At 35.6% G+C, this 144,179-nt stretch overlaps 5 protein-coding genes across 10 annotated transcripts; 4 read left to right on the top strand and 1 right to left on the bottom strand.

The window, feature by feature from the left end:
* The first annotated feature begins 43,052 nt into the window (after positions 1-43,052).
* LOC110379311 (transmembrane protein 205) lies at positions 43,053-76,206 on the top strand. The gene is made up of 5 exons (XM_064043724.1): positions 43,053-43,366; positions 66,986-67,155; positions 70,156-70,319; positions 73,202-73,324; positions 74,604-76,206. Exons 1-5 carry the CDS (start codon positions 43,119-43,121, stop codon positions 74,763-74,765), a joined length of 867 nt encoding a protein of 288 aa, XP_063899794.1. The 5' UTR covers positions 43,053-43,118; the 3' UTR covers positions 74,766-76,206.
* An 894-nt stretch (positions 76,207-77,100) lies between these two features.
* Fic (Fic domain-containing protein) lies at positions 77,101-81,744 on the top strand. Its single transcript, XM_021338920.3, has 3 exons — positions 77,101-78,292; positions 78,696-78,893; positions 79,981-81,744. The coding sequence occupies exons 1-3, from the start codon at positions 77,262-77,264 to the stop codon at positions 80,111-80,113; spliced, it is 1,362 nt and encodes a 453-aa protein (XP_021194595.1). The 5' UTR covers positions 77,101-77,261; the 3' UTR covers positions 80,114-81,744.
* A 154-nt stretch (positions 81,745-81,898) lies between these two features.
* LOC110379319 (kinesin-like protein Klp10A) lies at positions 81,899-138,232 on the bottom strand. 6 transcript variants are annotated; one of them, XM_064043718.1, is made up of 16 exons: positions 138,143-138,210; positions 137,787-138,018; positions 117,148-117,341; positions 115,125-115,232; positions 106,829-106,865; positions 93,465-93,631; positions 92,322-92,507; positions 91,710-91,889; positions 91,286-91,431; positions 90,796-90,907; positions 90,344-90,478; positions 89,830-89,985; positions 89,109-89,262; positions 88,444-88,775; positions 87,947-88,136; positions 81,899-86,564 (listed from the first exon to the last, which is right to left on the bottom strand). In XM_064043718.1, the coding sequence occupies exons 2-16, from the start codon at positions 137,845-137,847 to the stop codon at positions 86,422-86,424; spliced, it is 2,301 nt and encodes a 766-aa protein (XP_063899788.1). In that variant the 5' UTR covers positions 137,848-138,018; positions 138,143-138,210; the 3' UTR covers positions 81,899-86,421. The 6 variants fall into 6 exon arrangements, with proteins under 6 accessions (XP_063899788.1, XP_063899789.1, XP_063899790.1 ...); XM_064043719.1 differs by having other exon boundaries at positions 87,947-88,121; positions 137,787-138,232; XM_064043720.1 differs by lacking the exon at positions 115,125-115,232 and having other exon boundaries at positions 137,787-138,232.
* A 245-nt stretch (positions 138,233-138,477) lies between these two features.
* LOC126053616 (bifunctional arginine demethylase and lysyl-hydroxylase PSR) lies at positions 138,478-141,158 on the top strand. Its single transcript, XM_049836173.2, has 3 exons — positions 138,478-138,666; positions 139,768-140,471; positions 140,555-141,158. Exons 1-3 carry the CDS (start codon positions 138,594-138,596, stop codon positions 140,936-140,938), a joined length of 1,161 nt encoding a protein of 386 aa, XP_049692130.1. The 5' UTR covers positions 138,478-138,593; the 3' UTR covers positions 140,939-141,158.
* A 718-nt stretch (positions 141,159-141,876) lies between these two features.
* On the top strand, positions 141,877-143,339 carry LOC126053644 (cytochrome c oxidase subunit 5A, mitochondrial). Its single transcript, XM_049836214.2, has 2 exons — positions 141,877-142,096; positions 142,839-143,339. The coding sequence occupies exons 1-2, from the start codon at positions 141,963-141,965 to the stop codon at positions 143,158-143,160; spliced, it is 456 nt and encodes a 151-aa protein (XP_049692171.1). The 5' UTR covers positions 141,877-141,962; the 3' UTR covers positions 143,161-143,339.
* Positions 143,340-144,179: the final 840 nt, after the last annotated feature.

Raw genomic sequence — 144,179 nt, 5'->3', positions numbered from 1 at the left:
TAACAGCTGCCATTCGTTATCACCATTCACTATTTAATTTCGTCCTGTTACAATTAATTTTGGTAGATAATATTTTATCGTAATAAACTCTCAGAATTTCATGAACCCGTTCCGTCAATCATTCTGACGATAGTCGTCACGAATGACGAAGTTGTAGCAAAATGTTTATAAATAAAACTGACATTTCAGATACTTTGACACCTCTAAATATAAATAACCTGATTTCAATTATTCTAGAATTCTAGATATAATCGCAGACTAATAATTGTAGATATGTAGAAAGACATGAGACATGACTTTGTGTCTAGAATGTTAACATTTACTGGGATGCTTCTGGAGTCACAAATGGTCTAATATCGGTGACCACTTGCGATCAGTGACAACAACTGGACCTTTGGGTACCCTGTGTATTTGGGTCACTTAATAGAGACAGCATTACGTAGCCTGCCCTCTTCACTGTACATGATTTTTTTCTTTGCCTAATCAAAACAAATATATATTTTTATTTATGGAAAAGTACACACATCAAAACTAATAAACAGAACGGTTTTTTCTGAGTTTCTTTATGTATAGTAGATTCGTTTCGTTACATTTATTACTTACAAGTATTTACATAAAAAAGTAAATTCTGCTCATTAGAAGCTTAAACGCCATGCAATATCTTATCGTACAAATAGCAATCAAATCTGTTTATGTATTTTCTTAATTAAATGTTAAAATAGTGTAAACATTAGTACGTAAATGATAAAAAAACTTATCTTAGTTTTATAGGCTGCGGTAATTACGTAGGTATACTTATCTGCATAACCATAAAATACTTGCAGTCATGTTATGAAATTGCTATTAGTTTTCTAATTACTTTATTAATTGCTTTCCTTCATAAAAATGTTTCGTCCAAAATAAAATTACTAGCGGAGATGTCATAACACAAAATCTCCTAAGAAAGTAGTACGCCAATGCTGGTTTTCGGAGGACGAGGAACGTTACTAGTTCCGCCCTTATAGTAAATCAATCACGAGCTATCTTTGACAGATTGGTTTTGATTTGACAAGGACGTCGAAAGCCTTGTTAGTTCTAGTAACAGTTTTGATCATACGTTATTTTGGACATACAAGAAGGTGCCTGACCTGCCTTCTTTGGCATATTCCGCTCATCTTTTCTTCCTCCTGGGTCCAGAACCATATAGCTGAAATACTAAGCTAATTTCAGTTTTGTTTGCCTATTGAATTATTCCTTGCTAATGTTAAGATGGCGAAATTAATCTGTCTGTTCAGATGTTTGTAACAATCTCAGACTCGCATTTGATACTCGCACTAACTAGGATGATCAGATTTGAACTGGTACATCATAGGGTGGCATATAAAATATTTTATAGATTACCAAATATTAATTTTATGTTTATAGTTATTGGCTTCGAGACGTGCAAAATTGACACATTAATAACAGCTAATTAGCATCCATAAAAGTTAATGACCAATCAACCATTATCTATAACCTACAACGTAATTAAGATAGTTGCCATGACAACCAGATATCGACATCAATAAACAAAATTAATCTAGTAGCTACTCCACGATTAATTCTTCTTCTTCTTCACGATCTTGGAACATAACTTGTATAAAGAAATACAGAAGTAAGCTTCATTAGCTTGTATTTATGAGATACTAAAAGAAACAAACATGTAATATGGCGCCTGTTTTCCTTGAAGGATTGTGAAGGAATATAAAGTATCTACGCCCACATTTTACTATATCCTATAAATATTTTACTACATCCTTGTAAATATCGTTATGTTTAAATCCTACAAGGGGCAATTAGGAACTCGAAATTCCGATTTAATCATTTACTTACATATTATGAAAAAATACGTTACCTTCCTTTGCGGTCTGGTAATAAAAGATTACGACGAATTGAGAACCTCCTCTTTTTTTTAATTTGGTTAAAAATGCAACCATTTTCCTGACCTTTAATACAACACTCGTAATATCTTATTAGAATAATGACGTGTAATTTCAATACTAAAATAACGGATCCTTAAAATTAAAATACAAATAACGTGTTTTGGCACCAAATAATTCTTCAAGTTAATCACCTATATTTATTTAAAGATATGTCTATATCATATATGGCACAAGATTATATTCTTCGACTAATATATAATTAAGAATATAATCTTCAACTCATCCTCCATCATCCTCCGAGCCTTTTTTGGGGTCGGCTTCCAGTCAGTGACAGAATATAATCTTCCACTGCACACTGACAACTATCGAGCTATATATAACATAGCACATTTATACATTATACATACAGGTACATACATACATACATACATACAGCATGATGAAACAGTTACCGCGTCCTCCGGGCGTTCACTCGTTGGCAACAGACGAGAGACGATACTTCATCATTACGAGTGCAGATTACCATCAATTGTTTGAACAAGGTCAAGCGGCATTGTTTTGTTCTTCATTAGAGATTAATGACTGATCTAGACTGATAGTCTGATACATATAGGTATATGCGTGGTTTGTAAAAAATGAACTGGGACTGAAATTGATGACGACTTAGCCACTTCACTGTCCCCGACGTAGACACAAATAGTTAAACAATCGGTTTGGAAGTGGTTAATTTTGGAAAACGATAGGACCGGCCTATGGCGAGCAATTTACGTCTCTCTTGCTTAGATGATGATGGTGGTATTTTGTACGAATGTAAGTCTTGACTTGCCCTTGATAGCTTGATTTATTCGTCTTTATATGCACACGAATTATAACTACTACTTATACATACATTTATTCATTGAATCCTGTGATTCAAGACATACATGTTGAGGTTTCCGCCTTAGGCCTCAATGATCACTTACCATCAGGTAATTAGCAAATGATCGTCCCCTAAACGACTTGTGAATGTCATGAGTATAAATTAGTTATAGCTGCCGAACTATGACATAGCAACCAAATCTACTAGGTAACTCATCCGTCTCTATATCTTGATTAAATCACCAACGTTCTCTTTGACACAGCAAAGATTACGACGACAATCAAAGCAAAAAAAAGGCCAATTGGAGTCAACGATCAAAGTCAAAGTTCGCAAAAACAATTGAGGAACTATCATTAAGAAGATTGTTGTACAAGACAAATTAATTGACTAACTATAAGATAATGATATCTCAGGCCATGGTTGTGGTGTCAGATAACATGACTTAACTCCCGGCGAGTGGAATAGGAGCCGGCGCTACGACGTGCGCGCGCGCACGTACGCCACCCTCCGTGTTTGAGTCCGTTGTTGTACGGTACGGGATTTTTGTGAGTGCTGAGACAGGGCTGGTTTTAATTGAGAAAAGTATAGGAATAAAGTGTTTTGAGGGATTGTATAGATAGTATCTATATTGTATTTTTTTAAAGTCTCTTTTTGTAATAATCCTGTAATGCTCCTGTTATTTAATGTATAAATAAGATATTATACGTTGCATCATATTTTGTTTTTGTAACAATTAAATCAGACATGCCATTTATGTCTATGTCTATTCCCAATTTGGATTTCATTAACTGCAATTGTATTTGCTTATAAACCAGTCATGCATATCACGTAAAACTTTCACAAATCAGCCTTGCATTGTATTACCGTGCAAAAACAATGGAGACGTACTTTTATCTCGCATACAACGCGAAATGAGCGCGTTCCCATTCTAGCCGGGCCGGACGACTCGATTAGTTGACGATTCGCAATAAAATTCGCGATTATATCAACGTCTGCGAAACATATATAAGATCGATGGCCTCAGAGTAAAAATATACAATTTACTTGATCACTTATGCGATTGCGTGTCTCTTAGAAAAGACTTCAACGCGTTCGTTTTATTGGAAACAGCGAAATAAGATGTATTTGCAATTTCTCGGTCTCTTTCTGTTGTTTTGAGAGGAAAGGAGATGGATGCGGCTATTTTTAGATTAGCAGGTTCATGACCTTTGTAGGCAAATTGAGATGATTTGATAGTATTTCTGTTTTTAAAGCATTGTTCCTTTAATTATATTTAGTTGCATTGCAATTTGCAATCCCTGAGTTTAGTTTATAAATAGAGAACTGGTATTTCGTGACTAGTTTGTTAGTACCTAAAGGTGAAAGTTCTCAATAGCTGGTATATAGTGAGGTTGTATTACTGAAAATATCACTTCTTAGGAGAAAGGCAATTAATGTTGGTAATGAAAGGTCTAATAATCATATATCGGTCTGAAGGGTGTTTGGATAGAGAAACCTGAAGATAGTACTAATGATTAAGCTTTGTTAGCCAAGGTCAGTGCATGTATAAGTACCATACGACTATATTAGAATACGGAAATTGTTTTGATTAGTCTAGGGTAGATTTACATTAAATATATGAGTTTAAAGTTGTTCTCCTAATTAATATACTCAAGACTACTAATGTTTGCTGAAATGTTAATAAATATAATTTCAAAAGAATCATTTTATTTTATTACAAATATTTTCTAAATATTTTCCTGAACTGAAGGTGCGTAGGTATTGTAACCTTGTAGGTACTTTCCTTGTAATTCATCATCATTTGTTTAGCCTTTTGCCAACTATGTTGGGGTCCGATATCCCTAGGTAAGACTCGGTTTAATAAAACTTTGTGAAATAGGAAAAAATCATACATAACGCCTCATTATCTCATTCACTTACGACAACTCTCTGTTTGTTTTAGCAAACAAATGCTGCGCTAAGCATTTTACTTTCATTTGGCATTGAAAGTGTGACGTTGACTAAATTCGCAAACCCCGTTTATTTATAGATAGCGTGGGAATATATAATATTGTATAATATGATGGACATACTTCGTAATTATGATGTTATAGTCTTCTTATTTTTTTCTGGCCCTGTTCCCAGTTCCAAGTTATTTGGGGTAGGCAGAATATGTTTACCGCTTCCATTCCTCTCTGTCAGACGTCTTACTATACATCCACTCCCTTATTCATGTCATCTTTAAGAGGATTCGTCCATCTTTTCATAAGTCTTCCTCTCTCTCTCCATCCATACATAGTTAACATCCTTTTTTGTAATATCCGTACAGTAAACTCTTTTCATCTACATCTTAGACGTTGGGCAATTCTAATTTTATAAATATTATATTTATTTTTTTCCATTCCATGTTGTATGTACGATTAATTATTCAGGCCAGAACCTAGCCTCCACCTAGTTGGGTAAACTCAGGAATTATATCTATTCAGCTATTTTATGAGCAATAATATAATAAATTAAATTTTAATAGGCAAAGTAGTAATAAAGCACTAAAAGTTAGATTGACTTGGCTTTATTGATGCTTAATTTTGTTTGCAGTATTCCGTCATAGCTATACACATTCCAATATTGTTATTAAAATATACACATTAAATTCTTCTTTCAGAGAAGCTGTCGCAATAATTCAAAAGCCTAATCGCAGAATGTAATATATAAGTGACATCTTCCATCATCATTATCATCATACCCTAATAATATTTAAGTTGTAGTCGGTATACTCTTTTATCCGACATCATCTCTCAGATGATATTCTTTCCATCTTTATCATATTCACATGGTTCTCACTTCGTAATATACAAAGCTTCACTTTGAAAAATAAATAACTTGCTTGACAGCAGTACTCAATATTAATCTGCCCAGCAATTAACACTTCATCAATAACATCAAGTACCATAAACAAGCAAACCAACCATAAATCTTGCAAACCAATGATAAAAACCTGCTACATCTCAATACTTTGCCTATTTCCCACCATAAAAGGTCACCCACGAATCGCAATCACTTCTAATTTGCAAAACAAATTGTGCAGATACCTATCAAATAGAAATTACAATTTAATCATAGTATAGTGACGGAAGGAGGCGGCCACCCATCTATTTCCAAGCCTAGGTAATGGCGCTTCAATCTAAATCATTTTGTTTAATAACAAGGTGACAATTTCACGCCTCTCTAGTCGTTTATAGAGTGCAAGGCGAGTGCACCTGTTGTGAGTACCTCAGTTTTTTTCAAAACTAAGACGAATGTGAGTCTCGGCTGTCATTTAAACATCTTTGGTAGTTGTTACATGTAGTAAGAAGCCAGAAAGTCTGACCACCAATCTTACCAAGGGGTATGTGGTGGCCTGGGTAACTGGTATGGTAATGTAGGTATTATTAGATTATATTGTTTGATATTGTAGTCCGTACGATTACCGATTGCGGATTTAAAATGTTTCATGACTCTGTACTTCAAATCTTTTCCACGTTCTATGCCGTTTGGTTTTTGAATTTTTGAGGATTTTGGTTTTTCAAAATACTAAATAAAGTCAGTAAGCAAGTTTACTCATTGTTGGTATTCCCTGAAAGTAAAAGCTTCTATAGGTTTTAGAATAACATGTAAACAGGATATTATTTATTACTGTTGCACAATGACGGTCATCAATGGACATTCCTCAGTTAGCATAGGAACTTTATTTTGCGATTACTTCCCTGTTTTTATAAACATAAGCAAGTCTATTTTCATGAGCTTGATATAGAATTGTGAAATAAAATAAAAGTTATTTTAAATTATGAGCATACTTACATTTATGGTTTAGTATATAATTCGTGCAGTTGTTATGTTGTCCAAAAACGGAAAACAAAGGTAAAAACCTATATGGCTATCAAGCCCTGAAAACACATATGTACGTGCCCAAAATCACATGCATTCAATCCTTATATTATGGCCTGTCTTTTACGGAGTTCAATACATTTTAGGTACCGTAATATACCGTAATAATAATAGAAGAATACCTATTTTTTATATTTTTAAATGTTTTTATTTTTATATTTAATATTTAAAAATGTAAATAATATGTTTGAAAATAAATAAATGACAATAAATTATAGAAGAACATTAATGAAGACAGTTTTTTGCAAACCCTGCACACACACCTGAAATTCGGCCGTATGTGTATACTTAGGAGCAAAACATTCGATTTTACATACAAGTAGAGATATATATACCTAAAGATAGTTATGTCAGAGGTGTTTCCTCAAAGCTGAGTAATATACCTAGCGGTTTGTATTATGTAATATTTTTCCTGTCGTGAACGGAATGCAGATATAACGAGTTCTATATTTAGATTTCTTTACTTATTAAATATAACTGTACCTATTCTGTATTGTTTTCCTTTTTTTCTTTCGTTACACGAGCGATGAATAAATGCATTGTTTTTTGTGATTTATGTTCGATGCATTCAAGGTGCAGTCCCGCTGTGATGTTGGTCTATTATTAGCATATATCACGTTTTGTGTGATGACACGTGTTGTATATAATAATATTGTCAAACAGCCATCAACAGCCACACTCACCCCACACCTAATCCCGTTATTCCAAGCTAAGCTTATTCCATCTTTAGTTAGAACATATTAAAAACTCTGACAGATATATACACCTCATACATCGAGTAGAAAATATGAAGCAAGACAGGCAGTTAGAAACCAGCTGATCAAATTATGCAAGACTTCATAAAATTCATGAGATAACCAAAGGTCAGATAAGCCTTGAAGAACGGTTAACTTTTTCTGTTTGAATGGATATTGGAAATGCAGATTGTATAGTACATTCGAGACATCCATGTTAAGTGTAGGATATTTAGGCGTTAATTGAGTTTCGTGTACTGCAACAAAGTTTTATGCATAAGTACATTTGGAACACTATAATGATAATTCAGTGTTTGTATTTACATTTTTATATATTGAATATTGACCAATGTGTACAGCTACGCGAGGAAGAAATAAAGCTATGTTTTTTTTATTTCTTGGGCTTCAGTTCTACCTTAATTATAATTTAAATCTTATTCTTGAATATCATCATCATCATCATCATCATCATCATCTCAGCCATAGGACGTCCACTGCTGAACATATATCTGAAATTATATTCTTGAATATAATTTCAAGTATCTTTTCCAATATATAAACGAACACAAGGTATAGCGCAAGATGAGAGGAGAGCATCATACTTTGTTAGCTAATACCACGTGCGTCAGTTCTCTAAAAGTGGGCAATAAACTGGCAAGTTCTACTAAATGTTTATTTATAGAGCTGATAAATGTGAATCTCTGATAGTAATGCATCTCGCGTATCAGCATTACGAACAAACATATTTATTTGTTCCTACGCTTGTCTGTCTATCTTTTCTTATCTTGGGTAAAACTGCAAGTGTGATGGGATTTCCACTATTGTTCACATCGAATCTATTATTGTTGCAACGTTTGTTTTTCCGGGTAATTGACTAATAGAAGTTCAAGAATGTTGTGAGTATTTTAATATTGTTTATCTCTTTTATGGTTATAGGTTCACGGTAGAACGTGACTGTATCTGGTTGTAAAGAGTATGATAAATATACATATCATTAGCCTATGTAATGTTAATGCATTACTTGGAAAAAAGACAAAATATTGCTTCACGGAAAAATATGCTACAATATTGGTTAAGGCTCTAGATTTAGATCTCACATGAAACCCTGCGTTGTGAGATCTAAGCTCTGCGTACCGTTTATTGAAAAGCTTCCTTCACAGTTTAATAAGCATAAACATTATGCTCCATTTTACTCGATTTAAAGTAAATCTTAGTCGGTCCTGAGCTTAACATATCCAACGTCCTCTTGAAGCTTTTCACAAATCCCTGTAACTAAGGCCACTCTTTTCAAGTCTTTCAAAATACATAAAAAGAAATCTCCCAAATCCATTTCCCAATACATTCCATACCTTCATTTAACTCTAACAGCGATGTTTACTGGCTACATGTAAACAAATCGAGCGTGTTTTGTCTTGTGCAGTGAAAGAATTCGTCGCCAACCGTAAATATAAACCGGCGGTGACTGAATGCGCTGGTCTACGTGATGATGTTCAGGACAGCACTTGAGTGTTTGGAGATACGAAATATGGGATACTTTTGAGCTGTTACATAGTTCTTTCGCTGCAAACAAACTGGAAGCCGAACCCAACATGGTTGGGAAAGGCTCGGGAGATGGTATAGTCTTTAAGTCAGTAACTAGTGAAGGACTTGTGTAGCTTAATAGAGCTTGTCACAGCCCAAACACAGTTTAAACGTAAAGCTGATGTGTCAGTGCATAGAGCTCGCAGAACAGATGCTCGATGGGGCAGGAAAGTTCCAGAGTGGCCACAACGATCCGAAAGAAGCAACGTGGGCAGGCTTGCCACTAGATGGACGGACGATCTAGCAAGCTCGCCGGGAGGCAGTGGATGCAGGTTGCTGAAGACTTAGCAAAGTGGTGGACCTCGGGGGAGGAATTTTTGCAACAATGAACGTCTTTCGGGTGTTAGTCGACAAAAGAAAATCGTCAAATTCAATAGATACACAAATTGACATGAGTTATAAAATGTAATAATGTAATACATGCTTACTATGTATACCTCTGTAAAACCCCTTAAAACAGCTGTTATGATACACCTACTCATCTGTTTATAACAATTTTCGTATTTACAGTAAATCGCTGAAATGCAAGCGATGCTAAGCCGCGTTGCGTTCATTAGCAAAACTGGCGTTAACGAGATAGAATTCCTAACTGGCCAGATGTCGCAAATTATGTCAAGAATGCTTTTACTCCATCTTTAAACATTTCCTACAGATATCCCAAGATATATCTACTGAAACCAGATCATCTTGCTAATTAATTTGAATGATTGCTTGACTGTAGTTCAGGTTGAATTCTTGGCACGTTACCGACGAACAAAAGGAAGGATGAGAACCGTGGATGAGAAATATAGGAACATTAATCAGTAGGAAAATGTTTGTGCATAGAGCGACTGAAACCACCTCTGGTTTGAATATGGGGGAAAACTATACCAAAATTATGAAGCTGGACTATTTGTTCGGTTAAACGCGATATTCTCGGTAGCTGGTCCGGTTTGAAAATTATTTCAGAGTTATTATAAAAGGCCTTAATGGCCTTAATCCAGGTGCGCGAAGCAGTACCTACTGTTACTGGACGTGGGTGGATCCACTGGCGAAGGCAAGTTATACAGATATACATTACCGTCTTCCTTTAGACAAAAACATGCAGATGAAGCTTCTAGAACACACTACAAAAACAATTCAATTATTCCAGACCCCATCCAATTGCCTACTCCTCTACGTCACTAGATCTAGAATACTAGATGTGCCATAGCGTGTCACGTATGCCGTGTTGATTGACGCCAGTCGGTGTCGTGTCGGACACACTTCAACAACAATTTCATAAAAACACTTCAATAGGTACATTAGTTTAGATCACATCCAATTGTCTACACCTCTACGTCACTAGATCTAGAATACTAGACGTGCCATAGCGTGTCACGTATGCCGTGTTGATTGACGCCAGTCGGTGTCGTGTCGGACACACTTCAACAACAATTTCATAAAAACACTTCAATAGGTACATTAGTTTAGATCACATCCAATTGTCTACTCCTCTACATCACTAGATCTAGAATACTAGATGTGCCATCTCGCGTGTCACGTATGCCGTGTTGATTGACGCCAGTCGGTGATGACGCCGTGTCGGGTCATACCGCTTCTAGAACGCGAATTTATGTCAAGGTCAATGTTACGGTTGATTTTAAAGATTGAAGTGATGTAAAGGTTATACTAATAGATGTTTGAGTCTGTTTTGTTCCTTTTTGTGGTTATTACTATGTTTAAAGGTGTATTATGTATGATTATTGAGAGTAAACGCTACAGTACATTATTGTGCATACTCGAAGAATAAACACCAGATATGACCAAAAAACAAGCAAGATTTTTTATTGTGTATTACTCTTTTCTTATGGAATAGCTGTCAGCCTACATGTACTTTGTATTCATGTTTCTTGAGTTCTTGGTAAAATACATTGTAAGTACTACGTTTGGTGTAAAAAAAATCTTTATAGTTCACAGAAAAAATATCCTTATTATTTCAGATTTTATTTATTTTCTAGGTAAACATATAAAAATAACATAAGTAGGTACATCCTGTAAAACAAGAAAAGCAATTGATATTACAAGCAAAAGAATCATAGTTATTTACAATCAATCAATTATGTAACATCACTTAACGTCAAAAGCCGATAAAAATGCCCTTACATTAGTACGCATACACTCTTTCACGATTACATATTAACATGACAAATAATAACAAAATAATCAGCGGCTCGTGACGTCACGATGTTATCAAAACATCTACGTCAGTAAATATTGATGAAATTATTATATTACTACGATGTTGATCTGTAGTGAAGCTGTGCAGTCGCGTGATCTGGGGGCATAAATATATATTACAAGAATAGGTTTGTACTTTTTACACGTGATATTGAAAATAGAATATCTATTGTCTTGAGTAGGCATGACAACAATACACGGAAAGTATTAAACTCGCAGCCTAAAAAAGCTAAAAGTAGTCTGTAAGAGATCGCTTTTAGCGAAAAGACGGCCCATTGTGTCACCTAAACTTTATAATATTTTGTAACTTGAAATTGGTGTACATTATAAAGAATATATCTATCCATCTATCTCGCAGCTTGGGCTTCATAAGCGTTTAAAATAGTTAGTAGGTAACTGGTAAACCCTGTTTTGATTGAGGAGCACACCTTAACACCAAATATTATAAGATCTGTACTGAGCAAAGACAAAATGTTTTCCGTGATATCTTCTACGTCTACGGACTCTATCGTGGAATGTTTTTCCGTACCTTGATGCAATACATAACAATGTACGAGGCTTGTAATAATCAGGGATAAAGTAACATTCTAAATGTTTTGAGTGTGTCTTTTTATATTTATATACAAAAATTTTGTGTTAATAATATTAATAGTAGGTACTTGTACTTATGTTGGCTTGGACACCACGTTCGCCTTCGGGACTTTATAGTTCCGTGGTTTGATAGAGATACAAAGACATACAAATATTAATCAAAGTAGATATAGGTAGGTTCTTAGTTTGCGGTGTGTGTATGCGTTAGGCGTTTTCCTCAGCTGAAACAAAAAAAGGTAGGTTCTTAGTTTAAGACGTATGCTGTAACAGCCCAAAGCTGGAATTCACCTTGCGCTACTCCATTCTGTAGCTCTTTACGATTCCACGAACTCCCATATAAAGAAACAAAATATTTATTACCTACCTATATAGCTTCTTAAAGATCATATCGACAAGTAAAATCAACCGACCCTTTAATCACGGCGCCATTTATTTAAAAAAATACATTTAACAAACAATATTTCTTGTTTCGCGCCTTAATTTGACAGTTAGCAGGAACGGCAGCCATTTTTCTTTTGCAATTTAAGTTTGGAACGCGGAAGATGGCCGAGATTCGTTATCGAAGTTTGAAATATTATTTCTCGCACGATAGAATATTACGCGTTTTTATTGTAACTAATTCGGATTGATTTCAGGGTTTTACATACCCACTTAACTGTCAAAACATGTGTATGAAGATTTTTTCATTAGGGTTGGTACGAACCGATGGAACTACTTCCCACATAAAAAAGATGAAGGCTTAAACGTTTTAGGAATAAAAATATTGTTATTCTGATAGCACTATGACTGTATTTCATCAAAATCCAACCAAAATCAAAGATTTCTATTAGCATCAAATTCCCCAATAGGTAGGTAGTATTGGGGAATTTCAAATTCCCCACTATCTTAATAACCTAAGGTGTTAATATATTTCAACATTTGATTTTTTATGCAGCTGTAAAGTTCTAAGAACTAACATAATAATAATGTGCACCCAATTTGCGTCATATGATTATCACGAAATCTTTGGCAATAAGAACCAGGATTCAAATCAATTTTGATGCTATTTTCAGTACCTACTAGGTATGTAATTCTTTATTTTTATTTGATTACGATGATGGAAGTTCTAAATTGATCATAACTTCCTTGTGGGTAAATACTTCATAGGTACCTATAGTTGGACAAATTGTTAAATCATTGTGGTTGTGGTTTCAATTGTTTCGTAATAGCTGTGTGATCGTTTATTTGTTGCTAACCTGATGAAAAATACAACGAATTGAACGAAAAAATACATCGGATTGACTGAAAAACTAAAACTTACTAAGAATTCCTTCTTAGAAAATAATATTAAGGTGAATTTCCGTCATTGATCCCAATGCTCGTTTTTAGAAAATAAATACGATTGACTTAGTAATCTCAGTACTGTTACTGTTACAGCCTTTTTTTATCGTCCCACTGCTGGGCACAGGCCTCCTCTCACACGGAGAAGAATCGAGCATTAATCACCACGCTTGCACAATGCGGGTTGGTGATTTCACACTATATAGTCCAGGTTTCCTCAAGATAATCTCATGCCCAATGAAATCGTTTAAACGCCCTTTCGAACATAAAGATGGTTGAATAAAAAAGCTGGATGTACGGATATAAGGAAGTATCAATGTAAATGTAGACTCTATCGTTCTTATAATTTGGTGGATATACCTGTTATCTATTCATGTTGTCATAATATTTTGTCACACCAAGCAAATAATCTTCACGATAACATCAAAGCCAAGAAAGGCGATGATGCATTTCACCGAACCCTTCCATATCTTTTCTGATTCAATAAACTGTCCAACAACATATCTATGAGTAACTACATTAATCCCTGTCCGTCAGTTAGTCACAACAATCAAAATAGTCGGCCTCACACTTTGACGCACCCCAACAGTCGCCAGTTAAGAAATGTGATCAAATGACATACTACGATCCGGGAAGACTCTCATTACAATGATGCAAAACTATTTGCAGGCCAAAACAGCTTAAAACACAACCTACACAATGAAAAATCAACCTTAGCACTTTATGCTAGAGTTGGGTTTCGCATGACGGGATTAGCGATATAAGATTATACGCCGACGGCATAGATTTGATATTTGCACTGGGTGCACCGACCTCTGTCGATCACGTAGGCATCGCGAGAAACTCAAAAGCAAACAGTCGTATGTTTCGACGTATCAATGGAAGGTCGGGTTGACTCGCTAAATATTAATTTAGAATTGTGTCTGTAGGTCAGGTACCGAGTCATTTTGTTACTTAACTGTCAAAACATGTGTATGAAGACTTTTGTAGCATTAACCATTTTACCAGAAATAGTTAAGAAGTTGTTATTAAACAACTTAGTTGTTATTAATCTGGTAGGAGACAACAATGGAGTAACTAAAATACCTGTCCATCATCAAACCATATGGAAATCCATTCCCCTAGCAACCGAACAAATTCCTATAACCTTCAGTGGGTCATCGGCCCACCATGAGGGACCCACGCTGCCATACAATGATGTTTGTCGGCCATTTATATAGCTCTGGTACTTATGCAGGAGACCTTGACCCTTCAGGCTTGAAATATACTATACAGCTTCTGTATTCATAAAGTTAAAGTTTTCTATTAACCAAATCAAACACCGAGAGCATTATGTAAAAAGAAAAAATGAGCAATTAAACGATGACCTCCTAAAAACACAGAATATTTAAATTAAAAAAAAAAGCTTCTACCAGACAGCCACACAAACCAGCCAGCAATAAATAAAGGTGTCAATTTACATCTTCAAAAGAAACAGCCACGAAAAGAGGTCAACACCCAACCACGTACAAACTTCTGTTATTACCGCGAATTGTTTTGACTAAAACCATTAGCACTTTTTACCTAGAAACAAAGCTTTTAAATCCTAGATTCAAAGTAAATTTTGCAATAAAACTGACGTGTAAAATCTCAATATAGACCCAACTTGACAATTTTATTTGCACGTATGTGAGTCACAAACATTTTTAGAATTGTTTACTTCCGATATGATCATGAATGTTGGTCGTACTATATTTTGTTAATTTTCCCAGAATGGTTACTGGTTAGAAGTAATGTTTACAGGAAAATTAGATTTTTATTAAAGTCAGGTACGCAATGTGACGCGTAACGGTATGCAGTGGAAGTAATCATTTAAAGGAAATATAATTATAGTATTCAAGAATTAATCCTTGGATCGCCTATACTGGAAGATTCATTTTCGGATTTTATTGAGAAGAAAATTCAAAATTTTAATGATGTTTCGGAAAGGCTACTCAAAATTAATATGCATGCAGCCATCACCATCATACGGTACTGCTGTTTTGGACCAAAACTTACATATAACTTGCGTGCTTCCCATTTATGGAAGCACACCAACCTTTTGGACAAAATCGACGAAATTATAAGACATACACTATCATCCATTTTAAATGTGGCCTTGGACGACAGAGCTTGGTCTCAAGCGACTCTTCCCATCCGTATGGGAGGACTTGGCGTCCGTAAAATTTCCAGTGTAAGTTTACCAGCCTTTATTTCCTCGGTCCATGGCACTGAGAAATTGATCAGGAAAATATTACCCACCACACTGGTCAATTTTGAGGTGCCAAGCCTGACTGAGGCTTTAAACGCTTGGAAAGTCGCATGCCCGAACACCGACTTACCCGCCAACCTGTCCTCTCAGAGACAGTGGGATGAGCCGCTCTGCAGAGTAATACGGAAAAGTTTAATCGATACGTCAATGACTTCTGCAGAGCGAGCGCGCCTACTGGCTGTGGGTGAATGGGAGTCGGGTCTATGGCTTGCACTTCCGTCTTCAAACACAGGCACCATGTTTGATGACACCACCTTCAGACTCGCCGTTTGCCTCCGACTAGGTGCTCCATGCTGCTCTCCTCATCGCTGCCACTGCGGGGAAGCTGTCAACAGCCTCGGTCACCACGGCCTGTCGTGCAGCCGGAGTGCCGGCCGCATACCACGACATGCCAACATAAACGACGTGATCCGTCGCGCTCTTGTTGCCGTCGGCGTGCCAGCCGTACTCGAACCAAATGGCTTGGCACGCGACGATGGCAAGAGACCAGACGGCATGTCGCTATTTCCGTGGAAGGTGGGTAGGACTTTAGTGTGGGACGCGACATGCGTCGACACTCTTGCGCCATCTCACCTTTCCGGAACTGCATGTCGTGCTGGCTCCGCCGCTGCACAAGCAGAGAACCTCAAGCGGCGCAAATATAGTAACCTTATAGGCAATTACATGTTTGAGCCGTTTGGGGTTGAAACTCTAGGGCCGTGGGGTCCGAGCGCCCACCTTCTTGCCAGGGATATTTCCCAGCGCCTGGTTGACACTTCCCGGGACCCAAAGGCTGGCTTTTATTTCGCACAGAGGTTGAGCATTGCCATCCAACGTGGCAATGCTGCCAGTCTTTTGGGTACATTACCCAGTGACAGCGATGAGGAGCAATTTTTTGATGCCCTATATTAGTTTTAAGTTGTATATATATATATATATAAGTTTATTTTATTGTCAATTAATATAAATATTTTGTGAATAAATAACTTTTGACGCAGAATTAATTAAGTTATTTTTTCAGGTTAATGTAGGTACCTAAAATTTAATTTAGTAAACAGGTAAATTATTGCACGTACAGTTTAATTGTGGTCTATACTGGTATCATTTTACCTTTCTTACTTAAACAAAAATATTTGAGAAGTCAGTTAAAAATTGCTCCCATAGTCTAAATAAATTATGCAAAAACTCTTCTTCTTTCGGCAGTCATAAAAAAAAACTTTCAGAATTATCTTTTCTTACAAACGAACATTCGTGGAAAAATTGGCTTTTTACTTGAGAACTTGAGGGTCTGCAAATTATCGACTTTACATCCAACTCAGCATGTTATTACTTCCGTACTGCCAAACTTTAAGTACATAATTACCTTAAGAATTTACCTTAATGTAGAAACAACTGCTTTAGCAAATGGTTCCGTAGAATCTCATTCATATAGCTCATTCGGAGTTTTTAAGTTACAAACAAAAAATATTTTATGCATAATAAACATGAAATATTTTATTGGTTTTGGTATTTGAAAATTTACTGTTGGAAAGCTACATTCTTCCCAAGTAACATAGGCTATATTTTATCCGGGTACGAAAGAAGTTCGTTAAACCGTGGGAAAACTGCTATACATTTATTTTATCATCCATACGTTCTCTAAATGTAATTTAATTTTCTTCTATGCAACTGCGTATGGACATTTATTTTCCCGCTTTCAATTACTCATATGGCGTATTTAGGTTAAAGAATGAGTGTTTATCAGATTTCAGGCAGGCCATGACTCGGAGTCTAGATACATTGGTGACTACGCTCTGATGTCATATCAAGTTAAATGCAATTATGTCATGTGGGTGTGATCAACTTTAATATAATTTATCGTTGTCAATCAAGTGGAAAATTAGTTATTTTCTTTAGAATGAAGCTTTTTCTATTTACATCTACACTACACACTATATTGTTACCTCTATGAAGTTGTTCTGTGTGTTTGTGATATTTTTAGGGCGTAAGCTCTGGATATACTGTACCGATTTTGAAAATTCCTTACCAGTAAAAAGCTATGTTATTCTCGAGTATCGTAGGTTATATTTAACCACGGAGAGTAGTTCCCAAGGGACGCTGTCGAAGCTATGAGAAACAGCCAGTTTGTGATAAAAGTCACGTCATTCATGTTTATATACGGAACGCCAAAAATCGTGCTCTCACAAAAAACATATGATTTGAGTAAAAAACTGGTTTTGGCACGCGACACCCATTATATGAGAAATTGCGTTCTTATTTATTTTTGATGACTTCGTACCGTTTATGTCATCGAACTTTGCTGATAACGCTTCACCTTCAAGACAGAGTTATCAAGTATTTTTCTTACTAAGCCAAAGCATGAATGAAGTACAAATACTTACGTAACTTACCATTATCTATTCACACAAAGCCATCAGTCTTCTAACATCATAATACCATTACATTTTTATCTTAAAAACTACGTAATTGATTGATAAATAATCAGATGTGTGAATAATGTACCTAATCAATCACTAACCTATATTCCCTTTGATAGACGTATAAATTGTTACTACGTTGATATGATAAAGTTATTATATAACTATAGTCTGATTTTTAATTCGAGTCAGTAAAATGACATTTCCAGTGTTGCACAGTTTTAAAAAAATAGGGTCCCAAATAAATAGTCATGTGGAAAATCGAGATTTTTAAATCGAGAATTAAAAGTTAGTCTAGATTACATTCATTTATTTATTTGTACATACATTAATTTTTTTTATTAATATCAAATTGGCTTTATATTAACATAAATATGTAATTTACGGAAATTAAACTGAAAACATGTAATTAAATATTACATAAAATACTGTTGTTATATTTTTTTTTTGTTATTGGCAGGACTAAAATCATGACTAAACTTCTAAGTCGATCGATTGTGGAACATCACTATTGTAGTGGGTCACCCTTTTTTGTGAAAGTGACAGTTGCCCCTGTCATTTTACTGACTCGAATTAAAAATCAGACTATAAGACAAGAATACGCAACGTATGTGTGTATATTAGATTCAACTTGACACGTGCTCGCAATGTTTTAGGTACCAATAGCGTAGGTATTGTTACTCGATTGTTTTTCGAAAACAGGAATTAACATTACCATAATCATCAATCATATAAATAAATTAATATTGCCTGAAAAAACACTACTACCTAATGTGGGATCCCATTTTTCATATCATAGCATAGAAAATTCACCAGAGAATTTAATTTTCCTGCGGTCGATTAGACTCTAGTCTACATTAAAAATCTATACTAATGTTATAAATATTTGAAGAGTTTGTTAGAACGCGGTTTTTTAATAACTACAGATTCGATCTGAAAAAATCTTTCAGTGGTAGTAGCCCTTACTTTTTATCCTAATGTGCCAATTATTTCTCACAAGTTGTGGCAGAACCGCTGACGGAAGCTAGTGTACTACAAATAGAAGAATTCTTCAATAATCTCATTTCTCCACTTTCAGTCACATACCTCACCCACACAGACACAGTTTATTATAAACAGTAATGAGAGTGAGGGAGTTTGTTTCTATTGTAGACACCACGTGACGAACTCACATGACAGGCCGACGTGACCGACAGACAGAAATAATTGTTTATATATAGAGAGTATTATTAACGAAGCTTGTGACCTATCCCTTTATGTAACTGTAAAAGGAAAGTGAGATGTTGAACGTTTTCTAGACTGAAACTACCAATGTTTAATGTTTTGATGTTTTGGCTAAATAACAGTGGCATGGGTCAATAAATCATAAAGTTAAACAACGCTTGGTGCGGTCGGTCCGTAGATGGGAGACCATCTTGTCATGTCGAGATCCTTATTTCGGAAGGCACGTTAACTGGTGAGTCTTGGCTGCCATTTGTAGATATTTGATTTCAGAAGCCTGAAAGTTTGACAATCAGATCCTATCGGGCTGGATGAGGATGCTATAGGAGTTGCTGGTGCTAGGTGGACCGCTATAGAGGCCACTATAATAGTACATACATAGTTGTTATAACAAAAAAAAAGCACTGTTTTGGCAAACATATCATTTTTGACACCTTTTTTGTAACGACGTGCAAAAAATCATTAGCTGGTGGTCATTAACAGTTAACAGTAGTTAGTCACCAGTCATATGAAGCATCAGCCTATTGCATAATATGTTTGCACATTAATTTCATATTTCGTTCTAATAAAAGACATTATAGAGCATCTAATGAGTTTTATGAATTCGTTAATTTTTGCGGTTTCTTATGAAAATTTAATATTGTGTAATTTTGTATAGAATTGTGCAATTTATTTATGAATTCAATCAATTTACAGATTCTATTTACCATCGAGTTGAACCAATATCCGATATCTCAATATTTGGGTAAAAAATTGACGAGATTAGTATTAGTATTTTATATTTGTAGTTCTAGTATTCTCTAGGAAAACATCTTGAGGAAACCTGAACTATAGTCTGAAATCACCAACCCGCATTGAGCAAGCGCGTGATTAGTGCTCAATCCTTCTCCGTGTGAGAGGAAGCCCTTGCGGCGCAGTAGGACGATAAAAAGGCTGTAACGAGTATTATCCATAATAGCATTCGAATGGAAACAATCTCTCATGACTGTACAATACTTTCCTAGCTACTTATTGACAAAGAATAGATAAAGATACCTGTCACCTTTGTTCATTTTGTAAGGCCTGTTTACTAAGGTTAAGGGAAATTTATCCATGTGTATAAAATATAAATGCAATTGCGCTTGTCGCGACTACGTGGGAAATTAGCCTGACATCAAATAATATCAAACAAATACAAAGATACGTAGTTATTGCTTATTTGAGTACAACATCAAGTTAAACACGACGGATCGACGAACAGAGATAGGTACACTTTAGCGTTTAACCTCTAGCCTTTTCCTTACTAACTTAGAAGCTTTCAGGGTAACCTGATGCAGCAGGATATCAGAGCTTACATGGAGTCACTGTCTATCCGACGTCCTTAACCCAGTTACTTGGTACCTTTGATACAAAGAGGTTGACAACCAGACTAGTTGTCAGACTCTCTGGCTTGACTATCCGTACTAAATATGATCAAATGACTACCGGGACATACATTTTAATGTGCTTCCGAAACAAAGTAATTTAATCGTTGTTTACAATAAAACATTTAAGTGCCATTATAAATCAAGTATATGAATCAAAAGTTGTTTATTTTCAAATAATTTAGATAAGGTTCAAAAACATTAGTTTTAATGATGTCCAAATTATCATATGTTGTTAATTGTAGTACTTCTTATCAACTTAAGGTATCTTTATCACATGGTTTCCGATGTATAATTAAGCATATGTGGTTGCCTAGCAACAGAACCGTTAAACTGATAACAAACTGATAAGCTAAAGTGGGTCATTAATTAGTACTACTTGAAACCTAGGAAATTCCTACTGATAATGGAATTAGTTACCAAAAACAACCTTCAATACAGGCTATCTAGGTTTTTTATCAACAGGATAAATAGTTTGTAATGTTATTACATTTCGGAAAATACAAAGGTACCTACAATTGAAATATTCACGCTCAACTGTTTCAAAAAAGAGACTCCTACTTATTATCTATCTAAATAAATGATAAATAACTAAAGAATAAATATTTTGCATATAAAACAAATTAATAATAAGTTCAAGGTTAAATCAGCATGTTTTTTAACCATATTTTCCACCATAAAGCTAAAGCCTTATCTGAAACCTATCAATTTAACGACACTTCGGAAAAGCGATGTAAACCTATGAGCCGGTTGTTTGAAGCTTCCTTGTTCCTACTAGATAAAACAAACAAGATGATAAGTAAATAAAAGACACTACATAATCAGTGACTTCCTTGAATAACTTGGTGCGGATTTCAAAAATATGTCCATAAGTATATATGGTTTCCGGAGATAGAAAATTGACTTGTCATATTCCTATCTTTAGTAGATCAACAGTTTTATTAAAACTGAAGGGAACAGTGAAACAGAATATAAATATAGGTGGAATTTTATTATCTGACTTTTCAGAACACCATGTTTCTTACATGCTCAACAAAAGACACATTTCTTCTATAATGGATACCTTCAGGTACCTATACTGTAAGATATTAATTCTGCTATTGTTGAGGGATTTAATAAGTGGTTAAGCGTGCGACTGTCGTGCATAGTGTCCAAGCTGGCTTCAATGGCGTACAAGTATGTACTGTCGCTGTATTTTTTTTTTTAGCATCAATCCTATTGTCAGGATCTGCATGAAAAAAGTGAAAGCTCCTATGGTAAATTATAGACTTATTTCTTGCAGTTATTGCATAAAACAGGGTAAAGAATCTGCGAATGAAATAAAGGTCAAAATCGATGTCTTTCTCTGACCTTCGAAGTGAAAATCCTGATATTATGGTTAACTACTACATGATGTTGTTAGTTATATAGCTATTGTTTCTAAGAGGAAATAGGATAGGTACCTAAAAACCTGTTAGGTTAGGTTTCAACTAACTTCCTCATCGATATTTTTTCAAAATCGGAAGCGGTTAATTATTATTTTAATTAAGGAAGTGTCACACCACACATTGTTTTTTAGATTTTAATTGGTTGATCCTTCATTCATGATTTATGAAGCCAAGCTTTACGGTTATGTCAAGGTTACAGGTACTAAGTGGGCAATCTCTATTCCTCGTACGGAATCTTAAAAGTTAAGGATATGTATCATTTGCAACTATTATTCTGTGACTTTCTGGGAACTAATTGATATAATCTTATGGTTAACAGAAGATCTTACTGGGTATTACCAGTTTCCATAGTGCATAGTGTGAATATATTATTCCGTAATTAATTTTGTAAACCGTGATTAGTCCAGCAAAAGTCAGAGCAAATGTCCAGCTGTGGACGTCTTTCGGCTCTGAAACAACAACAACAACGAGTAATTTTATATATTTATTTTCATTTGTATAATTTGAAATATGTTCATACTCGTATCACGCTTTGCATTTTACATATTTACAAACTGAGTTGTTACCTTCTGTGTCATGAAAACATTGTTGAGATGAAACGTGCACTCAGACATTCATACTTTGCGGTGTATTTTAAAGTTGGTTAATATCGAAAACATATTCTTCGTAATAATACGAAAATCATAAAGAAACAGTCTTCCGACAGTTGGGCTCGATTTTTTTTTAACTCCTGAATTCAATCAAAATTTTCAGTCGTATACTCGTCGTATACAAGTTAATTATCTAGTCTTTGTAATGTGCGAACTTCTATTCATCTTCAACAAGACATTCATAAACAAACTATCAGCCAACCGTTTAGCTATTATATAAAAAAACACAGGGTGCTCTTATATAAATAAATACATGTCTCTTTCTTTTTCCTTCTTTGGTGCAAAATAGTACCTACATATAAGCATGAAATTACGGTACTTGTCGTGTATGTCACACGTTACTACAAAGCAAACAGACATACACGTGTGTTTGTGTATTGTGACGTAAGTAAGTAGTATACGATGTCTTTATGATTAAACTTTCCTTGTTTAATATAGATATGTAGATATTCTTGGTAATTAACAGAGTTATGTAGGTATAGGTACTCTACTAATTAATATAATATGTCTGTGATTTTGGATGTTTAAATGAAAATATGATCCAAAAACATGGAATACTTTTATCCAGGTGAGAGAAATACTTCCTTCAGAAATCGGGTACCTATGTATAACCGCGGGCGGAAACTAGTGACAAAATAAACAAATTGTTCACACGCGTGTAACTCAAATAAAAATGATTGCTTTTGTTAAATAAAATATGCTTTCTTTTATTACATGTTTAAGTATTTAACGAGACATTATTTATAGTACTAAAACAGACGCAATTAAAAACTTTCTCCATTTTCTCAGAGAATAATCACTATAAAAAATACCATACTTACCTGTCACAAGCTTCATACATATTTTAAACCAGACAGAAAAATATAGATAAAATAACTCAATAATAGTCAAAACCTTTCACTTGTTAATTGGTAGTTTATCGCTAAACTAGGTTGACATATGATAAGTGAAGTAAGGAATATACATACATATACATATACATTAGTATTATATTTAGAAGTTTCTTAATGTCTACGTGCGCGAGAGTGCGTTCGGTTTGAGAAAATACGGTCCTGTTTTTAGTGCGGTCAAGCTTATAAAAGCTGGTAATTATAGTTTCAGTAGTTTTCTAAACGAGGGTAAAAAACAACAAGTTGATTATACGTATCTTTGTTATATGATGGATAACTGATAGTAAATAGGTACAGATAGTGAATTTCTAAATGTAATTTAAAACATTTCCAAATTAATTACGTACGTGACAACGAAAAATAGCTTCTATAGTAAGGAAAGAGAAAGTTCGCAATGCATTCAAAATGTCTTTCGGTGTCTATAAATGTCGGTATAAATAAAAATATATATATAGAAAAGCTTTCTTCGGTAAGCTTTTTTCGGTGTGGTAGTACTTTCTGAGGTAAGAGCGTTCAAACCAACTCTTTAGGTACCTTTATAATATAGATTTCCAATATCTCCAACAATTACTCTTCCAAACCAAAACAGATTCACATCAATATTTACAATACATTACACTAAATTACTACCACAATGTAACCATGGTCCAAATAACTTCTCGAAGCAGGTGGAGTGATAAATTGTCTTCGAGCGTTGACCTATATACTGCAATTGGCTCCTTGTTGCGTTGGTACTATTTCTATTGTAGTTTGTATCGATTTGGTTCAATTTGTAGAAACATCAATCATGATAGAACACTTAGCCCACGTACATTCGCTAGGGTTCGCAAATCTTCGATTCGAGAAAAAAGATTTATGTGTTCAACGACAACTAAAGGCTCATTTGGCTGAACCTGAATAAGAATCTTGGGTATTTAGATAGGTATTTTACAAGTTCCATATGTGCCATTTTTTATCATAATTGCGTAACTTGTACCAATAGAACATTTGTATGCCGGAAGTTATAAAACAATAGAATTGTCTTTCATATAATCTGCGTACCGGCCGATTAATCAGAACGACGTCATTTTTATAAAAACGACGTACCCATATTTTTAATTAACACATTTACCACAAAACGTTCTAAAGGTTGAATTAATTTGAACCATAAACAACTTCCTGACAGAATCCGTCTGGACCACAAATATTGTGCAATAAGGCTGCAAAACAAGTATTTAAGTCCCACTTCTTCTCATAATTACAAATGAATCATTTTGAGTCTGCAACTTGGAACTTAAGGGACTGCCCCTATATCGGTCAATGGTATACCATATGTGCAATATTCCCTATAAGCAGTAATTTTATTTCCAAGTCAAAGTTTGTTTTGGTATTTGTTTTCCTTAAATCCTTAAGGATGAATCAGTTCATTCTAAGAGCAATAAGGAATCACCTAGTTTGCCAACATCTTTGGTATAGGTGGATCACACACTACCGACCACGTAGCTCGACTAGTGTTTACACAAACTCGCCTTGACAAGGCGTTGACATTTTAACATGACGTGTGGTTTGTTTGTGACCCGCCATTGCGAGTTTACCGCAAACCAATAATAAATTCCTATTACAAGATCAATTAAGCGTCTATAAATAATGATACCATCAGCTGCATTCCAAGAAGATAATAGTTGCAGTGTATTTTTGGAAGGTCACAGTACTGAGTACTTAATTGTTTACTTGTAGTACTTAGAATTACTCCCGTTGAGGAAATACCATAAAAAATATACACTGTAAAAATAAGCTGGCGTTTAAGATGTTTTTTCAAGTTGAAACGGAATTAATAATTCAGGCCTACTTTTCATATTACATCCTAAGGCAGTTTTTACTGCTTTTACTAGCTTCCGCCTGTGTATCACCAATAGAACTAGCTACGTCCAGTTCTCAGATGGGGATAAAAATCTTATTTCTTGTCCCGGGTCTAATCTACCTCCCCTCTAATTTTCAGCATAAACTGTTCAGCCCTTCTTCATTAATAAATAGTGTATAACACGACTTCCTTTTGCATTTAAACTTTTAGATGAATGACTGTAAAATATTTGTTTTACTTCAGAACACCAGCTGCATATTTTCACTCAGTTATGCAGTTACTGAATACCAATGTTCAGCTTCAATGAATGAATTATGTAATAACACGTGTGTGTCTGATACTGAACATATGTGACTTTGACCCATATAATATCAGTGTTTACACAAGGATATTCGAGGATGTTTAACTAATTCATGGTATTATTTACCTACTTAGTGTAAATATGCGGTAAATGGTTGTCGGGAGCTAGTTATGTTCCGCAGTTTCCTCAGAAATCTTAGTTGCAGCCTCCCTGAAAATATACTATTATAACGTAGTAATTTTTGAAAGGTGTTAGTTAAGTTTTCTTGGAAAGAGGCATTGTTTTATAGTAAAACTGTTTTGCGAGAAAAATAAGTAAGAAACTAGCACATTTTTTTATGTAAACCATCTGTCTATTGCCTACATATAATTTTAATTTCTACTGATAAAAAAGTTCTTAATGCAGGCGAAACCACTGGGAACATTAAGTAGGTATAATATAAAAGGGACGAATGTTATGTATCTATGGTACATAGCATGCTGTTGACAAAGTTGAACTCTTCACACCGTATTGAAAATCGAAAGTTTACGATGCTCGTAAATGTTAATAAAGATTCATTTTAACTGCAAAACGTATTGTATTGAAAACAGTTTTGTACTCGTGTATTCTGTTGCTGTAGGGCTTTTTATGCGAAAATTTTAATTAATCCCAGATTGATGATCCCGGAATGTTGTCAAGAATTTGATAATAAACTTAGGTAAGGTATATTAAAATTATAATGGCTATTACTATAGGTAATAATTAATCTGACCTACAGGTTTGCTGCAGCAATGTTTGTTTATTTGTTTTGACGCGCGCGCTGATCTTAGAAACAACTGGTACCTAGTGCCTAGTATTTTTTCCAAGTGCTCGAAGTAGCATGTGTCGAAATAAAGTTTATGTTCTTTGTTGTCTGCACTGAAAGACAAAGTCAAAATGATTGTTTTATCAGTTAAAAATACAATCTGAAATAAAAGGATGTGATACTAGTAAATAATAGTAAAATCACAGTGATTTGCATTTGTAGACAAAAACACCGTTACTAGTAGGTATTGCCAAAATTTCGTAATCAGATTTTGTAAAGCAAGTGGTGAACAACGTGAGTTGTAATCATATCTTACACTTGTTTTATATCTTGCACCTTTGATCTTGTTAAACATATTTATTTTTAGACACTTTCTTCAAGTAGTGTGGCAATCTGCCTGAGAAGTTAGGTTTATAGTGATAACACTAAAACCAAAATATATTTCAGCCTAAAATTAACAAAATCAAACTCAAAACCATTCAAATTAGACGGATACATTAACACTTTTCTAGACAGCCACTAAAACGCCCACCCACAATTTTCTATGTGTTTTTGCTGGTAAGAAGAAGTGGTGAAATTAACTCCCCAATAATAGAAGTCTATCTAAAGATATAAAGTTGTTTTATTTCTGCTCAAAAATTATTTAAAAATATAAAATTATAATTTTCCCTTCATAGGAATCGAACTGCACTACCAATCACTACACCAAACCTCTTTTATCTATTTAGATAGAAGATACCTTATAACTGCGCAGAAGCATGTCCAAAATATACTTGCGTATGTTTTCAAAACTTCCGTTGACTAAATACGGCCTTCATTAGTTAGCCGTATATAAAAAGTACTCTGGTGACCCCAATTAGTAATCTGAAATCGATTTTGTCAACAGTTCGAGACATGGCTGTGGGCACGTCCCAAGAAATTCCTTGTAAGAAATGTTCGCACAAGTTTACTGTTTGCTAGAGTGAGTAGACCAGAAGAAACATTTACCTACATAGGTACTTCACAGTGCTGAACATCTGTTTATTCTTAATCTCCCTTAGCTTAGTAGGGAAAACCAGCTATTCCTAGTGCTATTACTCGTTTTTTCGGTTCTCGTCAAGTAAAAAAGAAAATAGCTTACCCATATACGCTATATGACTTTTAATGAGTAGGAATAAAATGCACATTTGTTCTTTTTGTTTTGCCCTTACAATTAATTTATACAATTTAACCGACATCTTAAATACCAGGTCCTTAATTCTTTTTAATTTTAACGAGCACCTAAATGTATCTTTCATAATAAAAAATCTGTCAATACAAACAAATTCGACAAACAAAAAAGTTGCGAGCACTTGTGATTTTCAATTGTTTATTAATTGAGGAAAATGTACGTTTTTGTTTATTATTTTTTGTATAATCGCCGTGACTCCGTGAGAATATTTTCTAATGTATCTAAATAAATATAATATGCAGAGGCATCATGATTTGGCAGAAACTGTAAACTTGTGTGTTCCTGACTGAAATCTGTTGCATCATGTTATATGTAATCTAAGTATATCAGTTATATCAATATTAGATTAGAAGTCATCAATTACAAAAATAGTATCAGATTAAAGTTTTTTGTTTAATCCAGTAGCTAAATTATGCGACGTTATATGAACATACTTTGATTTAAAAGTCCACATTTTTTTTAAAGGGAGTTGTTCAACTCTTCAGATGAAAATTGGGTTAACTAGAGTTTCAAACTCACACCCCGAAAACCCATTATGACCTCTGTAGAAAGCATAATCTGCTAAGATTTAGTCTATGGTCCACGTTTATATGATCAGTAAATGAGGATAAATTCATCTCTGATTCAGGAAATCCTTCAAAAAATCAAATTTATCTGGAACTGGTGAAACTAGCCAGGAACCCACTTTATAATTAAGGAAAGTTTTTCTACGAAGTCCTAGCTCCAACACGATTTTTACCCAACCACTAGAATGCAAACATTGCTCAGTATTGTTTGTCTAATCGTACGTCAATGTATGACCCCCAGACGGCAATATTTGGGGTCTATGAAAACCCCAAAAACATTCACAAGTACATGACTAAATCTCAAGATGCTTAACATCTTGGAAAGTACACAATTGGCTGCAAACCGAATAATATGTAATCTTGACGTCAATATAATGACACCATGAACCTTGGTTTTTTATGGACCATTATAACTTTACGTTTATTACTTTCAAGATAATTTTATGAAAACTTTCAATATTACATTGTGTTACTTATTCGTTGTGATCATCAGTGAAAATGAATATAGTGTATGAAGATTTTCTAAGAAAGATTTGTGACACTACAGAGCTATAAAAATTACAATGTAAACTAGTAATTGAAATAGAATTTTCGCGTAATATTTTCGTAGGGAAAATTCAGGCACGTGATTATGAATTCATGGATTTAAATAAAATAGACTGTGCATAATTCTAAGCTATAAGCTTTATCACTGTAATTATAATCATCAGTCTTATTATCAACCCACAGCTGGGCACAACAGGCCTCCTCACACACAGAGAAGAATCTATAAGTTATGTCACTGTAAAGTTTTAACAGTTTTTATGTGCAAGAATAACTAGCAGACATCCATCCATAGGTACATTCTGACAAATTTATGACATCTCTGAACTTAATAAAAACCAAAACCAAACCTTCACCCTAAATCATGGTCACATTTCAATACATTTTGGAATACCACAGGTAAAATAATGTAAAGGTTTTATACGAGCCGAGAGCCTTTGGTACCATTCACGAAGCTTTTCGAAAGGGGAAACCCTGGGGTTGGGGAAACCAACCAGGGAATCTAGTACGGTTAGCTTAACCAACTACTACCGTACGTACGTACCTGGATGTGAAAATACGTCATTAAAGCAAAGATAATAAAGATAAGTTGACGTAGACAAGTAAATTCAATTAGTCAAGAGTTCATTGTCGTTTTACCATCTCAGAATTATGTTGCTACTTACCTTATGTTTAAGTTGCAAAATGTTTGCTTGTGGTTAAATGGAGTAAGATAAACTTAGATAGCATGAATACTGACCCTGCAGTTGTCATGTGATTTTAAATGAACGCGAAAGATTGCGTTACTTCAGTACCTAAATTCTCCCAATTTCCTTATAACAACTATTTACTTTGAAACTTGAATGTGAAAATTCATATGTAAACAGTTTTCTTGAGAAAACTGACTTTACGACTGGACTTCGAGTTTTAAAAATCTATAACCAAAACAACAACAAACATACATATTTGAGTCACAAACTAATTAACATTAAGCAGGACCACTTTTTTGATGTTTTTAACGACAGATAAAAAAACTGGACTTTGAATTGGTTGCCCACGCGCCGTTTGGTGACAGACAGATAACCAAACAACCTCATTAATAAATTAAAAAAATGCTCTACTAATTAATAGATATAAGCATAGAGTAGACATATTAATTAAAATTGTCCGTCTCAAGCTTAGTAGTCATTGAAAAAAACATCAGGCTTTCTGTGAGATGACGTGAGACCACATAAAAGTTGCTACCACACTCCATTCATCATAAAGTAACGTCCATACTTCTGTCATCTATGAATACCTTTGATGCGTCATCTGTGCATTGCATCTTCTAGGAATTTTAAGATAAGTAGTTATTTTTCTAGACGTACAAACTTATTCATATTATTCAGATATTTATTTGTTTTCAGTTTATTTTTTACTTACAAATACCTAGACATAGAAAGATGAAGATCATAGTAGTTTATTCTTATCGTCATTAATGACTTGGGCCTTATAAAAGCGTTTTAATTTTCTTTAGTATTAATCTTTAGATGTGTTAGTCAATCAAAAACTTAGTTCACTAAGGGCTGATTTTTCAATCACCAGATAACTCCTATCTGAGGAATATTTTTAACGTTTTGACAGCTTTTGTATGGAAAATATGTCAAACCGCCATATTTATTCCTCAGATAGAAGTTAACTGATGATTGAAAAATCGGCCCTAAGTTGGGAAAAGCCTAGACATCGAAACAAGAAAAGCCATATTATTATTTGCCATAACTTTTTGTTTATTTATTTCGTAGAAATCCACTCTCTTTATGCATAAAGTATGACGTCGATGATAGGTACACATGCAGCCAGGTGGGCCGAATAGGTACTTCCCAATCTACCATACGCGATATCAATAATCTTCTTAGAACGAATGCCTACATGTGTATTTTACCTATACTAATATTATATAGCTGAAGAATTTAATCCGATTTGATGAAAAATAATAATAAACTACCATATCATCTTACGTTTTCTGGTTTCGGTCAAAATCAATTAATTGAAACTGCAACCATAACTTACCTATACCAAAAACGAAAAGTTATAAATACCTACGTTATAGCAATGCAGGCGCCATAAAAAACTCCCAAACTTCCCATTTTTTATCCCAATTTCAAAAAAGGAGGAAGATAATTGAAAATAACAACTTTTAACTGGTTCAAAGACGCACCAAACTGCGTTCTGTGACGTAGTCATAAGTCCTTACGTCAAGCAGCAAAAGAACGGCATTTTTAAGCTCTGATACTGTAAATAAATGCCTACAAACAGGATACTTACTTACACATACCATACGTATGCGAAACTAATTATTTCTGTAAGCTGTCTATCTGTTGATTTTGCTTAGTATTGTGACGTGAAATTACTTGTATGGGGCTAACATCAGAACTCTTTCTCTTGTAAGCGTACCAATAGACAGATAGGTTATAGAGACTGGGCATAAGAGCATCATAATCAGGAAATGATCACAAACAACGTGACTGCCCATCTGACTGCGCATGCGTAAATAAATTGGCAATGGGTCACGTGTCATGGGTCATTTGTTTACACTGTCCAATTTAGGTTACATCCCATTATCTGTAGTTAATAATTGTTTTCATGTGACGGATATGGAGCCCCATTCCTAGAAACGAATATTTGCCTAGCCTTTCCTTATGATGTTGGGGCCGGCTTCCAGTTTTACTGGATGCAACCAGTATTTTACATGCGATTACTGCTTAGACCAACTCAATCCAGTTACCCGGGCAACCCGGAACTTCACGGAGGAACCTTATAAACGTTATTAGCCACGGATTTTTGTCTCGACCCGTGTAGTTGTTACTTAGCCACGAGTTCTATCACAATGTACTTATTAGAAGCTATATTGACAGGTATCACAGATTACATAATAGTGCCAGTATCGTGGACTCAATCAAGGTGAAATTTTCAAGTCAACGTCTCCTTTCTTTGCCCCCTGAGAGGCCACAGTTAGAAAGATTTCACACATAGACAGTCCACACTGTTTTATCATCAGATCCATTGTCGATATCATGACATTTTTGAAATTTCGTCTGATATAATTGTGACGTCACAAGATGGGTAGATTACTCAAGATATTTTTGGATATTATTACAGGAAAAATGTGTTATGTTTAGATTAGTACATAATAAGTACCACGTAATTTTAGTCTTACCTACTATCACATAAGAAAAATAACTTAAATCGCATAAATGAACAACGTACATTGTCATACAAAAATGTATGTTACCGTATTTTTCTCCTTAATTTTATCTTAGTTACGTTTAAAACCTAAATATTTACAATTCAGAATTACTAGTTATGTTAACATTGTTATTTATGTAAGAGATGCCCTGATTCGCAACCCGAAAGGTTATCATTTATATGTATAACGTTAAGAAGCGTGAATCTGTATCGAAAATCATTCGATGTGTTAAGGTCAATTAAACAACATGGATAGCCAGTTCGTATCAAAATAAAACCATGAAATATAAGCATACATATGTATCACTAAAATAATTGATTTATCTGCTTAGTTATGCGGTAGATAAAAATCAAACATCATTTAATAAGCCAAAAACCTATTTAGGGATGAAAAAAGTATAAAAATTTATTTGTATCAATAGTCCTTTTAATTTATGTAAACCTGTTTGGATTCTTGCCTTTTCTTCTCTATAACATCCACAAGTTAAAAGCGTAGAACTACTTATTGAGAGAGCTTAACTACCATACCTTCGCCGACCTCCTCATCATCTTCATCTAACTTCTAAAGAATTTTCTATGTTCCCAAAGATTCCATTATCCGATAATGTGTCACATCGATAGTACAATATAAGGGCGGTATGCACTCAATACTACAACTAATTATATTATCGTTTTATGAGTCAGTGGGTGATAATAGATTGATTACTGTATTCTGTTTACGTTCCGATATGAGTCACCTGCGTGGCCTAGAATTGCAAATTCTCCGAAAGGATGCTGGATAAACAGCTTCTGGTTATAAGCTTGAAAAACAAGGGGATTTTTTAAGTCCCTCAATCTAAAAACGGTAGTAAAACCTGTAACCAAATGACGTACAAAGATGTAGTCGATTCACATAGGTACCCAATCTCTAAGGATTTGATACAATGGCGCGTACTAAGTATGTCATTGAAATACATTGACTAGCATACGTAATACTGGCAAGACTATTCTTGTACTAGCTTTTGCCCGCAACTTCGTTCGCGTGGAATAGTGACTACCAGCAGATTTTTGATTTGACCAATAGATGGCGCTATATGTCCGGAATAATTTTTTTTATTTTTTTTTTGTATTAAAAACTCCTATGTCCTTTCTCAAGTTTCAAACTATGTCTGTACCAAATTTCACACAAATCGGTTCAGTAGTTTAGGCGTGAAGAAAAGACAGACAGACAGACAGAAAGACAGACAGACAGACAGACAGAGTTACTTTCGCATTTATAATATTAGTTTGGATGTACACAAACATTTACAACATAAGTTCTTAACAATTTGTAACCTTGCCTTGTAGAACTACCGATATCAAAAGAAACTGGCCATCTGCGCAGGAAATAACGTACATACTACAAAGTGCAAAAAAAGTATTGGCTATTATAGGCCGTATCATAAAGTTCTAAGTCCGATGCGAAGGCAATTGAACACGCACGACGAGGGATTTGCATTACCGACCATTGTGGACTTTGATACTTAATGGCTTCTACTTGTGAGAAAATGATTACATATTATAAAGCTTTTTATTAGCTTAACTAATCGTAACTAGTGTGTTGAGTATTTCTGCCGAAAAAATATCTATTAATAATTCCAAAGAAAAGCAACACTTGAAAGCAAAAACAATGCTTGTTCGGACACAATGCTTGTTCAATTAAAATTTCTGCTACGAGATAAAGCATATTTTCAAAATTGGAAATGTATAACTGAACAAGCAATAATTTCACATTTGTTAATAGTCCTATTTCCATATTACCATTCCCTAAGCAGAGAAACTAGTTCCCACCCCGACTGTAGTTCTGAATGTTATAATAAACTTGGTTCAGTTAACTCTGTCATCAGTGGCCACCTAGAGCGACATCATCTTGTGATGTTTATCGCTGTAAGCCTACAGATTATATTAATGGAGGGTTTAACAGTGTCACTCCGATCAGAACTTAATGCTTAAGGTTACAAACCACTTTACAATTTTTACAATGTATTAAGAGACTGGTTACAGGACTTGGGGTCGCTCATAGTTGGGCAAAGGCTGGGTAGATGATAAAAGCGAAGAATAGGTATGTATTAGTCGGTATTTAGTTGTTATAGAAATAGGTAGATTTTAATATATTTTATTAGATTTTCGATAAAATAAAAACATAGAATTATATCTTATTATTCAGTTATATTCGACTTTTCATGATGAGTTTTTGATCAAAAAAGATTGTGTGATTCATGTGACATATTTCGCACTGTAGATGTCGAGTATTGCTTTTTTAATGCTTTCATTAAAACACTATTTAGGTATTTGAAAATAAAACGTTTGCGGTAGAGGTAAAACGACAGGATTAATTCGTTGAAGTAGTAGTATACCTAATACTACCTTTTTCCCTAATTAAGATTTGCAAATTCCATGCACCAAATTAAAACCATAAATTAAATAAGGTATATATAACTTGTTAACATAAATACACTTGCAATGATTAATGACAAATATAATGAAAGTCTGCTGTTTCACAAATTAGGTAAATAGTTTATTTAGATATACACCATATCACAACATATTAATTCACGATCATAATTATATTGATTCCTGCAACAGCTCCAACGAAAAAGATAACAAAATCTTCCCAACTGACTTAGATATACTCATTGATTTATTCTTGGTAAAATCATACAATTATAGACGTAATCAATCAAACTGGATATCTATAGTAATTTAAGTAAACACCTTATTTATAGATTGTTGACACCCAAAAAGTACATGAAAAATATTTTTATCATTTCTGACTCGAATTTCGTACTATTCCATCTGACTAACGCCTTTATCCACAGTTTAAGATAACAGTAAAGAAACTGCGCAGTATTTTGGCTAAAGAGTCATCGTTTCTTTTAAAACTGCGTCCTTGGAAACTGTGAGCCGTGCCCCGATCGTGGGCAGACTTTTCTGCCAGATAGTGTAAGTCTTGTCATTGATAAGATATCGAGAGAGGCCTCTCCGATACATAGGTCAAGTTTTTCCTCACTGTACTGTGATTCTGTGTCTTTCCATTATTATTATTATTTGTTGCACACTTAATATGAAAAACACTCGTAGAGACAGTCTATGCACAACGGCGAGCATAACTCAGAATTGGGTCTTCTTAGCCAACCTTAAAGCAAATTGAGGTAGGGTAAATTAAAAATGCACAAAAAGATCATACTTATTTTCATTTAGGTGCTTATTTTACACGTGTCAGTGAAAATTATTGACGCTTTTCTTTCCTGATAAAAGTTTACTGATATATCACTCACTCACTTTCACTTGTCACTTTTTTGATAAATCTATGCAGCCTGATATCTACAGTTCTAGCTCTTGGGAAAATTTCGAAAATGTTGTTGCTCAGATAATTCAAATAAAATTAGCTTTTGCTCGTTATTTTGAACTCTAAGAAACCTGCAGAAAATTAAGTTCATAACACAGTAATATAATACATATAATGATACAATTTCCTGAAGATTTTGGCCTTTTTCATAATCAATATTGAAATACGCATATCTTCTCAATCAGGGTGGAGTTAAAAAGAAAAAGATAAAAAGATAATTTATTTTGTTAAAACATGGGTGTATATGTTTACAAAACATAGGTATTGTTAAACATGAGGTGTTAAAATTAGGTAGGTTAGAGCCATACATGTTTTGCCTGTAATTGGCGTACAAAAATTTTTTTTTTTACATAACTAGGCAGCTATATTATGTAGGTAGCTAATATCAAAGCGAAATGTCACATAAATAATAAAATGTCGAATAAAACTCCGTGATCCCAAGACAAGACATTTATTTTATCTTCGTTCGGTTCCTATATAATTGATGGTAACGAAACCATAGCGCGATGCAGGATTCTTGCAAAAATGTACAACGCCATCTAGTTGCAAATTACGAACTAAACTATACGGATTAAACATACCGCCCACCATGGACAGAATGTCCATTGCTCCCGCCCACCATGACCCAAACCTATTCGATAAATTAGTGGACTGTATTAACTAATGGTAATGATGTTATGTTAAATCATGGTGAAGGAGAACAATCACATTGGTAATGATAACAATCGACAACAGAATGGTTTCGTATTTAGGTACAGTTAAGTTTAGTTCAATAGGTAAAAAAATTTGATACATAAAACATTTGTTAATTAGTTAAAAAACTTATGACACCTTTGGATAAATAAGATACGTTCAACAAAATAAAATGATCCGATACATCAAACAAAATAGCAATAGTTAACTTGCTTAACTTTAAAAAAACATAAGTAACAAGAACAATGTTATATTATTTCACTTAGCCACAGGGTAACACAGATTTTACTGGTCGTTTAATACATACATTTTACATTTAAGAGTGACTATTCGCGTAATGTTGTCCAAACCCGGATGTTTCGCTATAACGACTGTTTTCAAAATTTTGTTATAAGAATAAAGAATCGCCATATGTAAAAGTGTACAGTTGATATTAATGGTATTGAACTGTATGGGTCTTTGCTTATTTGAATTGGTCAATCATCATCGCTTCGGTAAAATGTTCTAATTAGGTTCACTCTTGCTGGAGGTAGTTATTTCAGGAGTTGATAGCACATCTGAATAGCTCCTAAGGTAATTTAAGCTGTGGTCCACCGTGTAACGTTTTAAGGGTAGTTGCATCAGTTATTAAATCGTTAAATGATCTCTAGTAGGTAAAATTACATTATTTTGTATTGGTAAATTACATGAGGTGTATAATATTATTTTCGAAGTGTCATCTGCTTTATTTCGTTTCTGTTAAGTGTTCTACGTTCGAATATTCTCTATTTCTTGCAGATAGTTCATTTCTTGACACTGGTATAGACATAATATTGATTCATTCAACTCTGCGCTAATAAACCAAACAGGTAAATTATGTTTGTATTTTACTTTACTTATAAATCTTTTACAGTAAGCCATGTTTCTAAACAACTCACGAAGAGAAGAGAACTTGACCCACAAGCCAACATAGCAGTTTCTCGTTAATATGGTAAGTGTTTGTGTCTCTTCTTCTAGTTCTGTCTTCGGCAGTTGCTTCTTATCATAGTTAATACCAGCAGCTTTCAACCAAGACGGCTGTATTTCCCGCAGGTGAACACTTGTTCGTTTTAAAGTACTAATTCCCCATGAAGCACAATTTGCAGGCGTAAACACTTGCTTGATTGATGTTACGTTAGTTTTAAATGTTAACCGATGAACCCAAACGTTTCTCAAATGATGTACAACCCGCAGATAGACAGCGGCAGCGTATGGTGCAGTGGGCGCGTTACTGTGTCCATGGAAATCTACGATAGGGTTCCTCCTGCCATTATTACAGCGTGGAACTTTAAATTTGGTAAGTCCTGCTAATTCTTCAAGGTAAGTACTCCATTTCTTTAATAAAATAGGTGGTAGTTTTTCATTCAGCGTATGCTTTTGCATGATAACTTTTGCTGGTATATAAGTTTTAAACAGGCATCTCATTGGTTTATATGATCTCACTATATCGTAGATGGTATTTCTTTTCATCACAGGTTTGTATTTCGTTGATAATAGCTGCACAGAGTTCTCAACATCATCGGTTCGATTGCAAGTCAGTTCAGGTATTTTGATTATTTCATTTTGTGTCAGTTCTATATTGCTAATTGTTGCTTTATTGTTCTTGCTTGTTTTCTTACGTTGTTGCTTGTTATTGCTTGAACACGACTTCTGTGATTCCAAGCTTCCCTTGCTTAGCAGTGTTGTTACTTCTGTAGATAATTGTTTATCTAGCTGATAGTTTTCCGATTCACGTTCATCAATTGGTTCCAAATCGACTTCGTTAGTGCAAATGTTAGTATGCAGCGTTATGATAGCATTGCTCTTGTGAGCAAAATTGGTTCCACTATCACCCCCCACCTCTCCAGATATAATCCATCCAAGCTTTGTTTCTTGCGCTATTGGCGTCCCCGGGGGACCTTTGATTAAACCCTCACAGATAATCTTACTGTATACAATTGCGCCTAGTAATACGTCAATTGTATTTGGTACGTTGAAGTGTGGGTCTGCTAATTTCATAATTGGTAAATTAGGCCATGCTTTGTTAATTATTTTCCTTTCAGGTAAAACTGAGGTTAATTTGCTCAGTACATATGCTTTGACATTAACGGTAAAACTAGGATCTTGAAGAGATTGTAATTTCACATAAACCAAATGTTTAGATTTAAGTGCTATGTTGTTCTCACCTCCCACTCCTTGTATAACACTGTTGCAATTAAATCGTTTCAGGCCGAGCTGTCGAACTGCTGCCTCCGTGATGAACGATGCCTGCGATCCCTGGTCTACCAGACATCTCAGCGTTATGATACTTTCTGTAGTTGTTACCGCCTTAGCTAAAGCTGTTGGTAAAATGGCCTCGTTGTTAGTGTTAGCAAAGCAACTTGTTACGTTGCTTACCTCGGACTGGTCTTGGGGTGTCGCCGCCGTTACCACTTCATTGCTACTATCAACTGCCTGGTCGGTTTCGTTCTCAGTTGAATGATAATTGGTCCCAGAATGCAGCAACGAATGGTGTTTCTTTGTACAAACTTTGCATCTGGTTGGTAAGCGACACGATGAAACGGAGTGATGTGGGCCTAAACAGTTAAAACATAATCCCGAAGTCTGGACAAAATTACGTCGAGCTGTCAACTCTAAAGAAGCAAACTTATTACAGTTACCGATCTTATGATCATGGTTTGAACAATATGAACATGACGAAGCTTTACTCTCTTTAACATTATTTACAACATGGTGTGACCGTGGTGAAGTTAGTTTGATTGTTTTATTTGTACATAGAAACTCAAGAGACCTAAACCTATGCTCTACAAACTCTAAAAATTGTTTTAATGTGGGTAACTCATTATCCAAACTACAAACTTTAGCTTCCCATTGTTTGCGGGACTCTTGGTCTAGTTTCGAACTCAAAATGTAAATAACAATGAGATCCCAATGCTCGATATTAATGCCTTCATTTGTTAAAGCGTTCATAAATTCGTTAGTTGTATCGTAGAGCTCCTTAAGACAGTTAGATGATTCAGTACTAATTTGTTTCTGGCTGAAAAATCTCTTTAGGATAGAATCTGTAATAAACTTTTTGTTATTAAATCTATGTACTAAAATATTCCAACAAGTCACATAGTTATCGTTGGTAACAGGTAAATGCCGTAACAGTTGTTCTGCTTCGCCGGTAAGATAGCTTTTAAGGTAGTGTAGCTTCTGTACGTTATCTAATGAGTGGTTGTTGTGTATGAGTGACTGAAAGAGATCTCTAAATGTTGTCCACTGAGAATAGTGCCCGGAGAAGGAAGGTATGGCTATTCTAGGTAGTTTTACGCCACTCTGACTCTGTTTTCCATACTCGTCACAATCATCAGTAACTGCATTTTTATTTGGAGTGACCTTTCTTAAACTTTCCTTTAATATTGTTTTATATTCCGTGTATAAATCTTCCGTTTGGTTACATATGTCACTCAAATGATATGCAGATTTCTCATATTCCTCTCTTTTGTACTCTGTAATCAGCTTGCGATCTATTTCTTCAAATGTTAACCACTGTTTCTCTAAGATTTCAATTCGTGTTTCTACGTAACTAACAGTGATCCGCTCTTTAGGAGACTTCTTGAAATTTTGGTAAGCTCTCTCAATCTTTTTATATGTTTCGACTTGTAATCGGGTCCACGAATCCATATTTCTATTAGTTTTTCTATGTCCAAAATTTTGATATTTTTTCTAAGTCCAGTTTTTTGTCAAAATTTTCTAAGTCCAAAATGTTGAGAATTTTTCTAAGTGTTTGGAAAAATAGGACTTAGCCGAATTTGGGCATGGATTCCCCGTCTGATCACAGTTTGAAATTTTACAAGTCTAAATTCGAGCTAATTCTTCTAAGTCAATACTTCACTATAGCCAATCTTGATTCACAACTACTATTACAGTACTCACAGTTTGTCCAGGTTACCGCACTCACACATATACACTCACTGTTCATTTAGTCCGACTTCACCGATAGGGCGCCACTTTCGCGTATTACTTTTTAGGTACATTGGTCACATTATATCCGGCTAGATCGACCATGAATAAAACTCCGTGATCCCAAGACAAGACATTTATTTTATCTTCGTTCGGTTCCTATATAATTGATGGTAACGAAACCATAGCGCGATGCAGGATTCTTGCAAAAATGTACAACGCCATCTAGTTGCAAATTACGAACTAAACTCTACGGATTAAACAATAGTTAGGCATCATTAAGGTATTCATTAACTGTATAAAAACATTTCGTAATCAGGAACTCTTTTAATTTTAATTTAAATTTATTTAATGGTAGCTCCTTTATACATTTAGGTATTTTGTTATATAAAAGTTCTAGGCTAAGTTTTAAAATCTCTAATAGCTATTAACATTTCCACTTAAGACAATAAAATTTAATCGTTTTACTATCTAAACAAATACTTATCGCTTACAACTGCTTAGATTACAACAATGGTAAGTATGTCGACGTTAATCTAAGAAACAATAAACCGATGTCTTATGAAATACGTTGAGAGTTGAGACATTGTGTGAATCCCTTGACAAGTGCTTACGTCAAGATCAATATACTGACCACATACTGATCAATGGCCTAGGCCTCAATGGTGGTAAAAGCAACTGTCATACGCAAGATCTCCCATTCTTGATAACCTGAGTAGGTTGATGGAGTTACGCCTGGTGGCGTACGTAACACCAGGGTTCTGATCTGTTACCCAGAATCCATTAAGTCTTATGAGAGTTCTGACACTAGGGCTTGTCGTTGTGGAAATAATAAGAAGAAGGATGTAAACGTGGGATCAAGGATTACTAGAAGAAGGAAAGCTACTAGATTATTCTTAGTCTATGCTTCATTCCTCCTACGCAATCGAATTTATAACGGCACTAGCTTCTGCCAGCGGTTTCACCCGCATCCCGTGGGAACTTCTGCACGAACCCGGATAAAAAGTAGCCTATAGCCTTCCTCGATAAATGGGCTATCTAACACCGAAAGAATTGTTCAAATGGGACCAGTAGTTCCTGAGATTAGCGCGTTCAAACAAACAAACAAACAAACTCTTCAGCTTTATAATATTTGTATAGATTATGCTGGCTCTACAGTAGCTTTACATTAACATCATCATCATCATTTAATTTGATTGATTCAGGCACACCTCGCAAATAACTACTTTTTATGGTTACATTTTCTTTGAAAACCTGATTTTGTCACTATTGAATAAATGAATATTTTATTAATTGCAATTCTAAAGAAACCTATAAATGTCAAACTTTTATATCTCTGACGATACACTTTATATCTATGATGTGGTTTCTACACCCACGGGTCAGTTGTGACGTCATAAGTCATGTGACGACAGATATGCTAATAAATAGCTTTTATTTAGACTTCCGAACACGAGATTTTCTTGCACATAATGTACATATTTATAGCATACGGGTGATGTATGTCTAGCTGTTTTATGTTAGACTAATTATATTATTTTGGGTAAATGAGTCAAAATTTTAATCTTATCTAATGGCACATCTTTTGGAAGTGAAATTATCTATACTGGTTATGGAATTTCCATATATGTAAGTAATAGACAGGGCGCAGACATCTATTGGCAACATTATGAGTTATGTTATGAGTCATTTCGTCAATTAGTTTTACCGTTCTGAAATTGACTTCTTGTAACTTCACTACAATGTACAAAGATACCACAACAAAGTATCAAATCGAGAAATCAAATGGTTGTTTTTTAGAGGTTGGTTGTTTAGAGTGTCAAAATGTTTAAAACACGACATTATTTAAGTATATGTAGCTCCTTCGTTCTACGTGGAATCAGAATTTAATCATCATCAGTGTACCATATTCCCAAATATTCAAAGACAGTGTCTATGAAAATATGGATCACTTCAATTCTGTAATCTCCTAAATATTTAACGAAAAAATTATCGTTATCAGTGTCTGGACCTTAACCTGTGTTAATTGCGCCTGTCTGCGACTGACAAAATTAAAAATATGTATTGTTACTATCAGTTAGTCTGCAGATAATTACCTAGTTAAACATGTTATGAGAAAGATTACTTTCTGCTTACAATATAATATTCCTATTGATCTTCTTGAAGTGACTTTGTAATAGAAAAGCTTGGTAGTTTCTAGCAAGTTCCAATTTGTCGATTCAGAAAAGGTTGATGACAATAATTCTTTTTGGCGTCTTATATGGTCCTTTTTCTAAACAGACAGAGATATTTATAATTGTTTTCCCATAAACCAAAAATTCTGACGTAACTAATGCATAAAAGTAGTGATTGGTTCCATAGGATATGTACTTAAAAATACCAATATTCTGATTGTTAACTATGAATACGGGTCAACTCATAAATGACAAAAAATGAAAATGCCGTCTTCTTAAATTCGTCATTTGTTTACGAAAATATATATTTTTTATGACTGTTGTTCTGCGGAAACCATCATGTAAACTTACATCATCGAATTTTGGGAATAGCGCAGTTGTTCAACCTTATCACGTATGCATTCAGTTTTTTTTTTATTCTCTCTAGGTACCTAATTAAATTAGATGATATTTGTATATTAAAATGCTAATAGTTTTGTACATATCTATAATATATAAAATATCTATAAATTATCATAATCTGATGAACAAAATATGCATGAAAATTGATGATGATGATAATTTTATTTTGGTCTAAAATACTCTGTATTATTTTGTCACAATGAATTGTATTTCATGTGTGCACTGTCTACGACGTTTGGAAGTAAAAGAGAGAGAAAGTATGCCTATCTGTTTATACATAGGGTGACTGGTAATTAGTGACAGAACTTGAACACGTGATTCTACTCATAATCACAAATACCTTTGTCAAAAATTCTTTTTTTATGCATATTTTTTTCAATCATGATTAGAATCACATGTTCTAGTATCGGTCAATATTCACCAGTCATCCTATATACTCATTACACATAGATAATGCTATTATTTTTTAAAAATATATCATTTATTACTATTCTAAATTTGAAATTATAAAAAAAAAACATTTCAGTGGCCACACGTAGGGGTCACAACTCGGCGCATGATTTCCAATGAAACATTTCCCGCGTTATCAGGGCGCCTGCGCCCGCGCTGCACACCTCCTTGCGTCACACCGCGGTGGTGGGGATAAAAAATCATCGAGTTATATACGCGAAGGCGCGCGCGTCGGCCAATCGGTCAGTGAGCGTTCAACGTGTGTAGACGAAAAATGTGTAATATGTGTACCCGTGACGTGATTGAGGCCCCGGCTGTGGTGGCGCCGGCGCCGAAACCCTCGCGTACTTTAGAACGAATGAAGAAGAAGCACAACATTGTGACGGACCCCAACAACTTTGAGAAGCAGCAAGAGGTGGAGTACCAGCCCGACCTGCTGGCCATCTCCACCAAGTACTCGAAGATCGGCTACGACCTGATGAAGCAGGGCCTCGTTCGCTTGCAGGAGACGAAAGCATACGTGTGAGTGCACTTTCTTTTTTGTTAGGTTATGTTCGTAACATTCTCTTCGTAAAGGCCATTTAGACTTTTAAAAAAATCATGTAAGTACTGTATCTTATTATTGAAGTGGTGATTACAATATTTTGGCGATTAATATCTATCACATTAATGATTACGTGTGTAGTTTTCAATAGACGTGACGGACGGCTGTAGCTGTAGCGTTTAAATAGCTCGTCGATGCAATTTTTCCGAGTGTGAAAATTTTCTTTTAGCACTTCCGATATTGATACAAGCAATATAAGTATTCCCATTATCCATTGTGATTTTAATAGTTACTTCCTCCAGCGATTTAACATGCGTACTAAGGGAACTTCCCAGGCATATATGAAAATTTATGAGCTATATTATTGCATAGTTTCATGAAAATACAATCAGTTGTTCTAGCTTGAAAGAGTAACAAATATACGTATACATCCTTCGCATTTATAATGTTTTTTGCTCTCTTATAGTAACAGTGAATGAATAGAAAACTACCTAATGGAGAACGAATCAATCATTCGATCGGCTTATCTAAATGAGAAATTTCTCTTGCGGCTAATTTCAATAACCTAACTATCCATTAATTTGCTTACTGGAGATCACAATTAGACATAACTTGTGCGGGGCTCACCGAAATTCTCTATGTAACCAAATCCTCAGATAGATTGAATCAATCCGTAGTTACAGATTAATCATTCAGTCGGTGCATGGTCGATAGCGTTGACCCTGCATCGGCTATACGTTATCAGGAACTCGTGATGCGTGTCACAAAGGATTGATGATCATATCCCCTTAATCTGAAATGTCGTGATCGGTGAAAGAAGTTATCTCTAGGACTATACTTTGGACTTTGACGGAGCACGTAGGCCTGTTTTCTTTCAGACGTTAAGTATAAAAAAAACTAAAAGTTTTTGAATTTAGAATCTACTTCAATAAATAATTAAGTTACTTTTTTAAAATTACGAATATTGGCAACCAGTATCATCCCAGAAATTAAAAATAAAAGATTCTTAATTCAAATTCATAAATCGAAAACCGGGATACACCCTTATACATTAAAAAATCTTATTTCAAAGTAAAACGTTTTCTTCAAATGGTGTAAGAAAATTTCAAACAATTGATTTTTCCTTACTAAATAAGTACCTAGTTGCGCAAATTCTGTAATCTGTCAATCAAAGATATGGGTATCTGTTTAAACGATAACAACTAACACGAGCTGTGTTGACAGGTATCATAGATAAATTCTATTCGAACTTCCTAGATCCATTATCTAAAACTACTAAACCCACTTACTCTTTGGAACTCGCCTTAACTACCGTTTAAGATAAGTTGGGAACCATTGTTCCTATTCCTTGTTAAAAGATACCATGGACTAAAATGCAAATGACGTTACATTTTTTTTCTTTGGATAGCACTCAAACTGAGGACTTTAGAAAATAGAGAACATTCAATATATCCAGAGAACATTCAATATATCCAGAGACATTTTTTAACTAAAGACATGTTTAGAAAAAATATGCAACAATATAAAACACAAAATTAGGTAATCAAAACTTATCTTCAATAAAAAAAAATCGTGCCGCGTCAACTTCTGGTTCATAAAAAATAACTCTATCGCTCATAAGACCATTTCTCGGTCACTGTCGCCATTTTAAATACTTCCCACGGAGATAATAGCTTTATTATAAATTACTATTATTCTGTTACTAGGCATTGAATAGAACGGATCTAGATGTCTAGCATCTAGCCTAAACCGAGGTCAGACTGTCTACTGTCTGTCACGAATATTAGTAGGACTTTTATATAAAAAGTTCAGATTGGTTCTTTCTAAGAAAAACATTTTGGGAATGTAAAAAGACAAGGATATGAGAAGTTCCTGCTTAATTACATTTAAGTATAAGTTACTGTTGAAGTCTGACATTTCTAAAGGATTAATTATAAGCATTTTTGTACGATTATGTTAATTTTAATTGACTACCATGTCATACAATAACCATTTAAATACATATTAGCATAATTATTTAAAATCTACAATTTATTAAGAGCTTAAAACTACTCAACCGTTTCAAACGTTGACAATTTGTCACTTGAACTAAAACCTTTTTGTTTCGGACCACTTTTAAAAATTAACCTTGGATTGTCTTTGGTTACGGTTTAGTTCAAATATGGCGGCAAATTATCCATTCTTTAGATAAATAGCGGACTAATAAGGGTAACCATTAATTGTAATACTTCGTGATAATAATTTGCTACGGTTCTTTTTTGTTTAAAAAATGCTGTTTTTTATAAACAATTTCAATTCCAGCTATCACGGTCTATTTGAATTATGGGAATTGAATAGACAAAAATAGAAAATTCCCATAATAATTGTGAATAAATTAGGCAATAGTACTTTACACTGAAAAGAAACTAATCAGCTATTATCGCTACCACACAAAAGGTCAAATCACATTTTGGAGCACTTTCATTTCATTTGAATGTTATTGGAAATGTTCTTTAACTTATATACCTAACAGTCACTATATTTAACATACATACATAAGGCAGTTTATTTCCCTGGAGATCCAACTATCGGTAGCTTGAACCCTGTATATACACTACTGACTGGCTACTTATTATTGTCATATTTTTTTTTGTACTTATCAATATTCCAGTTGTCAGCGATTTCTTGTATATTCACTTAGAAAATTGGGTGTACAATTTCATCACCCACGTGACAGTTACCATACATAAGCATAGCCATACATAAGCAATTACTAAGGAATGCAGCCGTATGATGCAATAGTTCGGCCTATAATTATAACCGGCATAGTGATAGCGTGGACGTTAAATAGTATTAATTGATAACAATGTTTAAATGGGACATATTTATTTATCCATCTCGATTCTTCCAATCGATACTTAAGATTGAGTACCAGTATAATCAAATAGGAACCTTAATAAAATAGCGGAAAGATAAAAATGTTATGCACTTTTTTTTTCAGTATTAGGAAGAAAAACCTTATCATTTTGTTATCACATTAACTACGTTAATCTTCAGTACAAATAAATAACAATTACAATACATACAATAATAATAATATTTTCGATCTATTTATAACTCTAGACGACGTCAACTATTTACACAAGCGTAAATACTTCATAAGTGGTTGCACAAATAAACATAATGTTTTGCTATGATAAACAGGAAAACATAGTGCAATGTTCCGGATATATACGGAAGAGACAGATAGACAGACATTTGGAGTATACACATACATAGTAGCTAGTATAAACGAGGCCACAGAAACTAGTTTATATACTAAGAAAAAAACATACATTACTCATTTCAAACATTATCTATTTCACGTGAGACTGAACTAAAAGTCTGATTTCAGGAAAGTTGATGCGATAAAGAAACATTAAAAGTCATGCCAAAACAAAGTAACGTATCACATTTCAAAGACTGAAGACAAATAGGTCATTTTAGTCAAGTTTCCATTAAAATCTTCCACAAAACAATTAAATTTTACAACACTTGAAATCATCGACACTCATAAAATAACTAAAGACAATATAGTTGTAAATAAACGGTCATAAGTCAAGCTGCAGAGTTCTAACCGCCAATAGAATCTCTGCAAGTCTCCGTAATAATGACTGCTGAAACTGATCTAATATATACATACTCATAACATGATGTACGTGGACTGAAAACGTGTCTTCAGGCACGTAACACCAGCACTGCACTGTTTATAACCCTCGTGATCATGTTATTGTATTCTGCAGAGTTATTGAAGCAAAACTGCAGAGAAAAATCGTCTCTGTACCGATTTAATAAGGATGACACAAAACGCATTGTTCTTTTGGTGACGGCTATTCAATAGGGGCTCGTGCCTTCGGTTCTCACGGTTGTCCGACAATCACATGTTATGAAGTATTTCAGCCATCAAAACGTGAGGTGTTTCGAGTTTCCATTTTCAGACAATGAATACAGGAACTTGATAGCAGGAAATTGAAAAATCTAACTATTATAGTCTAACAAGATGAATGTGTTCTAGTTTTCTGCATTAATATAAATAGAAGCAGCTTTCGTAAAAAACTTGTTTTTGTTTATAAATAAACTCTGCAGTATCATTACAACTCTGCAGTTTCACTTCAGTTAGTAATGAGACTAAATATAACTATAGAATCGGATCAATAAAAAGATAAAGATTGAAATAGATCACCTTCAATTAAATTATACAATTACTTTTAATAGTATCTCCTTTGATAACTTATCTTGTGAACTGATGTATTAAAAATATATTCTTATTGATAGATTTACTGGCAGGATTTAAGATAGTAGCCCTAGCCAGTTGATAGTCGAGTGAAAGATTTCAAAGTCCAAATTCTACTTTTTGCTGAGTGTGTAGTTGAAAAGAATTGCGTGGGCGAAAGTATTTTCAAAACCAGTTTTCACTTACTAATTTTATCAAAGACTTATTAACTTCTACGCAAAGTCAAGGTTAATAGTTAAATGAACAAATCTCCGGTGATATAGGCCTTATGGTAGCAATTAAATTGTCTATTACCTCATTTTCAATCACGTCTTTTGCCAAAAAATGTAGGACTCATAGGTATATAAGAACATTCCTATTTCATTCCACACTCTTAATTGCTTCGAGGCAAAATGAAGTTTACGCTGCTAACTTTATGAGTCAAATCGGCTGTATCAATACTTTATAGGTACCTAAAAGTAATTTGAGTGAAAAATACCTAATTATAACAAGTGCTATATCAATGATATAACATATAACATTAGTAATGTTATCGTTGCATAATTTTTATATGTCTTGTGATTCATAGAGGTCGTCTTTCGTACTCGAGTTTCAAGTTTGTTCACCTTTGGACTTCAGTTTTTATTTCTGTCTAGACTTTTGTGGGAACTTTAGATTTTTCATGGAAAATTACTGTATCTTTAAAGCTGAAGAGATTTTTTGTTTCCTTGTTCGAGCGCGCTAATCTCTACATGCTATAATCGGGTTTGGAAAAATCTTTCAGTGTAAAATAGTTTCCAAGGGTGGTGTAAGCCATCCAGTTTACATATGCCTTGTGTAATAACCCATTTAATCACAATTACATATGCAATTTATTGTATGTAATACATATGCAATTAACCCACTATAAACTATCTTCTAGACATTATATTGCATTGGCATTAGACTGATTAATACCACTTACTGCACTTAACATGAAGTGGTTCAATAAAACCAATGTATACACATTGTACATTGTCACAATGACAATCCATCACTTTCCGGGTCCGTGATACATTTATCTAGAATTCTAGATTGCTAGATATATTGACAGCTACATAATCTAGACTTTCCTTAGAAAATATGTTTGTTATTTCACTTGTTTTTGTTTTTTAGGTCTTATGTAGATAAGATGACGTGTTTTGTTTGTTTTTCAGAATGGTTTAGAATAATACACTCAGCGGCACGGAATTTGGCCCAAGCACATTTGGGCCTTATAACCATTATTTATGTGAAAAATCAGAAATTTTATTTTAAAATTGTTTAATTTACTCATTTTCCAAAAGAAAATGACTAACAAACAACAGAATTGTGAGGAGTTTCAGTAAGTTTCATTGAGTTAGAAAACAGAGTCCTTTACCGCAATAATCACCATAAACTTAAAATTCAACTTTTTTTAACAAAACAGAAAGTTATCGAATTTTAATAACGGGTGTTTCTTCCTCTTGATCTGATGACTGCCTGCATACGATCTGGCATGCTCTGGATGATGTTTTTTACCTCCACCTGAGAGATCTTCTCCCAGGCAGCTACCAGCGCGGTTTTCAGTTCACTGAGAGTCTGTGGTGGGTTACGACTTGCTTGGACCTGTCTTTTAAGCATGTTCCAGACATGTTCTACAGGATTCATGGATGGGTTTCTTGCAGGCCAGTCCAATTTTTTTATACCGACCTCGAACAAGTAATCGGTTACGCAAAGAGCTGTGTGAGGTCGAGCATTGTCCTGCATTATACGAAATTCTTCACTTCCTATCCTTCTCTGACAGGGTAAAACATGATTTTGAAGGATCTCTTCAATATACGGCACTGTTGTCAGACGACTTTCGACAACCAATAATTCAGTGCGGGCTTCTAAACTTATGCCTCGCCAAACCAAGATGGACCCACCATGAAAACCAACTGTTTGCTTGGTAATGGTGGGAAGAAACCATTCTCCGCGCTTTCTCCATTCACGTTCACGGCCGTCTGGAGCTTTTAAGTTGACTCTGCATTCATCGGTCCATAAAATTTTACTCCATTGGTCATGCGTCCAATTTGCATGTTCTCTTGCAAACCTAAGTCTGGCTTTGCGATGGAGCGGGAGAAGTTCCGGGCATCGAGTTGGTCTTCGAGCACGCAGATTCCGTTCCTCCATCCTTCTTCTTATTATGCACTTACGGACGTTGACTTCTCTTGCTGTTTGCAAAGGCTGGCGTATCTCTAACGCAGTGAGAAACCGATTTTTCATTATTGCACGTACGATAAATCGGTCCTCGTGCGCAGACGAACACCTTACATCTCCACTTTCTGGTCTTCTTGTGTAAAGGCCAGTCTGGTCATGCATTTTCTATGCATATCTTTAACTTGTACGCGGTGAACTTAAAGTTTCAACCATCTTAAGCTGTATACGCACTTGACGTCTTAGCAACACTACTTGAGCAACTTGAGCTGCAGTAAGGGTAATTTTCAGATCAAATTGTGAAAAAAAGAGAAACAAAACACGATCATAACCTTTTTTTTTTTTTGGAACGTGCTTAATACTTCGGCAATTTCTATCTGAATTTAAACTTAACTTTCTGCTTTGCGTTCCAACAACGTAATCTGTTTCTAGTGTTATAAAAGTTAAACAGACACACATTTTTCTGTATTTTAATTAACAATTACGAAAGGACTGACAATATGTCATATGAAATTAGAATTTACAACAGCTATCTGGGCCGATATCTACTTGTGTTTGTTTGGGCCAAATTCCGTGCCGCTGAGTGTATTTTCCACATTTCCATAAATGTTTTGCTATACGGTACTACTAGTGTCCAACTTTTCATAAGAGCCTGCAATGGCCTCATTGTAATAAAGTTTTATGACTTTAACTTCTAGATATATCGGACTTATTCAAGTATCTAATGAGAGAAAGCTACAAACTACATTATTTCCAAGTACTATGAGGTTTTATAGCAATGCTCAGCAAAATAAGCATTTAAATATTTATCACTCCTTACTGGAATACTAAACTTAGTTATTTCATTTTACTCAGAATCCATTCCTGCACCATACCTACAGAATTGCGTAATATACCTATGCAGTTCTAGGTACCTAATTATAATAAGCACGTTGCTAAGCTGTCATCGTAAACTATGTGAGGCACCTGACGTTGCTTACGTAACAATGAGCTCAATATGTAGAATGCTTTGAGTGCCGACATTTTGAATGCGCGGGCGCGGGCGTGAGCAACTCGGGGGCGAACTGGGAAATAGTCCAATAGTATTGTGAGATTTGGACTAAATTGTAGCTGGGTTATAGAGACTTTTTAGGCGTTTTGTTCTAGAACAATGCCTGGAATTGGATTTTGTCAGGAATTAAATATTATGGCGTCAAAAATTGTTTTACAGTTTGCCCTAGTTGTAAAACATATTTTTGTAGAATTTAGGAACTGTTGTTCCGAACTTATGAAATTCTTAGGAAATTATTCCCGAACACATTTTCATAGGTAGGTACGCCTGTTCAGACTTGATTGACTTATATATACCTACGTTTCTAGATTTTCAGGAAAACATCAAATCGTCACAAGATAAGAATGATTGATTATTTCTAAGCATTGTGTCGCATTGCGAAACACTTATTTTTGGCGTCGGTAAAACCAACGAGAAATGGTCTTACTATGACTTCAGAAATAAGTGAGGTATAGTTAAAGATTTTTTGACAGTAACAAAAATTTGGGAAATGGAAAACCATTAAAATACCTTATATTTTTCCCAGTTACACAATAATGAGTACACTTTTTTCTTCTGTAAAGAACAAAAGGGATTCTATCATTCTATCGGATTGAATGTCAGTGACATCCATAGATAAGATTGTGACAGATTTTAGGCGCCAAATATGTCATAGATTATCTTAAATTCTAGAAGTTCATTTGAAATGAAACATGGATATGAAAAACCCAACTGTAATAAATTTAAAGATATTTGATAATGTCATAGTGGAACATAGACAGACTTGTATGAATTGAATAAGATTTTACATACTGATCAGAACTTACTTTAATTTTTAGTTGTTATTTCAAAATGTCCGATGAAGCTCGTCTAAATAGGTTATTTAAATATACATTATTATCTATCATCATCACAGCGCTTTTTGCACTTTTTGCAACAAAATAATTTGGCTAACGGATTATCGACTGGCCATCGACTATTGTGCAGAATGACCTCAAAATCAAAGTCATAGCGGTGAAGGTTGGCAAATAACGCTTCTTATTATTTGCAAATGAAATTATACTGAGATTGCAAAGTAATTTTTAATAGAATATTACGTCCTTAATTTGAAATAAAACATCTTCTAACACACTAACCTGAATTGTAGATTCAAAAATTAAAAAGCTACTATCAAAAGTCTACGGTTGAGTGTGACCTCTTGGTTGTTGCTATGACTACCGAAAAATATTGGAATCTACGTCAAAATAATCTTTAAAAATATCCAGTCCTTTGTTCTGTCCTTTCATATAAGAAAGAATCTTATAGATTCCAGTTATCACTGACTTGTGACAGATCTGTACATCTGCAAATCCTAACTGACGTAAGATTTACTAAAACAATGGAAGATTTTACGATTTTAGTGGAAAACTAACTGAGCAATATGAATGATGGCGTTTATGCAAGGCGTATGAGTAGGTCTGAACCTTGTATGAACTTAGAATTATGACGCTTCATTATATTTTCCAGGAATTCCAAGTATCAAATAACTGTTCAGTAGCCATAAATTTTGAGTATTCTTCTTACTGCAAAAGACAACAAATGGAGGACGAAATCATGAAAATACTTACTTTCTGAAAAAAACCTAGTTTTGTGTTCCAAGCATGACAACATGATTTTTTTTCTGAGATAAATCAATTATGTGATGACAAGATAAATACTCTTCTTCATCTTTATATCCGTGACAAAGGTTACAAACCTTTCTTTTAAAAGAGAAAGATAAGCTTAAGATTGAGGACAGGAGCCAGAAATGACAGGTATATCTTATCGAATTTCTTTTGAGAAAAGAAATCTATCATTGACAAAAGAAAACAGCTACCTACTTAAGTATTCATTTGTAGCTATCTATCTGGCCAGCTCCCAATTATTCGTTCAAAAATGCATCTTCTAATAATTTGTGTTAAGTATAGGTCAACTTCATTAGGCCGTTTCCAATATTCTATCTATCCATTGTTTTGCTTAGTACAGATAACATTTTGACAAGTCATGTCAAATTCCATTCATTTATGTATGTATTTCCTTACTATAATAGTGAACTATATATTAATTATTATCAGCAGTACTACTAAAAAAAGTAAATCCTTGATAATCAAAAGTGAATCAAAGTGCATTCTGGTCATAAAACTAATCTCTTAGTGATAAGGATTGCAATCGAACTACGTCACTGCTCTTATCATACTTGAAGTTCAATGAACAGAGAAAGTTATGCTTGCCAAATATACATATAAATAACTTTAAAATGACATTTCAGAAAATAAATATGGACTTGAAAATTGAGCCTTTATCTAGAGTCTGGCCTCACCTGGTTTATTATACAGATACACTTATTGAAGAATTGAATGGAACCTACATATTACTCAGTTCACTCTTGATGTCTATGACCGTTTGACAATTCAGGCAGAATGAGGGATATTCCCTTTACTGAAGGCCGTTTTACTGATAACCTGATATAATAGATTCTAATCAGCGATTGCCTTAGTAAACCCACGTGATATATTGAAAGCGATATTTTCTGTACTGCATGATAAATCAGATTTAAATGTGTTTGACGTTTTTTGGCAAGCACACTTAAAAAGTTCAGTCACACTAAATGACAGTACAAAAATAGAAATGACGAGTCAATTGCATAAGATGACACTTGTTAACACTTTCACTCAAATATAGATAAGTAGGTATGTCCATTGTGTACTTTAGCCATTGTCTGTGAAAATACTGCAATTTATATTCCACATATTATGACTACAATTAGACATCTTTATCTTATGATACTTACCGTGTTGTATAAATATAGGTCAATTAAATCAATATGTACTCACGAAAATGTTTATGTATTGGTATCTTAATTATTTTACAACAATAGATAAATCCTGTAATCCCAATTCAAAGTTCAAATTGTTATGTAACTACGACGATTCTTCGGTTTCTTACACATATTGAAACTCTTTGGTATATACTGGCTGCTTTGCATATCTTCGTTCGATTTAGCAACCATAAACAAAACAGTAGAAGCTCACACAATTAGAAAAGGTTTTAAAAAAGAAGGATTAACTCTTTCTCAATATGAATGCGGATTTGATCCATTAATTTTAGTCTGTATCTTCACAGATGACCATGAATTAGGTACATAGTAAACAAATTCTTGATACCTTTTACAGTTTACCTTCAGGCAGCTAATTATATACTAATCAGACCAGATCATTGCAATCATCAATTATTTACGCTTGTTCGAACAACAAAAACTCGAACCATTCTCTTACAGACAACCTTCATTGCTTTCCAATAAACAAATAGTATAAAATTACAAGCTTTGTAACAAAATTCTTCATTAGGATTCCTAATTTTTCATACTTCTTTCCTCAAATAAGAAAGTCTACGCGATTAGATAATATACTGAAATCGTAGTATCAAAGTTTACAAAAGTAATATCCTTCTAGGTAATGATAGTAATTAATATGAGATAATAAAAGTATAAATATACCTAATACGACAGATATCGGTGGGAAAACAATGTCCGGATTTAAAGCGTGATTAGGTAATTCATTTAGACAAACGAAAAAACCCTTTGAAGATAAGCAAATTACTCTTATCAAAATGCATTTAAAAGAAAATAAACAAAATATTATACATTTTGATATAATATTACTTCTAAATAACAACGTGCTAACATGCTTCAAATGATCTAACATTTTCTAAACGCACTAAGTCTATTGCAATATCGATTGTTTTCCGATAGCCTAAATACAATCGATTCAAAGCCTCATAAATATAAATCGATAATTGAGTACTCGATTTCCAGGCTAATTGTTTTAAATGTTAATACGGGCCTACGAGGTTTGTTCGAATCGATTCCGGCCCACACTTTGTAGTTGGCACAGGAATATTGTTTGTAGTTACGTGTGGTAGATAAAGCATGTTTTGTGTTCTGATTGTATCCAATTGTATTGTAGGGCTGTGTCCAGCTTTCTGTAAAAGTCTAAATTTTCAGTGAATTGCTTGAAGCTGATTTGAAATAGACTGACACTGCGGAATTCAATAAATCAATTAGATTCTTATAAATCTACGAGGGCTTAATGTTGTCATATCTGGACTCATTTGACCAGTGTCACAAAGACTGTTGTAAATCACAACGTGGTAACCGATATCTCAATTTCGTCACAGATTATTTAAAAAATACACGTTTTTACTACGAGATAATAAAAAAACCGCATGCAAAAACATGTGAGTTACGAATCTGTAATCGAATCGACTTAACGTTTCGTTAATCAAACTGACGTCGCCCACGTACACATAACGACTGATAGACAGTGTATAAATAAACTAATCGGTTTATTTACCTTATATTTAGGTAAATCATCATTATGACTCAAGGTACATTTGAGGGAAACATTGAAAAGCTTTGTTAAAAACCTTTGATTTTAGCAATGAAGTCTGAATCTATAATAATAAATCTTGATCCTTAATAATAAATTATAAGCTAAACCATTTACCTGAAAATGGAAAAACATTGAAATACAAACAAATCACTGGAAGCTTTATTTATAGAAAGGCAAACAACATAAAATATGACGAATGAAAGTTTATACAAATACGCCAAAAGATAGTCGGTTACCACGTTGTTACAGTGACGCATGAATTTCTTTCTGATGCATTGACCACGTGAACCAAGCAGGTCACGTTGTCGCCAGTGTGCGAACATGCCAATATTTTGCTAATAACTGCACGATAAATTCGATAAGATTGTAAAACTATGCTTCCCGGTTCGTTAGACTGACGTGCTGGAATTGGCAAATAAATGTATTGTATCAATAGCGGTTTGAGAATCGAAATTGGTCTTCAACTGATAGTTCTCCATATTGAAAAATTGCATCAAGCAGAATAGCAATAGTCTTTTGTTTTATTTGGAAATGCTTAGTTATTAATGTTCTGAAATACACATGTAATTCTTGATTTAAGAATCTTTAAAAACTCTTAACCATTGTTTATGATAAATTTTCCAAGTGACCTTTATTAATAGACATGGAATGTTGTCCTTCAATCCACTTTTTTTATTTTTCTAGTAATCTGTCGTAGTTTCCTTTGCAATCTCATGAAAACATTCATCCATTTCCGACGTCGATTAAAATTGCAAATAAATTTATCTAACTGCAACAGTCGTCCCTGGCAGCTTGTTAGCAGTAAAATATAAAATGAGGTCGCATGTAGCGCGGCTCCGATGAATTGTACAAGATACAAGATTTCTCGGCATCAGACACAATTATTTTAAGAATAAAATCGCTTAAAACACTGGAATACTTTCAGTATTTTTAAACTACATGTATACTTCTTGTATTTTGAGCAATTCTAAAATCATAACACTGGCACAAAACATTTGGAAAAGTTCAAAAGTGTCGTCTAGAAAATTGTCTGACACATTTGAGTGTCTGTGCTAAAAACCGCTTCCCGCCAAATTGCAATTCATAAAAAGAATCCAATTTGGCGCGAATGTGATCATGAAAAAAAAACACTTTGTTTTATCTACGGGCCATTAATATTTGTGGTCTGTGAAAATTGTAAATATCATTTTTTAAATTGTCTAAGAACGTCAAAAACTTTGTGATTTCCATGAATTATGTAGGAAAAAATATATCAAAACTTCATTCAAACAGAATCATTACAATTTGTTTCTGAACGCAGTAAGAAACTCGTATTCTCATGCATTATCTTGAAAAAAGTAATAATTTGCTGCTTGCGCAACTCGCGATTACTGACCGGTCGGTACAGATTCAATACGAGCAGTTATTTTTATCAGGAACGCATTTTCTCTGTTCGCCATATAAGACAAGTTATTTTCCGATATTTAAAGTGCGGCTGCCAGTGTCAAAGCGGCGCCATCACCGCATTTAGAACCTCTTTAGACCAACTTACATACTTTACATTTATTTCTGCGAAAGAAACCACTTTAACACGTTTTAATTAGAATTAAATAGACTTGAGCTACATCAGATATCTCGTGCTACAAGACATAAAATGAAACTTAAGCATGTACATAAAAATTGTTAATGTTACATAAACGATAAATTCATATCGCTTAGGCATGGTAATGTTGTAATGGTTTCTGACATTCCACGTGCAAATTAAAAAAATCCAGTTGCTTGGGTACTAATTTATGGTTTTTTAACGCGATCGGAAACGCATCAAGAGGTTTTTTTACGAGACGTTTTGTAATGCACTCAATTAAAAACACCGCTCTGGTGTCGTAGTAAGTGAGTTATTAGCTGTAATTACTAATTGTAAGCGCTAATGTGCAGTCAATTAACTGAAACGCTACTGTTCGGAATGTAAGTAGGTTCCGATAACTGGCCAGCTTAGTAAAAAAATACCCATAATGTTACAGATTTTAATGATTCAGTTACTTACTATAAGCGAGTAAAACACGCGATCAGACGGCCTAGATCTTTTTATATTGCTGATGTGAATCCGAACGCAAGGTTTTAAATGGCATTCGAAATATGAAATGTCGATTCTTCAAGCCATATTGGTAAAATGGCCACCCGTTAAGGCGGGAAATGATTTCCAATAAAAGGCATTACGGCATCGCATATAAAGGCTATAATTGTGTGAATAATTGTATGCAATGTGTAATTAAAAATTGTCAAAGGCGCCTTGCGAATAAAGTGTACAAGTTTCCATAAAGGGCGTGTTCTTTGAAAGATCCGCTTGACTTATTCTTTTAACATATTATTGAAATACGAGTCACAGCTGAAATGACAGGCTATCAATTCACCTTGTAAATTAATATTATTTTAAATACGAAAGTCGTTAAGTAACTTCTGTGTTTTCAAAAAGTTTTAGGTACTGAGAAAGTAGGTATTAATTAACCTATGACAGGGCAAGTCTCAAGGACTTTTCAAACATGAATCACACATAACTCTTAATAAAACGCTCCGCATAGTGACAAGTGACGTCACAAAATTAGTTTGCTCTTCGCTCTACGTTGAGAATGATGATAAAAGCAAACATACGTATGAAAAGCAAATATGTTTACAGTAAAGGAGTGTGAGGGGATCGTCTACTTATTGATTTTTTTTACAAATACACTGTTACAGTAATTTAATTTGAACATTAATTTTAGAGTAAGTAAATGTCTTTGAACCGAATTATGTTAAGTAGACATATATGTTTAGCAAATATGCAAAACTTTTGAGCTTGTTTATCTCTTTCTAAAGACAAAACTTTACAATGATATCTGTTTCTTTTAAACCACATAAAAAAAATGTTCGCGGAATCAAATACAAAATTTTTCACGCGACATGACCTTTGAAAGTCGCTCACGAGCGCGACGTCTCAGGCCGGTTACGTACGGCTGCGGCAAATGACGTAGAGACAACGTCACGTCGCGTGGCGTGTAGCTGTCACAAGGTCATATAACAGCCCGAGTTGACCTGCGGTGACAGTTGATTAGCTTTTTATAGCTCGGTTCTGGGATATAAAACTGAATATATTATGTATATGATAAATCATGGCTTGTTGAAGAAATGATGGACACTTTCAAACAAACTAGCAGTTTAGACGTTCAAAGCTGGGTTTATTTCTGATCTTCTAGTCAAAATTTGCACGAGCTACTTTCGTAACTTCCATAAATACATATTTTATCATCAACTTGCAATCAATGCACAAGTATCAAACTTTTTTTTAGATTATTATCATATCTAGATAATTTATTTTAATCTGCACTCAAAAGAATCCGACCTAATATTAATCAGATATTGCATTCTTATCAACTTCAATTGCATACAAATAAATATTTGTACTTTTATCAATCACATTGGTATTTCGAATTAGTCATCTTGTGATGATTTTTAAATATCTTTGTTCGTAAACCGGACAAAATAACACGGTCGATCAATACATTGGACCAATATATTCGATTATTATTCGATGTTTAATTAATACGGAATCGATGGAAAAGTAAACAATGTGTGTTTGTACGTGAAAACGCGTCAGAGGTATAAGACGTCATACATACGGTAACATTTAAAGGGCTTTAAAGATCAGGATCGTGCGTAGGTAAACAAATATATTTTTATGAACAAAGGTAAAAAAAAAAACTGCAAGTACCTAAACACTGAGATATTTTAAGTATCCTATAAGTATCTTGAAATGAAAATCTTTTTTCCTTTAAACCTATAAATATAAACTCTAACAAAGCCATATCAATTAAATCCATAGTGTCAATATCAAATTAATTTACTTTCAAATCGTCATATCACGTTGACCCAGACAGATATTTTCTTTATCTGTATTTAATGGGTATAACTGGAAAATCGCTAGCTATATCAATAAAGGTTTATTCCCTATTACACTTCGAAGTAAAACCACAGCAAAATAAAATTATAACAGCTAATTTAAACCTATAAATATTTAATTAAAATTCTAACAGCATCCGGTGTAACTTGCAAGCAAACAGGGTTGTAATCTATGGTCAGCTTAGCACCACTAACTGATTAACCAGTTACATTCAATCAAGGATGACAGCTGTCAAGATATTAGAAGATATTTTAATGGTATGATCATTAGACGGTTGTTTATATTCATCCTGATATATTAGTTTTTTAATCTAGAAAAGACTGATGTAAAAGAATTTTATGAAATTATTTCACAGCTTTTTCATTGACGACCTCATTTATTAAAAAAACCGTTTAATAAGGTTGCTTGTATGTTTTTTTCGCTGTTAAGCTATGTAAGATGTACTTGAATATAAAATCTCCTTGGTGGATTGATCATCTGTATAATTATTTGCGTTACTTGACCTTTTACAAGGTAAAGAAGTGAATAGGAAGTTGTAAACCCATTAATAACTAGCTTCAGACACAAAATACATAGGTACAGAAGTCAATCTCATGTATGTACTTCACTTTTCATGCCTAAACTCGGCGGTCGCGCTAGGGCTGTCAACTTTTTTATAAAACTAACGTGGTAGTGGTACTAGTATCTAATTATTTGATTTATTATTGAGAATAAAACAGGAAAAATGAAATATAAACCAATACCTACTAATAAAATATTAAATGTGGCTTACAAGAGGTTAATAAACACTTTTAAAGGAAATTCGTTTGAACGAGATACCGAACTTTTTTAGAAACCGCAATTTATAATTCTGTTATTCATAAATATATACTTACCCTACTCTTTACTTGCGAAAAAAATATTTTTGTGTGTAGGTAATGGGTTGGTATGTACAGTCCCTGATCTAAGCTTGCTTCTGCCTACAGAAACCTTGATGTGCGAGTTTTATTTCGTCTACCTTACAACATACTCTCGCCATGATCACAAAAATTATCAACTCCTACTAGTAATAATCTTTGAGGGTAGGTTGGGAAGTTCGCCTGGGTCGACACTAGCAAAACTTATTACGGCATTGGGCCAGAGGCCGCCGCGCCGGGGCGCTTACCTACCCACCTAACTGTAGGTACCTACCAACTGCGTTTATTAAACGAACCATCGAAATATGAGAAAGCAGGTACATACTATAGGTAATACGGCAGACTAAAAAAACGACTGTTCACTGTTTATAGTTGTATTAAAACAACCGTCCACTGAACAATTTAATACGACTTTTTTTGTTGCTCCATTATTACTTTTTCTTTTGTTATTAAAATTAAAAATATTACAGTCAAATTACAGTTAGTATCACAACGCGTGCACATTTATTTATTTTGTGTGTGGCGCGCGTATCTCAAGAAAACGACAGCCGCGCTCGCACTGTTTTGAGTTGTTTTGAGACAGCGCGTCTGTGAACACGCACACATAGACACCTATGTCTGCGTGACTCGAACGCGCTTTGTATGTAGATTGACTTCTGTACCTATGTATTTTGTGCTTCAGACTCATTTGTAATAAGATAATAAACCATTATACTTCTTAATCGCCACTCAAGGATAGCCAGACCTTTTCGTTATTTTTTTTTAATTTAGCACGACCACTTCCAGGATTTCAAAAAAAATCGAACGAATAAAATTTTGCCTCTGATACTATCCTTAATCTACAAAACTTCTGCGGTTAGAAGGAGCAAGAATTATACTCTGATCAAAAATGTATAGCCTGTTCCTGGAAATCAGGTCTAATTTTAGCGTCCCAATTCTCTGAAATAGCAGCTCAAATGAGTTTTCGATATTGGAAACTCCAAAGGCAACTTTGAACTACTAAAAAGGCTTTTAACCAGTAAATATTGAGTCTATAATATTTTATACGGACGCAGTGTGAAAACGTTAGTTGTTTAATTACATTAAACGACTCTAATAAACATTTATAGAAGTCTTAATTTGCAGAATTTGTGCCTACATTTGCGTAAGTTAGTGTCCGTACCTTAGATAGCCTGATTAAGTTAAGTTATGGCTACTGAAAAATACTAAGGTACGCCATTCTGAAGGTACTATGTATGAACTAGGTAAATCTTTTTCTCTTGAATGGACCTACTTAATAAACATGGTTCCACATAGCATTCAATAAACAAATATGGACCACAGTTTTTAAAATTAGTACAGATGAGCAATAGTAGTAGTAGTTCGCAAATATAGACTACAAAGTCTACAATACAGTTCACTGACATTATCTATTTGCCTTGAACAAGTAAGTACGTACTTACGACTTTATGCAACTAAGTACCTATGTCTTTACAGTCGATGTCTATGATGTCATGACATACCTACTTACATGTTTCCGTACATTTGTTGACACAGTGACACAAATTGTAAGCACATTTACTATGACATGTAATTATGTAAAATTATTACACGTACACAAAATTAATACTGTTTATATTGCATTTGATCAAGTTTATATTAGGAGCACTGTTGTCTGGACAAAAGTCCATGTTAATTATAAGTGTGTCTCTTTTTTTGCTTTATTAAAATAATAATTTATCTTAAGTGTCTACCAGGATATACTCTTCATTAGCTTCATGTGAAATTACATGGCGTGCCCGCCAAATGTAACTAATAGCTATTTTTTGCAACCACTAACCGTTAGAATCGCGTAGAAATTATCTGTTCTCTAATTGGTAATAAGCGTACGTCTATAAAATCAATATTTATTGTTCGTATTTTAGCGATAAGCGTATCCATCAGCATTCTCACCGATTATTGTTTTTGCGCAGTAATTTTTTTCAGCGTTTTTTCTTCTGAACTTCTTCCTAATTTTTGGTCAAGTTAGGGTCTTTTAATATAACTTTTAAGAGCATGTTTCCAAGTATGTGGGATTAGAATATGTGCGCTTGTCAAGCTAACACCTACATTGTTATTCAGTGTTAGGTAGCCTAAAAAACGTAGGTGCTATAAGTTCTAGTAGGTACATTATAGGTCAATGACTGTTCATACCGATTATTAATCACTCTTGGCACTTTTGTATGAGATAAGACCAAGCTACCAAAAAAAGGTTAACTAAAGATAGCCAACAAAAACTAGTAGAATGTAATGTAGCTTTTTAATTTATATTCATACTTTCCGGTTTGATCTGGCCACTGTCCGATTTCTCAAGTTCAAGATCAAAATTGCATTGCAAATTGATTCCCGCCGAAACAAACGGAACGGTACAAAAAGACATTTTGTTCACAATGATGGTCTCCACGAATTCCATTTTTTTTAAATTTTTTTATTCTGATTCTGATTGTGTGCAAACTGACCACAGGTTGAACAAACCTTTACATTAAATAGATCACTAACCTTTTTTTGAGCAATAAATCGCAATTGACATGAAGTAAATAAGTAGCGACGACTTTTGCTAACTTATTTATTGCTGCCTAATCTAAATGACAAACAAAAATAATGTTTTTTACCACTTTAGACCCCAAAAAGTACGCTTAAGTTTAAAGTCCAAATCTCGCCAGCAATAGTATTTTAGACTTTAGACTTCAACCTTACAAAATGACACATTTAAGGAACATTAATCTATGTTCCTTAAATGTGTCATTTATGATAGATAACCCATATTGAGAAATTATCTAAGATTAAGCAGATTAAGCAATAATTATGAATCATTAGTAATGAACAGGAGGTCTGAAATATTGTAGTGATAAGTAGATACTATTCACTATCATTAGAAAAATGCACCAATTAGGTAACAGGTAATAGTAAGTCACTAGGTGGGAAGATATGAACTCAGGCACTTCATAATTTACTTTTTTCAAAACTATTACAGTTTTAAACCTAATTGTTTGTCAAGATCATAATAAGTGGTATGGCAAAAATCTCGGAGAATAAAATATCGTAAAAATAATATAGAATGTCGTTTCAGACTTCAAAGATCGTCACTTGTTGGCAAGCGGACAGAGTCAACTCATTTCAAAAATAATATGAAGACAATTAGATAGTTTGTTGAAATGTACATTATTGTAGGTATTAAATAGGTAAATGAAAACATTATTCATTATACGAAGTTATTTATTCGTTTATAACTTATGCATTAGTTTCGATAAATTTGTAATTCTTTTCGGTAACATCACTACAAGAAATCGAGAGCAACCTCGATCGACTCAAATATTCCAATGCCACCGATCATTGCTTTCAATTGCTAATTCTTCGTACATACTAATTAAAAATACGCACGTGGTTGGAGGCACGTCGGCAGTTGTTAATTCCTAATCAATAGTAGATATTGCCAATAAACGTCATGCTGATATTGCAGTGTGTAAAATTAAAACCGATAGGGAAAGAAAAAGGTCTGATAATTTGTGATGGATAGATAAACGGCTTGTCTGCGTTGTATTGGGAATGTTTCGCAATAGAAATAGGTTATTTGCTTTGGAGAATAAACTGTATGAAATTGCACTTGAATCCATTTTGGGGGTGGATTATAAAAGTAAATAAATGTACTGTCACATACAATGAGATTATGCGTTATCAAAGTCGAATAGTGACGAACGACTTAAATCCCGGAAAACTATTCGACCGTGTGGAATACAGAGTCAGTACAAAATAAACACAAACAATAAATTACGTACACACTGTTAAAAATAAACCAAAGTCAGCTCGTGACGTGGCGTAACGCCAAAATCACATGTTTTCTGCACAGTTTTGTCTCGAAAATATTTTTGTTTTGCCATCTCAAATAAATATTGGTCTTTATCTTATCTTAAATGGGACGAAAAACAAATACTATAAATTTTCCTAGGAAATTGGCACGATAACTTTAGTAATAATATTATTGTTTATGGGCATCGATGAAGCCTTTCTTCTTTTTCAGTATACGCAGAGAATAGCCAAAAATATTTTAATAAGCCTGAAATACATCAATCTGTCAACAGTTTCTTTATTATATTGAAATAATATTTTCTTTTGAAAGTTATCAGTCTAAACCTTTTCATATTATTTACAAATAACATTGCCTCCTGAAAAAATACGCCTTATTTTTTATTATCCTATAAACTTAACAAAATATTAATGTTTTTAGTAATGTAGTGTTTTTATTTTATTGCCTGCCATTAAACTCAGTGACATTTGCAACCTAATAAAATTTTTTTTTTTGCTTCGAGACCTAAAAATTTCGTAAATCAAGGCCAAATTACAGACGCAAGATAAAGTGAATAATAAATAATCTTAATGATTAATACTTTATCTGTTTTGATCAGGAAATCCTGTATTTTATATAAGGATCTAACTCGCTCGGTGCAGTTAAACATTAGTTCCTTATTGCATTGTTTTTATAAATATAATAAGTTATTGAACCGCTTGGAAAGGAATGTCATGTGATTCTTCAATACAAAATACAGGTGTCATTGTTTTCAATTGATATGAGATTGAACGTTGTGTAATTAGTCATGTGATGAACTTAGAGACAGCCATTTTTATTTAGGCTTAATGCACACGATATTGCACATGCTTCTTATAGATAGATTATGTACGTATTTACTACCTAAATAGAGTTCACACTTTGAATATTAGTAATTTACTTACTGTATATCTTTACAATTAGAAACATTTAAAGACTTGTCGCCACAAGTAATTCTACATTCAAATATACAAATACTTATTATTTGTTGGCTAAATTATCAGCTGTGATGTAGCTATTATCATAATAAAATCAGGCGCCGGAATATCACGATTTTTAAATTCTCACGTACGCTTTTTTGAAGAAATTGCTCTGTAACGCTTTCCTTTGGCTATTGACTGGGATTGGCTGGGATACAAAACTAGGAGATTGTCATTAACAACTATTGTAAATTCGCATCTATTGTCAAGACAATTAAGTTCAATATTGAAAAAAGGTTATATTGTACTACCAAATGAGGTTGTTCAAACAATGACACAGATATTTACAAGTCTCCTTAGCACCTGTTTTCGTGGTTGTGAAATAACATAAGTGTTTATTACATTAAGGAAGTCACACTTTCATATCAGCATCTTTTTACTTTAATACTTTTTAACAGTATCTACTCAAATACAGAAAGATAAAATTTAATTTCACAAGAACAAAATGTAGATCAGTTACTTGATACGAAAAAAGTTAACGCTCCATTTGCTTAATTTTTTTGCTCTCGCGAAATTTTTTTGACAGCGAATGTCAAATGTAAAAGTAGAACTAAATGGACCCTAAGGGCGATTTATTGAGCAAGTACTACATAGCTTGTCCGTCTGTCAGTCACAATTTAATGGTTAGCGGTTAACTACAATGGCCCAGATTTAACCCCTTTTACTAGTAGTTGTTGCTCTAGAAACGATATGGAGAGCATCGTGAAACTATTAGGGTAAGTTGCATTATCAATTTACAGATAGAGGTGAATGACCTACTCCTTTGTTTAAGAAATTATACTTCGAAGACGTGTGCTTCGAAACGGTGCTTGAAGTACCTAATCCTTACACCTTAATGCCTTCTACAAAAGTGTAGGAATTATAAATCGATAGCTTTTATCTGTATTTTTAAACAATCAGCCAATAAAAGAGACCTCAATATTCAATCTAATGGGGGCTAAAAGGCTCCGAAACTACTAAACCGATTTGAAAATTTCACTGTTGGAAAACTTCTCCTTTCCCGAGTATTTTAGGCTATATTTCATTCCGGTACGGGCAATAGTTTCCACGGTACGCGGTGAAACCAGGAAAAAACGGCTGGTATGTTCGACTGTCTACGTCATATTCATAGATATCAGTTTGACGGCACGAGTAACAAATGACACAGTGCGACCAATTTAAAGAATTCTGTTCAAAGCGACAACTGCACAAATTAAATTTCCATGCCGCCATTGTTTTTGCGTGTCACGTGTCCAAATCGATTATATCGATAACTTCACACGGTGATATCGAGTGTTCTCACGTGGCTTTACCGTTTTCGGAAAATGTGGTGTCGAAAGATTTACACTATGGAAACAAGACCTTAGAAAATATATTTTTTCACCCTAGAACACTAATGAAGTCTACTAGAATACCAAGCGAAATTCCTTGTATCGTTGGATTCAGGAGGACAGATAGGCAGTCGCTCAATGGAGAACACTGGTACTCAGCTGAATCCAGTTAGACTGGAAGTTGACCCCAACTAAGTAGATTTGGAAAAGTATTTTGGATTGGAGTATTTAATATGAAGTCTATCGATTTATTATAAACATTTTTAATAATAAAATCAAAAACACAAGAAGTCATTAATGTAATTAACCACAAAATCGACCACAGCATTGCATATTTGTACCTACTAACCACATGCCTACGCCATTCCGATTTAGGTGTTCAAATATCAAATACATTTCCACCTTTAATAAGGTTTCAATAATGAGGTAGAATATAGCTAGTACTTAGAGTACCTACTATTTATCGGCAGTTAGCAACAACCTTGGTTCAGTTATGAAACACTGCGGTTTTAGTGGACTGTTGCTGTAAACTTTGCACTGGTGTTCGCGTTTTGTATGATTTTAGGTTGAATTATCGACTAGAGATATAACTAACGATATTACTTGCTAACTTTACCCTAATTTTACCTCATTTTACCTTAGTGGAATAAAAATTGCAAAAAATATAAATAGGTATTACGACAAATTCCGCTATAATAACATGTTCAACACTAGCGAAATCATATAGTATGCCATCTTTAATTGCCCTACTACGAAAAATTTTAATGACGTTCCTTTCTTTTCTTCCACAGTATCGCGACGAGAACCTCTCAGCCTCTCCACGTGGCCCTCGCAGTCGTGGTCCTCCTAGCCTGGCTGAGCCGGCCTGGCACCAGCGGCAGCATCCGCGGCTGGCGAGCGCTGTATGTCACAGCGGTGGCAACGCACTTGGGAGCGCAAGTCTGGATGACATTAGTCTCTGGTAAGTCTAGAATGTTGTAAAATGGCGGGAGGCTTTATGATTCTTATGTAAAACGGCGGGAATATTTATAGTGGGGATTTTGAACTATTAAAGATTTGATGATGCTCAAATATAATAGGATTTAAAAATGAAATGACGGCCAAAAGTTATTCAACTCCTGAATACTTTTAGGTATTCTAAAATTACGCCCTTAGTCATCGAAGCTTTAAAAACCTGAAGTGTGCCAAGAAATCGCTGTTTTTAGACTCTAGGTCTTGGGCTAACTAATTGTTGAAAATAAATCATTCTTATAAATTCGATTGTTGTTCTCACAAATCAAATAATTAAAGTTTTTACTTTCTTTATATCAAACCACGTCCAGAAACTCGTTTGAATTTCGAAGAAATGTATCACGTTTCCGAGCGTGCGCATTACGTACGTGAAGGAACGTTCGAATTAAAAAGTTACAGTGTTGTCGTTGAGAAACACCAGTTTTTTTATGAAAGAAGGTTGTATGTATTTGAAGAAGGCGGAACTCTATAATTGTTTCTGAGGATCTTGATTCGAAAATATTTGAGTGGCTTTAAGAATTTTCCTCTGTATTTCAAGAATTTATTTTGAAATAAAAAAGAGCAGTTTTTTTTACAAAATACAAGTAGGTACTTACGTAAAGAAAATGTTGTTTGAGACCTATAAGTTTGAAAGTACCTAACATAACCATTAAAATGAACCAACGCAGTTTCACGAAGAAGCCATAATGAGTTAGTGTTAGTATCACACTCATAAAATGGCTGATCACGAATGTTCACTGTAATAGTGTTCGTTCTCGCGGCCATTCCACTTTACACGTGTACATCGCAGAATGTATTGTTTACAGTCTCCATTCCTTTGTTTTTCTATAATAACATCAGCCAGTATTTATCAACTAACTGTCAGCCAATCCGATCGGATATCCTCTTACAACTGTCATTTATGTCATTAGAAATTGTCTATGCACGATTTTTAAACTGCACATTACGTTTCTTATCAAAACAAGGAACATAAAATTAGTATTCAAATAATATAATTATTTACATCCAAAAATCTATTAAATAAATTACATTTTTAATAAAAAATATCACCATTTAGATCCTTATTTATTTCCCTAATGATATTTTGCAAAGGTCACAAAATAATAAATGTGTTTGTTTTTATGAAAAACTTTTGACCCAAAGATGTGAAGGTGACAACAAGGACGGACATGATGGGATAATAAAACAATTGCAATTATGTTTATTATGCTTGTTTCTTGTAATTGCATAAGTGCTTGGTTTCTAATTTCAGTAAATTATATGGTCACTACGTTCGTGAATTAGTATTAGGTATAAAACTTTACAAGACAGAGGTGCGAGAAAACTTACTAACTGATTACCTCATATCTCTACTTATACAATACTTGGATCTGAGTAAAGGGTCCATTCAACCAAAGCATAAATATTTCTGCACGATGGTTGATGGGCGATGGCCTAATCATTTAAACTGGCACTTTAACACCTTAAGGTCTTCCTAGAAAGTTTAAAATCAATTGGCAGTAACTTTCCTTCCTGTACATAATTACTTTTGGGCTTGAAAAACATTCTTCACAAAGAATAACAATAAATAATTGTGTAATTATTTAATGAGAACTAATTGACGATCTCATGCCTTCGTGCTTGGGATACCGTGATTTTGTGTGTCCGTTAATTTCAAGTACTTAGTTCAGGTTTCAAGTTAAAACCTCTTTGGAAGAACCTGTTTGCAAGATGATATTTTGATAAGAAAATCCGAGCATTTTTAGAGTTAAATTCTGGATATTTCTTTAATGGTGTTCCATTTAGATAAGGTTACTTAATACGCTTTTTTTTTCAATTTTATTCACTGCTCTTTTAGCCGAATTACAGAGTTTTAAAAAACATGATAAAAATACTGACATGACATAAGTGGCATTCATTTTTAAAACGCATACTTATAAAATGAGGTGTTATTCGAACAATCTGATTCACGAAATAATTCAAAACAATTTGGACATCACATTCATTACATTACAGTCAACATCCTTTATAAGTACACTGTCGTGCAATTTGCCGGTAACACGAGCGGACGAATTTGCGGGCCAGCTGTGTTCCGGTTGACACTGACATCTCAAATAGATTGAAACGACCTTTGTGATTTGATCCTGGGTATTAAGTATTATAAATCTGAAATATATTAGTACCTACACGTGTTGTATCCGCGTTATGTAAGATTTATTCATTAGGTATGTAAACGATATGACAAAGAAGTGACAGAAACAAATAATTGGAATCATTTGAATATTCCATTGTTAAGTACGTTGACATGTTTCAACGTTTAAAAAAATGTACTCTAATCATTTATCATAATAAAACAAAAACAATATTACTATCTAAAAAGAAATGAAAACAACTGAAAATCGATTTCACTAAATCTTTCTTTTTTCATTTATCTCAAAAATAACAAAGGCACAATGATATGTAGGAGCGTCAACCCGATTCAGGGTCATTCACAAAGGTTCGCCAGACAGGAGCAAATATTTACAAGGAGGGCAATAGCATTGGGGAGACTACCATGACTGTATGTGTTTTATATAACAGGGACCATGACACGACGAATAAACATGATGACGTACTTACTCCATACTTATTGACGTACGCAGATAGAGTACTTTTGAAGTACGAGCTTAAAACCTCTTTACAGTAAAACTTTTTCAACACATTCAAGTTTCGAACAAGGATGCCATTTACAATTTGCATTTAAAAAGAGATTATGTAAATCTACTTTTAAATGTTTCGCGTTTTAAAATTGGAACCACATGCTTAACAACTAAAACGTGGTAATTTGTTTCAACTTATCACAGTTGGATAATTTTTATTTTTCATTAAAATACTTTGGAGCTTATTTTCCGTCATACGTTTCTAGAAAAATGCTACTGATATTTTCAATATTATTAACATAAGTTAATAAGATATTTTCCTTCTTCCACAGGTATAGTGCTATACTTCAACCTCCCTCGCCACGAATTCGGCAGAGTGCAAACGGTGCTGTTCCCGGTGTATTACGCCTTCAACGCAGTCATCAGCCTCCTGGCTCTGCTTGCTTACTACAGGACGCAGTGCCTCACACAGTTCGAGCAGACCTCCTGGGTACAGGTGAGGATCGAAACCATATCAAAAATATATTTGAAAACCCAAAAAATCCCGAATAATGATAGATCATTTTTACATAGTCATGAATCAAAAATAAACTTATTTTTTTAACTTTCAAAAGGCTAAATATCTCAAAAATTCAACCTACGTTTACACCACTTTACATACACTTAAATTCAATCACATCCAACTTGAACCAACATGCATCCTTAAACAAAATTAGCACATACTTACCAGGCTCTGATTTACAACAACCCATTTGACACGAGCAAAAGGTTACAGGTCCGCCATAAACTTCAAGTAAACGTTATACAAGAATCGAACACAATATGGCGCAAATAAGTACATTATATGGCGCAGATAACTACATTATATGGCGCATATCATTACATACGATATTAAATGGCGCCAATGCGTTAAATGCGTGCACTTTACTTATCGTCATTGACATTAATTGGCTTTATATTATACGCTGTTTATTCGATGTTCTTGCATATTTCATTAGTTAAAGTTTGTGCGTATGCAGTAAAAGTACTTGCGTATACTTACTTTATATGTAAATGAGAATTTTTAAATTCAGCAGTAGAGAGAAATGAATAGGATTAAGGCATTATTTTAGCTCTTTCTTGAGCTTTATTATTATTCACGGTAGCCTTTTAAATATATAAAGTTACGGATGTCCATTTACCAATACTAATCCCTCCTTATAGGTAAACCAACTTATCTATAAAATATTTCTTTGATCTGAGTAGGTATAAAACAAACAAAATATTAATACTTCGACGGTATTTCACACACATTTACTAACATCAACCAGAATTTATTTCCTACTGTCACAAACAATCAATTTCATAAGGGACAATTAACTTCATAAGAAATAGTGCCCTACAAGATAAATCATAAGAAGGAATGTTCTAGAAGCTCACACAATATGACCCGTTATCTGATGAGCACTTCACACATTCCATCAATTAATAAGATTTATTGGCCTCAGGAATTAATATATGGACGATTTTAATTAATGTTGAGAACAGACGACAAGGCGGTCTTAAAACGGGTCCAATTTATGTTTTGATTTGAAATGCAGTGTTAAACAAACAATTAATTAACAGATTTATGTGTTTTTAGTGACTCTATAAACTAGGCAAATTAAATTGATTGAAAACTATGAAATTACGCAAAAATAGGTACCTATTTGATGCCTATAGGTACACGTATACTAGAGCGTACCTAAGTGGTAAATTCCAATGAGGTTCAATTCCATTTTATGGATCTTTTAATCATTTTCTACGAATTCAGTACTGAAAATAGAGCTTTATTAGAACTTGGTCGTTACTTTGATTTAAGCACAATAAATGCATACATACATACTATAATAGTTAGTTCGTATAATAATTTTACTTAATATTACATAGCGAGTTAATGACCTGTCTTATCAAAAGTAAACTTAATTAACCAAATGAGTTTGATTAATGATGATTACAAGTAAACAACCGCCATTAAATCACGCATGAATGTTACATTTGCGTCCTTGCAAAGCTATAAAACTTAAGTGCAGTGTTAAAAATACAATTTTTATTTATTGTTTTCAAATGTCAGGGTAGTGCAATTGTGCAAATTGTTAAATAAATACAGTTTCGGGCATGTAACTCTATGAATTTACACATCTTAATTTATTTGGCCTTTAAACAAACCAAATAATGATTAATGATAATGCTTATTGGTCAATTTTCGTACACATCTCTGGCGTGCTCATTCCTAATTAGGAAAGCATTTACAAAGCCTAAAAGCCTTGTAGCAATATATTAAAAAGTTACCAATACATAGGATTATTGACAGAAGCCTCTATTCAAATTAAGTATGACCACAGATTCCTATTTGTATTTTGACATAGTTTTTAAGGCTAATTGAGCTGTATAAAAATATCTTCTTATAAATGATTGATGAATTGAAGCATGAAATAGTTATTATTAGAATGTAAAATGTACTTGCAAAAGCCTCATTACTTGGCAATTATTTGGAACATGCAACACTACCAAATTGTAATGTGTGAACATAGATCATTAATCACAAAGAAAGGATACAAGGTCTTGATTAATCTTATAAACACTATATTTAAGTATATTTTTTGACCACCTTATTACAAGATATTTACTTTGTAATCTTAAGTAAATGCAAGGTTGATTTAAAAGGTCGGATTAAAAAGCATGATCTCACTCTGGATAACTGACAGATTAAAAATTAAGCGCCATTTTATTATAGGAACCGGATATAAGGAAATAATCGTTGAGATACTTTTAATTGATATCGTGACAGTATGTACTGACAACTTAGGTCAGTGTACACTTAGCCATTATGAAGTTTTATACCTTTTCTTGAATTCTGCGAAACATAGTCATTACTTAGGCTTTTAGTACGTGGAATAAAGCTTTATAGTTCTATTCTATATATTGTTATAGAGCTTCGAAGTAATTATAGCAAATGGATTTACTTTATTGTTTTCTTTGCGGATTCTGTATCATAAAGTTGATTGCCAATCTTACAATAAAACATCACACACTACGGAGGTCAAATAGGTAGGCATTCACTTCATGTTATTTAAAAATATTTTCAGTAATACACAATATGAAATAAGAATACATCGACATGTCATAAAAACATCCAGAAACACACACACTTTTATTTCTAACCAGCTGTTTTTCCGCGGTTTCACCCGCGTCTTGCGAGATAGTATAGCTTCCAAACAGTGAAGCCTTTTTTGTAATCCGCCCCTTATTTTCGGTGCTTTTAGGTTACAGTTTTTTTTTTACTTTTCCTCTTACTTAGGTAGGTATATTGTATAGATTTTAACCTTGTACTAAATATGTTATTTCTCTTTGTTACAGCTAGCGCTCCTGCTAGCGGTATTCAGCATCGAGTCGTACGTGCGCCTGCGCCTGGTGCGCCCCATGCTGCGCGCCAAGCATGTCAAGACGCAGATGGAAGAGGCTGCCGGTGGCGGACAAGAAGTAAGTAGCTTTATTACAAATTATATTACTTGCTAGATAGGACAATAACAGTAGTATAATACAGAGGTTTCGATCCTATATGGCTGTCTCTAGCTCTGATAATTCGTTCGTTCGTTGCATCATCTTGCAGAGAAGACACAATTACTTAATTGGTTTTAAACATAGCCAGTTCTATTTTTATGAAGACATATAGAAGCAATCTAAAATATCTAGATCGTGTACTCTTCTTAAATAATGCAGTCATAACTCTTAACAAAAGGTGTGTCAAAAGGAACAAATGAACAACGAAGACACATAAAAAATCTAGTCATGTCAATAAACTAGACAAGTCTATTCAAATACTTTCTCTAGAACGTACCTAGTGATCAAACATCAAAGTTCAATGTCTACATTATCTATGACACATGCTTTACCCGCTACTAATTCCTAAACAGGGGCCCGATTCTCCTAATTTTACTTAAGCGACCTTCGATTGACGTTCGACTCGATTCGACTGAGATCCAATCCCGACTCGATTACGATTGAAGCGTATGTGGCATTCCGCTATTTTTTCTTTGAAATAAACGTTTTTATCCTTTTCTGTCATTCAATAATGAATCATTTTGTCTGCAAATGATTTACGATTGCAAAATGATTGTACAGCAAACTACTGTATAGACCAAAATCATCAAAATAGCAGACCAATCGCACACCAATCAAATGTCAATCGAATACGATTGGTCTTTTATTAGTAGCAGAATGCCCGATATGGTTAAAACTGTTATTACGATCATATTGCGATTCGATTTCTATTCGATTTTGACATTATTATCTTAGGAGAATCGGGGCCCAGCACTAAAACATTATAGGAATTGAGTCAATTGAGTGGCACTTGACAACAGTCACCTGATGCCTCCATACCTAATGATTCACATCACACGTGCTATTGTTGCAAAAATTATTTCGTATAACTGATAAATGCATCGGAAAACAAATGCCAATGATGCAATAAAACTGAATATTTAGCAATTGTTTACTTGGAAGTGATGTTTGTTTTAATTTGAAGAATCTCAGTATTATGTAATGCAGTTTTAGTTTGACGTAATCGAATTAGGGCTTATTTGCAAGGTTGGATACCACGTGTAAAGATCGTCGATATGAAGTGCCATTAAAGCATTTCGATTAGGTACATGCTATTCCTCAATTGTCTCTCGAGTCAAACTATTCCGAGTCAATAATCGGATCAAATTGATATCAATGTCATAATTTTTTACTTAATCCCGTATTTTCTTTGTTGCAGGTCGGTCGCCTAATCCTAGGTGAGCTCGCACACTGTCCCCGCTACCTCCGTGTCCTCAAGACCTTCAGGACTTACCACTCCAGTATAGCCATGGGCACCATGATAGCCCTCGGCTGCTCAATATACTCAACCATGATCATAGTCGACTCCATGTGCCGCTAATCGACTAAACGAGGAACTATTGGAGATAAACTAACTTTATCATATTTCCGTTGGCATGCTGTGTAAATTTTAAAGTAGGAATTTGAAATTGTATTCTGTTAGATTTTTTTGGAAACTAATTAAAATTGTTGAATTGTTAACATCTGTTTTTGTAGTTGGATTTGTACGGAGTTCTAGATGAATTAATTCTCATTACTAATCAAATAATGTTAAAACTAGGTTATTGTAGTCTGTGTGCAATGAAGATTCACTTTTTATGTAGAAACACAATGGCAATAGCTAAGTTTAGTGATTAGTTTACATCTAAAAAGAAGTTTACATAGCATGATACCACCGATAAAAAATAAGGATAGATTTCATGAATGCATAACTTTCCTAGTTCCAATTCAGGCTGTGAGGTCTGTTTCACTGCGTACGCTTTTTCTGAGAAAAATAAACATAGTATTAAAGAGTGACTCGACAGGGATACAGGAGTGTGAGGCGCTGGTCGCATGAATTGTTTCCTAGAGAAACGCAGACAGAGAATTGTTCCAAATTATATAAGTTAGTTGTAAGTGACGGTAGCAGATGCGGCTAAACGCAACGATTGTATTTATACGATATTAACTCATCCTTTATCCAAAGGATTCGTAGAAATTGTAACATCGATTTATAGGAAAATTATAACTAACTTGCCAACAACTAACATTAACAAAATTAATCTTGCCAATTGTATGTCGCAGTATCGCTTAGCCGTCGGCAGCGGGCCCATCACTAAGCTGCTTGATATTATGAAACTCATGTTGTATGCTCTCTAATTTCCTGCAATACTGCCATAGTATAGCGCTAAGCGTAGTTTTAAGTAGTTTAGACTCTCGCCAACGCATTTTGTCGCACAGTAATCGTTAAAATGCTCCTTGAACGCAGGAAGTTACGAGCACGCAACTTACGACGATGGTGTTGAATCAAATCGATTGTAGCTGAGCTCTACACTCGATCGTTCGAAGAATGTTTGATGATCTTCGGAACTTGCCATTAGCGATTATGCTCGCTAAGTTTTATCGTTGTGACGACTCGATTGTCTAGTCAGCAACTTACGACGCGATCGTAAAATCGCCATTTTGCGGATTCGCGCGTTGATGAAACCTGAGCTTAAAAGTATTGCATTTAATCAAGTTTATTGTTGCGAACATGTTTAAATGATTACTTTTAATCGTCAAGCAGCTTATGCCTTATTGGCAGAGGGTTTGTTTAGCTAATTTTAAGTATATAATTATAATTACTAAGTTTAGTTAGAAATAAATTTATTTAATCAATTAATGTGAATACCTACATGTTAGTGATTAGGTACTGTTTACTTATTATTCGTAAATGATCTGAATGTCTACGTGGGATTATTATTTATTTGAGACGAGAGAACAATAAAAGTATTAAAATTAAAAAATAAATGATTATTATGAAAGTTTGTTGTGTTACTTAAGTTTAGCCCCTACTTAGCTCGGTAGGGTAAAGTAACCTTAGTCCTTTCCCTGAAGTGGTACGCCTAAGGCGACCTTACCCTACTCTAAACAGTTAAATAAAAAGCTTATATAGAGTAACAGTTTATAGTACCTAGATATTGTCAGTAACAACCACCTTACTAGAAATGCATGAAAGTACTCACTACCGCTAAGGCTCCGCTCGACGGTAGCGTGGTGTATCTCAAACAAGTGGTGGCGCTTTTGACAAATGCTCCCTTCCATTTGAAGGCAATCACGTTCGCTGGCGGACGATCGCAAAGCAATGAGTAAACATTATTAAAATATAGGAATCGATGCCACTGGTATATTGCTTTTAATACCACCTATTCTATATATATGTATATATTTAAGAAAAAATGGTGTAAATAATAGTTCAAAGCTCACGAAAGCGGTAATGACGTCGTACCGCATACATACTTGTCACACAAGGGCGGCTCGGCTCTCAGTTGAACCTACTACAGTAATCGCTAGAAATCATTCGTGTTTGAAACTCTACAAACAGGTACCCCACTTGTGTTAGCATCTTTTCACCTCTTGCTAAACCATCCATTTTCTGCGTGTAATGAAATGATAAAATTGACACTGACAGCTTGTTACAGGTGTTGCTAGTTGTAGTAAACTTTCTACTAAAATAGTAGAAAACTATGGATATCTAATTTAAAAATAAATGGGTAAGAACCTTTGTTTTATTAGCTTTCATCAGTTTAGAATGTACAAAAATATAATTTATTTCTCAATTCATCAAATCTGGCTTAGAACAGTATACAAATGAAACTGGGATTTTTTTTAGAACAAACATTTCAACACTTTTCTACCATTTCGGGCCTGACATTGACTGATGACACATTCAGTGTGTCAAAATGTCAACAATGACCTTACGTGGTTTTTTGTTATTAGAGTTTAGAAATAATATTGCAATATACGATGAAATCTAAAACTTTTACAGTCATTACAGAGATTTTATCGGTAAACATATGCTACAGTGAACGACGCAATCATGTTATTCATAGGTAGGACAAACAAAACCGAAAAAATGAAGTGCGGTTGTAATTGGAAAATCAACACAAAAATGATCGTAGATAGATGTAAAACTGTGCTAATATTATCAAGTTTGGTGTGTACGATATCAGTTATAATAGCGCTGCACAAATTGTTAAATTACGAAGTGAAATTAGCGAAGCCATTTGCCCCCATACCTGATGGTTTGTATGGTACTTATTTGGAACCTATTTCTGAAGAGAATCCGGCTCCGCCCCCACTGAGATCATTTGACAAAACTCGCGATGCCGAAGCAGTTGTTTCCCTAAACGCTGCTTTAGAAATGAAAAAGGTAGGCAAAGATGACAAAGCATTGAAATTGTTTCAACATGCTTTCGCCTTATCTCCGAAACACCCCGACATACTCAACCACTACGGTGAGTTCTTAGAAGATACGAAGAAAGATGTGGTCAAGGCTGACCAGCTTTATACTTTAGCTTTAACAAATTATCCTGAGCATACTGGAGCTTTAGAGAACAGGCAGCGCACTGCCAGCATAGTGGAGAACTTAGACAGAGAGATGCTACGAAAGATTGATGAGAAGAGAGATGCACTACTATCTATACCTGAAAGTAACTCAGCTTTAAGGAGAGCAAAGAAAGAAGCATACTTCCAGCACATTTACCACACTGTTGCCATTGAAGGAAATACTATGACACTGCAGCAGACCAGAAGTGTTTTAGAGACTAGAATAGCAGTATCAGGGAAAAGTATAGATGAGCATAATGAAATCTTAGGTCTAGACGCAGCAATGAAGTACATTAATTCCACACTGCTGTACAGATTACGTGCAATCACGATGGGTGATATACTAGAGATTCACAAAAGGGTATTGGGTCATGTGGACCCTATTGAGGGAGGTCAGTTCAGGAGAACACAGGTGTATGTTGGTGGGCACATACCACCGGGACCCTCAGAAATACAGAGGCTGATGATACAGTTCTTGGAATGGTTGAACTCTGAAGATGCTCTCGACTTGCATCCTGTTAGGTAAGTAGTTTAAATAACATGCAAATTAATGTTTTTAAATGAAGTTCCTGTTTTTGTTATAATTTTGATATACCTATAAATTGTAAATAAAAACTCATATCAAAAGTATTCAAGATAAAGTTTACTTATATTATGTAAACGAACACATGGACTGGTAAACATTCACTAAATAGAAAGTAAAAGTTTGTGTCTCACTGAACACACTCCATATGACTTTCATTTCCAAGTCTTTGTTATTAGTGTGCTGTGTGAACTATTGAATAATTATGTTTTCCTGCAACATTTTTATGACAAAGTGCATATTCACTCCTTCAGTTAATCTTTTAAATTTTTTATCAAATCTTATACTTCCTTCAAAATGAACCATACACATCTTTTTAATCTCATTTTCAAACAATTCCAGATATGCAGCGCTTGCCCACTACAAACTAGTTCACATACATCCATTCATAGACGGTAACGGCCGCACGTCCAGACTTCTGATGAATTTGCTGCTGATGCAGGCAGGGTACCCACCGGTGATCATTGCTAAGCAGCATCGGCATCTGTACTACCAGCACTTGCAGACTGCCAACGAGGGTGATGTCAGACCTTTTGTTCGGTGAGAATATTTATATTGCAATGGTTATAAAATACACCTGTGTTTTGTAAAAACCCTCTTGCAAATAGGTATCAATGTTATATGTTCATGTTGTTTTTATTTAAATTTTGAAAAAATAATATGTCTAAGCAAGAACCTTTGCTGGAATAAAAGCATTCATTTAAAAAAACCGTGCCTATCCAAATGGTTCATCCACAAAGCTTGCCATGTCACAAATAGATACACGGGGCAAACTTATAACACCCCTCTTTTTAATTTGGGTGTTACACATTTGTATTGATATTCATGAAGATCAGAACTCCATTGCAAATCAACCAGTTTTTTGGTATATTTAAGAGAGTTGATAACTCTCATAGAGATTAATTTAATTTCTGATTATCCAATCGGGAGTATTTCGCTACGCCATTAGCATTTCATCAGATTTTCAATCAATTTAAATTTTCCACACCAATTTACTTATTAAACTGAAAAAAACTAATATTTGAACTTTATAAAATGTACCATAAACTTGAGATTTTATTATAGTACAGCAAAATATTATGACATCCACGTGTAACCATTGAATAGACTATTTACCACCATATATTATTATGTGGTTTTGCGCCTGCTGAATTAAATACCTAAGTATAGTTACCGGCACGGATATTGAGCTCTCGGCGGAAGAGTGGGGATCGCTTTGCGCACCCGTACGCATAAGGCAATAAGGCAGTAAATCGCTTCTGCGCAGGTGAAGGTCAGGGCTCAATATCCGTGCCGATAACTGTAATGAAGTAAGCTTAGGGTACAGTATAGACCGTCATAATAATGAGTTTATGTAACTTCAATGAGTATAGCTCTATATTTCTATTTCTTATCGCGATCTCAGCGAGGTTCAATTGTTCGATTGTTTGTCATTTGTCAATATTTTTATACTTGCGGCAGTCATTCTGTTTTAATAGTATTTCTTGAGATAATATGCTGAGCGTGTTTTCATTCAGACTTGGAATTTACCACTGCGTTGTATAACTCTATTATTCTTTTACATACAAAATTATATGTAACTTCATTATTTTCAACACCGCTAACTTCAAATTCTGTTCTCTTTCAGATTCATAGCACAATGTACGGAGCGAACTCTAAACTTGTATCTATGGGCAACCAGCGAGTACTCGCACATGGTTCCCGCTATCGGGGATCCACATATACTTACCGGCGAAGGCTTCGAAGATGACATGCTGTGAAAACTGGTACGGGGAAAAACGGTAACAGTGACTGTCACTACTGAACCCAAAATTGCCATGGCTAGTATTGGTTCTTTAGGTTAAGTAGGAAATTCAACTGTGACTTTAGAACATGTAACTTTTGTGTGAAATTCTTAATTCAATCGTTTTTTTTTTTTGGTTCAAAATATCGCGTTTTTTATCAGGATTAGAGAATTACTGATTTGTAAAATAAATGCAAAAATTATGTTCCATGTTGTATTATACTGTTCTTTAGAGTATTCTTTGTAAATATAACCCTTGTGGTGCATTTCAAATTGTAAATAAGTGTTATGTTAGTGATGTTTTCTTCCATTGTGCTAACACGCCTGCTGGCAGGTGACTAGTGGCCCTTTACACGGATTGTTTAGCTATTTGTTTCATATCCAGTATTGTAAAAAGAATATAACTTATGACGAACTTCTATACAATGCCTTAAGTCCAAATTGAGGGAAATAGTTGATAGTTCATAAGTTTACTATAAATGATGGGCGAGCAATTTCAACACAGCATACTTACTACTCTAATTTTTTATTGAAGCAGAATGTAATGTAAGGCATTGTTTATAGGCAAATTAAATAAAGTTTAAATTACTTTAGCTAACTTACGCTCATAAAAGGGCCATGACAAGTTATTAATGTGTACTAAATTAACTAAAACCAAAGAAATGTATAACTTTGTAAAATTTACTTGCAGGATAGAGATTATGTGCTAGCAGCATTTACGTAGTTGTAGAAATGTGATCTTATACTTTTGGCACAGGCAAGAATAAGTGCTTCCACGACTATTACAAAATAACTTTTATACCGACATTTTCATTAATTGTAAAGCCATCAAGCTGCGATAACTTTGTTACAGGAAAACAAACAGGTTTTTAAAACTCCACCTAAATTGTAAATATTCACAAAAATCACTAGGAATATGCTGTGATAATTGATTATTTATTTATTATTTTCTAATTAGAATGCACAAATTTTCCGGTGAAGGAAGACTAGATGAAAATTGTTAATTTATTTTGTGTAGGATTAGTATTTAGAATGTATTCAACTGTAAGTTGATACACGAAGCGCTATTTAGCATGTTTCTAAATTTTAATAAATTCTTTAAAATTGTTCTTTGCCATAATATTAAGTTGAACATTAACTAAAAATTGCGTTGAAATTATTTTATTTAAATGTTTTTTTTAATATTTTTTATTTACGCAATGTAATAAATTACAACGCGCCCTTCCGCCTAATTAAAAAAAATATTCTAGAATATTTCTAATGTACCATAATGCTAAGGGCCGATGTGATGTTATCATTCATTACTTTACCAATGATGTGTGTATCCAAAAATATTACCAGCAGTTGCAATTTTAGAAGAGAATACAGTCATGAATTTTCGAGGAACTTTTTGATTTATTTCGGTCTTGAGGTCAACTCAACTTTTTATTTTCCACGAGTTGCAACTGGCTGGTGATGACCTTTATAAATCAAAAAATAACATGAATTATCCCAATTATGTACTTATGTGGTTTGTGTTGTCTTCCAGTATTTATGTGCGACTATTTATTTGCATTTCCATGATACCAGTACAAACTTGCTCTAAATATAGAAGCTAAGTTCTTTGAATATTTTGTTTTATTGCATACATCCTACCATTCTCATTAGTGAACAAATGCAATTGTTTGTTATCTATGTACAGTTCGTAAGCGGTTCAAGGGATTGCCTGGGCTCTAAATCAAAAGGGTAATTTCGATCAGGTATCCAACAATAAAACGTCAAATCAATTTTGATTAATTTATTATCATGTGCGATGTTAAAATAAAGTTTATAATAAAGCATTTAACTAGACAACTAGAGCGGGAATGCGCCGCACCTGCATTCAACACTTGTTCATTTACTCAAACGCTTCTATACAAAAACTAATTCAATCCAACGCGGTTACAATCTCAATAATAATACAATTATTAAAAAAAACGTATAATAATTATAGTAAGAGAGATTTTTTTGTTCAGTTCGATCAAACATCGGCGCAGCAGCCACTCTGATACAGAGGGCCGATTCGTTTTGTTTTAATTATTTATTAATAAGCGCTATCTAATAATGTTGTAAGCTATAGTATACATAGTTACCTCGGATAGGGTCGACGTCGCCAAGGCGTTCTGAGGGGCTCGCACTCGTACATTCGCACGGAACGTAATGATTACCGAGCCGATTTTTCACTTGTAATTTTAGTTAGAGTCAGCTGAAGCCACATAGTAATTTTCTAAACCAAGTGTAACTAGCTCCCAATGACAACTGTTTGTGTTTCCAATCCATGCAAATATACGAGTGCTTTAATCAAATCCTTGACAACCCCGCATTTTCCACGATTACGAAAACTAAATTCAAAATTAACGTTACTTTCTGAAAATAAAAGCGAATACTTGTCAATCCTTCGGACCCTCGGGGTTATAGTTAAAAGCAAAGTCTAGACCTAGCACCAGATGAGCGGATATTAAACCACAAAAATGTTCGTGTTATGTTTATTTATTATTTCGCAGACATTTATAGTGGTTATTAATTCAGGTTACAAACGAAAAATTTATTTACGTATATTTGTAGTTGACTACGTTCTATATTCCATTCTGTTGTATGCGACAATCATCCGACCAGCAAATTGTAAAGATACATTCGTAAATTTATATAACTAAGAGAAAATTCCAGAATGGAAGATAGTGTTCGCGTCACGCGTGTCGTCGCGAGCGCAGGCTCGGCGTCAGGAACACGAACTAATATATGCTCGTTCTATCACAACATAATAAATAAGTCCCATTACAAAACAATTGAAAAAAATATAATGACTGACTTGAAAAACTTACATAGTTACATAGTCTTTTAAGTAGTTTTACTATTTTTATTAATAATAAAAAATGAGTTTACGATTTTTAATAGTCGACGATGGTTTTTCTATAAAATAAATTACAATATTCATGGTAGGAGTAAATATCTGTGTATAGAAATTTATCTCACCAGCCCCTAGCATGCTAGTCGAAACTATCGAACACAAGACTGCATTGCCGTGGCAACCAGAACTAAACGCACCTTAGTTAGCCTACAATCACGATGTCGTTTAGTGTTCATTCGCCGCAGTAACACAAATAATGTGAAAAAGACACAATTAAAAATGCGGGAAAGAGCTTTGCTCGAAGCCCACTTTATTGAAGTCAAATCACTGCCTAACGCACTGATCCATAAAATAAAGCATTGACATAAATAAGCAGGAAGAATGGTTCCATGTTCTTCCTTTACAATAAGTATCAGTTAGCCGATACAACACAACATAGGGTACTTCGGACTACTTTGAGTGAGGAACTCCATACGTTCGTTCTATCGAGTTATACCATGCCTATCTAAAGGCCAACGAATTCAAGCACCATAGGTAGGAATTATCAGTTATGTAAAAACGTACGACAATGAAATACTGATTTAAAAATTATTCAATAAATGTTAGTGTTGTCAAGACATGATATAACTTGATAATTTTACATAGTCACGCCAATGTTGAACGTCAAAAAATCAACAACACAATTATTACTGCATTTACTATTGTATATTGAAAGATATATATTAATATGGCGGACAGCTGTAGGAATTATCTCAAGACAATATTGTGGTAAATGCTACAGCTAAAAGCTGTATGTGATTTCAATGAATGATATTATGAATGAATGATTTTAATTTTAAATGAATAATTTCTTAAATAATGACTGTAGAATAATGTTGTAATCTCATCGCATGGAATGTGTCACGTCGAGATGTCCCCTACAGTTGTCCCGGACGACTTAAATACTCAACTTTTACATTTCTAGCCAACTATACCATTCATGTAATTTATGAAAACTAAAAATTTATTGTGTGCGTATTTATGAAGGCATAAGTGAGTGGTTTGCATTCCCACAGAAATAATAAAGAAGAGAAAGACATGTATAGCTAGAAGAGATTAAGATTATATGACAGAAATGTATTCATTGTGTATAATAGAAGAGACAGTAAGAACAAAAGTGGATGTCGGGTATTGAAAGTAGAAACATCAGTAGAAATCGATTAACAAAATATGCCGCCTTAAATACGTACACAAAAAACTCAGTAAATGTCAATAGTTACGTTCACAACGACAGAATAACAAGCGATTTTATATGCAAAAGATATGTTAATCAATCACATGATACTCAACATTTATACATTATCGATCAATACTTTATTAGTTCATCGCGTTACGAACATTATTTTTGTCTTGAAAAAATATTTTTTAATTGACAAGATGTCAGTAATTAAACGCAACTTAGGTAATTTATACAAAGAGATTTTTAACAATAGTGAAATCTATCATATATTTTCTATGTTTAGGTGCATTTACTGTCAAGACAAAAACAACCTTCGTGCGCAAAAGTATTACAACGCAGTATACATTCAAAAATATCTAATTTTAAAACAACTATTTCACAACATTCCGAGTACTTCGTTATGCCAAACATATTATAACAATTTTGTCATGAAAACAAATCACAGTATTTATCCGTCAAAACCGTCAACTTGGCTAGTCGGGCAAGCGGCCAAGTTAAAACTGAAACCATCATAAAAAGCTAGAAATAATATAAGCAATACTTGACCATACTTGGCTTAAATCAAGCATGGCCAAGTAAGAACATGTAAACGCCAAGTTATAGATAAACACGATGGATAGAATTTTGACAGATACATTAATGTTTTAGGACATTGGCGCAACTAGGGCATTAAACAAAACGAACTTGGCCTGCGCCTTTCGACCCTTACAAACTTTTTTATTGTTTTATTAACAATAAATAGAAGTTAGTTTTTAGGTTAAAACAAGGCAATCAAGTTCTAAGCGGGTATCGGAAGCGGATGATAAGACTGGGCGGGCTCGGCACATTCCCGCTGCATCTAGTCACGCCAATGAGGAACTACGCACAATCACTGGGACCGCCTCACTGTCACGTTTGTACTTCCAAATCTCCCGGTATATAAAAATATCTACAGTTTGACAATAGGCCTTTAGCGAAAGTTAAATGCATCCAGAATTAGTGACTTAACGTTAATAGGGTAATGTCTCGCACCTTACAATTATTTGATTCGATTACGTTTTAGATATCGATCGTTAAACGTATCTACCGATATCTAACACGTAGTTTTGTATATGTAGTATGAGCAAAGGGTGAATTCACTGATTTAACCTCGCGTGGATATAAACAAAGTGTATCACTCAAAACAAATTAACCTATACTGTCAAGTGAATTCGGACCTTTATAAACTTTAGTACTGTATAAACAATTACAGAAACTAAAGATTGGTCTCTACTACGGATACTCGTAATAGCACGTTTAGTGTCACACGCATAGCTTCGGCAGTACGACTGAGGCTGACATGCCGTTTTGGACGTTATTGAGTTAAAAAATACACGTCAAAATGGCGCGTCAACGAGTCGCGGGACAGTTGCCGGCCGTACGACCATCATTTGTGCTTCAAACATTACAAATAAACAGTCTCTCGTTTTCAACACGACGGCACATACCTCGGTATACTAAGCTTTACAATAATATCGAACAAGTGGTCACAACTCGCTCAGTTTCCGAACCGCGGGCAAATCAATCAATTGAAGCGATTATACAGTAGGCCAGCTACACACGGTCACCGAACATTCAATTTGTCACAATACTGATTAATTTACACACTGTAATTTCTGTGTCAGCGGTTTGTGTGACGTGTTCGACCGCCATATTGGCCGCCATCTTATGCAGCGTCGATACAATACGGAATAAATTCAATAGTCTAGTTATCGAATATCGCGATTCGTAATTTCTTATGTCAAGGATTAAAATTGATACATTACATTCGTCTTTAAACTCCGCCCTCAAAATATCCTATTTTTATGCTAACTTTCAAAATGATCAATTTTTGTACATTTTCAATCCGGAGCTCAGAAGACAGCTCTCCGATGCACTTTACAGAACAGATGCATCTTTATGCGAATACATGTATTTCATAATAAGGCGAATAAGAAACGACTAGTGGTCAGTCAGTATTTTTACAGAAGTTGATGTCACGTTATAACTAAAACAGACCGTTGTTGCACAAGTTCTATATTATATGCGAACAATACATTCATACGTCACTCGGACCGGTGCTCTTAGCAGGGAGACGGAACAATCCTGCTAAGAGTGTCGGCCAACCACAGACAAGTGAGAATCTCGGAGTTTATCGAATACGTACGAAGTGGGCAGGGTATGAGGGGGGTGGACAGTGGGGCTAGTGGTGTCTTGGCGGCTGGATGCGGCGCGAGATGTGCTCCTCCTGCTGCATCTTGCTGCGGAACTCCGCCACCAGGTCCCGCGACTGCGCCAGCACTGCTAGCTGCTCGTTCAGCAGCTCCTCCCATTGGGTCGCGTATGCTGGGGAGGAAAAGGTAAATATTAATATAACTGTACATGCAATATGTGCTAGGTTGACGTAAATAGAGGCTACTCAATATGAGCTTTGACAAAAGTTAAGTATAGTTAAATACTTAATGTGATTTTGAATCGGGCACATAAAAGTAACTTCTATTTATCTCAACCTAAATGTAAATCCATTATTAAGCCGTGTTTTAGTAAAACAATAATATTAAGCAAGGCGAAAAATAAAAAAACATCGTCGGTATTATTTTTTTATAAGTCAAGGTTCAGAGTCTAATCATTTGACGAATATTTTGATATTCGTAGTTTAGTAGTTGGGATGCAGAATTTTGAATATTAAAAACCAATCAGCCCTGTGAGCGACAGCATTGGCAGCATGATGAACGACGCGGTTATTATGATTTTTATGATAATCCCCCTTAAGGCCTCGTCCACAGTACGTTTTTTTATAATGTCAGAATAAAATTAACTACGTACATCACTTATACTTAAAATTGTTAAAAGTTATCAAACTGAATACTGAACTTTTTATAATCGATATAGGCGCTAAGCAAGCCACCTGCCTGTGCGTTCGCGGCCTAAGCAATTCCCAAAAATAGTATTCATGAATAATTTAACGATTCCTAAAATATATCGATTATAGAAAGTTCAGTATTCAGTTTGAATAAACCAAAGAATGCTATGTGATTTACACACGTCAGTCAGTGACTACATGGTCTTCTAGTGCAAAAAACGTGACATTTTCAACTGGTGTCTTGTGCGATTATATTTTAATTTTACCACACACATTTGGCAATTAAAACCTATTAATTATCTATGTATAAGGCCAATTTACACCGATAACATAAAGTCTGATTTTTATAAAACAGTCTAGTAATAATATGTTGTTAAGAACACTGACGTTATGTTGTCAATGTTCTGCTGGTGAACTTGGGCCTGTTTCCTAAAAAGTCTAGTGGACGAACCAAAAAAGGTTGATTTAGAATTTGAATTTTTAGAATTTAGAATGTGTTTATGACCAGTACCGGTGTTACACTAGAGACGAGACATCGCAAACCTAATATACGGCGCCGTCGCCGCGTGCCAACGCCGGCGCTCGGCAGGAAGCGCAGCCGCTTGATGCGGGACTGAATGCCTGACATACACATGTAGCATCAGACAAGCGAGCAAACACACAGACATACAGGAAGCGGTAGCCAACACAAGGAAGACAAAATCGTCATTGTTACGTCAAAGTCTTGCAAGGATACCACCAAAGAACATAATTTATTAATGTATTTCTGTGAAATTTCAAGAAAAGTAGTCGGAGATGGCCTTGTGGTTGTCCAACACCTGTTCCTCGCGATGATGAACTGTGCATATAGTTAGCTACAACTCACCGTCCTGATCGTAGTCGACGTCCCTGGTGATGGCGAGCAGCTGGTTGCAGCGCTGCAGCGCGTGCTGCAGGTAGTCGGAGATGGCCTTGTGGTTGTCCAGCACTTCCTCCTCGGCTCGCTGCATCTCGTCGATGGCCTCGTGGAACGTGTACATCTCCGCCGACATGTCGCCCTCCTGGAAATAATTGTTCTGAAAATATTATTTGGATAATTGTTATTATCCTTGTTTGCAATAATGTTAGTATTTCATGTTTGTCTGTGAAATGTTAGAAAGACTGAAATTATGGATGTAGCAAGTGTCTTGAAGACGGTTATAATAACCTCTTTTCAATGTGGGTGTGTATAACAGTATCATCAGCACACAGCGGATCTCGTGACACTCAAGCCGCGTATCGAGTGCTTGGCCGCCGCGACAATGTTCGATATCGTTAGCCGGCCGCACTTGATACGTGGTATGCGGGATAAGCAACATGAGCAAATTCAAATATAACACTTACATTGAGTGACCGTAGCTGCGCTAGATCATGTGCAGGCTCCATGTCGACATCGGGCAGCGGTTCATCGTTCCTCCTGGCGGGGTCTGCGGTGCCCAGCTCCTTGACGCGGTCGGCATAGCGCAGCGTGTTGAGCGAGTGTTCGCAGGAGGACAGCGCGGGGGAGATCATGGCGATCATGCAGGTGCGGGACTTGTCGCCGATGAAGCTGTCCCGCAGTACTTGCGTCAGCTTCGACACGCGGAACGGAAGGTGGTTCTGTCCTTTCATGCCGAGGGCTCGGATGCATTCTTTGAGAGCGAGTAGAGATTTGTTGATTTCTGCGCTTTCCATGCCTGTGGGATGTAAGGTATATTGTTAGATTGTGATTGATTGGACAAATATGATATTATTGCATGGGGTTTATTATATTGTAATACACATAATTTACTTATTATCTTCAAATTTTTTTTGCAAGTGTCGAAATAAGAAATGCAGAATATAATGTGAAGTCATGTCAAAGAATGCTACCGTTCAGTTTTTTTACAATTCATCATTTAGACCGTCCAACGCCGTTGCGTTGATACGATTATGATCTACATGTGGACATTTTGAGAGCTATTTTTTGACAAATTGACCTCCCAGTTTGTCATAATTTTTCATTATTTCTAGTAATAAGGTTCACATACGCGTCTGCCTGTTGGCGGAGGAGGTGTCGGCGCCGCGCTCGTTGCCGGCGAGGTCGATGAGCGAGAACTTGCCGTGCACGCGGTGCATGCCGGGCGACCGCACCACGATCTGGAACACCGCGTGCGAGCGGGACGAGTTCGAGTTCGCCGACGTCTGAAACATACACAACAATGGGTAAATATCAGAATAGTATTGGCACAGAGAATACTGGTGATATATGGCGGTGCTAGCGGAGTGGCGGGCGTGAGCAGCGCGCGAGGCGGGTGACACTGCGGCATCGCTCACCGCACCGAGCGCGCACTCCACTATTAGGGCCTATGCACACCACGTTTTTTAAACGCGCCATCGACGCACGTTTGTAGCGATACAGACGCGATACGCACGCAAGTCAGGACTGCTCTGCAGGATAAAAAACGTCGTGTGCATAGGCCCTTATACCCAGAATTTACCGCAGTTTTAATTCTACTAGCACGTTCACATCTACAATTGGCGGTTAGTAAAATTACTGACTAGTTAAATTGCAGATAAAAATCGCCCACACTTTCTTCTTCATTAGAATCCTGCATATAGGTATTCATTTCTTTGAGTCTTAAAAGTAACAATTTTGTGTATAACGTCTATATTACACACAGTCAATGGTTACTTTATACATAAAAAATACATTTCATCATAACCATCATTTTGGTGAATATTTCTAATACTACTGGTTATAAGTCCCACCTGTCCTGAAGTCCTGGCGGCGTTGCCGTGCTGGATGAGCTTGAGCACCTCGTCGACGTTGTCCACCACCTTCTCCGTCAGCCCCACGATCTGCACCTGCTGCTTGCCGTCCTCCAGCACCCGCAGCTTCGCCTTGTCCGCTAGCAGGTCGAACACCTGGGTTAACAAAAAACGTTAGTATGAAATAAAATATAGACAGGTTTCTTCTTTCTAGTGCTAGAAAATGAACATGAACTAGAAGTTTTAAATGGTCGAATGTTTTTAAGTGTATTAATTCCTTTTAAAAGATTCGAAAAACAAATTAATAATACTTTGCAAAGCATTAAAATTCATCGTATCACGAAGCGTGTTTTTTGAAATAAGTATTTTGCCGCACGTATACCGGCGGGCATTCGTGCATCTCTGTTGAAATAGGTGGATGTCAGTAGTGCCAGTTTACGCCTGTAGGTACAAACATAGTGTTGCTAAACAGAAAACCCGCTAGTTTAAAAGGTTTGTCGAAGTTGTTCCTGACCTTGCCGGAATATATTTCGAAGAATGAGGCGGACACGATGAGGTTGAGCGGCTTGTACTTGGGCGACTTGAGGTACGCGAACACGTCCCGCGCCGCCATCGCGTAGATACCCTTCTTGCAGTCTTGAGTTTTACCCTGGAATATTTAAAAAAATATTATATTACTGAAATTAAAGAAATAGATTTATTCAAGCGCGACAAAATTATATTATTAAGGAAAAATAATAAAAAAACAACATATTTTACACAACATGAATAGTCTAAAATACAATGTTCTTCAGAACACATATTTTCATTTTATATAGGTCAGAGCCATACTTTTGAGTGTAAATGTACAGGCACATTATCTTTGTACGTTTAAACTCGTGAGTTTGAAGTATGACTCACAAGCTTTCGTGACATAAAATATCTTAAGCGTTTCATAGTCTTCATTTCAGAAGTGTACCACGTTACCTGGAAGTCGCCACCCATGGTATGCGTCTTGCCGGAGCCAGTCTGTCCGTAGGCGAAGCACGTCGCCATGCCGCCCTCGAATATCGTCTGCACTAGCGGCTTGGCCGTATATCTGTTAACATTGCAAAATGTATAGTTATTTAATTCAACATTAACGTCCATTTACTCAAAACAACTGTTGACTTTGAAACCTAATTTAGTAAATATTTGTTCGAAGAAATTTGACTGGGCAAAATCTGATGTCTATCCCGAGGATTTCTTTTTATAACATATGGCCAAATATTTAACATACTGGTACTGTGGTAAAATGTCGAAGATTTCTTAGTTTTAGAGAGCATAAACTTGAGAATGCAATAAAATTCAAGACTACTAATACCCGACGCTTTCGTTCAGTTTTTTTTTTTTTAGGTTTTATTTCTTTAGGAGGCAATTAATAGCACCTAAAATTTAGCCAGTGCTCCCTAACACCATAAGGAACTATGGTACTAACTTGTAGACGACTTCATTGGTACAGGAGTCATCGAAAGCGTAGTCGAAGCGGAACTTCTGATTCTCCAGGTACTTGGTGAGGTCCACCTTGTTCTTGGGCTCGTGCACTATCATCTGGTCTTTTGTGGGCACGCTGATTACGTCCACCTGGAATACATTAATTTAGTTTTTATTTACATATATTTATATGTTGTTACCAATATCACAGTAACACTGGAAATTGAATGTTGTCTGCCTGTTTCAAACAATAGAAGACATATTTTTAAAATTAAATAATATGTCCATAATCGTATTATTTCAGTTATATTTATAATCTGTTTTACGATTCTGTCGTATTTATTTAACTCGACTTTTGTAACCAGTATTATTAATTTATTTTATTTTTGTCTTCGTATTTCAAACCTCATTTTAGTCACAAAACTAACCTCTTTCTTCAAATTCTCCTTCTTATTAAGCGGCCTCTTCCTAACGCACACGGTGATCTGATGATCTTCGACCGGCTCGTTACCAGTCAGCGGCCGGAACTCGATGCTGTTCTGATACTCCCGGATCATGGCTAGGAACTCCCAGTTCGGATTGCCAGGATCCAAGTTCATTAATGCTTCCTGAAATATTATATTGGTGGAGTTAAATGTTTGTCATTTATGTAGATTGGAGTGTAAATATGTATTTGAGTAGTCTTACTTAGTTATAAATAATAGTATGTAGAGCTAGAACCTCGACTTCATTTCTCTGCAGTCAGATTGCAAGAGAGTTGCTGATCCATTTGTTTTGACTCCTTGTGTCATGAAACGACCCATTACGGGTGCAGATGCAGGTGCGTTTGGGCTCCACAATATCTTTCAGACTTTTACTGAACAATACCCATCCCTGTTCGTTCTGGAGTCCTTAACATACCAGGGCTGCTGTAACTCTTTCAAATAATTTGGATCAAGCAGCCCCGGGGGATTCCCCTCAACCCCATATCCCCCTGCTGTTTTCTAACAACCTAACCACGAGTACTTTCGCAAACTTTTGTTTCAGCAATTTGACATTACCTTTTCCTCCTTAAGCTCGGCCTGTCGCTGGCGCCGCTTCTCGCGGTTCTCCTTGAGTCGCTCGACCTCCTTGACGACGTTGGAGCGTCGCACGGCGCCCGACGCCACGGCGTGCGGCACCGACACCGTGCTCGACACGCCCGCCGGACGAGCCCCGCCGCCGCCCGCCACGCTGCTCGCTGTGAACTGAGGAGACAAATGTATCAATTTGTGGACTTCATGGGACTTCGTTGAGAAAGACAAGACAATAATTTTTAATTAAAGATAACCTGCATATCTGGATCTGAAGATCATCGACACAGAAATTGACTTATTGTTATACATATAGCAACTTCAGTCATTGAAGTTATAAGGAAGATGATGACAGTCCAAAATATGACCCATTTTGAGATCGCTTCTCTGTTCATAACTGTGAATTACAAAAACCGATCCTTTCCTTGCTTTTCGATTAGAAATTGAAACTTGACATAATGTAGATATATGAAGCTAGTGTCCTAATTAAATCTCGAATCTCTCAATGGATCGCTTATTGCAATCCACAGTACCTAAGTTAGTTATATCTGCTTTAAATTTTCTCCTCAATTTACATTCTACAAGGTAAGGTAAAGGACCAAGGATAGGAAGGGAACAAGGAACCTCTTTAACATTGTGCATCCTTCTCTGCAAGTGCGGCATGTAGGGCGACTGCTGCAGTCCTTGCGGCACCGACGCGGCGCTCGGCGTGCTGCCAGCTCGAGACCGCCCGCCTGAGGGGGGCGGCTGGAAACCATTGGATCAGGGTAGGATAGGATAGGGCTTTGGAAGTTAGGATATAAGTACGGGGTTGGTAGGTATGTTTGCATCCTAGGCCTAACACTACACCTTAGGCTTCATGAAAACATGTTGTTTTTTGCTCGATTCCACATCGCTTCGTCAAACCTCTAAAGACATTTTCTTTTGCCTTTCTACTTCAGTGGCAGAACTAGCAGACTTTTTGGCTAACCTTTAGCTGTAATTTTGCTGTTTCAGTAAATTGGGGATCTAGTAATGAAGAAAAGAACAGATGCCCGGAAGGCTATCCTACAAAGGTTGAAATAAGAGAACAAGATAGAAGAACAAAGGGAGAACAAGATGAAACCATGCAGTTTAAGGCCTAGTCCTCACCTGCTGCGTAATCCGGGTGTTAGTGGGCGCCGGCTGCGGCGGCTGCTGCGGCGGCGGCACGTTCTCCGCCCCCCGTCGCCCCGTCGTGTCGCCCCCGTGCCCGTTCGTGTACGCGCCGCCCGCGTTCGACAACCGCATCTGGTTGTTGCGTGTCACCCGAGACGGCGCTGAAAACAACCAAACGTAAACATTAGTTTCAGATTTTTAGAGGGTCTATTGTGTCAAGCGAAAATCAATTTACGCACTCCAGTAGCTGATAAATGATTTTTGCTGCTTGCTTCGAAGGTCGCACTGGCTAAGTTAATGAATCATTTTTTTTTTTATGAATACCAAAAAAGCAGTAACGCACTGAGCTTTGAAAACAGCGTAGGAAGACGACTTTGCCAAAGCAAAAATCCTATCAGGCGATACAAATTATTGCAGGTTTATAAATACTATACTTAAAAGCTATGATATAAGGCCAGAAATATTGCGTTAACGGCATTATCGCCCACATTTTCGTATATGGTATGTAGATATTTCGCATACAATGCTCGGTTTGTAATATTATGCAAAACTATAGAAATGTGTGTTAATCCTTAGCCTCTTTCAATGTTTAGTGAGGGATTATACGCAAGAAAATCTCATTTCGTAATATTTTACAAGACTCTTGTTACAGCCAAATAAACTGGTTCAAATTCCTTTCCTGATACGCTTTAGCTTTAATAGTTAACAACGCTATTAACAGACAGTATTTCCAGCCTTAAATAGAAACTCATAAAAATCTTAAAGACACGCAAAAACAGCCGTCATGCAAAGATATTATTCAGTCCATATATTCGTCCATACAATGCCCAACATGTCTGTGAATCATACTGACGTAATGCTTAAATCTAGCCGAGAGGAAAAGAAAATGTCCAAAACTGTGCAAAAAGCGTAACGTAACGACAACTAGGAACGCGATAGTAGTGCGATATGGAACTGGTCTTACGTGACGTGGTCTTTTGTTCCTCCTGCGTCGTCTCTTCAGGAGGGGTTTCGGATTTCTCAAACGCTTCCATCGGAGCATCGTTTTCTGTCGAATCGGCGACGCGCCTTCGACATCTCAACCACGAACAGCACATTTTTGGCGAAATTGTTTATCGCGTTTGTTATTACATGATGTGTACTGCTCTGATAGACTGATTGCTTGGAATGAGTTCAGCATGCGTTGGCGCAAGGCAATCCTGCGCCTGCGCCCGCCATATTAGGATCTCTTTCCGTAGTCAAGGCAATGAACCGTGACGCACGCGCCGGGCACGGCCACACGTGAAGGTGAAAACACATATCAACCTTATTGGTAAACGAAATAGTTCACATACTATTTAAATGGGTATTTACATAAAAAGTGATCGTAATCGTTGACCCGGTTAAACATAAAGGGTAAAGAGACTCGTTTCATTTGAATGCAGCTGTGCCTATAGGCCGGTTTACACTTTGCGAAGTGTGAAATGATAAGTGTTAAGCGTTAACTTTACGCGATAAGTCTCAAGTGTTAAGTAGTCTTTTCCATCTCCGTTTACACAGTGTTTAGGAAGAAGCTCATAGTGGTACTGTGCGTTGTGCATAGTGTCTCTAGAAATGGAAGATGAACAGAGCCTAATATTAAGACAAATGATTAAGGAGATTGTATCTGTTGTGGTATCTGATATAGAAAATGAACTCAATTTTGAAATCGGGAATTCCCATCGCTTCACTCAGTTTCAATAGGGCCGCATCTCTCAACTGTTTGTTTTTAAATTCTGCGCACTTTACATTGTATAGGCATTCAAACTTTATGTATTCTTGTACGAATTTTAAAGTATGTTGTTCCGTCCACTTCATTTTCGCTTTGAACTTGACACTGCGCACTTAACACACACGTATTTACACACTGATTAGATTAGTAAAGGCAAATTGCGAGAGAGGGTAGTAGAAAAGTTGAGAGGGGGTAGTCACTTAACAACAAAAATAGACCTTGATTCTATTCACTCGCACTAATCAATAAGTACTAATCGCACGTACCACTTAACACTAATCACTTTACGCTTCCGTTCACACCTTGATTACTAAACACCTGCACTAATCACCTGCAGTGTTAACTTAACAAAGTGTAAACCGGGCATATAGTATAAAAAATGACTGACAAGGGATAATATTTATATCGGTTTGTTTACATACTGTTGTAAACAACAAAGCTTAGAAAGTTTCACAAGACAATTTGTACTAAACTCTCAACGAAGATAAACACAAAACCGCAAATCCAAGTAACGGAATAACTTGCAATAACTTTCGAACATTATTCGCGATTATCACAAACCTACGCATCCTAATAGCATTTACAGCTTAAAACTATGCACAGTTACGAGTGACAACTGTACGATTTACCGCCTAATACGGTAGAAAAACCTGAGCGAACCAACGGCTTACGGGGAACTGACGTGAAAAACTACTCGATACCGCCAGATCGATTACTTCCATCAATCCATTGGACAATCGACTAAAATTGGAAAATAATAGTCGTCCATTATTGTCCCCTAATGAAACATTTACTGTGATGTGACGTCATGAGCTTTTGTGTGACTAATCGATAGTTGTGACAGCTAGGGTTGTGAACTTGGCAGTGGGGTGTTAGAGAGGGTGACTGAGTTCCGTAGTGACGAACATTTTCGGGGGTTGACTTTGAAAATGTCTCTCTCAGCTGTGCGTTCCCAGTGGTACGTCACACGAGTTTTTCAAATTGGCATCCCAAACATTCGAAAGCTTTATTGGAAGCAATAATATACCACAGTTCTATTAAACCAATCACTACAGACATGGTGTTTTCTAAATAACGATAATATGCCAACCACAATTTGTTGAAAAGCGACGAGAAACTGAATGGCAATTTAGCAAAACGCCTGCTATTAGCCGTAAAACTGAAATTAACCAATTCAATCTAAAAGCCCACCTGGGTATTTTGCTAGTGTTTTTGCTCAAACAAAGAACACGCGAGTAAACCAGACTTAGAACACTTTACACGCAGCCATTACTCTTGCTAGGAAACTATGTAAGCTACATATATCTTCTGAGTGAAATATTTCGACCTCGCTTTATTAAAATAATGCTATTAAAAATTCTAATATGACCTGCATAATTTTCCATAGGAATTTTCTTTTTACTTGCTATAAAATATTTTTTCTCCTTGAAACACTGCAAATCCAGTCACTCTTGGAACCTGCTAAAACTCAACTGATTCACGAAAATTTTGTTCATCAATATTTTGAACTGGGTCATCGATTCGCATAACCTTACAGCACGCTACCTCCTTGCTAAAAACTTCATCAGCCTTTGTGGCAACATCCCTTTGTTAACTGCCAACATCTCTAACCTACACTCTTCAACTATCAAATACACTCCTTCCACTCACAAACATTCTAAAACACAATTTAAGTCAAATATTTTATTTTCAACAAGTCCCAATATCGTTATCTCACAGCTGTTCAAGAAAATATAACAATGTGGTTGCCTGACAACGTCGTCTGTCACATGCCCTAACCTGTAGAATATTGTGCCTTCGCCAGAATAAAGACCAGTAATAAAAAAACGGTCGTCACTGGCGCATAACAACGGTTCTCTTGACAACGGAGCGACTTATGCATTGATCAATTGGGATCCGCTTCCACGATGCACATTCGAAAGACAGCTGTTGCCAACGAATTCGCCCGAATGGATTTTGGGACGCGGTGTCGCGGCCAGTCCGTTTAGTTTGCAATGTGACATTTCGTAATGTATATCAAGATCAGCTATTTTTAATTGCAACCTCGTAAGAGGAAAACATCACGTACACCTTTATGTAAGAACCCTTGGAAACCCGAAAAGATGTTCACAATAAATGAAAGAGAAACGAATCATGTCCCCAAAAGGTACCAAGACCTATAAAAGATGATAATGAAGGTTTGATAATTAAAGTATAAATGAATGTAGTGTTTACTATAAACACATAACCGTATTAATAACAGGCAGTATAACCGCTAATAGCGAGTAGTAGCAGTTTACGAGTCAACACACGGCTAATGTTCACGGCAGCTGACCATAAAAGTTACTATCTACACGAACTTTACATTTGTAGTTTATACGTATCTAGTAAGTTTGGGCTACAATTACCTGTTTGACTTTATAATTTGGATCATACATACAGAATTAACTTTGTGATGTGAATAAATAAATAAAGTATTACATTTTAATAGCGGAGTTATCCCGATAGATCCACATTTCGTGTTTTGGTGCAATCTGGTTACATGACAATGACACGACGCAACTTTGACATGTCCTATTCGACCCTTTAAAACAAGGATTCCACAGGACGATACTTAAATCCTCCTTAAGGAATCAAGGCATAAAACTGCCACGTTTCCCCTAGCCTAAATAATCGGGATTTCCTGGTTTACACCGTTATCAGGAGAGCCCATCGCAGACGCGTGCTTGATACCGAGCTCGATAACTGAACCAAGTATGTAATCTTCTAACACATGAAACGCGAAGAGAACTTATGTAATGACTGGCAGTAGAACGGAAGTAAGTGGACGTCGTTAGTGGAAACTGCTGTGGAACATGACAGCGAGTCGATGGCCGATTGTCTGTGCTAGAAAAGTTTTCTCATAGACATCTGGAAGGCTGCAAAGAACGGTTCTTTTATGAGATAGTGCAGCTCATTGATGTATCGTCATCGGTTTTCTTTTCGATACGAGACGTTTCGGAAGTGAAATCTAAGTGTACTGTCCTTGCCCCCGCATTTTTAAAAGTATAGGGCACAAAAGGAATGAGATTCAGAATCAACAACAGCCGTTATCATTTCTTTGTTTCCATACAATTTGCACACAATTTCATTACAAAACAAAAGAGTTTCGTTTGTTATAAGATCACCCACGTTTATCTCAAGCGTTAATTAGAACGGGAAGCAGTGCCAGAACTACTCAGTTCATAGGTTAAGTAATCATCGGAGTTCATTGTGATCAAAGAATATAAGCCACTACTGGCAGACTAATTTCCAGATTACTATGATTTGCTTACAATATAATTATCTTAGTATCGCCAATATTTGCCAATCGTTTGAAGGACTGAAGTATTTGTTCTTGCGAATCCGCTAATGGACTTCTTGCAACATAATAAATATCCCCAAATTACCATCGCGTCAAGGAGCATTATCCAATTGTTCTTAAACGAGTTATAAACGACAGGGACTTAATGAACCGGCGACATGAAGACGTGGTGCAACGAATCGCGTTAGAGGATGACTGAGCATGCAAAATTTTTATTAACCCCAAGATGGATCACACGACCTTTGAAGCCAGATAAGGCCTGGTCATAATCTGGCAGTGGGATTGCGTATTCTAATTCGCTACAAAGTCTTGTTCTTGGGAAATAATCATAGCATTCATCCAAAAATTCAGTTTCTTATGGAACGATTGTGGAGGCCATGGGAAAAATTCTACAGTAAAACATCCTCTTTGTGAACTCACTGTGCAAAAACTTAATTGTCGTCCCAGTTTTGGACATGCCGGGTATGCAAATCACCAACTTCCTTAGTTGCTAAGGAAAACGATGCGAACCCTATAAAACCTTGACGTACACATGACGGAAATGGTAATATATATATATATATATATATATATATATATATATATATATATATATCTTATGGTAATAAACAACTTTGTATAATCCAGGATATGGTTTACTTTCCTAGCGTATTCTTTCTTAGGCAGTCGTTGAATATTAAGTCAATATTGATGAAGTAGGGGTCGCGAGACTGTCTCGTGGGTCATTACCCAGCTCCTACGCAAATGATTCAGAGTGTATCCTTACGTTCTTCATAATAAGATCATAAACAAAAAGTGTAGAGTTACAAACTCATTGCACGTGGGATGGGAACAAACGCAGATTCGGTGATCAATGAACTCTATGGGTATTTGCGTTTGTAGCTGCAATTAGGAAGTTTTGATTTGTGGGGCCGAAGTTGTGTAAAACTTTTTTAGTTTTAGCGGCATGAGGCTCTGAAGTTGTTGGCATGTTTGAAAAGAATTGTACGATTAAAGTTATTAAACTTTACTTCGATCGTAATTTTAGGAAGTAAAAATACATAGATGCGTAGATAAATTTTCGCATGACAAAATGTTTGAATGTATACAGAAATACAACGAAGTTAAAAATTTTGAATAAAACAATGAGCAAAGAAAGTTTTTGCAAACAAAGACACTGATAAATCAAGACATTAAAATTATGAAAGGCTGAGGAAACCATATCTGGAAAGAATTCATGTACAAAGATGGAATGTTGTTTCATTTGTTCAGCTTATTTTGAAATGAAGTGCAAATCATAACCTGCATGTCCTATTAGTTTAAACATTTCAGTCATTACTGCACAAACGTCAGTAAGTAGGAGTACTTGTTTATTAATCAGGTTATTTACTTTAAATCGATCGATAGGACAATGGCAAACTTTATTTATAGCCCAGCCTTTATCCTCTAGAAGGTCGTTCACGAACCAAACTCGGTAATGTCAACAGCTTCAACAATTAACATAATAATACTCCGTCGAGACTTTCTGAAAAGGGAAACTTCCCCGTCTACTCCATCAGTATGCGAAACTTGCAACTCGGAATCAATTCTCAGGACACCTTCACACTTCACCACAAACTGAACCTTAACACAATGCATTTAGGATTAGTATTCCACAATCACCAGCACAGACAGACAAGGGGGTTGAACTTACGGCCTACAGTCGCCCGCCGCGCCTGAAGATTCGGCTGAACGCATCGCTCGTACAACACTGGCATATCGATGAAAAATATAACAAAAATAGTTGAATTTCCAACCCAAGGTCAGGTTAACAGCACTATTGTGTGTAATCCATTTGTGTGATTGGTTAAATTTGAATTTGGAACACCGGTGCCAGCCAGTGTTGTGGTACACGGCCGGTCGCGCACTGTCCGCGCGCCACGGCTCCGGCCCACACTTATAGCGATGGAACTAACGGAGTCACGTTGACCGCCCTATGTAAAATTCATACAACCCCAAAATAAAGCGGCTTAATAGCGACACGCTAGCACCATGTGTTATTATGATGATAAACATGGAAAAATGCTATATACGTCGCTTTCGGAAACCATATGTTAGGCCTGAACTTCCTGCGGTGGCATAGCTGGGGAAACAGCTCTTGATAAAGGCAAAGGTCAAGTCCAGAATAGCATTTGTATGACAAAGTTAAAATGACCTTTGCAAGAAAAACCTCACGTTCTTGGTGGTTATCTAGACGCCACTCAGAAAGCTTTCCGCTATTACTTGAGGGTTTACTAAAGACTTGAGACGTGCTTCAAATTTCATCTAAGAGCTATTTCTGTGCACGTCAAATTGCCCTTATCGAAGAACCCTCTCGACTGAAGGCTAGGTTTAAGTATCTGATGTGAAAATCAGGAAATAAGTTCTTAAATAAATACAAAAAATCTGGCTGTTTAGTAGCAGATATTATGTTGTTATTATTTTTAAACAAAAACAGGAGTGGTGTATGTATGTAAAGTTATTGATTTTTCAGAAGATTAACGGGATTATCTTTTGTTTGAAGAATGAAGCCCGCGAATTGGCATTACTTAATCTCATTAGCTTAATTTTTTTATCCAGCTTTAACACTAGGAATAATCAAATTAATCTACTACTCATCTGTACACAGTTTGTTGTTTACTAGCATTTTTAGAAAAAAAGTGAAAGAATCTTTTGTAAGTATGAAAGGATAATTTTAACAGCAAATGAAAATATTGAACACACAATGCCACATAAACTAGAGCTAGCAAACGCAAACTACTAGAACAATGACACTGAACAATTCGTATAAAATAATTAAAAAGGTAGTGCAATGCACTTGTCATTCGCATTCTCATGCCAGGCGGGAACGATAAATATATTATAACACGTCCACTAATTGTGTGAACCACCACCGGCGCCGAGCATAACTGCATAGGCACAGCACGCCATTGTTGCCTTCCAACGCTAATTGTGAAATTAATTAACGAAGAATTCTCAGATTTGGATGAATGACGGCTCACTCAAAAGACACGACTTTTAGAAATGGCCACGATATCGTGACGGTTTCAATGAATTGCTACCAGCAAATGGCTGGAGCAGATCAATAATGGACCATTTGCATGCAATTTGGCTGTTCAGATTTTCTTCCGAGATCGATCACACGATGTAGCTATGATTGATGTTACATCGGTTGAATAAGACCTGGCTACGATGGAACCCAGTGAAAGTGAAGTATTATTTCTACGTACATAAATAATATTAGGTCTTTTACCTCTGCGGTAAGGCAAAATTGCTTACTGTCACGGAATATGTACAAAAATGCATTTAAAATAGTCGTTATGAATACCATATATTAAATAGACTGCAGTGTTAATTAAGGAAATATGCATATTATTCCAAAAATTACTTGAACCACCAGAACCTACCAGAACCTTTCGTATCATTACTCAACAAACAAAAAGCCATGTTTTGTGGTGGTATCTAACAATTCATGTTGGTAGCGGTGGAAGGACTACATTACAGGCAATGTATGTCACCTTTGTGGATTATGCATTACCTGAACCTCTTGTGAAACATTGATATAGCCTGAACAATTCCAAAGAGTATTTACTGTACTTAGTTGAAATGGATAATTCCGCTTGAATTATTTGCAGGTTATAGTTTGCTCAACAACCAACGCCCAAAAAGTCAGTCATCAGTACCTATCAATCACAATAATTATGACTAAATGAACCACTAATGGCATACCTGAATGAGAATGATCCAATCTGCATGATTACGAACCACACAAAGTCGGTCAACAACGCGTTACAATTACGCTTACGACCTTCGCGGCACCACAATGTCAAGTGCGGTAACGTTTCGACAATGACCCTACCTGATCGAGTGGTGCTGCTAAAGTTTGAAGATAAAAGGATAATGGCAATTTTAAAGTTATCTTTGGAACACCAATAGCAAGTTTTTTAGTTAAAGACTGATGAAATAATCTCGATTTCGATGAGTATTGTGATTAACTGAAAAAAGAATGTGCAGATCACAATGCTAATATTTTGCTTTCATAGCTTCTTCATGAGTTAAAGGCATGTAAAGGTTGTAAATTGATAATTACTATCAATGGGCGATAACAATACTATACAATAAACAAAAAATAAAAATGTCTAACATCTGCATAGAAATCCACAGCCCAGCTATTATTTTCTTTTACTCAGACATTCTAGAAGACCAAGTGGATCCTAAACCAAATCATGTCATCTTATTACAGGAAATGCACTTTCAAGAAACAACATTGACCACATCCCAAGTGGAACAGTCAATTGGGACATTTCAGATCACGAAAGCTGCCAAATAAATCTTGCGCAATCGATTGACGCAACTCTGGGGGTATGTGAGCGGACACGCGATTGGGGTGACCACCAGGCTGGACGGCCAACGAACTTAATTTTTCATATCGTAGTAATTGGTTACAAGTAGCGAGGGGTAGGTCAGGTTATCGACAAGGACATACCGAATATAGACTGAAGAAAGTGTTTTATGTGTCAGAATGTAATTTATAAACCATGAAAGCTGAAATAAAATATTCCATTCCATTAGAAGTCTCGTTGCTTTGTTGGGTTTCAGACATAGTGTTTAACTCCTAATGAATAATACCTAGAAATGCCGTGTTATTTACAAATGCTACTTTCAAAAAAAAAAACCTAAGAAGCCTCCGGCCCTAGGGGAGAGTAAGGATGCTTCCCAATGAGGGGACCTAACTAACCCGAGGCGGGCTATAAGGGCACGTCAATTTAGAACAGGACCAGAATACAAATATCTCAAGTATTCGTGAATCGAAGGGTTCCTCTACGTAATGAAACATAGCCACCCCTGAAGGCGTGATCATCATTAGCGACTTTTGTTTTCAAATAGCTACCGTAACTTTCCAACGTAGAAAATAAGTAGTAAAAATTATAATATAAATTAAATGGATTAAACGTAACGTGTGGCTTGCGACATAAATAACATTTTACCCGACTTCCCGCAAATAAAAAAGTTGCTGCTGTGTTTATTTGGCCACTGACTTCTTAGAGCAGTGCCTCTCGCTTTATTTTCCACTTTTCAGAGTTCTTTTAAGTTTTAAGTCTCACATAAAATTCAATACATAATTGTATTCTTGCAGCAAAGTTTCAATGTATTTTTATCATCGACTGTATCTATTTCATGTCTGGTGAAAATTACTTCCACGATAGAGCAGTATCAGATAAGTGAAAGTATTAAGAGCATGATAACAATTGATTTGGCAAGGTAGTTTGATAAGGAAAGGTCAACATAACAAAAACATGCGCAACATTATGCATGCATGCTTTTCCTTTCATGAGTGGGGTCCAAATTAATCTAGATAACACTTCAAATAGAAGCCCCATAAAATTGAATTATCACTGGACTGATCATGTCTTTCAAAAGGACAATGGCCATTGAAAATGATTTGTAGTTTCGTGAGGCTGCAGTTAGACACGATTGACTCTGCTTTTGACAGAAGCCTACTCTGTTCGTATTCACAAGAGGACATAAGTAGCCATAATCAAGACCCCTGAAATACAGTAAGCCCCAATATCATCCAATGATATAGTTTTTGTCACCTGTTAAACCAGGTCTGTCTGATAACAATCTCGAATACTTAAATTGTCACAAGTGACACAATTAGGAGTTCAACGACATTTGGATAGGACAAAGAACTACCAATATTGATAGAACTGAAATTAACCTAGATATGGGTCTTAGATAAAATGAATGTTATCTTTCAGTCATTATAGTAAGTTTTACTCTGATACGAGTACGTCTGTAATATATTCTAAAGATAGACGTAAAATAAACCTTTCCCAGGGGAATACACCTGAATACGTGTTACCAACACAAAAGTCACGTAGGTGCACTTAAGTTTCCTACTGTGCCGGAGTTGCTCCAGAATTTGAGAACCTTTATCTTCAGTGCCAACTCTTTTATTTAAGTAATGTATTCGAGTAATATCTGAGCACCAGAATTCCGTGGTATACGTGATGAGTTGGTCACCTAAGTTACCCTAAGCTTCTGTATCTATAAATTGCAAAAGTGCAGCCAGGGCTTAGAGATCCGTACCCAATAAATTGTAGCTCAGGATGGCACTTGGGGCTTACTGTACCATGTCTCACGAAGACTATACACCTGACTTTTCTATAGGTATCAGGGAAAAATGCGCTCCCTTGTGTACTTTTTCACGTAGCCCGAGATTTGTTCTTATAAGAAGTGTCCATATTTGTTTTCTTTTGATCAGCTAAATCTTACGTTGAACTTTTGAAGAAAAATTGTGGCACACACGAGACAATTGATTATTTCAAATCCTGCACAATAATTGAACAAATCGACGAGTTTCCCAGTAACACACGAGTACACCAGTAGCCTATGATTGTGACAATCATTTCGCGTGTCCCACCTGCCCGACAAACAAATGACCCGCGACCGTTGAACCCGGCCAGACGCAGCGACGCTCATGCACGACGAATCAAACGTCAACCTAGCTGTGTCTCACTCTAAAGTGATAAAGATGTGTGTATAATGTGGATGACCTACTCATGTTTCCTTAATTCCTCAGGTAAAGATGATTTGATCATATCACTACACATTACTAAGGGGAGAGCAGAGTTGTAATGGATACCCATGGAATTGTAAGATCAGGTTTTATCTTTTTCGCTGAACTGGAGAACTCTCTCATTGATGGGATAGAATCCAAAATATAAAGTAAGTAGAGTCCTTAAAGCAAAGCTTGTGCAACTGCTACTCACTTTAACCCGGCTGTTTTGTCGGAGATGAGTTCACAATACATTCATTTCAAAGACGACTTTGCTCATACAACACGCTTCCCACAATCCATTTGTTTACATTGGGGCAAGGATTCCTTTCTAAGAATGTTATAATTATTTCTACTTCACAAGGAAAAATAGCTCATACTTATAGTTATCTAGCTAGATTCCGTCTAGGTTAACGTAATGCAGTAGATAACGACCTGATGAATCATCGCGTGTTCGCGCTCATTGCAATGCATTACCGATATTCGTAGACATTATTGTGATGAATGTTTGTTAAAGTTTATGATTGTAATTTTTGAAGGATCGTCCCTGCTATAAAAACTTGTTATCGGAGCAACGATCTTTACTAATTTAAACTTGATGACTTGGTCCATCAGGAGACTAATGAGAACTAGCGAAATATAAAAACCAATCAATACTGCTTTCGACATTCAGAAATCACTTTAGGTTCATATTGTTACAAGGAAAATTTATAAAAAAAAGAAGACAAAGAACACCAAATTGTAAAAGGACACCAAATACCTACGCCTAGTCACACGAAACCGCGACACAGATGCCAAAAATATACCCAAATCCAGAAGTCACAAAGGAAATCACGAACAATACGAATCATCAGCTAAAATGGAACTGAAATATGTTAGTAAAGTCGAGAGAGGCACACGTCATGCCAGTTCAAGATCGCCATTAAGATTGCCACCAACCGTTAGGGCAATGTCGCCTCATTAGAACGTCTTAACTCTTTGGAGACATTGTTATTACATGCCAGTTGCAATACTTTAAAAGGAGGTTTATTCAAGAGTGACGTCATTGAACACTTCTTTGGGTTAATTACTTAGGAAAATAGTTCAGTCAAGGTCGGCAAACCACAAACAATAATGCAAAACAGAAAGCCTATTGATGATGAATTTTAGAAGGATGATGTCAGAGTAGTGACTGTGCTACGTCAAAGCTACGTTTCGAGCAATCGTAAGCAAGTGAAGTAGGTACTTCGATTCTTTAATATCTTTTTAACATTTGATATAAGGTATTACTAGATTCCCTATACTTTTAAAATATGATAGAAAGATTGATAGTTAATAGATCTGGGACCACAAGATTGAGATGCATAAAACCCCAATGCATTGTATTGCACCCAAATGTATTAAAATATTCGCATAACATTGTAGTATGATTCACAGACATCAAACAGTTGTATGACTAAATATAAACAGGATTTGTTCTTCCTTTTGGAGATGGTGTTGCAAAACCCGACTTTGTTACTAATAAACATTGCTTTAACATTGACCAACGTTCTTTTTGGAACATAATTTGGAAAATAAGATGATAAATAACAGAACTTTTTGGGAATTATCCATACTATATGACACATATTTAAAGCAATCGGAACAATGTTTATCAATCATGACTCGTTTAATTCATTACTCATTTGCATCCGGTAATTACTTTCTCGTTGTTGACATTTTCGTTAAATAAAAAATGGAGGACTCACCTTTTGTCGCCACCGGTATGGATTGCCGCGTCATATCCTATAACAGAAAACTAACATTAATCAACTTCACACTTTAATTATTACTCGCTAAATAATAATAAAAAGCCGCAGGACAGGGAAACGAAAAAGAAAAAGATCTATTTACAAAATTCTCTGATAGCCCTCAATCCAAAAGTGCGATAGATTGAAGAAAATATTCACATCACAAGAATAATTTGAAACATAATATTTTTCAAAAAAATCACCTGTCTACCAAACAAACGCATGTAAAACAATACGTCGATGTAACACGACATATAGACGAAAATAAGCATTCCATTCTAAAATTCATTAAAGCTTACAAAATAATAGTAAAAGCGGAAACGATCAACTTAGATAATGGTTTAGTTGTCTATGCCCGCATAAATATTACATTTTCATTTGGCAACACTGATATCAGACAGCTTTCGAAAAAGCCTCTTGTAGCATTCATGTATGCGGGCATTTCAGTAATGTAGTCCTACGACAGTTGAGTAATATGGAACATTGTTTTCACTTTTTGGGACATGGGACGCTACCACGCCCTCCTGATATTGGTGTTGACACCTTTACAAATGATCCTTTCAAACTTCGTAACCATGAATCGATAGAAAAACTATGATGGTGTATCTGATACACTGGCACAGAACATTTAATAGCTGGCATACAAAAATACACTGACATCATTTTATACCCTGTACTTGAAGTTCGATTTCGTTCCGAAATAATCGTTGTTTTATGTGTTTTTGGATCGTTACTTTATCCACTCCATTTGGATGTAATAAATAAATATGGAATAGTGGTTTGGTCTAGAGTCACTGGTCTTTCAAGGTAGAATCTAAATTATTTTAGGTCTAAAGGTCTTTTAAAATTTTCCTAGCAGTTAAAATCTCCGCAAACTACCCTTGATTAATGCAAATCCGTGGCCCACTAACCGAGTTTTTCACAACCGAGTTACGAGCCGAGCAAACTGCTTAACTTTGTAAAAGCTATCGACCAACTACTGAAAAGGATACCACGGTGATACAGCTAAAAGCAAATATTCATAGTTCGATAGCTTTTGTTATGTATGACTACGCAAATACTATCAATTTGGAGCAAAGGCCTTATTCCTTCCTTCATTCATGCGTAGGTAGACTAGAAACCTATTTAATAAAATGTATAAGCTAATCCATTTCACGACCAAGTCTACCAGAACGTGAACCTACACTTAAGTTTTACCCAAAAGTTTAGAGATCCAACTCTTAATACGATCATTTGATTTGAGAAAGGGCCAGTGAATATCTATGATGGCCCCGAAGGCTCCAACTTTTTTATTGTTCTACCAATCTTATCGCAAAGGACATGATTGTTATCTGCAGCATTTCGTACTATCGGGACACACCCAAATGAGCCTAGAGAAACCAGGCCAATAGTACGTTGCTCCTAACTTCCTTATTCACGGTACCTCACGGGCACTTCCTTCGCGAAATGCAATATAAACCCACTTTGATGGCTCTCTTCCTGTTTATCTGAGTGCAGTGGAGATTTATATCTTTATTTGCTACGATTTATGAGTTTAGACTTCAGCAAGTATGACAAAGCTGTAGTTCTAAGAACTGTCTTAGATTAGTATGATTTATTAGAACGTCATTTTGTATTCTAGTTTCAGCACAAGGCGCAATCGAACATTGCTTATGCAAAATAAGCAGACGGTTTATGAGAAGGCTGTCGAATCTTATATTATTCTTATATATTTCATTAAGTTACAGTTCCTGTCAGACCCTCCAAAAACATAATCCAAAACTTTTTGAAAAAAGGTAAGTTATCTCCATTTCGCGCTAGATAGGAAGCAATTAGCGGGAAGCAATTTATCACGGTCGGGAGGCGAGGCAATGAATGGCGCCCAACGCCAGGACTCTAATCTCTTCCACGGGACTGGATGCCGCACGGCCAATTTCCCAGACGACGGTATACCGCTAAATCGTTAAACTGTTAAGTGGAAATCCACTGAAGGAAGGAAAGAGGCTCTATGTAGAGAAAAGTCTTGAGAAAGTGTCGTAAATGTTCTGTGAAGATATAGAAAATGTCTTAAGCACTTAAATATGTACTTGGCAAAAAAAACTAATCAATTCTGTTTAACGCTTTCTCCTATGTGATTTAATAGTAATACATTGTATTCATCTGCATTTGACACAGAATCAAATGTTTCAATATATCCCTTCTGAGAATGTTTATCAATTACGTGTCTACAAGACCCGATATTATAATTAGGTGCACTTTAATCATACAGGTATAGTACTAATCTTATCAGCAATTGCGCACGCTTCCTATTGATAAGATATTTATGCATGTAAGACGTCATCGGGATTGACATGATTTCCCAATATATTTTAATACAAAATCTGAGTAAGTATATTAAATAAATGATTTTGGTTCGATTAGTCTTATTTTTGAATCGTAATCGTAGTCTGGAAATAGAATTTATGATTTTTTTTATGGCAGCTCTTGAAGAATACACAAAAAATTTCTTTGACAAAATCAGTTTTCTTTGTTTCCATGGATTAAACAAACAATGGAACGGGATCCTCAAAACCACAAAGAAGATTAAGTGGAACCTCTTAACAAAATCCGCGATCATCTTATCCACATTGTTCGAGTTGACGCAAGCTGATTACAGCAACAACGGGATGTGTTACGATTGAACAATGAATAGTAATGTCTACACGTGTGGACAGTTTTATATGTCTATAATACTGCAATTTATTAATCATCATCTAGTATAGTATTTTAAAAGTCGGTATTACCTGCCTGGGAAGGTATGAAATGGTCAAGGAAAGTTTTAGAAGCCTTGTCTACAAACCCCTCTTCAGCTAATAATAATGAAACTTCGAAACTACTTTTGCTTTCATTGGTCATATCAATGTCTTAATGTGATTGAAACTTTAGCTACCTGCCTACCTGATTGGCCCTTCATTATACACATACTTTTGCTTGAAAGGAATTCCTAAGTACATTCCTTTGGCACACTTGTCTTTGAAATATTCCTAAGAATTTATTCATGATGCGTTCATCTGCATGGACCTTGCTAAGAATCCATAATAAGCATTAGCTTTGTTATTACGTATTCCCCTTGCAAGTCACTTTCTTTCAATGTCAGTAGCGTTATGTTCGTGCCTATTAATTGGTCGTTCATCAATTTAGAAGTGCACGTGGAAAGTTTTTATTGCGCAATAGTAGTGTTTGTATGTTTGTTAAAATTACTCTTACTTCGTGTATTGCTCGTGCAGTGATCCTATTAAAATCATAACTTCAGTTGATATTTCTTTTCCTTAATTGATTATTTAAGAGCAAAATTTCATTTAATCACAAAAAGGTTAATTAATTCAAATATAATAAAATTAAAATAAAACACTCAAGGCAACGAAAATAATTATTCCGCCAGTCCAAAACATTTAGGTAGTTTTATAGCAGCTCTTAAAGAAAACCAAAAAGCTTAAGCTGATTCAATTACGCCGAAACAGGCGAATGCAATTGGTCATTTGCTTCACAAAACGTAAGAAAAGGAGATTGCCACGGGGCAGGTCCCTTTTGTGGTATCGTGTGCCTGAATGGAATAATAACCTAAAAATATTGTTTATTTTTTTGTTTCCAAATTATTTTTTATACAATTTCTTTCACCCTGGGAATAAAGTTAAAATTAATTAATAGTTAAACATTACGTCGACATCCGTTTGATTGGTAAACAAAAAAAAGTTGCCAGATATCAAATAACTATTGAAAATTACGTATTTTAATCAATAGAGTAATCGATATCAAAACAAAACAGTTATTAAAAATAAAAAAATACAATTATTTTTAATTATTATTCTAACTATATTCATGATAAGTCTATATTGTTGAACAGATAAGATAAGATAGATAAGATAAGAGCGATTTTAAATTAAAATAAAAGCCTTACGTAATTTAAAAACTTAAATCGATTTATTAATGATTAAATATAATTGCTCTGGCAACATTTACTTGCGCATGTCACATCACTTTGACGTTCGTTCGTTGTGTGTTCGTGATTGCTTTGTATAATACGTTGAGTTTTGAATTCCGTATTTACTTAGTTATTATTTACGATACGTGCCTTTCTGCTACCACCGAGTTGAGCTAATAAGTTCCTCGCGTACTTACTTTATGTTTTGTGAGATAATTGACTCCTCTTTGTGAGATATTGACTCTAAGTGCTTGACTCTTGTTTGTGCTGTTCTTTGTGAGATAAAGTGCTATTCTTGGAGAACAATTTGACTCTTAGTGAAATCCTTGTGTGATATTGAACTCCCGAACTGTTTTGTCAGAACTATGTCTACCCCAGCCAGAAGTCGGGCACACCGCCTGTCTTACCGACGCTGTATTAACTGTTCCCTTTACTAGCGTCTAATTTACGCCGGTATACAGTTGAGGAGTTGAACGAGCAAATGACAGTTCTTCTACGAACTTGGACAACGCCTACACCTGTAAGTTATCGTGTGCATAAACAATAATAATTATTGTGGACAATATAAATATAGTGGTTAAATGCATTATGCAAACTCAAAATAACATTTGATTAGAGTAAACTTAGCACTGTAAACTTAGTTCTTTATGAGAGTTTATGTATTTACAAGTTTAAGCAGTTATAAATATAGAATAGTATAGAATATAATCTTTTCCAGGTAACGTCAGATGATATCCTATGTATTGAATGTTATTTGCTGTTGCAAGAAAGGATATTGTCAAATATAACTGGATCCCACGAGGATATATCACCTGCATATGGTCACTTAAATGTTTGTTATGGATGTGGTATCTCTGTTGCAAGTCGGAGAACCCACAGAGTTGAGTTAGACTGTCCACAACGTAGCATGATTTTAAGATGGACTTTAGCACATCTGGTGAGTATTATTTAATAACATTCTGTATCATCACGCCTATAATCCCCAATCACAAGCGTGACGACGATTAGGCAGAGGTGTACCTAACAGTACACAATACATTTTGTCAGTTATGTTCTAAGTAATAACGGTGAGACCATGCAATCAACCAGGCACAAACCCAGTATTCCAGGCTCTTCTGGTTACTACTCATGAAATCTTAATGGAAATACCCAGAAACCCAATCCTGGAACTGAACCTGAGATCTCATACCCTGCAATTGTGTTTAACATTTTCTAAATAATGTTTCAGAAAAAATGCTGCATAGTTTATTTCTAATTGATGCTATTTTTATTCATATGCTTGCACAATAACAATATAGGGTTTGGTACCTATTCTGATATTCACTAATACCAACTATTTCATTTTAGGTTCCACATTTACAAAAAGTGTGCATTCCTTGCTGGTTAGCAGCAACTCGGGAGACGAGACGTTTGGAGGTTCAAGATTCAAACAGACCTGCAAGGGTCATGGATGCAGCTCTATCTTCATTAGAAGACCCCGAGATACCTGAACCACCTCCAATGCCAGCTCCAACATCTCAACCACAACAAGCATTACGAGTTCAATCTAAGATTAACTCACAAAGTATAAACGAGTTGCTGCAGCTTCTCGTCACTGTATGTTTGTAGGCTGTGATAATGATGAACGTCTTTTAGTACCTATGACTATAAAGGAACTGTTGTTATTGCAGTACAATATATATATACCTTTAAATGCTAGAATCTGTCATCACCATTTATATAGCAATCAGTGGGATGAACTGACTACCAACCTAAATGACTTTACTAGCTTTCAAGTTGATGATATATTTTCCATACTGGAAAGAGCTTCTCAAAGAAGTTTAGATTTTAATAATATTGCAGCAATGGATGCACATTTACGCCATTATTGGCTGGGACTTACAGAGATGCAGTTTAATGAAATATTAAATAGCCTTCCTACTTTACATAATAAGGTTAGAAATCCTAGCCTTGCATTAAGCACATTTCTTGTTAAACTTAGGACAGGGGACAGCAACCAAAGACTGGCAACTCTTTTCAATTGCCACGATCTACATTAGAAAAAAAAATGAACATTGTTAGGGAATGTTTAAAAGAACATTTTGTACCAATGCATTTGGGAGTTAATCACACTAATATACAAAATGTGGCCTCACGTAACAGGACTATTCCTGAAGGTCTATTCGGAGACAGTAGCATGGCTCCAGATTCTAAACCTGCTATTGTCATATGTGATGGTACATATGTTTATGTACAGAGTAGTAGTAACTACAAATATCAGAAACAGACATATAGTCTACACAAATATAATAATTTGGTTAAACCCTTTTAATCACATGTTGTGATGGATATATTTTAGAGTGCATTGGACCATATGAAGCAACAAAAATGACTCGACAATCATGAGTGATCTATTTCGTAATGAAAGTGGTCCAATGCGCTCATTTTTAGACAGGGGATGTCTTTATATTGGATAGGGATTTAGAGACGTGATCCCTGAACTCCAAAGCTATAATTATAAAACATACATGCCTGAGTCATTATTGGAAGGTGAATTTCAATTGACCACTGACCAAGCAAACAAGTCTAGGTGTGTGACTATGTGTAGATGGGTAGTTGAAATTGTAAATGGTCGCATCAAAAGAGACTACAAACTGTTTCGACAAGAATATTTTAACAGAGCATCAACACACCTTATGGATGATTTTAAAATTGTTTGTGCCTTTTGAATAAATTCCACCCAACAATTGAAGATAGACCTGACGCTGCAGAGTATGTGCAAATTGCTCAGGCGAGATTAAACAGTAGTAATTATTTGGGGGAATTTATTCGAAGGGATAACATCAATAGGAGACGTACGGTTTTCCAAAACATAGACAGCAATGCTCCCCATTTAGATCATTTTCCAAGATTAACTTTAGATGATTTAAGAAGATTTGCATTGGGATCTTACCAATTAAAACAGGCTAGATCCTATTATGGGGAGCACATAAGAAGTAATGGTACTTATAATGTTGAAGTAAGCAATGATGTCTTGGAAGAGGATTTGCCCTTAATATTGGGTCAAAATAATTATTTAATTAGGACTAGAATTAAGTCCCGCCATGTGAGCCATAAAACATATTACTCTTATTTGTTGATAAGTAGAGATGAAGATCGGGCAAATTCTTTAGAAAGTATCATTGCTTACTATTGTAACTGTCTAGTGGGTAACCGTACGGTAGGGTGTTGTGCTCATACTATGACAGTATTGTGGTATTTAAGCTGGGGCCGCTTCAACAATGTGAGTGCTCCAGCTCAATCTTTGGACGAAATATTTTATGAAGAATAAATAGTTTATTCATGTTTTGTTTTTTATTTCCCTTGCTATTACTAAAATAATAATAACTATCAATAACGGTAATTATGAGTCTATACTAATATTATAAAGAGGAAAGATTTGATTAGGTAGGCTATAATTTATCCGGGTATGGAAAGGTGTTCCCGGGGACGCGGGTGTAACCGCGGGAAACACATAATAACAATTCCATTACTTTATGCATAAATAGAGACATAATTCCATGGTACTGCTATTTACAGTACATATTTCTATGCTCATAGTGATCTATAGTCCATGTCAATTTCTAATTATAACCTATATTCTTAAAACAGAAAAATAATGATATCTCTTGAACCAGGGTGAATAAATGAAAAAAGGTTTCTGATTATGAAAATGCAATGTTTTTCCTATTAGTTAAAATAAAAATCTTCAGGGCACAAACATTTTTCACTGGGACCCAACTTCCCTTACAAAACGGGCAATCTCCTTTCCGTTAAAAGCCGATAAGACAGTCAGAGCGGCGTGGGAAGATGAATCATCAGTTGATGTCATTGTCGACGACCAAATCAGACTTATTGTAAACACCTGATAAATGGGCCATAAAAACACTATTTTTGAACATCTACTCAACCCAATTTCAACATTGATTTCTATTTTAACTTACAAAATTTTACATTCGGTCAAAATGAATGAGTGCAACAAATATACAGTACATTAACATTATACAGAACTACATTAAAATGATTGGATCGAGTTTTTGTTACGCCGAAGCCGCTGCGCAAACCGTATCGCATTGTCGACTGAGTTATAACAGGCGTGACAAAAGCACAATCCATTACATTCAAACAAAACACCATAACAAGCCGTTCGTGTGCAAATCATAGATCGTGGAGCAACGTAATCGAAAAAGTGTGAAAATAAAAAAATAAGGTGGTATAGGAGCGGCGCAGCACGAGGTGCGTGCGCGTCCGGCTCCGGCGTGCGAATGATGCGTTTAGTAAGTGCGTAAACTGTACCGATCGTGAGTTGCGCACGGGCAGCGTGTGTCCGGAGTCCGCGGCCGCGTCGCCCTCGGCGCCCTCCCGCAGGAAGCCGCCGTCGTCCGACGACGAGCCGGACGGGTCCTTCGCGGCCATGTCAAACATACACGTGCCAATGATACATGACAAAACACGGTGCAACCACTTACTGGACGCTCCGGAGCTTCGCCCTCCAGCTGCGTTTATTTTTATTATCAACAGTCACAAACGAAGTGCGTCCCTAATGGACTAGGTACGAGTTGAAAGTGAAACTGAAATGCTTGCACGACTGTGTAGAAAATCGATGAGACCGGTGTCCGGCATGCGTCAAACCCATACAAGTTGGAAGGTCGTCTATATGTCTAACCATCAATCATCGTGGGACCGGGAGCCGGCCACTACTTAGCACGCGACCACCAGCCGGTGCTTTCGTAAACATCGTCATTATCTAGGTACATGTCACTTAACTACCGCTGTGTGTGTTTATCCATATCTAAACAGTGATCGAGCTTCGTGATTATGATTACACAGCGGCGTGCTCTAACAAACTACGTCGCCTTGGCAACGGTGCATTTTACAAAAGAAAAAACATTTCGTCAAGCTATGATCGCTACTGAGCTAGCTGCAAATAGTCACCTGCCAACTGTAGATGTATGGGAACATTTCTACATTTTCTCCAGCGGTTGTGCGACTACCGTGACACTGATGCTATTTTTGTCGCGCATTGACAGGCTCACGTATGCTTTCTTTACACTGCACCTTTTGGTGTAAACCGACTGCTAAATTAGTGTTTTAGAGGAGTTCATAATGAGTATAACAATATTGAGATGCGACAGGTGTCGTGGCGTCATGGGCGGACAGCACATTCGCCTCACGCGGATATGTCAGCACAACTGTGGCGTGGCGTCTATTAGCAACTGTTCTCCACAACCCAAACAATGAGAGTGATCGCGGCTTGGTACGCGATTCGGACGCCCTTACTAATCGATAACACTAACTAAAGCTTTCATTTAGCTTTATCGCTAAAGTTAACAATCGATTAGAGGCGCAAACTGTAGGCGAAAGCAAGCAAATGGCGACTGCAGGCTTTCAGCAAAAATTAGGTCGATTTGACCTTTGTTGTAGCCGTGAGGAAATGCTTTAAGGTCTGGTCACATCGCATTTTTACACGTTGCGTTTCTTTTACGCTTCGTTAAGGCAGTTGGCAATTTCATGTCGCAACCGTTTCAAATGTTTGCAGAACTATAAAGAAGTAGATTCTAAAAAATATTGGTTGAAAGCGTTTAGGATGAACTGAATCGGCTGGAAAGATTTGTTAAATATCGATTAACATCCACATGAAAAATTCTTACATTAAGCTGTTACACAACGCATGTTGCAACTTAGGAGCCAACGATCCGTGCCCAACAATATGAGCAGACCTTAACCACTAGAATTTATTGCACTGAACTTTATAATAGAGTTAACGCGGCTAAATAAATTGGACTGTAATGAAAGCAAGGCTGCCACGTTCCTGCATTACCTACATGTAATAATGTATTCATTGCTATTAATATTAATTTCAAAACAGTCGTGATGCAATCAGCTAATTGCAGATTAACACGGTCTGTGGGTATAAGAATGAATGAAATCATTTTATTGTATCACCGACTTGTATGATACTATTAGTAACATACAACTAATTCAAGCATGAAACTAATCTATCACGGTTTGCGGAGCTATGAATCTAGAAAATAAGTTTCACTCTAACATGAATTTCAAGCGAATTCATAACTGGTAAATCAATCGATCACGCTTGACGAAGTTTTTTAGAAATAAACACTAGCATTATTTATTTTCATACTGTAGTGCTCGAATGATTCGCATGGTACGTTCTAATATGATCGTATTTAGCAAGCATAATGAACATGTTATCTAGTCGATCACGCTTGACGAAAACTGGCAACCATAAACTGCTAACATAGACCCACTCGTTATGGAAGTACTAGGCGCGCGTAAGTTGAGAGGAGATCACTCTTACCCTGGCGAGTTTGTTGGGCATTGGCTGTAGGTGTGGTGTGTGGTGCCTGGGTCCGACTGCGAGCTCCGGGTTGAGGGCCAGGATGGCATCAATCTCCACCTCCTTGCCCTTGGTCTCGCCACGCTCGTACCATTCCACTGTGACTGACCTCGTCTCCAAGTTGACCCCGGAGACGATCGCCGAATGGATCCGGCCTGGAAATTATAAAATGCACCAATTAATGCAAGGTCCCTCTCTACCATTATGAAAGATTTACGTTCGTTTACGAAAACATTTTAATTTCTTGTTCACATTATACTTGAGTCAGTTCAAAAATAATATAGGCAGCAGAGTAATGTCCTCTAATAAAGGCTGTGCAAACAAATGTAAGTATGCAAATCCATTGGTATATTTAAACAGTTGTTTTATGGAGATTTGCCTGAAAAGAAGAAAAATTCGCACGAGCAATATATCTACAATAAATATTAACGGGCCGCCAAAAACGGTTTAGTCAAGATGAAATTATTACATTGCTATGAAAAGGCTGGCTTGCAATTTAGCTATAACCGACGCTCAATTTTGTCCATCCCGGTTGAGAAGTTTGTAATTAATTTTGGGCGGGGAATAGCATGTCTTGCAGTTTAAACTACTTCAATATTAGGGTGCATATTAATTATTGCAATGCCGTAACCAAAATTATAGTCCCAATTTGCGTTTTGCCAAAACCCTGTTTCGCATTCCCAATCAATGAACAGCAAGGCCAATTGTACAAGAGTCCAATACAATACAAGTGTCAAGGCTAGAAGATAAGGGAACAGTTAAGTCACAGTTTAATTAAACAGCTGTAGATGCATCTATGCATAGCTATATGTTCATAGGGGGCAGGATAGTCTGCGACAAAAGGGGGAGTGACTAGACGCATTAAACAAACTGCCTTGTGTGGCTGCGCGGTTTATAAAAACGTAGGAAGTTGTTGTTTTTTCTAATATGATTCCAGTCTGTGTTTACTGGGTAAATATCCGCTAAATTTGTCTGTTCAATAAAGACAAGAGTATAAAAGTTTGGCAAATATAGACCCAGACACTAATAGGATATTCTAAAAAAATAAGACTAAAATTAGGCAAATTCTTGACAAAATATTAAAATATACACAGACAACCTCGTACCTGGTACAGGCTATTCAACTTGCATAAAATTCAGCAGGACATACGATATGAAACACATTGACAACATAGTAAATATTCTAGCTTTTATGGACGACATTCAGAGGTATCAAAAGTCACAAAATACGAGCAGATGAAGAATTTATGACTAACTGAAGTAAAAAGAAAAAATATGGGATGCTGTTTTGGAATTCATCCTAATCTGTTACAAGGAACACGTATACTGATGACAGCCAAACTTCAAAGCAAACAAAGAACTAATTATAGACTCAGGACAAGGTCGCTGACCTTCTCCAATTCCCTGCTGTCCGCGCCGCTTTATTAGCTCGAGTATACACAAAAGGAGAGTAAAATTTAAAAATATACCATCCAAACAATAGGGACCTTGATAACAAGTGCTTCTAATAAGCTGATTCCGTTCATCCATCAGAATCGAATTTTAGTAGGTAGGTAAACCAATAAATCGTAGGAGTTTTTGCGACTTTGAGGTATAATCTAGATAAAAGTACCCAAGACATACCCAGCCTAGCAATTTTTTATCTATCAGATCGTTTATGGAAATGTAACGACGCCTTAAACGAGTTATTGCCATATTTGCAATTATGAGTCACGAGAATAAGGTGTTTAAACCGAGACCACACACACATTAGATACTAAGATTTTAATTGAAAATAAAACTTTTCACTCCCAAAAGTCATCGATATAAAATGCAAAACTGACAAAGTTAAAACAACTCGAAGTTACTAGGTAAACAGGTACAACTTTATTATAGGCTAACGACCTCAATGATGTAAACTCTGAAATATTATCAGGTCAAGGCCGTCGACCTGGCGGGTGACACATTCATGCACTTCATTTATGAGCATGAGATACAAGTACTTGATATAAAACATAAAGAAAGTGAAAACGAAGATTATGCTGCGCTGAATCAATTACTTAAAGTGATTGATTTATCTTTAGTGATTGAGATGCCACAGGAATTCTCATGAAATTAAAAGATGACTCCTAAGCTATAGTAAGTATCTACATGCAGACGAACGAGTTTAAGGGTGATTCACCAACCCATAATCACTTTGAAACCTATCGAGAAAGTGACTTTTTTGTACTAGAACCTAACAAAAGCGCTGTACGCAGAACAGATTACGTTCACATTGTGTTCACCGACCATTGTGATAAGGTCGTACGCATCAACTGAGCCAGTAATAAATTATCCGAGCGGAATACCGCAGACGTGCAATGCTCTGTCATAGTAATAATTTACGCTTTCATGTAAGAACTTTGTGTAGGCATTGAGTTTTCTGTCACTTGTCTAATCTGGTATAGTCTGGTCTTGTCACAATTGATCGCATCCAAAAACCCCATTTAAATATGGATCATTTCGTAATACATATTAAATCGTGAAGTGATTTACATACTATCATCGCTACTTTATATTCAAATACATGTTGTATCTTGTTCTAAAATATCTTTATACTGAATACCTAATTTACTACGCAAAACGATAACACAGCAAGTTATGGAAATTAAGACAGAAAGAAAAAAGACGTGTTACAGATGTGATACACGTGTTAAAAACGACTACAACGACTATCTTCTACTACAAAATAAATCGAATACCAAAAACATATGAAAGTATCTAAAACTGACAGACAACTCAAGTCACTTTCAACGTCTGTCTGCGAGAAAGATTTTTATCAGCGTTTGATTGACAGCGTGCACGCGTAAAGCAACATCGTTCAGCCTTGTACAAATTATCCAAGTCCAAATTCTTAAAAAAAACATTCGTTGATTCGTTTCCCCATTTCGCGGTGTGTACTCACGTAGCTTCTGATATTGAACACACTGCCGTCACCATGGTTACGCTCGGCGGACCCAATGAAAGTGGAACGAATCGCCGAAATAAAGCAAGCAAAAAACCACCGTTATTGGAAATATGCTTTGCGATAGGTACGGTCACGTTTGTGATACAATCGTTTGGACTTTCATCGTATGGCAAAAGCAATCAGATGCTGTGACCTATGAGCATGGCACATATCAGTGGAGTCCAAAAATAGCAGTCTTAATGTCTGATGATTAACTGCTTTTGAAGGTTTTTGTCTGTGAAATCAACGTCTTGAGTTTTTAAGTCTCCACTCTACCCCTACTACTAGGAATAATCTGTCAAATATTAGTAGTATTGCCTAACTTAATCAATATTTTAGTTAGTGTCGTTCTTGCAGTGTTTGTAATTTCCCATAAAACGTGACGGGTGACAACCACAAACATGAAGGACAACACGAATTAGGTTAACAAAACGATTTCACTAGCTGTAGCTAATTTAATTTCAATCAATATTTTGTTTGCGTAAACCACGACCTTTTTAATTTAATTTTCACTATATTACACCTAAATAGATTTGTTATTTTAAGCACCAGGATCATGAGAATCTCCAGGACATTCAAATGTGTACGACTCTGCATCGGTTACTTCGTTTGCATTACCAGAGATGGCGCTACTTACAACATTTCTATACAGAACTCAACTTCCACCTACTACACCTACAATAGAACTTAACATGTTCATGCGGAATGACAGTCATGATTCCTTCACCGTTAGGACACGATTAATTTCAATCATTGACACGTTCTGTATGTATATTGTCACGAAACTTTGAAATCGTGCTTCCCTCCACCATACCTATCCTATCTACTTAAAACAAACAGAGTTTCAAACGCCAGGATTACAAACATTTGTACACAAACACCGTAATAACTTAATAAGTGGGCGTAATTATGCAAATATTGACCAACACCTTCATTTGTTGGGTTGGGTTCCAAAACAACGAACAATTTTGGGCTGCCTTGCGAAAATGAGGTCCAAATGGCATGCTACTAATAAGTTAAAACGTCTTTCATAAAAGGAAAAGGATCGGAGAAAAATGTTACATAAGAATATTTAGTAGACCCAAACAGAAGACAATATTGATTAGCTTATTCGAAACGGTCCGTTAACAAGTTCTCTATTTGGATAATCATAAGAAACTGACCCTAGCTGTAATCTTAAATGGCGGTAATTATCAACACAGATTAAAAAAGGCGATGGCAAAAACTAGTTAGTATCTCATCGGAGTAGCTGCGAAAGTGCCAACATCCGGATATCATCGACTTTCATGCCGACGGCCGATGGCGAGTTGCTATCGCGAATAATCGCTATGCAGTGACAGGACATCGATATGAAAAGAAATAACAATAGCTGTCTGTAAATCTGAAGTTAATTGACAATTTATCTTCAGATAATGCGTTTATCTTGACTTTATTCAGCAAAGGAATAAAATGCACGTCAATTAGTATTTGCAGATTTTTTTGCAGTGAAACATATGTTTTCCAGAGCCATATTGGTATGAATAAGCGACATTTCCATGTTTATTAATTAGGCATACATGTGACACTAGTTGGCTAATGCCGTGGGAATGTTATAGCTGCATAGCAGGATATTGACAAACGGTGAAAAAAACGTAAACAATAGCGGCTCGGACACTTTAATTAACTAACAAACATGTGAAGAATACTTTTAGCAATTTCGCGTAAAATCGCAAAATCTTTAATTAAGGAAGCAGTCATGCTCGCATCCTCTTCACTTAGCAAAGAGGAACCTGGCACTATGCCAAGGAAACGTAAATGGAGAAACACTTGCAATTTAATACTTAGAGCTAGACTGAAAGTATTCTAAAGAATATACTAAAGAATTATAAAGAATATTGCCGAAATTGGACACATTTTTTTGAACAGAAGTCAATGTACGATGATACTTGGCAATGTCATGGCGTTGACAATGGTATAGATAGTTCAACTCAGATTTGCGCGCGGCCCTATGTGTGCGTCGGCTTGTAAATATACAACTTTCATTCGTGTGACAGTGACGTCGTCCGAGCATGACGTGTTCTTATCACTTTTTCTTATGGGTACAGTCGTTTACGAAAATACTAGTTATTCGCGGAGAAATTATTAAGGAGTCAGATAAAGCGTTTCAAAAAATAAAACGACATTCAAACCTTTTTATTATTAAATATAGTTTTTCATTAATTTTTCATACGTCTTTTCAAATTGACATTGACAGTATCTAAGAATTGAATACTCCTTAAGTACATATTTTCTAGCTCGGGGTACGTGGACAATAAATAAAAGTGTGGACTAAGAATGTAAAAAGAGGTATAATCTAGTATAATAATGTAAACAAAACGTGTGGGGAATTTTAAAAAGTTATATTGCTTCGCATAATGTCGACCAAAATAACAAAATAATGAAACTCATAAATGAACGTTTAAGTCAAATTGATGAAGGGATGTGGCGTAATACTTGTCGATATGTAGAAAAGAAAAAAGAAGAATAGACATTTTGACATTGGAGTCAGAATTTATAATTCTCCTTGGAGAGTAGCGGATCCGAAAATTCATCATTTGATTTTTCAAATAGCGATTCATAATCATTATAAATAAATAAACATTAAATTACGTAATGACTGTTTTTCTTTAAACCCCCGTATACAACCCCTAAATAACTGTATTGTACCCGACTGTACCTCTTGTCACGCACACAAAGTTACTGTATATGTACAAGGGTTACCCACACATAAGGCCGCGCGCACAACTGAGTTGAACTTACTATAACGACAAGTAAACATACATTGTTATATAAAATAACTAACAACAATTGCAATACGCGCATCTGTACACAAAACTGCATTAACAGGGGTATCTTTTTATGATATTGTAGAAACCAAATAAATACGGATTAAAATTTATTCTCACTTCCTCCGCGATAAATAAACAACCTATTTTCGAATATCTTCGACCTGATGCCAATAAACTAATAACTAATAATAATCACTCTCGGAATTAACGTACGGGAACGTAGTAAACGTGCTAATTAATATGTAATCAATTTAATAGTCAAGTGGGTGAGGGCGCGCGGTTCAATTAATCGCGGGCTTGCATCTGACCGAATTGAAGCATGGCAGTTCACCGTAAGTAGGTCAAGGGCGATTAGTTAATGATATAACTTGCGGCTAGGAACCAAGAAATAGTGAAAATTATAAAGATTGTGAAAATGCTTGCTTTCTCTACCAAGTAAGCACATAAAACCATCTATACCTTTCAAACTTTCATAAAACCAATGACCTATAAGCTGACACTCAACAAAAATCACCTGTACCTACATACAAATCATTGTCAGCAAGAAACTGCAAAAACTAGACAGGTATTATGACTACAGTCGCATGAGACTGCACGCAACATGTCGTTAGCTGAAAGCATTCTGTGCTCGGAAATGACACTAATTAATACAGTGCTATTGTTCCTTCTTCGCCTGTCGCATAAAGTCTTCAAGAAGAAATCGTTAACACTGGAAATTGTGGAGAATAAATAAGTTTCGCTGTTTCTGGGGTTAAGGTAGAAATACTTTCTCGACTCGTAAAACGTTTTGCAGCAATGCTATTTCTTTCAGACAGTCAATAAAAAATCTAAATAGGAAAGCTTAGCTAATTCATTGTCATATCAGACGTAGAGTTTCGTTAATGAAAATGAAATTAAATGTACCAGAAGATGACGGTATGATTACTTTTAATGCCGGATTACCATGAGCTCAAACGCAGCACGAAATAATTAATTTTAAGTAAAACCAAAGAATTAATATTCTCTTAACAACATCATCAGATAAAATTCAAATGATCATCACACCATAAAACCATTCACTCTTCAGCCATTATTCGTTACAACTTTAAACAAGTGTTATAAGCATTTACTAGCTAATTAGAATGATTGTGAATCAGTGGACTGTAAAACGACTGAACTGCCGAAAAATTTTGTGGCCATAACGTGTTTCATACTACTAATTGCTACAAACAAGGTGTGTCGTTTTATAATGTACTCATTAGTAGTAAACAGTGAGAATTTGGCTTTGTTAGCAATTCCTAGTTTTATAGTAGAAAGTTTATTTTGAAAGCCAAAATTGACCTTCAATATGAGACTGCAAAAGTTTAGAGATAACAATGGCGTGAAAATTGGAAGAATCATCAATCGCCATTATCACGAAAACCGGAGTTCCGGACTTCATTCGCCTGATTCACTCGAGTACTTTGAATTTCGTAGTCAAACAGCATACATTCGCATAGTTACATCACCGTGCTTACTGAATACACAACTACCTTTAACGGTAGTCGGAGATCGAAGATCAGCTATCGATCCTTAAATAAACCCTAGGAATCACCAGCTGAACCATGGAATACGTGGCTGGCTGCCAAAAGTGCACCTGCGACCATTTTAGTGAGAACTTTCACTACTCATTCGTAAGTGGAGATGAGGGGTCTGTATGGCCTGGTCGCATGGCCAGTGACGATTTCGTATGGCATCAGGCCGCGTGTCATTGACCCGTTAACACATCGCTTAGCTAATTATAAATCGGGTGGGTTTCCTTATGTGAGCATATTTCGTTTTAGTTTCTGGTTTTCTGCTTAGCCCATGCCCGCTCATTAACATGATCATAAAAGCCGTGCCAGGATTAGATTTTATAGGAGAGTAAAATTGGACGGGCATTTGATGTAGCTTGTTATGAATTTACTACCAAGGCAAGAATTTCCTGAATTAAATATGATCAGTCCAACAATTATGTTACGTTACAAAAAGTAATAAAATTGTTAATGGATAACGTGAAAGAAATTGTAATTATAGTAAGTACTTCCTACAGTGAATGTTCTACGGATACACTCACATTTGAAAAGTTGCGTAAAATCTGCTTCCACTGCATATCGTTTAACTGTACCTAACAAATTCAAACACAGAAAAGAGTTTCCTTGATGAAATCCAACCTTAACTGCAAATACTTTTACATAGTCAATGATAAACGGAGGTTCAATACACATAGAAGATTTAATCTAATCCCATCCTAAACCGGGCCAATGTGGGACCTAAATGCAGGTGAAGGTCAGCATAGAGAAAACACTAAAATGCAACAATTATTTCCAAATCAAGTCCAATCTAAAATGAACATCTATCAAAATCCCAAGATAACAAGTCTCTATTACAAATTAAGGTTATGTTAAACCATAATTTAACATTAACTTCAACTACGAAAGGCACAAAGCGGCACGACGTAACATTCTAACCTATAATTACATGACAGGTAAAAGTAGAAAAGAAACTAACTCACAGTACTTATTCCCACGGTCAAGATTGCAACAAGGGAGAGAAGCGAGGCGACGTGCAATTACTTGAGAAGCGTGAATGCAATCATTCATATGTATAAAATTAATAGATCGAGTTTCAATGAACAATCGTACATACCTGCTATAACTGGAAGAGAATTTCTTAGGGCAATGAATACCAGTCATAATTCTGAATAATGATTTCACTTTAAGAGTGTTAAGGCTTCGTAGTTAAAAAGAATCTGGAAGGAGAGTAAGTAAGCCAAAACTTTACAACTAGTCCCACTAGCAAATACTTCGCGAGCTAACAAACAATAATACCGCCCAGTTTCGAATGTTATCGAATATTTTAACAAAGAATTTGCATTAACAAACAGCAAATAGTACACTAACAAGATCTAACAAGCCAAACAAACGAGGCATTAGCGTCAAACTAGCGACGAACAGACGACACAGGTCAAAGATCTTGGTGACAGTAGGCGACGCTGCTCCTTATAAGGACAGAATCCAAACGGCTTCTAGGGTCAATAACGACTTTCAAAGGAAACTTTCGAATTAAAATCGAAAACCGAATGCAATTGAGGTATTTGAAAAAATATATTGTGCACTTATGATGCCATTAAGCTGGAAAATTGTTTCCGAATCGATTTCGTCATAAGAATTAAAACGAGGTCAAAGTTGAAGCTACTGTAAAGCTCCACTTTAGATGCAAGATAAAACGTTTGAGTAGTTCTCGGTTTATGTTACTGAAAGACAGAATTAGGGCAGCGAGACCCTGATACAGGAAAATGGGATCACGGTATTAGAGGACACTGTAATCATAGTTTATTCACTTACAAACGAATGTGAAAAAGCCTTCCTTATCCATAATGAATGATAGAAGCTTATTTCTTTTCATTAACATTATTTTATCATGAGCACAATATGCCAGTAATAGAATATTTTTTCCTTGTTACTCCCCATATTCCGGCTATTGTTTGATGCGGAAAATACAAGCAAGATTTGATAGCTTGACGAAAACAAGTGTAGCTATTGTAGAGGTATGTAAAACATCCGAATTGCATGAACATAGTCATAGAAAAGTTGAACATCAGGAATGAAAAAATAGTCTTGACTAAGGATTTGCCATCAAAGATCTTATCCAAGACATCCCCTTGTTCAAAAAAACAAGTTTTAGTAACAGAGTACTTCGGAGCTTGAAGGCTCGTTGGGACATTACTTACGTACTAGCAAAGTTCTGGCTGAATTGAATTCCGTAAAGTTCGACGTCCTTGAGTGAAGTTTGTTATTGGAATCTAAGGAGATCTCAAAGTGGCAATTAACGTATTTATTGAGTGCCAAAGAGCTTCTTGTTCTACGTAATTAGAAGTATTTGGACAGATGAGTGACCTTTTTGCGTTTAACTAGAATCGGTTACACAAATAAAGGCTGAATTCTTTGTTCAAAGAGAAATAAGTAGGACTCGCTGATCGACGACACATGCAGGAAACTGACAACTTTACTTAGATTTCCGCATAAAAAATGAGGTTATGTTATAAAAGGGGCTACTTAAATACTATTTGGAAGCTAAAATATAATTCAAAGGATCGTAACTCAGTTTGATAGTAGGCAGCCGGCCGACACTGGTAAGCATATTTAAGACCAAAGTAAAAGTACATACACGGCTAGCGGTAATGAGTTCGGTAGCAATTTCGCGGGTCGACCGTGGCCCACATAGCGGCAGACGATGTTTAATATACATCATTATTTACAGACAAACGTTCCGCTCTTGCTATAAACTTTCGCTCTAAGGTGAACAATACAAATCTTGGATGCTTCATTAAACGCAGCGGTAGGCCTGCTCAATTTTGGGGCAGAAACACTTACGACGGCCAAGCATTTTGCTCAAAACTAGATCAACTTTGTCGTAATATTTTTTTCTGGTCAAATACATCCTTAATCTTAACCACCAGAGAATAGACCGCAAAACTTACAAATGCAGAATTCTAATCAATGTCAACTTACACGTAACCCATGAAGCATAACGGCAGATATTACTTAAACAAACATTAGAAACTATAGTCGACAAACGCATATTACGTGACTAATTTATATGCAATCCAATATTTTTCAAGGCAAGCGACTAAAACTTCCTCAAAACAAATAGGAGTATTCAATTTAGGCTTCCTTTTGACTGGCAGTTAGACCCTATGGTCTATAGCTTTTTATAGAGACTTAGTTCCCTGACGAATGCCAAGGGGTTCAAAGACCTTGTGGCCTGTCCGACTGCTATATGAGACTAGGGTGGGTGGCACTGGAAGACCCGTGTTACACTGGATTAAATTATACGCAAGAATGGAACTGCTCAATTTTCTTATTGAGCAATTGTAAATAAGAGTACGTATACTACGTAAATGCAATGATTGTATGCAAGCCCGACTGATGAATTTAGGTCTCCGAAAGCAGCGTAGATGCAAACTTTGTCGTCATAACACCCAAGACTCGAATATGAAACATTTGGCATTATTCTATGTGGATAGACCTCCGGGCAAGAGTCGTGGTGGTCCATTATGAGTCTCGGTACTGTGAATATGTTACGGGTAATGCTAGAAGGTGGAGTAAACCTAGGATTACCCGGGTTGACTTAGTATTACCCAAGCTTCTTGGGTAAAGTCAGAATAATAAGTAAAATTTATTTTAATTCGGGGTTTACCCATGCTCACCTAGGTCTACCCAACTCTGACTGGGTAATGTTAAAAATTAGTCTAATTAATTAATGAAATGAAAAACCAAGGTCATTTTAAACATTTATTATTTAAAAAAACATACAAAGGCGATCGTAATCGCTAAACTAATAACTGGGTGTTAAAATTGAAATTATTTACTTTAGATCAACTGCTGTGACATTTAGAATTGCATAATTTTCCTGTAGCTTTGCATGAACACTTCTTTGTGGCACATTTTTTTTCACAAAGAATAACGCTACGGGCTCAAAAATTACGCAACACCTAACATTACCCAGTCAGAGTTGGGTAGACCTAGGTGAGTATGGGTAAACCCCGAATTAAAATTTATTTTACCAATTATTCGGACTTTACCCAAGAAGCTTGGGTAATACTAATTCAACCCGGGTAAACCTAGGTTTATTCCACCTTCTAGCATTACCCGTAACAAATATAAAAACCAGAAATCGATTTACATATTGAATACCTGATAGATCAATAACGTGCTCACATTTTTTCCCATAGCAAACAATTCGCAAACTATACCTGCCATACGTGTACATTATCTTGGATATTGTTTACCTATTCTCAAGCAAGTTATTTATAAATGCGATAGAAACCTGTCGCGGATCAATAGAACATAATAATTCTGCTATTATTCTGCGGTACTTACAAGAAGGTTACGTCACATAGTGAGAACTTTACAGCATGCCAACTTTGAACGTGATGGACTTCATCTAAAGTTTGAATTATTGGGAGCATTAGGTTTAATATTGCATACTCCACCTTCTGTGGTATTTACTTGCATAATGACGAAGTGAGTCAGACGAACCGGCGCAAACCGGCTAGACGACGGCGCCCGCGCAAGCCTACAGAATGCACAGATTGCTGATGTTGTGGAGCAGCTAATAAATAAAAGTGAAGACTTGAATATAAACACGTCAGCTTTATAGGTTAATTAAGTTTAGACTTGATCGATCTCGATAGCGATTGTCATACTGACCTCTATTTGTTACACTAATTTACCGTTTTTTGCGATCTACTTATCCTAACTTTAATGTAGCTAGAGGCTAAGAGATGCTAGACAATTTTGAAGATGAAAACAATGCTACTCATCATAAAATTCCCACATCAGCAAAAAAGTGGCGACTCGATACGAACAAGGATATGACTGAACATAAGTAACATGTTCCAAATGACTGAGATCTAACTTTTAGGTCTTTAAAGCAAATGATTCTTTAAATTACGATTGCACCTGAAGGTCGCGAACAAATAAGTGATCCAACAGTCCATAAATTCAAAGATAACCATCATTTTCTTGAGCAGTTAAGTAAATTCGAGCTCAATGCAAGTGTGAAGTGAGCATCATTATTCAAATGGTCTTGTACAATTGGGTTAAACATCTTCATTGTTCGAACTGTTTTGGGAACGAGAAATTGATCAGCTGTTGATTTCCCACTCAGGTGTCGAGAGAAAGCATTGTTGGCATCTAGTTCGTCTTACAAACAATAGGTTAATCCATCACATAGTTCTATGACAATTCGATCAAAGAAAAAATAGATTCTGTGCTTTCGATGTTCAGGTTTTATCATCTTATTTAAATAAATACAGAATTTTATTTCTAGTTTCTGACAGCCAACTTTTCTAGGAATGGGGATCCATTATAATAAATTATAACTAGCTAACTGAAGAGCAGTATAAGTTTGCTCTTGCATAACCTTTTGCGCATTATAAGCATAACAATACGTTTGATACGGTTATCATTGAAACATTGCCAACAGTAGCCAAAGATCTGGTATCAACTAAATTACACATATTATTAATTCAAGGCATACCAACTAACAGTAATCCAGTATTGACACTAAGAGATTCAGCCTCGTAACAAAAAAGCCACGACGATAAACGTACGCAGTGTAAACAGATCCGCAATTACACTTGTAGGCAAACACCTAGTAAATAACATATCATTTTTTCTGCTGACCATGACATAGAATATTATGCACGTAAAACAGCATACACATTTATAGATTACAATAAACATAGAAATGTTAAAATAGAAGTAGATAGACAAAATGTGGATAATAAAACACGTAAAATCGTAAATATACAACATCGAGCCGTTTAAGAGCACTAAACTATCGTCTATGCTTTATAACATATCAGATCGTCTATATGTTCTGGCACAAAGGGACACAAGTAAAATAAAATCGCAATTGAAAGCCTTGAACAATGATAGAACGACTGATGAATATGTGTATTTTAGAGAAAGAGCTGCATTTTAGACGCAACGTAGCTTTTTCAACTCGAATGCTTTAAATCAGCTATACGAAATTGCCAATGTTTCTCCCCCATTTAGTCCTGACAAAGCCCTTACAAAAAGTCCCGCTTTAAAAGCAATATACAACCATTCCAATGGATTGGAAGGAATCCAAAATGCGTTTTAGTTACGACAAATTCACTTTGTCTAAGATCTAAAATTGCTGGAAACTTGATATCTTTCATTCTCTTTTCTACGCACCCATGTTCCCCGTACTTAACTTTATATATGAGGAAACTATCGCTTAACAGGCATCATCATAGAAGCCACTATCATTAGCAGTACTTCGTCTATTCAAATATGGTTTTGCTCTGAGCCAAAATTTAACCAACACAAGTACCAATAAATCAATTATCTGCAGCTAAATTGAAGGAGGTTGAAATGAAACGCCACAGCGAGTTATGGGCATCAAGTCCTGCAAGAGGCCGCGCGATGACATCAGTAGACGGAACCACTTGGCAACCCACACGCCGCCCACGAAGCAAGAGCCTTGCGAAACCCTCGCTCAGATGGTCGACTTACTCGAGACACCGCGTGAGCTTTGATTCATACAAAACAAACTGGAAATTAAATTCAGAGCAGATCTGTTATTCCTATTGAAAAACATCAATTACAATATAATGGAGGATATCATTCATTAAAATATCGATCATGGTCCGAGAACAGTCCCAAATTGTAATAAATTTTAATGGCCATCCAAAAGCTTAGCCAACACAAATCCTACAGTTAGAAAGGATGTCAATTAACAGAGGACTGTTATAAAATTGCTCGTTAATCAACTAATTGATGGCTCCAACGCCATTCAATAAACTTGAATCAGAGAACATGGATGGATGTGCTAAAGATGGATCGTAAAATAAATGGCTAAAAGCTCATTGACGCATATGCTAAATATCATAGTCGTGATGCCTCAAACGGAATTAATGTGAGAAAAATTTCACAAACAAAACACTTGGTAGCTAATATTATGTGACAAATAATTCTTGCTAACAAGACGAAAAACGATGATTCAACGCCAATAAATAGGACGAAAGAAGTCCACAAGACGATAATTGTTCCTGCAAACGGCTTCAGTCAATTGAGGATAACGACTCGTGTCGACGAACTGAACTCTAGACGTCACACATGTTAGGAACGAACACTTCATATTAGATCATGATTAAAAGCAAATCTAGACCGCAGTATATAAATAAAAATTAGTAATACTGTGGTTTAAATCTATTCAGAGCTGTGGAGATTTATAACCCATGTTTTTGAACAGCACCTCACAATCATAATTTAGGTTCGCATTCATTTAAGAACTGACTACTAATTCCTCAATCAAGCAAATTCAATGTTGTTCACAACAAAAACGTCATTTAAAAACAAATTAAGCAAATAAGAATTAATGATGCACATGCATGAGTTCATTGGTTTGTATTCGAATATGAAGATGACAGTATATCTAAAGGCAGTCAGTATTTCAAATGACTGAATTCCATTTGTATATCGTCATACTAAACGATTGGTCTTCTCGACCTTGTAGGTCAGTAACTATTAATGCGCTACATAAGACTCTGTGACTTATTAAACATTTCAATAAAAAAGTAAATAAAGAGTAGAAAATTTTAGAATGATTAATTAGTATCTTACCAAACGGCCATATTAACGTGAAAACTGCTTGAACAAAACGTTGCACCAAATGAAAGAGCCGATTTAGAACCATAGTGAGACGCTGGCAGCAGTGGCAGCCCAATACTTCTCAATAGAGACCATAATACATACATCGTAAATAGTACTGAGGGCGTGGGCGTTGAAGGCGAAATTACAAAGATGGTAAAATACTGACAAGAGTAGCCAAGTAGAATCAATGAGGAGGCGATGAGAATCGGAACATATGTTAAGAGGATAAAGTGACAACGCTACATTTAGTCCAATTTCTCCGAGAAATAGAATTGCCAATGAAACTCGCGACGATGGTAGAATAGAAACGAGATATAAATGATATAAGTAGTTGGAAGACCTCCGCAAAATACAATAAGCCAGCAGATTTTATAAATACAGGGTTATTACCACAAACCGCTCTACGTGCGGATATTTTTTATTTAATATAATAACTACTTGCTAGTATTATGACAGTCTTCGAGAGAAAGTTACGGACAGTACAAAGAATCATTTTCTATTGTCGACGAGCGTCTAGGCTCCGTCTTTTGGGATTATTAGCGGAAAACAAGCTTTAAAGGAATACTTTTATTTTCTCCGACTTGCTAGACCAATGGACTTATGAGGAACTAAAACTGGTATCCACAAAAAGTGTCCAACAAAGTTTTAATACAATAAAACTTCTTCCTGTCCAACATTTTATGGAACAAAAACATTTTTGTGTATTCTTTACGTACTAGTTTTTATTAAATTACTTTCTCTGTTCATACCAGCGCCGTGTTTTCAATTGACCTGAAATAGAACTGCTCTAAATTACCCACCCCCAATTGCTTATCGATTACAGGAAAATGTATTGATATCTTGTTATTTTTACTGTCACTGACATAGTTTCGTTAATTGCAATCTTTTAATTGGCTCTAATGTCCGTAACGAATTGACATCATCTAATCTAAAATCTGCAGAAGCTGGTTTAGTTTGTTTTGGACGTCCACAAAAAAAAAAGCAATATTTTTGCAAGAACATATTTATTATAATTTGTGACGTGTCTAGGCCACTGGAACTACCATTTATTCAAATAGTCCATTAATAGTAACGCCTACGTGAGCCGCTGATGACATCAGTACAATCGAAAGTGGGTTTTTATCTCGCTCGGATCAGTACTGCAATTAACGGAATGAAACGCCGCACTAATTATCAGCTGATCGGCTTACATGCGACTTGAGCAAGTCTCACGATCCTTGGAAATCCAGAGCTTGTTCAATGAATGATCATAATCACTGCGATATAAGTAAACAGACTATAAAGATAACTCGACCGTTTTATAAGTGCTATTTTTTTAGACTAAGCACCACAAAAAGATTGGTTACCTCTATTTTCAGACGGATACAATGACCCTAAACAAATTACTGTTATTGTTCGAGAATCTAGTAATTAGAGAGACGAGACGATTAACGAAGAAACAATCTATTATCAATGAGGTCAACGTCTTTCGGCAAAGTTCGCGGTTCTGTCGATAAATTAGTGAATTACCGTGCTCAATCAACCGCGATATAAGAAACAAGCATGATGTTGAGTGGTCCAAGTAGATCAAATGAACATGTCAAAGAAATAAGGTAATTCATATGTCGGATTTCGTAGCAACCTTGATTATAAAGAAGATTTCGCCAATAATCATCGCATTCCGGGGATACACAGTCTTTTGGAGCAGGATATTAGGTAATCCTACCGACATCAAAGATAATAAGACACGTTTTGGCAAATTGCAAATCTTTAACATAAACACAGAATTCGTAATCGAGGACGGAAATCTCTTGATACTTCAAGAATGTTTTATGCTGTATACGGAATGCAACTACTCTAAACAGAAAAAGTAAAATGGCTAATGAAACTCTTAAAGAACCATTCGTTACTCCTTACGCAGAAATAATAAGACGTTAATTGGAAACAGCACGCTTGTTGACAGGACAAGAATTATTGTCCTAATCCTTCACAAAGTCTAGTATATCAATTGCATTCACAACAAGCGACTCGTATAAAATATGATTCGTGAAGTTAGCTGTTTAGAACGGATTGAATAGCGTCGGCGCATTATAACAACAAGACTTGAATATGAAGCTAAGACACCCACGTAAGGAGTACGAATATAGTCTTGGAACAAGGAAGCTGTATAGTTTTGGCTGTAAGCTGTTGGTCCTAGGGCATGAGAGCGATATTCGGAAAACTTTATCTGCAAGTAAGAAATCCCCGTAAAGCATGGGGCATAACCCCAGAAGTCAAAATGACAGGTCAAATAACAAACAACATACAGAGAGAAATGTTGCAGAAAGCAGTTACATCCAAACCATTTCCGAAGCCATAAACCTGACACAGTACAAGTTCAATTGCGATTTATAATATCAACGTCTATGATTAAAGTATAAAAACGTTGATAGTACTGTTACGTCGGGTTTCTCGTTTCGTATGTCGGTCACCGGCGAGCGAGGGAAGCCGTTCTACAATGACTCACTACTTGTTCGGAGCGTTGCCACGCGTACCATTCGGGGGACCTTCATGCGCTGTTTTGCTGCCGATATTATTGATATAAATAAAAACACCGGAAAATTTAACGTGGCCTAATAACATACAACGATGGACATTCAGTAGAAAATGCAGTTAAAAACGTTTTTGATTTGATATGTATTCAAACATTCGCCTTTGCCTTTATAAAACATCGTTCTATGCTGCGCAAGAGGTTCTTACTTGTGCAAGTCTTTCGTATTTCACTTTGAAGGCTTTAAAGACTGCCGTCTTCAAAGAAAACTCTTGAATATGAACGTTTACTGCGAGAATTGACGAGTCTCATTGCTCTCAGTAATTTACATAGACGGTTGCTTTCTCGGACAAGATTGACATCCTTTACAATGAGGAATCTTAATGAACTCTAACTAGGCTTTCTAGTCTTTTATGTTTATTAATGGATGGCATAAATTAAATACTGATACTCTATTCAGAGGTTCTTTCACTAAAGGCTTAATTTATTACCTGATCTGTACAATGTGAAAAATGGCTAAAAGAGGAACATAATATTCATGAATGCAGAGGGCAGAGGCCCTCGTATCGTTGGCGCAACCTTGGAAAGGCTCGTGGGCGACCAGGAAGTGGTTTCACACGAAGCACGAACATGAACTTGTTGTCTCATGAATTGTTACTTTGCGTAGTTTCCTCCAACATCAATTATAAAACGATCTAGATTGACTAGACCAAATGGCGTAACTGAATAACGTTGGAGCAAAAGTGTTCTAATAAATATTGATTAATGCGAAAGTCTATAACACAATTGGAATGCATGAATTGCATAATGACAATACCAACTGTCTCTTTCACTCTGTAGAACTTGTTATCTGAAATATTTTCTACAATTAAAAACCTACAGATGTGACGAATAATATTTATCTCGGAACTTTAACCTCAAGATTAAATAAAAGTGCGACCAAAAATTCTTCCCGATCGGTTGAACTAGTTGGTCGTAACCTTGGCTATTTATTGCCATGCGTGGCACACGAGCAATATTGATGGTTTCCTGTGGTGTATGCAGCATGCTCGCCGCATTGGACACGTTAGATAACTATCGTAAATTAAACTTGACAGCTTTTTAGCCTTCATTCATTTAATTAATAGAGAAGAGCAGTTTGCGAAAAAAAAGCTGACTTATAAAATGTTTGGAGTAAATATTGTTTTGTATAGATAATGTCCAAGACATAAGTTAAACCTATAAATCGTTTCTAAACCGACAGAAATGGAAGACCCGAGGCGGTTGGCGCTTACTGCTTACGCCCACTATTAAGACTGGTCATTGAATAACAACATTCAAGTGATACATTGTAAGACGTCTAATATTTCCAGGAGTTCCTTGACTGCCATTACGCCAACTTTGCAATACGAATAATATATGCGCGTATACAAAACTGGCTCAGTAAGGCATTAAACTTGATAACATGTTGTTTTCTGTGTCCAATTTTCTGAGAAAAAATAAATCAACTATATGACATCATATTTAAATAAACCGGTATTCTTAAAACTAAGCTCGTAATAAGCAATTAATGGCAACACAATGTGCCCGCGCTGTCGCCGCGGTCGGCGCGTGCGCCGGTCGTGCCGTATATGGCGCTGGCGGCACGCAACAAGGCCGCGCACTCCACTGCCACAGCCAACGCCATCATTGTATTTAAAATATATTTAAACTCCTCAACTAGCCATGGAATTGAATAAGGAATTTGAGATGAATAATAAGGAAATTGGATCAAAAATATATAGAAAATAGTTGTCACTTTTTAGTGTCTGGCTGTGGCAGAGTGATTTATTTTTAATTTTAATAACATCACAAAATAATAGGATCTCCATTCTACGGTAGTTATTTCTAATAGACTAATAAAGCCTTATTATTTTAACCATGAACCTTGTCTTGATGTTAGCGAAACATATTTTGTTTATTTGGAATAAGTGATGTGCATACTGCGCCAGCCCCAAATAACATTGTGAACAGGGCAAGGAACATATTTCTTTCTTCCAATAGAATCATAATTATGAATACAATCAGTGTTTTCATGGTGTTAATAACTTTTTTAAAACACATTTTATCGGACATGAGTATTCAATCTCGGACCAAATAACATATTGAAACCAGTATTGGTGCATGCAAAATAAATTCCAAATTAAAACAAGAAGCTTCTCTTAAATAGATTTCATTTTTTAATTTTGAGATCAGAGAATATTTATAGGCTCTATAGAGACTTTTTCAAATGTTTTGCTTATTACACTATGTTATTTCTAGGTAAATGATTGTACATATTGTAGAAACCATGTATTTTAGAGCTGTAATCATTGAATTATAACTTGTTATAATTGTGGTTGATTTAATTGAAGTAAAGATGATTTCCTAGTAATGTTTTCACATTTTCACCCCTAGATTTAGTTCAGTCATAAGAACATGGATCTGTGCAGGGATTTTTATAAAATTAGATGCACGAATAGTCTAGAACCAGGGGGAAAAGAAATAGTTGCGGGACGTCGGTGAAACTACAAGGAACTACTCAAAATGAGTCAGACTGAGACACAATGAGACAAGTTGAATTCACTATGTACATACCTACTGCTAAACACCAAATATCTCTGTACAAGGCAGATGTAGCTAAGATTTTCATGAAGCAAACAGAAAGTAATCAGTTTTTACATTTTTATGTATCATGTTTGATAACAAGACTAGGTCATGAATGTCATGTTTGAATATTCTGTTAGAATTAGTCAAGTACTGGTGATGATTCATACTGTTCTCCTTAAACTCCTATTGGAACTGGCTTTTTTTGCAATTTCTAGCAGAATCTACTAAATTTTATTCTACTAGAATATCAGAACACACATCAGTTTCTAAAATTGGTTATGAATACACCAAACAAATCGTTTTCACTTTCTTGAGTAATAATGTATCAGATAATTGGCAAACGGATATAGCAAATCAATTTACTGCCAATGCCTTCAAGTAAAAGCAGTTCCTTGGCCTACCAAGTGAATCATAGGATACCCTCAAGTCATCGACCGCAGCATACTGCATCGCCGACAAACACCCAAGCGGATTCAGGGAAAATACACACAAATTGTAGATATTTTAAGTACGTTAGCACTTACCATCTGTTCTTTTTATGTTGATATTAATTCCGGACTGAATCTTTATTGTACCGTCATCCATTTTCGCACAAATTTAGGCACCACATACACTAAATAACATTATTTCTCAAAGAACCTTTGTTCAAAAATAGTCTAACACATTGAGAAATTACACATGAGAACCGGTGAAAATTACAAAATAAATTTCTACACCCAGATTGACAGTTATATCGAGCTAGCTACACACTTCAGACTGGAACGTTTGAAATTTGTTTCACTACAAGAGTCAAATCAATCACTTTAAATTATTGGTTTTTAAAAGAACGCGATTGATTTGAAAATTGTAAATGTATAAAGTAAATAAAAACTGAAAAAACCAGAAATGTTCAAATTATTTCGGTTATAAACGCGAAATTCTAAAATTATCAGTTTGTGAGTTTGCCAATGCGTCGAAACGAAAACGTTTCGTTGCCAGTCGCAAAAAAATATTTATGGAAAAACAAAGTTTTTGAGTGACAATTTGACCACACAATTTTGAGCCTGTAGTTAAGAGAAAATTAAATATTTTTATATTCTTACAATTTGGATTACGTTTTTTTAATAAAATCTAGGGAAGATGATAACTTAGAATTCAGTGTTTTGTATGACCTTAGTTTGAACTAAACATCAAAGAACCACATCACTAGAAACATAGACAAGACAAGAAGCAGCCAGCCCTCCTCCTGTCAATCAATTTGTCAATTTCAACGCTGTTGCTGTTCAATAGTTTTGTAAGGAATCGCATCAATTAAATAAATATTTAGAAAATACTATTTTATTAAGAAAATAATGGACAGTGAGCACAAACTGTCGCATAAAGCCAAAAAGCGTATCAAGGAAGTAAAGAGGAAAGCGAGACCCGGTGAGTGAGCGGCCCCTGCCCTATTCCTATAATTGACACACTTTCCACAAGCTGCATTAATGCAGGCAAAATATATTTGTTTTGATGAAAATTCTGAATCTGAACTATCGACCTTAACATTCCTAAGGCAGAGAGTAGTAAAATACTAAATATTAAGCATTAATTTGTGGCATTCTAGAATGATCTTCGAAAGCGTGGTATCCGCTTATCACGATGCCTTTCTTGATTATATCCTGTAAGCTAAAACCTGTAGCATCACGATTCATGATAATAGAACATTGGCTGACGCAGAAAAATCAATCAAATCATCACTAAAAGTTCTAGGACAAGTTATGATCTGATCAAATATTAGTTAACTGATTTCCAAGAAACCTTGAGTGCAATGAAAGGAGTTGCATGTTTATGAAATAAAAAATAACTGAATCTTGATTTCTCAAGTCAATCTGGTGTATCCTACTGTGTGAACCACTGTATCACTTCTTTAATGGACCTACCCTAAAAGTGCATTACAAATAATACTGGATGAAGTGGTTTGTGTTATGTTTCTCCAAGTTAGTTTACACTTCCAATATATTCAAACAATTCATAAATATAATATGGATTTGAAATATTATCTTTTCATATATGAGTTCAATTTCCCCCTCCAAGAAAGAAAATCTGCTATGTTAATAAGCCATAGAGAAAAGTGCATAATTTATGTGCATTGTGTTGTATATTAAAATACACCACATGCAATAATTGATTGCACATTTCATGCACTATGCAGCACAACTTAATAACAGATTATTATGTATTCTGCTGAAGTAATTTGTTGTGAAAAAATGCACCTTTATTATGCAATATGTATGATGTCATAGCACTTCTTTTTTATGAACTTTATGACATGATCAAGTTAGATTAGTTTTATTTTGAGGATGGACAGCAAAATAAAATGATTATTCATATTCATTATAGCTACCACTTAATAGATTTGTAGAGGTTAAGTTTCATTATTTTTGTACATCATGGACATTAGTAATTGCTAGTGTACCTACATAACTAAAAACAAACAAGAAATATGAATTCAAATAACTCATAGCTTTTTTAACATTTTTGTTACAGAATTAGCAGACAAGTACCAATGGACAGCCTTGAAGTATGCAACAAACTTTGACGAATTTCTCAAATGCAATGACAATGTTGACAGAATCAGTGAAAATGAGGTGACACCTGAAGAATTTATAGAGAAATATGAAAAAATTTACAAACCTGTAGTTATAACCAATGTACAGACTAATTGGAAAGCAAATCACAAATGGACTTTAGATAGACTTGCCAAAAAGTATAGGAACCAGAAGTTTAAGTGTGGTGAAGACAATGAGGGTTACAGTGTTAAGATGAAAATGAAGTATTATGTAGAGTACATGAGGACTACGACTGATGACAGTCCGCTTTATATTTTTGATAGCAGTTTTGGTGAGCATGTGAGGAGAAAGAAACTTTTGGAAGATTATGAAGCTCCCTTGTATTTCAGGGATGACTTGTTTAAGTACTGCGGTGAGGAAAGGAGACCTCCTTATCGTTGGTTTGTGATGGGACCACAGCGCTCTGGTACTGGTATCCATATAGACCCTCTTGGTACCAGTGCTTGGAATGCTCTGGTTTTTGGTCATAAAAGATGGTGCTTATTCCCTACCCAGACCCCTAGAGAACTGATTAAGGTGACTGGCGCTATGGGTGGGAAACAAAGAGACGAAGCTGTCACATGGTTCAAACTTATTTATCCTAAGACACAGTTAGAAACATGGCCCAAAGAATTTAAACCCGTATGTATAAATCTTTATTTTTTCATTACATATTTTACATGTATGAGTTAGACAGATTCAAAACATTATCTTTTTTATTGCAGGTGGAGATTCTTCAGAAACCGGGTGAAACCGTGTTCGTACCGGGAGGCTGGTGGCACGTGGTCCTCAACCTAGACGACACGGTGGCTGTCACTCAAAACTTCTGCAGCCGCACGAACTTCCCGGTTGTCTGGCACAAAACTGTTCGCGGCCGCCCGAAACTGTCCAAAAAGTGGATCAAAGTATTGGAGACCAAAGAACCTGACTTGTATAAGATAGCTAGTGGCATGGACTTGAGTCAAGGCACTGGCGTGGCTTCAGACAGCTCATCGAATAGCAGCTCGTCGAGCAGCGATAGCGACAGCAGCTCTTCAGACAGCTCAGAAGAAGATAGTGGTCAGGAAAGCATTACTGCCCACAAGAAAAAGAGACGAAGAAAAATGTAGAAGGACCAAAGCGCCTTATATCTTGCATAGGTAATCATGAATACCAATATTCATAAAGAGGTAATATCAAATAGAAATTTATATCATAAGTGTAAGCCTGTTTTGTATTACTAGACATAACGACTAATAAAAATTTTTACTTGTTGTTTTCATAGTGAACAGTATATTTCTTTTGTTAATTTGACAACACAATTCTTTATGAATAAAGTATTATCGTATATCTTTTGTTTTATTAATTAATGTTAAATGTTAAAAATATTATGAAGCATGGAATTGGATTTGCTCATTTAATAAAACCCCACTTAACTGTGAGGACGAATGACATGTGCAATTCAAAGTTCTCTACCAGTATACAAAGCTCTCTACCAGTACACAAAGATCTCTATCAGTATACAAAGTTCTTTACTTATACACAAACCTCTCTACCAGTTCACAAAGTTCTCTACCAGTGCACAAAGCTCTCTACTAGTTCACAAAGTTCTCTAATTCTCTACCAGTGCACGAAGCCCTCTACCAGTACACAAAGTTCTTTACCTGTGCACGAAGCTCTCTACCAGTACACAAAGTTCTCTACCAGTGCACTAAGCTCTTTACCAGTACACAAAGCTCTCTACCAGTGCACTAAGCTCTCTACCAGTACACAAAGCTCTCTACCAGTGCACTAAGCTCTCTACCAGTACACAAAGCTCTCTACCGGTGCACAACCCTTTCTACAAGTATTCAGCGATAGGTCATTCTCTAAATTCTCCTGACTCTCTTTGCCAAAGTAATTAGTATGTCATCAACATTAAATTTTAGAATTTAATTACTTCTTTTAGTTTTTTTGTGCATGGAATTAATTGTTACGGACTACGGATGGAGCTTCAAGCCATCTTCACAAACATTAGCGAAGTTTACTAAAATCAATAAAATGTGCGCAACACTAAAGACGTCAAACGTAGCGACTGGCACTCTAGTTTTTTAGTCTATGGTTGAGCAGCCATTTGTTATCCTTGCTAAAGTTTCCGTGTAAAGTCTGATCAAAATGCTGAAATCAGCTTCTGGTGCACTGGCCAATGTCCTGAGAAGGTCCCTGGTGCCGGCGACGAGGGCCAGCGCGGTGCCCCTGAGGCGGTCGCACGGCGGCCCCGTCGAATCCGATGAGGATTTTGATAGCAGGTTAGCCTCTTGTCGGAAATTTTGACGTTATGTAACTGAAAATTGTGTTAATCTTGTCGGTGATTTATTACTTTCAATAAGTTGGATTGATTTTTTGTTGTATGTCTAACTTGGTGCCTTTTTCTGTAGTCTGAAGTCCGGATAGATATCATGTTGCGGGATGAAATGAAATTAATATTTTTTGAGTATATAACCTCCGCTCCCTGTCAATTTACACATGTATTAAGTAAAATAACAACTGATTTGTAGATACAGTCGCTAAAAATGTTATCTGCTGAATATTGATTTTTATATCTAGGCCACATAACCAAAATTTCAGTCACACAGTAATCTAGTTCAGTATTGATATTCTTATTTGAATATATTGATCACCTTCACTGTAGTGTAACTTGTTATCTTTTGAAATAAAAATATGTGTAATTTTCCTGTTCGATGGTCCAATTTAGCAAGCCATGCAAAGGCAATAAAGTATAACTTAATAAAATCATGCACTACATAAGTTCAGATCTGCATTCAAAACCATTTTAAGAGAGAATAAATCAATTTAATGCTATTTTGTGGAATTCATGGAGAATACACTAAATAATGCTAAATTTTCTGCATTCTATTCCAAAATTACTACTTATGATTAATTTAAGCTTGGTACTGAATTAAGGAAACTTCTTTATTACAGATTTCTAAGTATCCAGGTTATTTTCTTAGAGAATATCTCTTATTAAATTTTTAATCTCTTTGTTTTCAGATATGAGCTATTCTTCAACAGGAAAGACATTGATGGATGGGAAATCCGCAAAGGTATGAATGACCTGTGCGGTATGGACCTTGTCCCCGACCCAAAGATCATCAAGGCAGCGCTGCACGCCTGCAGGAGAGTTAATGACTACGCACTCGCCATCAGGTTCCTTGAGGCCTGCAAAGACAAGTGTGGCCCCAAAGTCAATGAAATCTACCCTTACATCATCCAGGAAATTAAGCCCACGTTAACAGAGCTTGGCATTGAGACACCAGAGGAGCTTGGCTACGACAAACCAGAACTAGCTTTAGAGAATGTTTATGACATGTAAGGTCGCCGTTAAATATCAAATTAAGCTGTAGAGAATTTGTATAATAGTTTTGTTGTCGAGTTTTTACTTTACTTTTAAATGTGAGAAGCTGCGTCTTCAACTAGTAGTATTCTTGTTCCATCATTCAAAAATCGACATGCTTGTCTAATGTTTATACATTAGAGAATATGCTATAATTATGAATGTGTTTCATTTTTCTATGATTTCTGTCACCCCTTTTATACAATGTCTTGTCGGTACCTAGTATTATGTTATATTTACCAATAAAGATTAACACTATTACATCACTTTCTTTTGTAGATTTTGTTTGTAGATAGTTTTTTATTGAGTGCATAAAGTAGAGTAGGATCTTATAAAACAGAAACGTGATTTATTAATCATCAGTTACAAAGTGATGATACATGGATAATACTGAATAGCATGAGGAAAATGTCAACATCAATGTTTACGAAGTTATGACGCCTTTGTAGCAGTTAAAAGAGATCTAAACATGACAAATAATGTGACCCTCTATTGTCTGGAGAACAATGGCTTGCCACAGGCTAGGAAGGATTGGACAATATTGTCTCAAGGAATCTGTAGCTAATAAGTCTACATATTAGAAGTCTTATGACCACTTTATTTTTTTGGCCAGGGCCTCCCTAGTATAGTTTATATATTAGAATAAACATGATAGGTAGGCTACTTCTACATACAAAATAATGTACTCTGTGACGTCTACTATGCTGGATATGTGTGCGCGTTGATTTTGATAATAGATAATTAGTGTAAGACGTCCTATAATTGTGTATGGTAAATAAAAATTTGTGTATGCAGCCATTGTGGAGAAATTCACCAAAAACAGATTCCGCTGGGCGAACGTTGGCGAACGTTGTCCTGGCGGAACTTTTTTTAATCCTTAGACTTTAGAAGAAAAGATATGTGTCCGAAAATTAGTGTGTATTTGTGTATAATTGATTATGTATGAATGAAATCAGTGCATGCATAAACTTCGGAGAAATTCAAGTTTCCGCTACGCG

Source organism: Helicoverpa armigera, chromosome 3 (genome assembly GCF_030705265.1).
Source record: "Helicoverpa armigera isolate CAAS_96S chromosome 3, ASM3070526v1, whole genome shotgun sequence".
Lineage (NCBI taxonomy): Eukaryota > Metazoa > Arthropoda > Insecta > Lepidoptera > Noctuidae > Helicoverpa > Helicoverpa armigera.
This window is presented reverse-complemented; position numbering and strand designations above follow the sequence as displayed.

What these genes read in the sequence shown, in the direction of transcription:
- LOC126053644 (XM_049836214.2), top strand. Translation starts at nt 141,963, where the DNA reads ATGCTGAAATCAGCTTCTGGTGCACTGGCCAATGTCCTGAGAAGGTCC. An exon ending in GATGAGGATTTTGATAGCAG is followed by an intron (nt 142,097 to 142,838) that starts GTTAGCCTCTTG and finishes CTTTGTTTTCAG; the next exon opens with ATATGAGCTATTCTTCAACA.
- LOC110379311 (XM_064043724.1), top strand. Translation starts at nt 43,119, where the DNA reads ATGTGTAATATGTGTACCCGTGACGTGATTGAGGCCCCGGCTGTGGTG. An exon ending in CAGGAGACGAAAGCATACGT is followed by an intron (nt 43,367 to 66,985) that starts GTGAGTGCACTT and finishes TTTCTTCCACAG; the next exon opens with TATCGCGACGAGAACCTCTC. An exon ending in AGCAGACCTCCTGGGTACAG is followed by an intron (nt 70,320 to 73,201) that starts GTGAGGATCGAA and finishes TCTTTGTTACAG; the next exon opens with CTAGCGCTCCTGCTAGCGGT.
- LOC110379319 (XM_064043718.1), bottom strand. Translation starts at nt 137,847, where the DNA reads ATGGATGACGGTACAATAAAGATTCAGTCCGGAATTAATATCAACATA. An exon ending in CCGTGCGCAACTCACGATCG is followed by an intron (nt 106,866 to 115,124) that starts GTACAGTTTACG and finishes TTTCTGTTATAG; the next exon opens with GATATGACGCGGCAATCCAT. An exon ending in CATACCGGTGGCGACAAAAG is followed by an intron (nt 93,632 to 106,828) that starts GTGAGTCCTCCA and finishes GGTTGTTTTCAG; the next exon opens with CGCCGTCTCGGGTGACACGC.
- Fic (XM_021338920.3), top strand. Translation starts at nt 77,262, where the DNA reads ATGTTATTCATAGGTAGGACAAACAAAACCGAAAAAATGAAGTGCGGT. An exon ending in CTCGACTTGCATCCTGTTAG is followed by an intron (nt 78,293 to 78,695) that starts GTAAGTAGTTTA and finishes AAACAATTCCAG; the next exon opens with ATATGCAGCGCTTGCCCACT. An exon ending in GATGTCAGACCTTTTGTTCG is followed by an intron (nt 78,894 to 79,980) that starts GTGAGAATATTT and finishes GTTCTCTTTCAG; the next exon opens with ATTCATAGCACAATGTACGG.
- LOC126053616 (XM_049836173.2), top strand. Translation starts at nt 138,594, where the DNA reads ATGGACAGTGAGCACAAACTGTCGCATAAAGCCAAAAAGCGTATCAAG. An exon ending in AAAGAGGAAAGCGAGACCCG is followed by an intron (nt 138,667 to 139,767) that starts GTGAGTGAGCGG and finishes TTTTTGTTACAG; the next exon opens with AATTAGCAGACAAGTACCAA. An exon ending in GGCCCAAAGAATTTAAACCC is followed by an intron (nt 140,472 to 140,554) that starts GTATGTATAAAT and finishes TTTTTATTGCAG; the next exon opens with GTGGAGATTCTTCAGAAACC.